General features: G+C 36.6%; 3 protein-coding genes and 2 long non-coding RNA genes across 16 annotated transcripts; 3 read left to right on the forward strand and 2 right to left on the reverse strand.

Annotated features, from left to right (window-relative positions):
- Window positions 1-45,246: 45,246 nt before the first annotated feature.
- LOC113303540 lies at window positions 45,247-52,551 on the forward strand. 9 transcript variants are annotated; one of them, XR_003337582.1, is made up of 13 exons: window positions 45,247-46,572; window positions 48,129-48,326; window positions 48,890-48,952; window positions 49,337-49,395; window positions 49,511-49,686; window positions 49,797-50,072; window positions 50,154-50,267; window positions 50,658-50,750; window positions 50,974-51,032; window positions 51,242-51,397; window positions 51,638-51,718; window positions 51,843-51,962; window positions 52,148-52,551. It is a non-coding gene; the product is annotated as an uncharacterized LOC113303540 (long non-coding RNA). The 9 variants fall into 9 exon arrangements; XR_003337577.1 differs by having other exon boundaries at window positions 45,247-46,590; window positions 50,658-51,032; XR_003337578.1 differs by having other exon boundaries at window positions 45,247-46,590; window positions 48,160-48,326; window positions 50,658-51,032.
- A 25,745-nt stretch (window positions 52,552-78,296) lies between these two features.
- On the forward strand, window positions 78,297-80,880 carry LOC113301284. 3 transcript variants are annotated; one of them, XR_003336193.1, is made up of 7 exons: window positions 78,297-78,340; window positions 78,440-78,639; window positions 78,772-78,958; window positions 79,052-79,313; window positions 79,947-80,014; window positions 80,332-80,402; window positions 80,712-80,880. It is a non-coding gene; the product is annotated as an uncharacterized LOC113301284 (long non-coding RNA). The 3 variants fall into 3 exon arrangements; XR_003336191.1 differs by having other exon boundaries at window positions 78,440-78,958; XR_003336192.1 differs by having other exon boundaries at window positions 78,440-78,958; window positions 79,052-79,308.
- Window positions 80,881-86,726: 5,846 nt separating this feature from the next.
- On the forward strand, window positions 86,727-91,694 carry LOC113303541 (methionine aminopeptidase 2B-like). Of its 2 annotated transcripts, none has more exons than XM_026552572.1 (13): window positions 86,727-86,828; window positions 87,324-87,474; window positions 88,100-88,193; window positions 88,796-88,832; window positions 88,930-89,037; window positions 89,299-89,398; window positions 89,594-89,739; window positions 89,819-89,910; window positions 90,071-90,165; window positions 90,530-90,626; window positions 90,753-90,896; window positions 90,992-91,209; window positions 91,342-91,694. In XM_026552572.1, the coding sequence occupies exons 2-13, from the start codon at window positions 87,355-87,357 to the stop codon at window positions 91,450-91,452; spliced, it is 1,362 nt and encodes a 453-aa protein (XP_026408357.1). In that variant the 5' UTR covers window positions 86,727-86,828; window positions 87,324-87,354; the 3' UTR covers window positions 91,453-91,694. The 2 variants fall into 2 exon arrangements, with proteins under 2 accessions (XP_026408357.1, XP_026408356.1); XM_026552571.1 differs by lacking the exon at window positions 86,727-86,828 and adding an exon at window positions 86,851-87,007.
- A 754-nt stretch (window positions 91,695-92,448) lies between these two features.
- LOC113306219 (factor of DNA methylation 1-like) lies at window positions 92,449-93,393 on the reverse strand. The gene is made up of 3 exons (XM_026555179.1): window positions 93,115-93,393; window positions 92,804-93,025; window positions 92,449-92,682 (listed from the first exon to the last, which is right to left on the reverse strand). Exons 1-3 carry the CDS (start codon window positions 93,391-93,393, stop codon window positions 92,449-92,451), a joined length of 735 nt encoding a protein of 244 aa, XP_026410964.1.
- A 1,854-nt stretch (window positions 93,394-95,247) lies between these two features.
- Window positions 95,248-100,290, reverse strand: LOC113303543 (phytochrome-associated serine/threonine-protein phosphatase-like). The gene is made up of 10 exons (XM_026552573.1): window positions 99,984-100,290; window positions 99,139-99,285; window positions 98,051-98,118; window positions 97,514-97,571; window positions 97,063-97,173; window positions 96,911-96,961; window positions 96,372-96,515; window positions 96,172-96,267; window positions 95,998-96,069; window positions 95,248-95,765 (listed from the first exon to the last, which is right to left on the reverse strand). The coding sequence occupies exons 1-10, from the start codon at window positions 100,062-100,064 to the stop codon at window positions 95,682-95,684; spliced, it is 912 nt and encodes a 303-aa protein (XP_026408358.1). The 5' UTR covers window positions 100,065-100,290; the 3' UTR covers window positions 95,248-95,681.
- Window positions 100,291-131,755: the final 31,465 nt, after the last annotated feature.

Here is a 131,755-nt window from a genome sequence, read left to right on the forward strand (position 1 = left end):
TATCCAATTGTGGCGTGCACCCTAGTTCGCATACACCAAGAGGCAATAATAAGACCTAACGTGCGTCATAATTTGGAAAACCTAGTTAGGATGGCTCAAGCGAAAGAGGCATCGACCCTGGAGCTTGAGTCATGGATATTTGGGGTGAAATAAAAGCCCATCCAGGAGAGGCGCCTAAATTAAAAGATTAAGGTGATAAGGTCTCTCCTAATGAGTGCAGAAACTCGATCAAGGCTCCGAGGTACACAGTTGAGTCAAGAGTTCCTGGGGCGTCTGGAGCGTACCTAACCGCTCTTGACAAGTCTTGACTATGATGTACTCGGTCTGAAGAAACCCCACTTAGGGTGCAATATTATAACCCATAAGCCATATCGACAGAGGGATAAGAGTCCGCCAAAACAACTGGTTGTTGCATCATTGGATGGGAGGACCCCACCCTAACCTGGTAGGGGTAAGCCTCCTTGAAGAGGCTATTAGGGGGAATATAAGGACGGCACCCTCCATTAGGGAGCTGAATTGTGTCAAAATACGTAAATATCATGAGGCTTTTTATTCACGGGAGTATTAAGGCTTGTCGTATTTGCGCGGAAATAAAACTTGTAGAGGTAATAATACAAGAAGATGATAAGGCGAGATCAATGGGTCATTGCACGAAAGTGTAAATACCTCCTGCGATCTCGTCGCACAGAAACAATATACTAGGAAAAATAAGACCTTTAATTAGGAAGGAAAAATAAGACCTCATGAGAAAATTAAATTTCGCACTAACATTGTTTTACAGGACAAATTGAAAAAGAAAAAAGATGCACAGAATTACTTACACATTTCTTATAAGGAATATAATAAGAGGCAAGTGTGGGAATTTGCATAAATAATATATTATCTCCCTTATCAATAAATGAAAGATAAGAACGGGAATATGTTTCGAGTACGCCAAAATACATTTGTAAAGATATAAAAGAAAAGTTAAGCATCATGGGAAGGAGAATCCTGATCATACAGAAGATTCAGCGTTGATCTCGCTGTTAGGATCTTTGGTTAAACCTTCATCAAATCCACCCTTTTCAAGTTGATTTTCCTGAAGGGGAATTTCAATATATTCTTCCTCATCGCTCAGGAAGCTGCTCATCATCGCTTATATCAAGAGGTGGAACAACTATTGGAAGAAGTGATCTCTCAAGGAGGATTTTGTTCACAAGAGTTTGAGCCTTAATATGAGCATCACGAGCGACGGCCTTCTCAGCATTTCTTGTGTCAACCTCCATGAAGTTTTGAAGGAACGAACATCTCCTTTCTGATCGATCACGAGAAGAAGTAAGTGCAGTGGAGAATTTCGCACGTTCTTTACAAGCCCTAGCCAGATCGGATCTCAACTGAGAAATGGTTGATTGATGCAATTTTTCAGATTCTGCAAGACAAATACAAAATTATAACTAGAGAGAAGTTTTCGAAAGCAAAGATTAAATAATAATCAAAAAATGCAAGTAAATTGAGGCAGTCAGCTCCATGTGACTACCTTCCCTCTGCGAAATGAGATATTGAGCTAACGCAAAACCACTATTCTTCATATTTTCCATAGCCTTATCAAAATCATCACCAACCAATTATTTAAGGCGAGACCGAATTTTCTTCTCATCCAAAGAGAGAGAAGCCTTCTCTTTCATAAGGGAATCATGAGATTCTTTTAATTGGGCATGTTATTCTTGAAGTTGGTTCATCTTCACAGTCAAGTTTATCTTACTTTGAATAATCTTTTCTTTAGGGCGGTTAATGTCTTTGTTGATTCATCAAGCTGATTCCTTAACGTGCGAAGAGATTTCTCTTGGTTATCACAAATTTTCTGGAGAAAAAGATACTGATGCGAAAACATCGCTTCCTTGTTTAAGAAAGACCGCTTCTACATGAATAGACCATGATTCTCATCTGACAAAGTTTGGTGTCTTAAATCAGCACTATTTAACAATTTAGATAGATGGGAAATTTGGAAACCCAATGTCTCACACTGTTGCGTTAAACGCACATTCTAATTTGTTAGATTTTCAATCTGGTCAAGCGAATACGAATGCTCGTTATTTAACTGATTTATTTGGTCCAACAACTTCTCATTATCAGCACGAGCATCTTCAGCGGCAAATTGAAAATCATATCTCTCCATAACGCGCTTCTGATTTAAATCTTAATATGCGAACGAGGAAATTCAAAAAACATGGAAAAAAAAGACAAATTACTTCTAAAGGGGATGTAAGAGCGAAGAGAATTGCACCTCTGAGTTCTTGGTTCTTGCTGCGAAGACTTTCGCATTCCAGGGTTACAGTTTGGAGTTCCCCTTTTAGCTTATTAACTTCTTTCTCTAAAGCGAGTTGTAGCGCATAATTGTTAGATTCAAAATATCCCTCGGCCAAGATCATCTGGCGGTGAGATTCCTGAAAGGGAAACAAGATAAATGTGAATATGTAGTAAAATGATTTAAGTAAAAAAGATAAATGAGCAAGAACATTTACCAAGAGATCAAGAGCGATATGGACGCTTGGGTCAATACGAGAGAAGATCCCGCTCATTGTTTCCTTGTTTAGTGGATAACCGCACAATAACTTACTCAGTGCATCACAGATGTGAAGTTTAAAGGGGTCAGTAATGGACGACTGAGCGGTATTGATGATATCAGATCAATCTTGAGAAGCAGGATCTACTCCCTCCAAGACTCCCTTATCAACAAAGATGGACCCTAACAAAAGGGGGGGAAATTTAGAAGAATAAGGAACAGAAGTAGAGGAAGCGATATTCATAGATGCAGGGGCAATAATATTCTTTACAGGAGAAAAAATTTCCACAGGTACTATGTTCTCTACAGAAGCGGGAATGTTCGCAAACAATGGAACATTCACAAAGGTAGAGACAGTCTGATTCACTGATGGTGTGGTTACAGTTGGAGGAGCAGAAATTTCCTTCACCGCATGATCAATTGACACATCTTACTTAGCAGCAGAAACTTCGTTTGGAGAAGCAGTTATATCCAAAGAAGCAGAGGCAATCAAGATTTGTGTAGGGGTATCAACATTAAAGCGAGAAGGGACCTCGAATTCCTTACGATCAAACTCAGGAATGATGAGACTGTTGTAGAGTGTGGGGCCTTTGCGAACTCTTTTAGTCTTTAACTTCTTACCGCCAACCGTCTCGCATTCGGAATCGTGCGAATAACAACGCAGATAAGAAACATAGGCAACAATATTGTTTTATAAAAGAAAAAGTATTTCTTACTCCTTTGTTATGCGATGGTTCCCCTTGAGAGATTCTTTGTCTTTCAAACTTGAAGAAGAATTAGGATTGGGAATTGTAAATTTGGTATGGCCAGAGGAAGAACTTTTGCTGAAACAGAACCAGTATGGAATTAATATAACAACAGATTAGTACTATGATTTTAACAAGAATAAAGAAAAGATCAGTTTCAGCACAATCAGAAAAAAAAGATAAGATCAGTAAAATCGAAATCATAACTTTGATGAGAATCCATAGAAACAACAACAAAATCAAGTATGAGATCTCAAAAGATGAAGATGAAGAAATTTGAAGAAGATGAAGATTTGCAGAGGATTCACAGAAACGAGAAGGAAAAATGAAATAAAAAAGAAAAAATTATCTTTCTTCAAGCTTGGTTAATAAATAGATGAAAAAGGTGACCGGTTAAATTCGAACGTGCCGGTAAAAAGGAAAGAAAATTAGCACGTTTAAATGGTTACACTGAAATCACGGAGATATGTCGGTGGATAAGAATATGAAAAGGTGAACGGGTGCGGCAGAGTAGATTGGAGTTTCTCACATCGCTCCCTTTTTGAAAAGAACGATGTGAGAAGAGGAAAAATGTAGGAGTAAAATACCGCACACCTATTAGATATGCGAAATAACGACCGTCAGGACTGAGCGAAGACAACCGCATGAAGTGTATCCAGAATGACGCAGCAGATGATGTCATTTTAGTCACGAGAAAAATGTGAAGATCCATGCGATGTTATAGAGCACGTGCGAAAAGAGTCACTGTAAGCGTGCGTTAATGACGCACGCCAGATCCGAAAATAAGGGCTTTATTAGTTGTCATCCACTATGTAAATCCCTATATAAGGGATCGAGCGACCTTGTACTGAAAGATATCTTTTGGGGAGAGTTTAGACAAGGAATTTAAGAGCGAGAAAGATTGTTTATTCTCCAAGTTAGAGTTTTCTTGTTATTTTGTATTCAAACTAAAGATCCAATGAATGTTCTTATGAATTTTATGATGATTACTTGAGTTGTTCTATAGATTTCATTAAGGGTGTGGTTGTAGGATTTCCTGCAACTACACATGGGAAACATTTAGAAAACTAAATTAGTATAATGCGTATAGTAAATACTTTAATGAAGATAACTGAAGGCATTATCGATTACTTTCTTCATTTCTGTTTTAACTGTTTTTTGTGTAATTAATATTAATATTTACATAGTAATAATTTTTCAGCAACAACTACTATTTTATATCGTCTATGGAAATTCTGAAGGGTAAGAATATTAAAGTTGTTATCTATCACTTTCGAATCTTCAATTGCTTGTACTCAACGAACACATGAAGAACCGTAGAAGAATAAAATTGAACTTTCAAGAAATCAAGAAAGCATCATGGCGTTTGTATTTAAAGTAAAACTTGTCAAAGTCCATATTATTTCAAAAGTTTTATCACCAAAATTGATAAAATGGAGATATTGTTAGATAGAATGCTCGGTTGAACCTCCACGCATTGATATGGAAAGTATGTTGTCAAATTTTGATGCGAAAATTATTTCTCAATTCATGACCTACTAAAGTTAGCTTCTGTCTAGATATATTAGGTAGTAAACTCTTAGGTTCATCCAAGCTACTCGCGAAGATTAAAGATTGAAGATTACATGAAGAACTTCATCAAAGGTTAGTAAAAAATATTGTTTTTTCTTTCAGATTGCTTTTCCTTCTATCTATCTATCATAACAAAATTGAAGACTTTAACAAATATGGTTCTTGTCATAAACTAGATGTTCGACTAAAGTTTAGTGAAGTTTCAGTGTCAAATTTATGTTGTCGTTTTTTTCGAAACTAACATCAAGTAATTATTCTCTCATGAGTTTCGAAAGTATATTTCCACAAATCTATTCAAGAAATTTATTTTAAATTTGAAATTTATACATATTAGATTGCGAACCTATGTTTTAAGTTCACAAAACTTGAAGAGAAAGAATTTTTCTTGAACTCGGCTTGGTTTGAGTTCGTGAACCTATATTTTGAGTTGGTGAACCTAGTGGAGAAAGAAATGACCATGAACAGTGAAGCAAGCATGTCAACTACTCCCCAACTTTTTAGCTATAAGAATGTCAATAAGACATATGTAGAGAGGGGTATTTGGTTGAAGGTGCATATATCGTATATGCACTGGTTCGATTAAAAACTTAGCCGATAAAGCGTATGTGATGCGAAAGCATCATTATGGCGCGCTACTTACTTGAAAGAGCTTCGTTATGCTTAAGCATCATTATGCAGCATTGAGAAACCAAGGATGCAACATCACGACAAAATGAAGAAAAGGCCAATGATGCACATTCTTGCTTATCATTTGCAAAATTTCGAAAGAGTTGAACGAGGAGTCGTATGAGGTGAAAATCTCATGTACGATTCTGTAGAGTGACAGTAAGGGTGACTTATCTGTCAACTTTTCCACTATCATCCCCAAAAAACCAAAATCTGCCTTGCGTAAAGTCTTGGCATAAAGGGACTAGGATATGCTTGGACTTTATCCTTGCAATACGATTTGGCTTAATTTAGTTGCTTGTCCCGAATCCTTTCTTTGTAGGTTACGTAGGCAGCCGTAATTAGTTGCAGCACCAGTAGTCCAACATTTTGTCGTTCATATCATCTACTGAGGGATATGATTGGGGTAACTCGTATCACCTGGATTGGTATTACGATGCAAGAGATGATTGTTTCCATGCTTGATGCGGTAGTTACATTCCCTAGATGCTCATGAGCCTGAATGATACACACTTGGCTCGAGAAAGACTAGTGCATGTTTTCTGTTCAATGCCAAAGCGAAGTAAGGAAGCCGAAATAAGATTGCAACGGTGTATGCGCAAGTCCAAGGCATGCATTATGCCTGGACGGTACTCGGAAGCCAGTGGTGCATACCAAGATACATCAGCACCATCCTTTAAGACATTTACACCCTTCGCTGAACAATGGTAAGTCACAACGATGAAAATCTAAGTATGGAAATACACTTAAGGAAACATGCTTGGGAAGCATGCTTGCAAAGTCAAATGAACATGCATTTTTCTGGTGCAATCCTCGAGTTCTTCCTACGATGGTCTCCCCGTCAAAAACAATCCCTAAATTGCAATTAAAAAATAACCTATTCATCCAATTCTTGATGGATTGATCTCATATTTGCTAAAAACTCTCTAATAGCATAAAGTGTATCTCTAAACATGAAAATAAATCAGATAAACAAAAAAACTGCATTTTTCTGGTTCCTCTTAATTGCTTTGATACACATCACAAAGTACTTTGGATCTAAATGGATGACCAAGTTCAGTAATCTTTGTTCAGTTGCGAGAAAGAGATCTTGATTTCAAATAATTTATACTTGACGTTTTGGTCTTTTCTAATTTTGATAACTTTTGTTCTATGTAATTTTTTCTTTTGGCGTAATATCAAACTAATAGTGAGAATTTTTTGCAAGAATTTATCAACTACCACGATCGCAGCAATGTCACAACCTCTGGGAACTTTTTTAGTTGTATACATGGAGCATGCTTATGGTGGTTCGAACAACAACATACAATAGACAAAAAATCTGACTCACAAAACCTAGTCAATTTCATCACCAGAAGGATCAAGACACAATTGTGTTTGTGGCATATGATCAATATGAGAGACATACTGCAATCCATTCAGCATCATACAACACACTACATGTATAGATCGAACTAGGCGGGTGTTGCACTAGAAAATAGGCAGTAGACAGAAGTCATCAGGGATTATTTGAAACCTCTTTTAGGAATATATATATAAATACGCACTTTTTAAGACAATATATAATTGATGACTCCATGGGTGCGAGGGTAACGTACTCACGGAATATTTCTTTTTAGTTTAGATTAACATAATATGCTTTCGATTATAGTCGGACTTTGTTAAAATATGATCTTTTGCTAATGGTATCATCATATTTTAAATAGCCTTACTGAGAAGGAGGATATTTAAATTAGTTTCAAGAGAATTGCTTCTTTTTTTTGGCTTATGGAAAACTTCTTTTTTTGTCAATCAATAATTTCAATTTATTCAAATCAAAATGTTACAAGAATAATAAAAACATCAAAATACAAGATAATAGTAACCCTAATACAAATGAAGATATCAATTACAGGTAAATCGCGAAGAGAAAGAGCCATATACCTTAAAGATACCTAATTTTTGTAAATGTTGAATGGAAGGATGATGGTAAATGCAGCAAATTCTGATGTTCTTATATAAAAGTGTACAAAAATAAAATAATGACTAAATGAAATTGGAAAGCAATACAAACCAGTTACAAAAGAAACGACTTTCAATAACAGCTGAAAAGATCAAGAATAATGGTAGACACTATGTCACAACACTACTTATATGATACTGTTTGAGGGTGAAAACAGTTTCTGCTGATTTTTGGTAATTTCGAGTATGTAGGTGAGAAACGAGTCTAAACCCTAAACAATGTACTGCAAGGGAGTAATTGGATTCGAGAGATCAATATTTAAAAATCCGGCCTAAACCAAGAAATGGCCATTCCAGACTTGCTTCGGTCACAAAGTGAAGGAGAAGGGTTGGTCTATGGAGGGAAGCGAAGAGAGTGTTGAGACCAAAATAGTTAATTCGGGAAGAGTAATTGTTTGACGACTTGTATCAGAAAGTGGAAAGCTAACAGATGGGAAAGCTAACAAGTGATTTTTGAGTGTTGTATTCTCCTGACCAAAACTTGTCTTTGGTGGAAATAGGTGAGACCTATTTGTACAAGTCGCAACGAAACGTACCCTGATCTCGTAATAAGTGGAAAAAATTGAGTAAATGGAAGAAAATGGTAACGGGTAACGCCTGAAATTGATGTTTCCATAATGAAGGAAACGTTTCACCATTAATTCTTGTATTTACTAACCGCCTCACCCTTATGACAGTTTCCTGTAACGGGCGTAGTGTACGCCGCAAGCTGTAAACCGCCAGACCAATACCCTGATGAGCATCCCCAAGTTTGTGACATGTTTTGATGTCTCGAGTGTTTTCGTAGAAAACGTGTAGCATGTTGATACGTGTGGCATGGCCAAAGGATTTGGCGTTTGTAGCCAAGTTGGTGTCGTGACCAAAGAATAGGCATCGCATCCAAGTTGGTGCCGTGACCAAGAGTTAGCATCGCAGCGAAGACATTGCCACGAGTCGTTTGGTAGAAAGTTTGTACGCATGAGATCTGCATCTCAGGAGGAAGGATAGTCATAGATTGTTACAACCCTTCGTTTGGCAACCAGCGGCATGGTTGCAGCGCTTGCATGCTCTTGGCACGGCCAAATTAGAGTTTTGGTGTCGTGGCCAAGAGATTTCCACAAATCGTTTGGTGGCAAGTTTGTATGGCTGAGATTCGTATCTCAGGAAGAAGGTTGGCCGTTGATTGTTGCAACCCTTCGTTTGCAGCTAGTGGCATGGTTTAGGCACGACCGAGCTAGGATTTTGGCGTAGTTTAGGCGCGGCCAAAACTAGGGTCTTTGCATAGTTTAGGTGCGGCCAAAATTAGGGCTTGGCATTGGGAAAAAATTTGCCATGCGTTCGGGGGAAAGCTTGTACGGCTGAGATTTTCATCTCAGGAGGAAGGGTGGTCGTTGATTGTTGCAACCCTTCTTTTGGAAGCCAGCGACATGTGGTAGGGCCGGCATGGCTTTGGCATCTTCTATGCGAGGCCAAAATTAGGGTTTTGAAAAAACCGTGATGTTTGGCCTTGGGCCGGAAGTTTCCATGCGTTAGGTGGCGAACTTAGACGGCTGAGATCTGCATATCAGATGGAAGGGTAGCCGTTGATTGTTGCAACCCTTCGTTTAGAATCCAGCGGCATGTGGTAGGGCCGTCATGGCTTTGGCATATTTTAGGCGCGGCCAAAATTAGGGTTTTGGCAAAACCGTGATGTTTGGCCTTGGGCCGGAAGTTGCCATGCGTTAGGTGGCGAACTTGGACAGCTGAGATCTGCATCTCATATGGAATAGTAGTCGTTGATTGTTGCAACCCTTCGTTTGGCAGCCAGCGATATATGGTAGGGCCGGCATGGCTTTGGCATATTTTAGGCGCGGCCAAAATTAGGTTTGGGAAAAACCGTGATATTTGGCCTTGGGCCGGAAGTTGCCATGCGTTAGGTGGCGAACTTAGACGGCTGAGATTTACATCTCAGATGGAAGGGTAGTCGTTGATTTTTCCAACCCTTCGTTTGGTAGCCAGCGGCATGTGGTAGGGCCGGCATGGCTTTGGCATATTTTAGGCGCGACCAAAATTAGGGTTTTGGCAAAACCGTGATGTTTTTCCTTGGGACGGAAGTTTCCATGCGTTAGGTGGCGAACCTGGACGGCTGAGATCTGCATCTCAGATGGAAGGGTAGCCGTTGATTGTTGCAACCCTTCGTTTGGAAGCCAGCGGCATGTGGTAGGGTCGGCATGGCTTTGGCGCAGAGATATGGCTGGCTTGGTATGCCATTGGCACTGTGGTGCGGCTGGCATGGTTGGCATTCCTTGGCGCGGAGATGTGGCTGGCATGGTATGCCATTGGCACTGTGATGCGGATGACATGGCTGGCATGGTTGGCATACCTTGGCGCGGAGATGTGGCTGGCATGGTTGGCATACCTTGGCGCGGAGATGTGGCTGGCATGGTTGTCATACCTTGGCGCGGAGATGTGGCTGGCATGGTATGACATTGGCACCGTGGTACGGCTGGCATGGTTGGCATGCCTTGGAACGGAGATGTGGCTGGCATGGTATGCCATTGGCACCGTGGTGTGGCTGGCATGGTTGGCATGCCTTGGCGCGGAGATGTGGCTGGCATGGCATGCGATTGGCACTGTGGTGCGACTGGCATGGTTGGCATGCCTTGGCGCGGAGATGTGGCTGGCATGGTATGCCATTGGCACCATGGTGCATCTGGCATGGTTGGTATGCCTTGGCACGGAGATGTGGCTGGCATGGTTTGTCATTGGCACCATGGTGCGGATGGCATGGTTGGCATTCCTTGGCACGGAGATGTGGCTGGCATGGGATGCCATTGGCACCGTGGTGTGGCTGGCATGGTTGGCATGCCTTGGCACGGAGATGTGGCTGGCAGGGCATGCCATTGGCACTGTGGTGCGGCTGACATGGTTGGCATGCCTTGGCGCAGAGATGTGGCTGGCACGGCATGCCATTGGCACTGTGGTGCTGCTGCTATGGTTGGCATGCGTTGGCGCGGAGATGTGGTTGGCATGGTATGCCATTGGAACTGTGGTGCGGCTGGCATAGTTGGCATGCCTTGGCACGCAGATGTTGCCAGTCAATATTGAGGGTTCTGCCGTGGAGTATAGCGTATAAAAAAAGGTACCCCAGTAATTTTTACGTAGGCATGTTGAATGATTCAATAAATGTGCTAGTGGTCGTAGTGACGTCATGTCAGATGTAAGGTTTTATGATTTAGACCCTAAGCTAAAAACCACCATCAACATTAAGTCCCCTGCTTAGCTCGGAACAGGAGCATTGTTGCGAGGTAAGCATAAGATGGTGACAGGCAAGGACAAAATCGAAATGGCAAGTCATGAAAAGATGATCAGGAAGATACGTCTAACCTTTTTCGGGAGTGTTCTGAGAATCCGTGATTCTTGCGTTGACGACCTTGCGTAAATCCTGCCCATGGTGTTGCTGGCTAGACTGTGAGAATGATAGGGGCGGTTATTGGATGAGATGCAGAATATTGGCTTGGTATGGCGCTCGCTTGGCATGGCGCTGACTCTTGGCACGGTGCTGGCATGGCATGGCGCGGACTGTTGGGAACCGTGAGGCAAGGCATGGAACGGATTGTTTGGGCACCATGACGCAAGGCATGACGCGGATTGTCGATTACCGTGAGACTTGTTTCTTGCGGGCCCAATTGCCTTTTCCCGTTCGTGTCTCAAATAGGGAATCCTTTCCTTATTCAAATTCCAAAAGTGTCACGCCTATAAAAGGAGTTGCTCTCCCTTTTATTTTGTACCCTTGTTCTCACATCCTTGTGCTAGCGGCAGAGTGGTAGCAATAAAGCGAGCAAGCATTCCAGGTATGTACTCCAGGGTTTCTCCTTCAATCTCTTTCCTTTTTTTTTATTGGCGCAAACCCTAGCTATAGGTATATCTTCTATGAACTTGTAGAAATATTTTAGCATGAACACCGCAATATCGTTAAACACCTCAATTATTATGCAATAGTAGGCTTGCACGGGCAGGTGAGTGCCACCAATTCCTTCCCATGAAAACCTAGCTTTTAGGGTTTCCCTTTTTCTTGGTGTATCCGTGTGTATAATTTCGTGGTGGAGCGTGCTTTCTTGGCCGGGCGCGTACTTTCCGCTGCGAGGTACGGTTATGGCAAGGAGTGTGCTTTCTGTGGCTAAGTAGGGTTCGCTAGTTTTCATTTCTTCGGTTATGTGTGTTGTGACTTGTGGTTGAAAATAGAGTGGCTTGCAACCGAAATGAATTCTTCATTGTTTATAAAGTAATCTTCGTGCACCCTTCTTCCAGTAGTAATTTTTTTTATACGTCTTTCTTTTGTTGTAGTTGAAAGTGTTTTCGTGGAAAACGTGTAGCATGTTGCTACGTGTGGCGTGGACAAAGGATTTGGCGTTTGTATCCAAGTTGGTGCCGTGGCGAAAGAATAGGCATCGTAGCCAGGTTGGTGTCGTGACCAAGAGTTAGCATCGCAGCCAAGACATTGCTAAGAGTCGTTTGGTGGCAGGTTTGTACGGATGAGATATGCATCTCAGGAGGAAGGGTAGCCGTAGATTGTTGCAACCCTTCTTTTGGCAACCAATGACATGGTTGCAGCACTTGCATGCTCTTGGGACATCCAAATTAGGTTTTGGCATCGTGGCCAAGAGATTGTCACAAATCATTTGGTGGCAAGTTTGTATGGCTGAGATTCGTATCTCAAGAGGAAGAGTGGTCGTTGATTGTTGCAAACCTTCGTTTGCATCTAATGGCTTGGTTTAGGCGCGGCCGAGCTAGGATTTTGGCGTAGTTTAGGCGCGGCCAAAACTAGGGTCTTGGCATAGTTTAGGTGCGGCCAAAATTAGGGCTTGGCATTGGGCCAAAAGTTGTCATGCGTTCGGTGGCAAGCTTGTACGGCTGAGAATTGCATCTCAAGAGGAAGGGTGGTCGTCGATTGTTGCAACTCTTCTTTTGGCAGCCAGCGGCATATGGTAGGGTCCGCATGGCTTTGGCATATTTTAGGCACGGCCAAAATTAGGGTTTTGGCAAAAACGTGATGTTTGGACTTGGGATGGAAGTTTCCATGCGTTAGTGGCGAACATGGATGGCTGAGATCTGCATCTCAGATGGAAGGGTAGCTGTTGATTGTTGCAACCCTTCGTTTGGCAGCCAGCGGCATGTGGTAGGTCCGGCATGGCTTTGGCATATTTTAGGCGCGGCCAAAATTAGGGTTTTGGCAAAACCGTGATGTTTGTCCTTGGGACGGGGCTGAGATCTGCATCTCAGATGGAATGGTAGTCGTTGATTGTTGCAACCCTTCGTTTGGCAGCCAACGGCATGTGGTAGGGCCGGCATGGTTGTGGCATATTTTAGGCGCGGCCAAAATTAGGGTTTTGGAAAAACCGTGATGTTTTGGCCTTGGGCCGGAAGTTGCCATGCGTTAGATGGTGAACTTGGACGGCTGAGATCTGCATCTAAGATGGAAGGGTGGTCGTTGATTGTTGCAACCCTTCATTTGGCAGCCAACGACATGAGGTAGGTTCGGCATGGCTTTGGCGCGGAGATGTGGCTTGCATGGTATGCCATTGGCACTGTGGTGCGGATGGCATGGTTGGCATGCCTTGGCGCGTAGATGTGGCTGGCACGGCATGCCATTGGCACTGTGGTGCGGCTGGCATGGTTGGCATGCCTTGGCGCGGAGATGTAGATGGCATGTTATGCCATCGGCACTGTGGTGCGACTGGCATGGTTGGCATGCCTTGGCGCGGAGATGTGGCTGGCATGGTATGTCATTAACACCGTGGTGCGGCTGGCATGGTTTGCATGCCTTGGCGCGGAGATGTGGCTGGCATGGTATGCCATTGGCACTGTGGTGCGGATGGCATGGTTGGCAAGCATTGGCGCGGAGATGTGGCTGTCATGGTATGCCATTGGAACCGTGGTGTTGTTGGCATGCCTTGGCGCGGAGATGTGGCTGGCATGGCATGCCATTGGCACTGTGGTGCGGTTGGCATGGTTGGCATGCCTTGGCGCGGAGATGTGGCTGGCATGGTATGCAATTGGCACCGTGGTACGGCTGGCATGGTTGGCATGCCTTGGCGCGGAGATGTGGCTGGCATGGCATGCCATTGGCACCGTGGTGCGGCTGGCATGGTTGGCATGCCTTGGCGCGGAGATGTCACTGTGGTGCGGCTGGCATGGTTGGCATGCCTTGGCGCGGAGATATGGCTGGCACGGTATGCCATTGGCACCGTGGTGCGACCGGCATGGTTGTCATGCAATTGCGTGGAGATGTGGCTGTCATGGTATGCCATTGGAACCGTGGTGCTACTGGCATGGTTGGCATGCCTTGGCGCGGAGATGCGGCTGGCATGGCATGCCATTGGCATTGTGGTGCGGCTGGCATGGTATGCCATTGGCACTGTGGTGCGGCTGGCATGGTTGGCATGCCTTGGCGCGTAGATGTGGCTGGCACGGCATGCCATTGGCACTGTGGTGCGTCTGGCATGGTTGGCATGCCTTGGCGCGGAGATGTGGCTGGCATGTCTTGGCGCGGAGATGTTTCCAGTCAGTATTGAGGGTTCTGTCGTGGAATATAGCGTATAAAAAAAAGTACCCCAGTAATTTTTACGTAGGCATGTTGAATGATTCAATAAATATGCTAGTGGTCGTAGTGACGTCATGTCAGATGTAAGGTTTTACGATTTTAACCCTAAAAACCACCATCAACAGATACAATAAGAAAAAAAAATATTTTGGGCCTCAACAAATCGAGTAATGTTAGTTCTCGACCAACTGTAGTCTTTTCTCCTCCACCTTCTTTACTCAAAACTCTACAGGTTCCTAGTAGTGAAGACGTTTTTAAATTTGGGAAGACTATTATCTATTGGATCGTTGGGGCAACGGTTTCTTCGATACTATCTGCTATGGTGGTGGGGTGTTAAGTAATAGGTATAAAAGGGGAAGAAGAAGGAATGTTGTTAATGGTGATATTGAGATGGCGCATTTAGAAAGCTTGAGGAGATACTCTGTCCATATTTTTTTGGAAGCTCCCCGTTGTTCCTATGAATTTCCAAGGCATTCTATCGAATCTCCACGTTATTCTTATTCCAATGAATTTCCACGGTATGCTATCGAAGCCCCTCCACTAAGGTTTTAAAGTATTAGTGAAGATTTGCAATTTTTGTCTTCATATAGTCTTTTCTGTGCTAATTTAGTTTTATAGAAAACCTAATTGTGACATTGATTAAATGATAACCAGTTAGTTGTTTCTACTATTTTGGTTGTGCTTGTGAGGGTTGTTTGGGACTATGTTATGTCACCATCTCTTAGGCAAGGTACTGTGGTTGATTAAGAAGATTAGGATGAGAAGTTGTGTTAGTTTATGCGTCAGTTGTTAGGAAAACTGCTATGGAGAGCAAAAACATCCGTATGTTTGTGATAATCCACAAAATATGGATAAAAAATTGTTACTATGGAAGTTTTTATTATCCACAAAACTATAAGTCCACGAGGGACCCCTCAAATATATGGAGGTTATAATGGAGAGTCCATCCTGTCATCCAATGACCGTATACAAATCTTTTTTTGTTTTTTTATCTCATCGACCGGATGTGTTTTGTTTCTTTTTTTTCTATTATTCGGCAATATAAATATAGAATTTGGTTTTGTTTTAATATAATATTATTAAAATAAATATATACGGTCCCACCTATCATTTTGTGGAAGAGTTCCATCGTAGAAAAAAAGTCGATAAGTATCGATAATATTATGTTTTCTTTACCGATAATAAAAAAGAAAGAAAATGGTTAATCTTTAAGTGATTGACGGGCAGTGGTCTGAATCTAATAGTCGTTGAGGAGCCGGCAGTGGATTTAGGTATCTTGTTGGTGCGGTCGTATGGTTTTGGTCAAATGAATTCATTGTAATATCCTTCGGATAAACCCTTAGTCTTTTGGTTTCCTTTTGTCTCTCCAAAACACCACTTTATTTCATCTCTGTCTCAAAATACAGAACTCAACTTTTTACAGGAGGGCGCTCAAGTGAGATTCTCACACTAAAATCCCTAAAAACAAAACCCCAAATTTCTCTGCTATCTCTCTCTTTAGGATCATATTACAAAAAAATCTAATCACATGGGGGATATCCACTAGGGTTTGGTCTGGTGACCTACATCATGTGTGCACATCCACGATGATAAATGTGAGTAAGTCGTGCAAGAAGTTGAAGGAGTTAGCAAAGTAGTGGATTGACAATCAACCAACTCTCCCAAGCACGAGGAACTGGTTTAACCACGATTTTCCACTTCCCCACTCTTTCACTCCTCTGCAACCATCACACTCACTGGAGATCAATGTATTTACTATTTCTGCAATATAATTAGGTTCATCAGTCTATGATTTAAGAGGCTAACAAAAATCGATCAGAACTATTCTTATTTGAACTCAACAGTTCACTAAACTTGAAAAAGTCTCCAACACATCCATAATCCTTTAATTATCATTGATCTCACACACTTATTAGCTTCCCTCCTACAGATTGACCCTCATCCCTTTTTGCGACCGAATTGACTCTGGAACGGCCATTGTATTCATTTAGTCCGGAGTCCTACAGATTCATCTCTCAAACTCAAAGAAATCCTATGCAGTGCATCTGTTAAAGGTTTAAGCAATTTGCTCGATCGAGGAATCGCACAACCCTCCATTTTTCCTTAAAAAAAACTAGAAAATCGTTTTCACCCATCAACACTCTTCTACCAAAATCTCTCCCACCAACTGTGAGATTGACAAAAATGCAAAGATACAAATGGAGAATGATGTTAAGCTTGTTTCCAGCGGGATATGTAGCCAAAGAAAGAAGAAATGAATTTTTATTTCCGCATCCAGACTATGAAATTGATAGATATGTTTCTTTTTTGGGTTATATTCAGAACAAAAATTACTTTTTGTGGATTTATGGTTGTATGGTTTGAATGTGTTTTGATAGAGACCTTTCGTATATAAGCCTAATTCATTCTTATCATGTGTTTTGATACCGGGTTTGGGTATATTTTGATTATTATCTGGTAGATGTTTTTGTAATGAAGATTTAGGTATTATTTGTTGCAATTTATTTTTTCCTTCTACTATATTTTGATTACTATCTGGTGGATGTTTTTGTAATGAAGATCTAGGTATTATTTGTTGCAATTGTTTTTTTCCTTCTACTATAGAACATGAACCGTGTGAGAGAGTGAGAAATGTTGTGTGACTGTCTAAGAACTATTTTCTTATGGGATTGGTGGTTATCTTGAAATTCCTAGAACTGAATGTGTAATTGGAGTTGTTTTCTGCTTTGAATTGTGGTTTAAATTGTGATTGAGAATTTTTCTTGGATTGCATTTGATCTTTTCCGATGATTGTGAGTTGTGGTGCTCTCATATTTTTACGGAAACTTATAAACTATTGATTTTAGTTTGAGAAAATATTTATCCCGATGTTACGTCCATTTAGATATAAAGGAACCAATTATCAACCGACTCATTGTAGTATAGCAGTAAGTATTCTCTCACATCACGCTGGGAAGGACGAAGCTACTCCAGTGCAAGGGTGTGCACTTGCACTCCTGACCCAGCCGGTTCCAAAGGCTAACTTTCGCGCAAGTTACAAGTTTGATTATTTTTATAAGCTTATATTTGGCCTTTTGCACCTCCTAAAAAAAATTACACTTCCAACCGGGAAATGTTGGCTACGCCAGTGACCTGTCAGGATTCAAACTTATCGATTTGAATCATGACAGTAAATCCCGAGTGAGACAAGCAGTGGGACCCAGTTGCACGCACAGATCTAGATGCTAGGAGCAGTACCCTGTGCACGTTGGATGTCCAGTCGGGATTCATTGAGGAGCCGGCGCTACTCTCATGTTTATGTACTGGGTGGGACGTAGAGGAACGTTTAGTCAACCAATTCGTTGTAGTATAGTGGTGAGTATTGCTGCCTGTCACCCGGGTGACCCGGGTTCGATCCCCGGCAACGGCGTCTCCTTTTTTCTTCTTTTTTTATCTTTCTTTCTCCACGTTGACTTCTGTTTTTTCCATTCGGACTCTGCAACTCCCCCGAAAAACACCACCACCGGTAAACGCTTTGCTAGAACCAGGTAAAAACTTCTCTCAGTTTCGATGTCTACTTTCCCTCTCCTTTAAACCATTGATTGGAACTCTCTGTTATATGAGGATCGCTTGATTTTTTGTATGTTCTTATTCCCGGGTATACATGTTTAACATCATCTGGAATTTTGTGAGATTGTTCGTATAATTTGTTACTATCTGGTTGATCTTTTGTGCTGCTCTTTTTAGTTTACGGTGCATTAGCAGGTCTGTAGACTGTGATTAAAATGAATAAATAGGTCTGTGGACTGGACTGTAATTAAAATTTGAAAATGAAATTGATAACATGAGTTGACGGGAATACCGTGATTCTTATCAAATGATGTTTTATAGTTAATTTCAATTTAAGTGCAACTTCTTGCCATATATGTTATAGTTCTGACGGAAATAATTTTTCATTTACTTGCTGTACCTGTGCTTCAGTAAGCAGAAAGATAGAAATTTTAACTATGGTAGGGAATGGGACTGACCCTCAAGCTGTTGAGATAGAGGGAAACCCTGCTGGAGTTTCTGATCAATTGAAAAACCTCCAAATCAACAATAAGCAGCAACACGATGATCATGTCTCGGTCTGTATCAATGTTTTTAATTTTTCTATATAAACCGTGGTTCTACTTCTCCATGACCATTCCTCGTTGTATCATAAAAATTTGATTTATACTTGCAACCAATACCTTGTAGCAATTCTTTTAAGGTATACGGTGCAGTAATGAAGAGTGTCAAAGTTATTAAACCACTTAGTTGAGAAAGAATCTCAGACACTTGCCGACTTGCATGACTTTAGATTGTGTAACTAAACAGAAGCTAGGGAGAAAGGAATTCTTTTCGTGTTTACATGTCTTCTTTTGTTTTGGTTGTTTTCTAGTGGCAGGCGCCGTAATGTAGTAAAATAGTTTTTCTATGAGTAAACGATGCTCTCTTTCATTACAGGTTGTGTTCTGCACATCTGTTGCATTTTGTGTTGGACATAGAACTAATAATGTAACCGAGAAGAAGATACTTAGCTCAAACCGATGTTGCTGGAGATGCACAGAAAATGTAGAGGCACGTATACGATACGCTGTCCTAAAGGCAATATCGCCTGCTACTCCGCTGAGATGCTATAGCAGTTGGCGAGTCACCTCCAGGATACAACTACTGATAGTACCCCTCAATGTAGCATACAAAGAGAGTAGCCTTAGAACTTGGCAGTGTTAGCAAAAGCTAAAAACAGAGAAATTAGAAATAAAAACTTATTTTCTGAAAGCAGAGGGAGAGGATGTGTCTCTGTTGTATGTTCAATGAGCTCAAGACTCCTCCCTTATATAGTGTTTAAGACGTTACAAACGAGAGGAAAAATGCATGCAACAAAACCATGTGTATGACAGAAATACTGGTAATGTTTGGTTGAAAACAGTGTTGCCTTTGTCAGGCTTAGAGCAGTGTGTTGGCTTCATGCGTATGACAGAAATACTGGTAATGTTTGGTTGAAAACAGTGTTGCCTTTGTCAGGCTTAGAGCAGTGTGTTGTTAAGAAGCCAAGCCAAACACGTACGGACAAGAAATCCAAAACAAATATGTACAGACAAGAAAGCCAGGACAAAACATGTGCAGACAAAGAAGAAGATTCTTCTACATGTGTGTAAAACACGTACCAAAAGTTTTAGCAAAAAGATAGGATCTAATGAACCCACACCCAAACCCGAGCCGACCCGACCGACCGAACGGACGGCGGCGGCGTGCGTGCTTCTGTGCGAAGCACCGCGCGTACGGGAAAGGCAACCTTTCCCTAGTCTAGGCCTTCCCCCCTTCACACAAAAGTCTAATGACCCAAGGGCCATGCCCTTTTAGCCAATTCTATGGTATTTAAGTCTAAAACTCTTTAGATTTTAGTCTATGTGGGACTATTGTTTTATCTATTCAAATGAAAAAACAAGTAGTGGGCAATAGGTCTAGAGATCAAAACATAGTCCATGCAAACTTGGTATAACAAAACCGTTTTTTCTAACAATCCCCCGCATGAATGATAAAACATATCGACGAAATCCGAGAAAACATAATACATCAATATTAGGCTAAGGTGTCCCAGAGATTGAACCTTAACTTAGTGAGAGGTTACCGGAACTGCTTGTTGTTACGGTGAACACAATGTCTTGAACCGCCAACAGTGAGTGCAATTCAGAAATAACAACCACACTTTGATGTCTCAAAGAAAAAGAAAGCTGCCAAGCTCTTGCCGTTGTGCCCGTTTTGGCCGTGGGCTAAATCCCGGACTTAATGAATGTCTCTAGAGAAAAAGCTCAAATTCTCATAGGAAGCGGCCCCACTTCCAACATCCACATAGGTGAGTCCATTAAGAGTGTCCTGCCACACTCCGCTTTAAGCAAAGTCATGGAACTCATTAAGATCTTGACAGATCATCCTAAAACATGCAGGCAGCACTATCATACGGTTACATCATAGGGAGGGACAAAGATAGTGCTCTCTTGACATCACCAAAAATTAGTTATCTCATTGAACCTTATTCTTGGAGCTCCATTCACAAGGTTGAGTGTCCTTCATGGAGATTTATTCTATGAGCTTGAGTCCCATCCCCTTCGATGTGGATCTAACTACCTCTCTAGATAACCCTTTCGTCAAAGAATCTGCAATATTCTCTTTAGACCTCACAAAGTATATAGAGATGATACCAGTAGAGAGTAGTTGTTTCACTGTCTTGTGTCTTCTTTGAAGATATATAGATTTTCCGTTGTATACACTATTCTTTGCGCATCCAATAGCAGCTTGACTGTCACAGTGGATTGTGATCGAAGACACAGGCTTGGGCCAGAGTGGAATTCCTCCCAGGAAACCTCTTATCCATTCAGCTTCCTCCCCAGCTTTCTCCAAGGCTATAAACTCAGACTCCATGGTGGATCGAGCAATACATGTATGTTTGGAAGACTTCCATGACACAGACGCACCACCAAGTGTGAAGATGTACCCACTAGTGGATTTGCACTCATCTGAGTCTGATATCCAGTTAGCATCACAGTACCCTTCTAGCACAGTAGGATACTTCCCAAAACTTAAGCAATAGTTTGAAGTTCCTCTCAGGTACCTTAGAACTATGTAGAGAGCATTCCAGTGATCCTGCCCAGGGTTGCAAGTGTACCTGCTTAATCTACTCACAGTGTAGGCAATATCAGGTCTTGTACAGTTCATTAAATACATAAGACTGCGAATAACACGAGAATACTCAAGTTGATAAATACCCTCACCCTTGTTCTTTTTCAATTTACAATTGGGATAATAAGGAGTAGTTGCAGGTTTAGCATCTCATGATTAAATCTCTTAAGAACAGTTTCAACATAATGAGATTGACTAAGACTATATCCATCAGACATCTTTCTGATTTTCATCCCTAAGATTACATCAGCAGGGCCTAAGTCTTTCATGTCAAAGTTTTCGTTAAGCATGCTTTTAGTGGTATTAATGCTATCAAGGTTACTACCTAATATGAGCATATCATCAACATATAGGCACACAATAACATGAGAATCATCCACAGATTTAATGTAAACACATTTATCAGATTCATTAACCTTGAAGCCATTAGATATCATTACATGATTAAATTTTTCATCTCACAGTTTAGGTGCTTGTTTTAAACCATACAAAGATTTTTTCAGTTTGCATACTTTGTCTTCATAACCTTTCACAACAAAACCTTCAGGTTGGTCCATATAAATTTCTTCATTCAATTCACCATATAAAAAAGCAGTTTTAACATCCATCTGATGTATATACAAGATCATAAATAGAAGCAATAGCAATCATCATCCGGATAGAAGTGATTCTTGTGACCGGTGAATAGGTATCAAAGAAATCTAATCCTTCCTGTTGTCTGTACCCCTTAGCTACCAACCTAGCTTTGTGTTTTTCTATAGTTCCATCTGTTCTAAGTTTCCTTTTGAAGACCCACTTGCAACCTATGGTTTTACTACCAGGAGGTAAGTCTACAAGGTCCCAAGTTTCATTTTGTTGAATGGAATCCCACTCATTAATTGAAGCTTCTTCCCAGAAGGGAGATTCCGGAGAGGTCAAAGCTTCCTTATAAGTTTGGGGTTCAGTCTCTACCGTAAGAGTCACAAAATCTGGACCATAACTTTTCTCGGTTCTGACCCTCTTACTTCTTCTAGGTTCGGTTTCAGCATCTAGAGACGGGGGTTGACTAGTCTAAGGAACATCTGAGAGATCATCGCCGACCCTTTTATGAGGTCCAGACCCTAAAGGGAAAATGTGTTCGAAAAACACTGCATCTCTGGATTCCATTATGGTGTTCTCACCAATTACCATGAACCTATAAGCACTAGAGTGCTCAGGATATCCTAGGAAAACACAATTTATAGTTTTAGGTCCTATTTTAGTTTTCTTGGAACGAGGAGTGTCCACCTTGGCCAAACACCCCCACACTTTCAAGTATGCATAGGACGGTTGTCTTCCTTTCCATAACTCATATGGAGTTTTGTCGGATTTCTTAAATGGAACTCGGTTCAAGATATAGCATGCAGAGAGAATTGCTTCCCCCCATAGGTTCGAAGGTAGCCCTGAACTAGCTAACATAGCGTTCACCATATCTATGAGTGTTCGGTTTTTCCTTTCAGCTACTCCATTCGACTCAGGTGAATAAGGTGCAGTAGTTTCATGAATGATGCCATTAAGTTTGCAGAATTCTCCTATAGGTATCACATACTCACCGCCTCGGTCCGACCTAAGAGTTTTAATAGTAACACCTCTTTGGTTTTCTACTTCAAGTTTATATAATTTGAAAGCGTCTAAGGCTTCATCTTTACTTCTAAGAAGATAAACCTGACAGTATCTTGAGTGATCATCTATAAAAGTGATGTACCATTTTTTACCTCCTCTAGTTGGCGTTGATTTCAAATCTCCCAAATCCGAGTGGATTAATTCTAGGGGAGTTGTACTACGTTCAACCCTTTTGTTGAAGGGTTTTCTTGCATATTTAGATTCAACACAAATTTCACATTTATAACCTCTATCAATTAGGAATGCATCCTAATTTAGCAAGTCTTTCAATGGATTTGAAATTAACATGTCCTAGTCTATCATGCCAAACATGTGAGGAGTCACAAACATAAGCAGAAGAAGATGCATTGTCATTCAAGTTCAAAGAAAGTACACTAAGCTTAATCATGTTTTCAGTGACATATCATTTTCCTACGATGTCACCACCCTTAGAGATTACAACTTTGTTAGACTCAGCTACAAATTTAAAACCTTTCCCAAGTAAGATGGTTTCTGAGATAAGATTCTTGCATATGTCCGGGACGTGATACACGTCATTCAATGCGAGAGTTTTTCCTGAAGTGAGCTTCAATTCAACCTTGCCTTTTCCTACCACTTTAGAGGTAGAAGAGTTTACCATAAACAATTTCTCATCTTCTCCTACTTTGTTATAGGAGTAGAAAGCATTTCTGAACTTACAGACATGCCTGGTGGCTCCAGAATCAAGCCACCAGTCTCACATTGGTCACATTAGAGACAAGGTTGACTTCAGACACCATGCCAGTAAAATATCCAGAATCATCTACTACGTTTGCTTTATTTTTCTGTTTAGGATCATTTTTGGTCTTTTTAGGTGCCCTACAGTCTTTGGCCATATGACCAGTTTTCCCACAGTTATAGCAGTCGCCTTTGATGGTGTTTTTGGAGACACCACCCTTTGGCTTAAGATGGTTACCTTTGGAGTTACGTTGTTTGTTACGTTTACCATTTTTGCTGGATTCTCCGTGCCTTTTCTTTGACGCAGCATTGTCGTCCAGGACATGAGCTTTGTTGGACATGTCTTTGCTCAGCATCAGGCTTTTGTCCTTGCAGCACAGAAGTTCCTCCACCTGGATCTTTTTTCCCAGCTCCACCATGGTGATTTCGCGATTTTTGTGTCGCAGCCTCCTCTTGTACTCGTTCCATGAGGGTGGTAGCTTTTCAATTACTGCAGATACTTGTAGAGATTCATCAATATGCATTCCTTCAGCAAGAATTTCGTTGATGAGTAGCTGGAGTTCGACGAATTGTTCTACAACAGGCTTTTCATCAGTCATCTTATATTCCAGGAACCTAGCCACCAGGAACTTCTTGCTTCCAGCAGCCTCTGCAAGATATTTTTCTTCTAGGGCTTCCCATAAATCAAAAGCAGTAAAATTCTCTTTTGCATTATAAAAGTCGTACAAGGAGTCATCCAGACAGTTAAGAATGTGGTTTTTGCACATGTAATTCTTCCTAGTCCACCTATCCAGTCTATCTTCATAGCCACGGTCATGAAGCCTTCTTGAGGGTCTTTCTAAGGCAACTTCATCTAGCCTTTGGTCTTTTAAGAAGAATAACATTTTGGACTGCCATCGTTTAAAGTCTTTGCCACTAAACTTTGGGGGTTTGTCTACAGTACTCTTTCCCATGTTGTTACAAAAAATATAGTAAAGAGGATATTGCCTTTAGATTGTTGGACATAGAACTAATAATGTAACTGAGAAGAAGATACTTAGCTCAAACCGATGTTGCTGGAGATGCACAGAAAATGTAGAGGCACGTATACGATACGCTGTCCTAAAGGCAATATCGCCTGCTACTCCGCTGAGATGCTATAGCAGTTGGCGAGTCACCTCCAGGATACAACTACTGATAGTACCCCTCAATGTAGCATACAAAGAGAGTACCCTTAGAACTTGGCAGTGTTAGCAAAAGCTAAAAACAGAGAACTAGAAATAAAAACTTATTTTCTGAAAAGAGGGAGAGCAGAAGAAGAGATGTCTCTGTTGTATGTTCAATGAGCTCAAGACTCCTCCCTTATATAGTGTTTAAGACGTTACAAACGAGAGGAAAAATGCATGCAACAAAACCATGCGTATGACAGAAATACTGGTAATGTTTGGTTGAAAACAGTGTTGCCTTTGTCAGGCTTAGAGCAGTGTGTTGGCTTCATGCGTATGACAGAAATACTGGTAATGTTTGGTTGAAAACAGTGTTGCCTTTGTCAGGCTTAGAGCAGTGTGTTGTTAAGAAGCCAAGCCAAACACGTACGGACAAGAAATCCAAAACAAATATGTACAGACAAGAAAGCCAGGACAAAACATGTGCAGACAAAGAAGAAGATTCTTCTACATGTGTGTAAAACACGTACCAAAAGTTTTAGCAAAAAGATAGGATCTAATGAACCCACACCCGAACCCGAACCCGAGCGACCGAACGGCGGCGTGCGTGCTTCTGTGCGAAGCACCGCGCGTACGGGAAAGGCAACCTTGCCCTAGTCTAGGCCTTCCCCCCTCACACAAAAATCTAATGACCCAAGGGCCATGCCCTTTTAGCCAATTCTATGGTATTTAAGTCTAAAACTCTTTAGATTTTAGTCTATGTGGGACTATTGTTTTATCTATTCAAATGAAAAAACAAGTAGTGGGCAATAGGTCTAGAGATCAAAACATATAGTCCATGCAAACTTGGTATAACAAAACCGTTTTTTCTAACATTTTGTTGCCTCAATTATGACTTCAACAGTTCAACTTGCCTTTTAGTTTGCGGATATATATGATTCTTGTTAAATACTGTCTTATAAAGTGGACCTAAATTCTGTGAATCAAGTTTTCTGGGTATATTCTTCTGAAGAAAGTACATTTTGCAGTATCTCGATAGCAATGGTACGGCATTCTCGCTTTCACCTCCTGAAAACAAAGATGATGACAGTGAGCAAGGGGATGAGTCTGCAGTAAATGAATCACAAGGTTAGTTTCATAAATTGCTTCATTTTGTTAAGTCAGATCTTTATTTATTGTTTCATTTTTGCTTTTTCCACGTTCTCAACGTAATTACTCTTTTTTACATACTTCTGTATTTTCTTTCTTTCAAAATATACCTCGAAGTTGCATAGAATGAGGCACATACTATTGGATCACCTGCTTGTTTGTAGATCTATTTACGTCACTAACGACTCAGCATAAATCATCTGGATAGCACATGAGAAGGATGTAGTTACTTATGGTGTCAATGAAAAGAAATATGTGGCCAAGTTATGTTTGCTAATTGGAGATATGTGTGGCTGTTCGATGGACTTACTCTATGATGCTGCTTTACTTCGCCCAATTTTTATTTGAAAATAGTTCTAAATCTGTAACATGTAATTCTTGGGATCCAGCTTTTACTTTTCAAGTAGCTAATACGTAATCGTTCTTTCTTACCCTTTTTGTTTGGAGAAATAATTCATGTTGACGTTGCCTTGGACTTCAAGCAATATTTAGTTTCTGGACACACATAGATGCTCTCAAGAATATAGAGCTCTCTTGGAGATCCTCTGAGACTACATATCCAGTAGTTGTATACTGTTACTAATTTTCTCCGAATGTATTTTCTTGGTTTACTTACCCTTCAACTTTTTTGCAGAAACTGCCAAGAAGAAGAAAAAAGAAAAAGAAAAGCAAGTAAGCACTTGTTAATTATGATTATAGCTACCCATTGAAGTTACGCTTCTCTAAATGCAAACCTGGCTCCTAAACCAACTATCATTTACAGAAAAAAAAAAAAAAAAAGAAAAAAAAAGAACCCCTCCAGCAGATTGAGTTCTTGCAGATTTCTATTTGCTTGAGTATATATCAAATCGAGAGTTCGAGATATTAACTCCTTGATATACTTTCCTCTAAATTGAGTCTGACTGTCTAGTTAATTCTCTAGAAAGTATCCTGGAATTAGTCCATACAAATTGTTAATCGAAATATTGGGTGAGGTTGTTAGACCCCCGCTTTTTCAAATACGATAAGATAGATCGTTTTGTTTAAGTCTCCCTAAAAATTCATGTTACGACAAAAGACGTTTCTTCTCATATATAATTAGTTAATAGCAGTGGTTGTTCAAAATTCATAGGAAAATACGCCAGGAACATAAATGTTAATTGGAAGATGAGTCTCGCAGTAGAAGTTCACTCTTGCAATCTATGATTTACAGTACAACGACAATCAACCTAAGCTCAATGCAAAAAGATGGAGTTGAGAAAGTAGTCGCCACAACATGCAGTAGAAGTTCACTCTTGAAAGATACAACAGTACTTCACATACCTACTTCACAACATCCTTTACTCTACTTTATGTATTATTAACACACAAAAACATGGAGTCATATACCATTTCTTACAAAAACTGGAGGTTCAGTTACAAAAGTTCTCTACGGTCGCACCAGGACTTCAACGTTGGATATTGGGTGATGTCAGCATTAACGAAGAAGGGTAATTCTTCCATTCACATTACAAACCTAAGGTAATGCAGTTATTTTGAAGAAATCACTGCAATAGAATACTGCACTTTATGTTAACTGACGATGAACAAAGCCTACTTACGGAGGTGGTTCGCGTCAAACAAACCCCATCTGCGAAGCCGATTAGAACAACTTTTGATTTTTATAAATCAGACAGAGTAGACGCATTTCATAACAAAGGATGGTGGTGCCGACAATTTATCAAAAAACGATACACGGTTTACTATGTGTATTTTGAAAGTACATGAGATCATTGGCAACACAGATTGTGGCTACCCAATTATTATATGGAGAATAAATTAGGCAATTTAATAACATATATGCGGCTACGGGGTCATGGAAATATATTACAAATTTCGATTGTGGAACTCGACGCTTTGCAGCCTGAATTGAGATGCTAGAGTGTGAGCAACTGATCAATTAGATTATATCGAGACAATAGGAACGTAATCCTTTTAACGTTGGAGATTTACTACAGATATTAATCCCTTCCAATTCAACCAATCTCGAAACAAACCGGTGCATACGCACCGGGTAAGGTGCTTGTAATAATGGTAACATCCCCTTATTTTGTGTGAAGTATAGTATTTTCACATATTTTTATTGGAGTGAGCAAATTTTCATATGAGTAGTTTTTTTTAGGTTAAATTGGAGTAAGAAAAAATAGGTTCAAATTTATACATATAACTTAGGTTTTTCGTTAAGGAAGTTGAAGAAATAGATTATTTGTGTAGATATGGTAGGATTGACGAAAATACATGAGGAAATAATGCAAGTGTAAAGAAGAAATTTTGTACTCCCTCCGTTACTTTTTAATAGGTCAGTTTCTTTTTTTGAGAAAATTAAGGAAATTAAAAGAACTAATTATTGAAAGTGGTCCTCTAGACACTTGTCAAAGTGGAGTGAAATGGTCCCCATGACACTTGTCAGCCAAAGAAATAAGTGAAATGGTCCAATGACACTTGTCATCAAAAAAAGTTAAAAAAAAGTGGTCCCGGAAAATTAAAATAACATTTGGCTTTCCCAATTAGGAAACTGGTCTATTTTTTTGAAATATTTATTTATAAAAACTGGCCTATTAAAAAATAACGGAACGGGTAATTAATTAAATACAAAGACCCAAATAATATTAAATATTTGATTTTATTTTCTTAACTTCGTGATTGATAGATATACGCACATGTGATTTGATGTCTGTTCTTAGCGGATGCGTACTAATATAAAGTTATTAAAAAATTTGGTTAGTAGCACTACAGGGTCACAAAATGGGATTTTAAACGGACGCAACTAAAATGACACATGGGATTTTAAGAACAAAAGGAATGTAATGTTTATGAATTTCAGGAAGTTTTTGAATTTTGTTGATGCTTCACTGTGCCATTGTCCCAACTACTTATAAAGACAAAATGGAAGGATCAAACTTCATATCCGACTTCGTTCGGTAAATAATCAGAAAAATAATCGAAATCATAATGGGTACATGTTTTACACATTTTTATAAACCCCGGAGAATCGCAAATTTCATTATTTTTTTTTTCCAACTTACTTTTGGTGCCAAATTATAATTTCAAATCCAAGCATCAACACTAGGGTCGTGAGAAAGTTTCCAGTGCGTAACTAATGAAACAGGGATTTATATATGAAAATATAAAATTTTCATTGTGATTCTTACGAGAGGGAAGATAAACAAATAATATCTCACATATTTAAATATTGATAGGTTGAAAAACGTCAACACATTAATGATTTAGATTGTTAGCTCCGTTGAACCTACTAACCGTTGACTGTGCCAAGTTTGGGTATCAAGTTTAGTGTAAGATTCGCCATAAACAGGCGAGCAGAGGATGCTCACGATCCCTTTTATACTATGCAAAATAAAGGATTTGAAACGGGTGGAATTAGTTTTATGGGGGAACTTACTGCATGTAGTCACGGGGGTACTTACTCCAAGTAGTCATGCAGGATTAGTTGGCGATGAGTTGGAGCTGTATGAAACAATGAAAAAGGTTCACAGATCTTCACCTAGAATTGAATATTTTGGTTGCATAATAAACCTTCTTAGCCGTGCTGGAAGATTGGAAGAGACATTGCGCGTAACAGATACCATTTTGATGAAGTTAAATGAAGTTGTCTTCGGATCATTATTAGCCGCATGTAGGAATCATGGAGATATTAGTTTGGTGGAGAGATAGATGACTTTCCTTTATCATTAGCATCCGGATACTGATACGAACTATGTGTTTTCTTTATAATATTTAAAGGTGCGATGGTGTTGGGAAATCCCTTGGCATAAAGAAGGGAGAAACCAGAATTTAGTGCAATTGAGATTGATTGCTGCTATCACGAGTTTGTGGCTGGAGATAAATCTCACTCGCAAATAATAAGCATTTACTCAACTCTTGAGGAATATTCTTTAGGTTACCGTTTATTTGTAAATGCTCCAACAAATTCTCTAAAAGAGTTTTCATATATTGAATTTGGAAAGTAATTAAATTAGAGCATTACGGTTAAAAAAAAATTTGAATGTTGTTTGGTTTCTTGTATTGTAATGCAATTCCGGGGAAAACGGAGTAAACCTAATACAAATGAATATAAAGTGAAAATTGGACGATTAGACGTTACACATTCTTCAAATTAGTGTTTATCCATAAAAATAAAAGAAAAATAGTTGTTTTCACATTTTTCTCTGTGTTACAATATTTAGTACTAAATTAAAGAATATTTAATACTAAATAGTAGTGTGTTCAAATTCATGTAGTAGTGCGTTGTTGGAGCTTAGCTTGTTAGGCTTCCAACTAGTTAATGTAATATAAGAATATTTTGAATATTTATTTTATTTAGTCTTCCAATTTTGACATTGTCATGGATCTACCGATTTTCTCACGTTTTTTTTTTCTTCTTGCATAACTAAAATAGAAATTTCATATTCTTCGTGTAAGGACTCTATTAGATCAGTCAAGAGACGTTTTAACCACTAATGACTCGATTAGTTAATATATATTGTTAATTAATAGAAATTAATATAACGATAGTGTAGGTACGAAACTAGTACCGTTGGATAAATCTCGAAAAGTTATGCGAAATGGACTACTCAAACGCATCAGTTGGATACCAGACGATGAAATCATTTGAGATGTGTGAAGGGTAAAATAGTAAAAGATGTTATCAAGGCAACCGAGATTCTTATATGGGCACCCGACTGCTCATATCCAAAGTATGGGTGTTTATATCAAATTCTTATCATCTTTAACCCATCGAGGATAACCTCAAAACTCATTTCTTCGTCTCGTTTTCTTTTCTCTTCTTCTTCTCTTCTCTTCTGGAACTCTTCTCTTCTCCTGCTTTTAATCGAGAGAGTAAAATAGTGGCGCTGTGATTAAGTAAATAGGAGATGTTCAAGGATTAAGAGATGGTGGTGGTGTCGATTAGGGTTGATGATTCAGAATCGATGCAAAGGTGAATTAGAGAATTCAAGTTAGGGTTTCTGGATTTGAAATTGGTTCCGTGAAGAACTGATGATGATGATATTGAGTTGACGATAGAAGAAGATCAATAGGGTTTCTGTTGAATTGATGATCGTAGCTGTTTTGATAATGAATCAAAAAGAAAAGGTAATTTAGGGTTTCTTTAATTGAATCTGTTTTTCGTAAAATTGAGTTTGAATTGTTTGTTTAAGTTAGGGTTGAATCGTTTGTATGAGATTAAATTAAGTTTTTTGACCTAGGGTTTGAGAAATCCCTAATCCCCTGTTCTTCCCCAATTTAGTTAATTAGGGTTTCTGTTAATAATTGGAATTTAGGATCCCTGAGTTTGGAATTGTTGTACTGGAATCAACAAAGAGAAGATGAAGTTCAGTGTTGATGTTTTGAAGGAGATGTGACTGTGATTGCGGTATTGATTCTGTTTTGGGAAATTTGATTGAGAAATTGATGAGAGAATTTGGGAATTGTACGTCATGCTGTTGTGGTTGAATTCTTAAGGATGGTGTTGTATTAATGTGGAGAGCCGATGGGTTGATGCTGAGACAATGAAGTTGAGATGTTACCGAGATTGTTGTGGCTTGAAGTTGAATGGGTCTTGGCTATGCTTAGATGAATGGGTAACTAGAGGTGGTGTTTATATATTGTGACTGCAGGTTGAAATGTTTGTGAATCGTGTTGGTGCTTGGCTTTGTAAGTTACAGAGATAATAGAATTGGAGAGATTTTGTTTGTTTTTCTTATCAGAGAGAAAGATGAATTTATAGTAGTTGTTTGTGTATTCGGTTGGTTAGTCTTTTTGTTTTCCACCTATACAATAATTAGATTGAGCAGATGTGTTCTGATGTAAGTGTAGGCTCCACTGTTGATTGGGTGTCATTTTCGACCAATGAACAATGTGACAACCGAGGACAAGAAACCACGGCATTTTAAGATAAATAAAAATTAGGGTTGGAAGAATTATATAGAAACTAAAACGGAATTCATTTAAACTAGGACCAGGACTTCCATAGTAAAGATTCCTGTCCATCACTGACAATTATACACTCAAGGACCGGGACTTCCATGCTAAAAAACCTATCCAAAAAATCAAAACCAAAACTCCTTTCCAGTAGTAAGTACCAGGTCGAGCAGGGATATTGTCTCGTAAAGACCGTATCCCCAAGAGTACGACAAAGTTTTTACACCGGTTAAAAAACCTATCCATCACTGACAAGTACCGGAAACGCCAGGACCTCCATTTCACTCTCTGGAGGTAAACTAGAAACCTCCCAAGTCAGGTTCCGACGGACTGAGTCCATTTCACTAAATGAAGCTTCTTACCAGAATGGGGTTTCAGTAGATATCAAGGCTTCTTTACAAGTCCAGGGCTTAGACTAAGCTAGGCATGTTATGAAGTCGGCTTCATAAGAAGTCTCAAGTCTAATTGTTTTACTTCTCTTAGGGTCAACCTTAACTTCATCTTTCTTTAAGATAAGTTCTGACTATTTGAAAATATATCTAGGGGATCAACAACACATCTCTAATGAGGTACGGGTTTAAGAATAAACATGTTCAAAGAACTTAGCATCCCTAGATTATGTAATAGTATTCACAACAAAGTCAGAAAAATCACACCAAAGTATGAAAAATCAGAACACAAAACAAAAAATCTATATGTAGAAGTATACTCAGCATACCTTATATGAAGACACAATCAACATTTTTGGTTTCTATCTAGTTCTTTTAGGAAGAGGAATGACAATCTTAGTCAAACACCCCCACACTTTGACATATTCATAAGAAGGTCATCTACCTTTCCATAAATCATATGGAGTTTCATCTGATCCTTAAGGGTATTATATTCAGGATATACTAGTTAAGAGGACTGCCTCCTCCCACAAGACCGCAGGTAATCCTGAACTAATCAACATGGCAGTTATTATCTCCTTAAGGATACAATTATTATGTTCAAGGCTTCTAATTGGTTTTCAACTTCAAGTTTATACATCTTAAGGCTTCTAAGGCATCATCCTTATCCCTAAGCAAGTATACAAGATAGTATCTCGTACAATCATCTACGGAAGTTATAAACCATCTTTTATCATAGTGGTTTTGGGTTGAACCCATGTCAACTAGGCCTAACTGAATTAATTCTAAGGGATTAGAATTACTATGAACATTTGTGCTAAAAGATTTTATAGCATATTCATTTCACTTTTGTGTTCAAGATCCAAACTAAATTTGGGTACGAAGCCTATGCTAGGCAGTTTATGCATTGACTTATAATTTTACGGTTCCAAGTCTACCATGCAAAACATTCAAAGACACACAAAAGAAAGCACAAGAATCAACTATGTTCACTTCATCGGATTTTCCTTTAAACTTATATAGACCCTAAGTCCTATAACTGTTGCCTAAAAAATCAATACCCTTAGTTATAACAAATTTTCCACATTTAATTAAGATCTTCAATCTTTTACCATCTTCAAGAGAACAAGATACAAGATTCTTTCATATGCTCGGAACATGAAAACTTCATTCAGTGTGAGAATATTACAGATATGAGCTTATGCTCGACCTTTTCCTTTTATGCAACCTCTGTCGCAGATGAGTTACTCATATAGAGTTTCTCGACATCCCTTATCCTCTGATAAGAGGTGAACGGGTCTCTATTTCAACAAACATAATTAGTAGCTCCAGAGTCCACCCACCAGTCTCTCACATTGGTTATTAAAATAACTTCCGACATCATGTCAATGAACTTGTTCTAACTTGTTTCAACTAAATTAGCATTAACTTTCTACTTATTAAGGTTTTATGTTGTCTACACTTTACTTCCGTATGGCCAGGAATTTTACAAGCATAACAATCACCCTTAATTAAAGTAATGCCGGATTCAGTTTTACGAAACATACCTTTCTTATGAAGACTATGCTTAGAGTTGTGTTTGATATTCTCGCCTTTGTCAGCTTTGGAAGACTTGTGTTCATCCACATGCGCCTGGTAGCCATGTTCCTTTTCAATTTCATGTCACAAACTTCGTTTATACTCTGACCACGGACACGGTAATTTCCCAATCACCTAATACACCACATCTCACAAACCTTAGTTCAGATAAAATATGAGTTTTGAAGATAATATCTAGATTTATAAACTTCGTTTGAACCACCATATCAAAAAACTCATGGTTACCCCATAAAAACTACTTTAGTTAACAACAAAATTCTGCCCGTCAGAATTTTTCAGGAACGTTTCTCAGTTTTGTAAAATATCAAAAAACTACTTTTACAACTCCAAAAATTTTGAAATTTTACGTGGGTAACTATCAGGATGTCTACTACGTTGTGTCAAAAGGGTTCATCGAAATTCCTTCTAGGTTAAGAGATAAACTTGAAACTGTACAGCTGACCAAAAATTTGTTTTTGTTTTTCACTCCACAATTAACATCCATGATTCACAAACCAACCAACCATTTTTGATTATTACAAATACTAATTGTCTTAAGATTGTTGGTGCAGTAATCAAAAACAAGGAAAAATCAAATAAACAAAAGTTATTGATACTTAGCTCCTTTATAATGGAAGTGATCGATTTGATGAAACGAATGAGCTCTGCAACAGCAACAAGGCAAAACTTTGGAAAAACAGAGTGAGTCACGTGTTCAACACGTTGCCCTTAAGACATTAGCGCCCGGCTACACTCAAGAGTGATGTTATAGCCCTCACAGGACGGATATCTCCAGGATAAAACACCCTAATACACCTAGTACTAGCATATGTAGTAGATGCTCAACTTGAGCTTGGAAACTCCGAAAAAACCATAAAGGAAAATCTCGAACGCTTGAGAAAACAATATAAAATATTTTTTTCCCTTAGGGGTGCCTCTAAATATAGAGCAACCCCTTTCCCATAGATTTTACAAAAGTAGTGAATTTGTTTATATAATTGATAAATACAACTTAAGAAGAAAAACTCCCCGATGTGGGACTAAAATGTTTATATAGCTTCTTAAAACTACTAAAAATTGAAAACTCCACAATGTGGGACTAAAAAGTTTCATTCATAAAAGAAAACAATAAATTATAATTTTTTATTAAAACTTTAAAAAAATTATTTGTTTATTAATCGTTTTTCAACAACTAGTGGCTTCCAAATGTTAATGTCCGCATGTGCTCCTTGAAAATTGTCACCTTCCGGATACATTTTAGCGTACTACAACGTATGAATATATATATATACAACACAAAAAAAGGAAATAAATCAGTTTTGGCACATGCGGATAAATATGGTTCAGAGGAAAAAATAATGGTGTATACCTTGTAGGTATTAGTAACATCGTCTGAAGATTGTGGCTGAAGAAGTTTACTCGAAAGTGTAGGGTTTGGAGGAGGATATTTCTTATATTTCTTTCCAAACTTTCCAGACGACCTTAGTATGGGGACAGTTCCTTCCGGGCATGATCCAAAATTATGCCAATTTGGTTTTAGTTTGCCCAAGTCCTTTGGCTGTCCGAACGGATCTGAACTTGGTTTATCTTTTGTGCAACAACAAAAGAATCGAATTAATTTCACATAAATATTCTTTTTTGAAAAGTAAAACATTAATGTACAAATATATGTTCGTCAAAAGTATAAAAATTATATGTATATTATGAGACCGACCTGTATCACATGATCGCGAAGCAAAGGATTCTTGAGAACAGGTTGTCGGCGTATATCATAGCAGTCGATGATTTCGCCGTTGTCACTCTGCAAGATAAAAATTACTTAGAAGCTTAGCAGAAGTTCTTGTGAAAAAATAATTTATTTTTATTTTTTGTGAAACCACATACTCTTGGCCGATGCAAAAAGATAAAAGAAGAAGAACAGACTAAAGATATAATGCTAAACACTAACCTTAATGGTTTTGATAATTGATGCATCTGCAGTCGAAATTGTTCTGCCTTCAACTAATTGATGAATTGAAATTCCAAAAAAGAGGATGGTGAATATTAGACTGCGAGTAAATTTTGACATTGTATAGAATTTGATCTCAAACTAAGCTATAGGAGACGCTGAAGAGCGGGGAGACTTAGAATAGGACTTTTGGTTAGGTTTTTCTCAACTTGAGAGAACCAAAGATTAGAACTGAATTTATATATGAATCACCAGCTTACAGCGACTTGTACAACAAACAATAACTAAAATAAATCAAGCTAATACATGAAACTATTTACAGAAGTAATCACTTTCCTTAAAAGATTCTATTTGCCGAAAATATGTGCACATTCTATTCATAGTAAACTTTATGTACAAGATATCTCAATACGGGCAATTTCACATATTAAGTAAATATTCTCACAGCTAAAGAGTCGTGTTATAAGGATGGAAGAAAATGATTCAAGGAGGGAAAAATTATGGGGTGAAATAAAATTTCCATGTTATAAGATCAGATGTATTGATCGAGTCACTTATCCATATATTATAACAATATAACACCATTAACTTCAACGATTAATCATGTTTATAACACCGTTAACTTCGCTGGTTAATCATGTTTATTAACCGGTGATTTTATTAATGTGATGAATGATGATCTGCGGCAATATACAAGTACTTGTGACCTTGTCGCCATCCAATTGGCTTTTATGCTTGATTCAATATCTAATAACTAAAATTAAAGTCCAATTATGTTGAAGGGTGTAATTCACATGGGACGAAAATTTAACCTCATTCTTTTGTTTCGAATTTATAAATTTGATAATCCATTTTTTATTTCTTGTTTATAGATTAGGTTTGGTCGATGATATACATAAACAACGCTAATAGACAAGTGAAGCAATAGGGTATTTTTAAGGGTTCGATGGTTCACTGTTTAACCATGGTTGACAATAGGAAACTAGGGATATTTTGAGAAAATTTATTTCCCTCCACAATCTTTCCCTCCTCAAATCATTTTCTTCCCTCCAAACATGTAAACTATCGTTTAAAATAAAAGAGTAAATATCTCCTTCATCCATGTATTAATGGGCCTACACTACAGGCAGTGCAACACTAGTACAGGCAGTCCAGTTATCAATAGAACCCTCATTTGGGGCATACATAGAAATTTTGGGGCATACATATGGATGACCCTAACTATTGTGGGGTGATAAGGGATACCTAATGAGTGGTTAAGTTACTTAAATACCCTTGATTAATTAATTAATTTTTAATATTATTTTTTTTAGTTTATTTTTTTTATAATTTTTACTTTTTAATTTCTTTTTGAAATTTTTGAAATTTTTGAAATCTTTTTCTTATTGCATGGAAATTTTTTAACGACAATTACAAAGCAAAGTTTGGCTAACAATAAAATCAAAATTATCAGCCGAACTTTTCTTTTTCATCCTGAAAGTGTCGATGAACAATTCGGCTGATAATTAAACACGAAAATGTTAGCCGAACTTCACTTTATAAAGAATAATATTAAGTTCGGATGTCCTATTTCTTTTATAGAATCTTCCAGATATGTTTCTAAAAATACAAGTTCGGGTGACATATATTATCAGCCGAACTTACGTTTGTTTAGGTTCGACATATCACTTGTCCACCGAACTTAGATTCGTAAATAAAAAAATTTAACAACTTTTTTTTTAAAAAAAATTGAAAATTAAATTAAAAAATTAAATGTATTTTTTTAAGAAAATATTTTTTTTCATTTTAATTTAAAAATAATTAAAAAAATATAAATAATAAGGGCATTTTTGCCATTATGAAAAATGGCTAGATAAGTGGCATCCTAGAAACACTATTTCCACTTGTTTTTTTGTCTTATTCAAGAGGCCCCAAAATCTTTGGGTATGCCCCAAATGATGGTTCTATCAATAAGACCAATAAACACGATTTATATCACATATTGTACATTTTGGACAAGTGAGATAAATAGTTTTAGAGTAGGCTCAGCCATTCGTTGGCATGATCATTTTCTAGTACCCAATCAGAATCAAGAACAAACGCAATTATGAAACAAAAATTCTTTACAGACCGAGCTGCAAAAACCAGTTCAAAACCGCCAGACACAAAACCCACCCCTGTACGTCTCTCGAGGGCGCAGGCCCACTGGGACCCATAAAAAAGAAAAAAAATTTGTATCTGACGGTTTTTACATGGCTTGGTTTTCTCGGTCTGCTAAGAATGATTGATTATGAAAACAGATTGTGTGTTTTATGTGCACTTTAAGTTCTTCCTCAGTTTTTGTCATCAAGAGAATAATTTTTTTTTTTGATAAAATCAAGAGAATAATATTAATATTAAAGAAATAATGTTGACCCATAAATTGGGAAATGGAGAAGTTACAATTGGCAGCCAATGATTTTTTTTTCCACAAAAAGAAAAAAAAAAGAGAAAGTCAACACATACAACAATCAAGATTCACTGCTTTGTAACAATGAGAGGTTCCTCGTGTTGCAGACTTTGTTATAATGATTTAGATCCAGTGAATCTTGTTGATGTGCCAATACTGCATCTGGCGCATCAACAACCTAAAAGAAAAACTATTTCATTTCTCACCCCACGTTTAGAGTTGCGCTAACCTTCCTTCCCATTGACCGGTCGACGGAATCCTCGTTCCCAATTGACTGAAAAATAAGTTATATCCCTTATATTTTGTGGCCGTTAATTTTTAATATGATTGATACGATCTAATGTTCCATATTGGTCGGTAGAATTGGGATTTTCTTACACCACGTTTACATGATTTTAATAAAATCAAGCTTCGGATTAGCTGCAAATAAAATATCACGCACAGCAGATGCTAAAAAAATCTACAAAAATCCTTAGGAAAGAAAACGAAAAATAAAAAACATTTGAAAAATCCGAGAATTTGAGTTGACACAAAATTAGGTTGAAATTTTGAAATTTTGCAAACCGACACAAAATTAATCAATTTACACGAACTTTGTATATTAACACAAAATTATTACTCTTATGAGTAGCGCATCTCACAGTTTGCGTTTTGATCGGGTACCTCCATGCATATCTCAATTCAGACATACCTCGGGAAATTAATATCACTCAACTAAAAATTAACATTAATCGTCATATCATGTCAAAACTGAGAGTTCATCTAAGAACGCGGCATATAATAGATACTCAGCAGGCTCTGCAATAATGTAACTTGGAGCTCAATAAAATTTACAGAATACTTGGGACTTTTGTAACATGCACCAATATCATTCCAATAAATTTAAATATGTAAGGATACCGAATTACTCAGTACATATGTAAGCAGAGAGGCGTAAGCACTCGTCATCTTTAAATGGCTCTACTTTTATACAGAACGAAGGCACATAAATATAGGGTTTTTTCGGTTTTTTCCCTGATTTTCGATTTTTTCCCTGAACTAAAAACCACCATCAACACTCACATAACTAGGGTTTGGGAGATGGTTTTCCAACCTATCATGAGCCTAGATTACAGAAGTTCTGGATTTATCTCTTTGATGTTTGAAACCTTCCCAAATGATAAAACCAGTGCTTGGGCAATTTTCAAATGATTCAAATCATCCATTGTTTGAATCATATTTTGATATATTTAACAAGACTAGCTTGACTCTAAATTTATTCTTTGAAATAAATGTAATATAAGTCATACGACATAGTCTCAAATAGACTAGGATATACCTTGTTGATGAAGTTCTTCAAATTTCTTCATCTATCTTCAGTCTTCGAGGGTCATGATGTCTGGTACTCTACCACAAACTTCTATGCCTGGTCCGAGAGTTTGCTTAGTAGACTAGAAATCAAAATATAGTTTTGTTCGTCTAACGTTGACAACAATCTTGAGATAGTAAAACTTGTGGTTCAACAGAGCAGTGCTCTGACAAGAAGATTATCCCCTAAGAATATTTACATAAAATGTACTCTTTGGGTTTTTTTCGGGGCTACATAATCCGACAAAATATGGCAATATTTAAGCAAGTTCACAAAATTTTAGTGATCGTTATTTTTGTATATTTGTTATTGCTAAAATATTTTTTAGAATTTCTATGTCTAAGATGTCCAGCCTAGCCGATTGCAATGTATTCTTCAAATATAAAAAATAAGATGCACAATTGCTATGTCCAATACTCACGGACTTTTAATCGATTATAAGGTGTTCTTCAAACAATAAAAAACAATATTTACAATCGGCTAGGTCCAAGACTCAATGCCTAGTCGATTGTAATGTGTTCTTGAAAAATGAAAAACAAAATTCAGAATCGTTTAGGTGTAGCCTAATAAATCGACCGAGACGATTTTGATAATTACTTGTTCTTTGATAGATAAGTATATTGTTTTGTCCTGGTGCGCTTCCTCATACCCCATTAAGGATGATTCCCCTAGACCCATTAACCTGATATGTTTGGTCGATCATATTCTAAAAGAGGTTTCCCCCAGCACTACTTGTATAATGAAATAAAATGTGTGGAGCAAAAAATAATTTGGTCACTTCAAACTTAGTTGTTTCTGAAATATAAGTCAGATTTTAATTGTTTATGGGAGAAAAGGATTTGCTGATTTTTTAGGAAAAGTTTTGGGACGAGGGTCGGTTCCTCGAACGTTCAAAATGCTTTCACCAAACAGATGCACTGTACGGGAGTGCTTTGAGTTCGAGAGATCAATCTGTATGACTCCGGACTAAACCAAGACAATGGCCGTTCCAGAGTCAATTCGGTCACAAAGAGGGAAGAGGGTTGATCTGTAGGAGGGAAGATGAGAAGTGTGTGAGATTAATGATGATCAAGGATTGTGAATGTATTGTATATTTCTACAAATGAACTGTCGAGTTCGAATAAGTTCTGATTGATTGATCGAATTCTACTATGTTGAGAGTTTGATGAGAATTCTTGTTCAGAAGAACATGCTTGGTTGTTCAATCATTGATTAAGAAACTTATTTATATTTGCAAGTATAATAGACACATTGATCCCAGTAAGTGTGACGGTTGTACGAGTGAAAGAGTGGGAAAGTGGGAAATCGTGGTTGAACCAGTTCCTCGTACGTGAGAGGGTTGGTTGATTGTCCATCCACTACTTTTCTAACTCCCTCAACTACTTTCACGAATTAACTCACATTTCTCATCGTGGATGTACACACGTGCCGTAGGCCGTCATACCAAAACCCTAGTCAATATACCCCCATGTGAAATGATTGATGTCTCATGAATGTGGAGTCTGCAAGGAAGACATATATTTAATTAGTCATTTGTTGACTTGACTAGACGATGAGTCTTAGTATTGCTGAATCGAGCATGGTTAACGAATGCTCTATGATTCATGAATTGAACATTTCTAGTGAGTTATGAAATGTATGCAGTTGAGGCATTCATCGTCTAATGAGATTTCTCATTGATTGAAAATGCTCGTCAGTGTCATGAGCTATTGAATGACGAAGAGAGATTATAATGGTTAACGAACCAAATATTGGTTGATGAGCCGATGAAATATGATAGCTGGATTCTGTAGGATTATCGAATGTTGATAGTTGAATCAACATGAGAAATATTGTAACTCAATTATTGATAGTTGAATAAATATAAGAAATATTGCTCGTTCGATTAAATATTTATAGTTGAATCAACATTTCCAGAGCAAATATTGATAATTTGAACAAATATTGCTCGTTCGAGCAAATGTTGCTCGTTTGATGAATTGTTGATATAAAATATTCATTAAAATACTGGCTACTGTGCCGAATATTGTATAATTAATTAGGATGTTGGTTGCTAGATCAACATAAAATTATTAGTGTTTGAACTTGCTCAGAATAATGGTTTGCAGAGCATTTGGTTTGAAACCCTAATTTTGATCGATTGAATTGATCAATTGATGATTTACTGAAAATCAACCAATTAGTGAGAGAGGGAAAAAATACATGGGATGATGGCCGACCATGTAGCGCCCAGGTCTTCGAATGAGCATGCGCCAAAGTCCTTTGTAGACCAGTTGGTGAGAGAATGATTATATGCTCGTTTAATCATTATTAAAATAGTGCTCGTCTGAGCATTAGGTATAACCTAATGATAGAGAGATGAGGGACCGACCAACAGGTATGAAACCGGCCCTTGGTGGTCGTGGGACCAACTGATGGTCGTTTGATCAAATTCCAAGTTGGTTGGAAAGAGTTTGAACCGAATATGAACTGTAGGAGATTAATTAGGTCAAAATCATTAATATATGTGGGACCGGCTCCTTGCAAGCCTAATGGCCGACCTTGGTCGGTCAAGGTGGCATGCCCTTGTCACCATATTGTGCGTGACTCAATTCTTAGAATTTTGATATTTTGTGATGCACATTTGAGCAATATTTTGGATTTTCAGAAGAGTTTGATCTTGACTGAAATTCTCGATTTTGCTCGAATGAGCAAGTAGAACTTTGCTCGTGCGACCAATATCTTGAGCAATATTAAAATAATAATATTTTAATATTTTCCGTGAAAAGTCCGGACAATCATGGAACCATTTGACTTTTTTGGCTTTTTGATATTTTGAGCAAAATTGGAGAAATATAAAAAAATCAGGTTTTTTGCTCAAATGAAGGAGTTTCATGAGATGCGAGAGGAAACAATAATAAAATAAGGATTAAAGAGGTGCGGGATCGTCCACGACTAGGGCATGGCCGTCCGGCTAGTAGGCCCGGTCCCGTGCTCTTCCCTATTTTGTATAATTATTTTTCATTGTGTGAGGGAATATGGAGAAACTTAGATTTTTGCTCAAACGAGGAAGTTTGCTCAAACAAGTGAGTTTTCATGAGATTAGGAAAACAATAAAATAAGATAAAAATAAAATAAAAGGGAAAGGTGTGGGACCGGCCACGTCGGCATGGCCAGCTGGAGGGCCCCATCCCGTGTGTGCCTCTTTATTATTTTCCTTTCCTATTTTGCACAGGTTTCCTCGTTTGTCCATATTTTTGAATGCTCGTTCAATTGAAATACCCCTTATCCAACTTTTTAGTTAATTAATATTTTCCCCTGATTCATTAGTATTAATTTGATTGATTAATAAATATTTAATCTTGTTAATTCAGAAATCAACTAATGTTAATGATTATCGAACATGAAATTTTTTTTGATTTTTTTTTTTTTTTTGTAAATTCATCAACCAAGAATCAGTCGATGTTTATGCTCTCGTAGGACGATTCTGGTTGATGCTCATCATTCATGAAGAAAACTCATAATCGGTCAATACTAATTACTACATAGACCGATTGCAGCTTCAAAAATAAACAAAAATATTATTATTTTTTCCCAAAATCGGTCAGTATGAACCTTCAAATTACCCGATTATTTACTTGTTGAAAAACACCAAAATATTAATACTCATTTTTAAATCGAGTACGAAATCATACTCGTCTTCAAATTGGATGTAAAAGCATACTCATTTTCAGTCATGGTACAAAATTAGTTGTCTCATTTTAAGTACAAATTTTAAAATCATATCACTCGACTTTACAATGAGTATGATTTCATATTCAATTTACGATCGAGTAGTAACTGAAAAAAAATGGGTTAACCTGTAGAATCGAACTTTATAAGAAATCAAAGGATATACAATTGGTGTATGTGAACATTCACATAATTTGATTCTAGCAACAACAAAAAAACATACAAAAAACTTGGTATTTCTTCCACACCAGAATAGGTCTATATGAGCATGAACATCAACCAATTCTGGTTAAATGTTCTTCAACCAGAAATCACATTCAGAATAATCGGTTGACGTGAGACCGATTATCATAGGAATCGGTCAATATGGACATGGATGTCAATTTTGAATGATTTAATCAATCACAAGTATAACTAAGAGTAATTGATTGCAATTAGAGTCGGAAAACAAGCTCAAAACCCGCGGGTTGGCCCGGATTGATCCGTAAAAAATCCTTCCCAGCTTGGATGGTTGTCTAAACAAACCGGGCTTGGATGGTTGTCTAAACAAACCGGTTAAGGCTAGAAAAAGGTTGGCTTGTTGGAAAACGAGTTAGCCCGGACCGGCTTGTAAAACTCGCAGGTTCAACCCGTTAACCTGTCTATAGATAATAGAATCACATATATATACATTTCATAAGTCATAACCCTAAAAATGTTCTTTCTTCTTCTTCTTCTTTTTTCTTTATCCTCTCTTCAGCGGCAGCAACAACTCTTACTCACTTTCATCACCGCCCTCATAATCACAGCGATCATCTTCAGTACCACCTATTTTTTGTTTTTCTTCTTCTTAGTGAGTTCTAGATGGAGAAATTAGTGAATTCCAGATGAAGAAATTAGTGAGAAGAACTTATAGGTTTAAACTGTGGAGATGGATTTATGGGTCTTGGTCTGAATCAGTGAAGAAGTAAAAAGGGGATCTGTTGTAGATAGGGTTGTTCATGGTCAGTTTTGGCTCGGTTTCCAGCCAAACCAAAACCGAAACCAATACTATTGGTTTCTAAAAGTTTAAACCAAACCAATCCATTAACCATTGGTTCGGTTTCTAAATGGTTTTAGCCGGTTTCGGTTTGTTCCATTGGGTTAATGTAAAACCGATTGTATGTCAGTTTTCTGAAATTGACAGTCAAATCTTTTAAAAAAATAACAGTTGAATTTTTTTAATCTACCTGCAAAATATAATTAACACACAAGCGTGGTTCATAACTCAAGTTTATAAGCATAGTTCAAAACATAAACATTACAAATTCAAAATACATAAACTCCAAGTTCTGCATGCTCAAAATTCATAACTCAGTTGAAGATTCTGGCGAATGCCGACTGGAGATGAAGAAAATAAGAAGAGAAAAAAATGAACTAGTCTGGGGTAAGGGTAGAACTTAGGTTTACAAAGAGTGAGATGGACGGGGTAAATTACATCTATCTGATTTAAATCAATGGCATGTAATTATCGGTTTTCCATTGGTTTTTGGTTCGGTTTTCAGGTCAAACCAAAACCGAACCAGTAATGTCGGTTTTCAATTTTTTGACCATAACCAATCCATTAGTAAATGGTTTTGTTTGATTTCTTCCTAATCGTTCTGGTTCGGTCCGGTTCCGACGAAAAACCGAAACCATGTTCATCCCTCCTAGTTGCAGATGAGAGAATGGAAATGAAACTAGGTTTGTTTCTGCAAGAGAGGAAATGAAGTAGAGAAGAATGGCTTTATGGTTGAACTGCTATTGTAAAGAGATTGAAGATGTGAGATGGATCGATTGAAGTTGTTGTGTTGTTGCTATTGAAGCAGAGATTGTAGCAATGCGTAATGACTTGAATGCGTGATTGCACTAAATGAATTAGATGAATGTTAGGTTGGAGGGAAGGATCTTTAGATCGCCTGAATGAGGCCGAAAATAGACCAGAAAACAAAGGAAACTCTGTTAAAATCGTTTTCTGGCGAGCTGACTCACCGGTACAAGCTAACCCGCAAGCCAGCAAGTTTTACCCGCTACAAGCTCGGGTTGAAGAAATGACGACCCGTAAAGAATAACGGACCGCAAACTTGGGCCTGTGTTAACCCGTAACCCGTGTAACAAGCCAGCCCGGCTCGCCCGTTTGCCTGGTCTAGTTGCAATCGACGATGTGTAGTTTGATTTTTTTTCAAAAAAAAAAAATGATGAAATTTCTTTTAAAACGATCGATGTAGTTAGAATCAGTTGATGAAATTATGTGTTAGTTTTAATTTGTGAGGGAAATAAATTGAATATATTTTAATTTTGATAGAATTGAAATAAGTTTAAAATCCAGAAAGATAAAATTTAGGATTAAATTTTAATAGTGAGGGTAACTTAATATTTTTACCCAGTTTACCCTTATCCTTTTTTGTGTAGGTGGGCGAAGAAAACGATAGGCCTCGTATAATTCCTATAGGCCTCAAAATACGAAGGCTTTTTTGGCCTTCACCCACTAAACCATTCTCACATCTCTCCCCAAAAACATAAGGCATAAGCATAACGCATAACTCTCTTCCGGAAGTTCTCTTTCTTGTACCCATTCCACAGACAAATTTCTTTCTTTCTGCGTCGCTATTTCTTAAACCCTAACAAATTTCTTAATCTTATCAAATTGCTGTTTCTCCGTATGAAGATCAAAATGGATTATTTCAACAAACTGTCGCGCAAAATTACAATAGAGATATTAACTAGTGCACCATGGTGCTTGATTGCAAATTAGTCTCCAAAAATTGGAGAAATATCGTTTCTAATGATCGATCATTCAATCTTACGTCATCCTGCTGCTGCTGAAGATTCTTGTAAGTTGGGTTTTCTTGCTTTAATTGATAATAATAGATTTACTTTTTTGAATATAATGATGATCAGAATCATGAGTTAAGAAAACCCATTAAGAGAATTAGAAGGATGATTGCAACACCAACTTTAGGTACTTGCTTTATTGGATCTTGTAACGGTTTAATCTGTATTGCTGGAGAGGAACATGATATACCTGTTTGTTTATGTAACCCTCTCATCAAAGAGTATCTCAACCTTCCAGAAATCAAAATAGATGCCGATGATTTTGGTTTTTGCACATTCGGATTTGGTTACCTTCCTTCAACAAATGAGTACAAATTGGTAGCGATATATGTGTTCGACCGAGTTTATAGAAGTCCAATGGCAATGGATGGAGAGACCTTGGAAAGTTCAATTCTGATATCTGCCCTATGTATAATCAACGCCATGAACATGGTAGCTTTGCCAATGGATCTCTTTATTGGGATAACACTAATATACATACGATCTTGACCTTCGATTTGATTGAGGAAAAGTTCTGCGGACATCTTGCACCTCCTCCTTCCCCACCAGACACTAAATTGCTACATCATACAATAGGGGTTTTGGGTGAATTCTTGTATATTACTGTAGTTGACGAAGGAGAAGAAGGTTTTGACATATGGCTATTGAAAAAGAAGAATGATAATCATGGCAAGAAAGAGGGAGAGGAACATCGCCCATTGGAATGGAGTAAAGAGTTTAGGGTTGATGAGAGACATTCATTAGCCCTTACGAAGAGGGGGCATGTTTTAACTTACATTAGTGTTGATAACTATCTCAACATTTACAGCACAAAAGCTTCAACCTCGAAACCGCTTGTGGATTTTAAGGAATGGGCTCGTCAAGTATTCCCTCACAAGAGCACCTTCATATAGTTGAAAGAATTAAGGGAAAAGATACAGAAATAATGAAGTCAGTTAAAGGAGGCAGAAAGCAGTAATTCACCTTTCAAGCATCTACAGGAGGATGCGAACCCTGAGTATGTACTTATAAACTGGTAATCTTCATGGAGTTTTGGCAGTAGTATACATATCATTTTGTAGACTTATGAGTTTCATTAACAAGTAACCTTTTGTGAGCCTTGATACTTGTGAGTTTCATTAACAAGTAACCTTTTGTGAGCCTTGATGTTTGACATTGTGTTAGTGAGTAATATACATCAGTTCCCTTTATTCTATCTTTATATCATTGATCCAACTTTTTGGAATTGTTTCTATTTTGAGTTAATCTGTATGGCTTTGTAAATTTTGCATTTTGGTAGTGACAACTGACCCGACCTTAATGTACACCGTAGTCACTTATTTTGTTTACACTTGGGAGTAGAATAGGCATATTCAGGAAAATTCATAATTTTGAATAGGAAACTGCACTGAAGTTTGTCTTCATCCGTCAGTAAATTTCTCCAGAACATTTAGTCAATCAGGTACAGTTATCTAGGATATCTAACATGAATTATGTATCCATTCTTGCGTTCTGTCATTAATTACAACCAGCCAAAATTGTTTATCATCAACAAGCTACTTTTCCACCTCCATGGGAAGGAATAATGAGCCAGTTACCTTATAGGCCACAACGACAATTTTGACATCTTCCCCCAAATGGATGAGATTGCACTTAAATTGTGGTTTTTCACAACTTCATGTCTACTTCCACAGTTGTGTCAACTTTCCATTTGTTTAACTCTGATTCAGTTAGATCTCAAGTAGCATTATTTCTCTCTGATGATAAAAATGGTATCAATATGTATCTGATAGCATTGATTGTCCAGAAAAATGTGAATCGACCGTGTAATTTGATTTAAATTAGGTTTCATCTTTCTCAGTTATGGCTGAAACCAGCCGGAAATTGACTGGTAGTTATAGAAAAATGGGTGGTGATCCAAATGGGACAATCTTTTGTAGAGAAAACTGTTGAAAGTGTTTGTCCCCATGTTTTCCAATGGAAACAAATGGTAGTGAACCATGAAAGGCAAGTTTCAGAAAAAAGATGATACATCAATAAGACCTAGAGCTCATTTATGCGAGCACATGTCTCAGTGGAGAGATTCATTCTGCAGGTCGAGTTATTGTTTACAAATACAATTTGTTCGTACAGTATGAACATAACTTACGGTAGCAAGGTTGTACCCATAATTGCTAGTGTAAGTGAACACCAGCCTGCAACATGGCCATCTTACTTTATGGACATTCATTTTGGCTTTCCTAGTTCCAGCTGGCCTAATTGGAAGTCCCAATCTCTTTTTTTCCTTTCTGTTTTGGTGCAACCATCTTGGCCCACGTCGTCTTTTATTTGCTTAATTTTCTCTTTGTTCGGAGAATTTGACTTCCTGGACAGGCATGCTTTCTTCCACTATCAGATGCCAGTTCCTTGGATGTCCTCTTTATAGTAACATCAGCATATTTTTCAGGGGTCATGATAAGCAAATCACCATTCACCTGATTTCGCCTTTTATTTTTCGTGTTTGCTTAATGTTCTTTACATTCTTTTTGTCTCTCTCTCTCTCTTTATTTCTGGATTGTTCTGCGTCCTCTCCAGGTTGGGCTGATGCTTGTGTTTGCACCAGCAGGACGCGTTATGGCTGGAATTGCTCTTTCTGGAGCTTTTGACGTCTTCACAAGCTCAGTAAATTTTAACTGCCTGGAACTAGGGCATTCTGATGTAAGCCTGTTTCTGGTTTTCTTGCTTCTGCACATTCTTCGCGTGATGACCTTAGAACACTTCGCGTTATTTTTGGTGAGTTAATCGGACGTGGTGGCTAATTGGGCACCTTCCTACTGATAGATCCTACTCTAATCAAAATTGTGGTTGCTTTCTTCTCCCATCTCTACTTTGAACATATTTTAAAATTGTTATCTGTTTTACTTGTGGCACATCATATCCTTTTTTATGGTGTTGTTCTTTTCCATTTTTCCCGGTTTTCATTATTATCCATGTGGGTGGCTCTTGTGTATTACCTCAAGGGAGTTCTATCTCCGAAAATGTTTAGAGTGGCTTTGACACGTGTAGCATGTAAGCTCCCACAACTTATAATAGTTTAGTGAATATTGAAGGACGTTGAAAGTTTAAAATAGACAGATAAAAGAAACCATTTAACTAAATTGTGGTGTGTTGGAGTTTGATGAATGCACAGCATACGCTTCATTTTATTGACAAGTTAGGCTTGCTAGGATAGTTTCCGTGATTGCTAAGACAGATTGTAGGATGGTGAAACCGTAAAGTAGTTCCCTTGCTTGCAGTATCTTTACTGTCTAACATATCAAATGGAGCATAAACATTGTTCTTTGCTAATTCCTTAGGGCCGTGGTGCAGTGGTGGCCTCCAGCCCAACAAAGGGATGGAGCAGTTTGAGTCCTTGATCTGTAAGATTCAACTCCCGCAACTTGTTTTTTTAATTATAAAATTTTCTAATTTTTATTACATCAAGGGAATGATGAATGGCAGATTATTTTAAAATAGAATCTACCCTATACAACTGAGTCACATGTTCGATTGACTCCTGTCTGTATAACTTGAACATAACTTATGCTAGCAAATATATTCCCATAATTGTTAAGTGAACACCAGCCGCCAACATGGCATTCTTACTTTATGAGCATCAGTGTTTTGGCTTTCTGGGTTCCAGCTGGCATAATTGTAAATCCCAATCTCTTCTCCTTTCTGTTTTAGTGCAACCATCTTGGTCCATGTATTTTATTTGCTTGATTTTCACTTTTCTCTGATGAATTTTATTTTCTCTGTTTTAGATGCCAGTTCCTTTGCTGTCCTTTATATCGTAACATCAGTATATTTCTCAGGAGTGATGGTAAAGAAAATCCTCATTCACCTGATTTTAGCTTTTATCTCTCGTATTTTTTTTATAATCTCTAAGTTCTGTCTTTCTATCTTTTTTCCCTGATATTGTTCTGCGTCCCTTTTAGGTTCGGCCGATGCTTGTATTCGCTCCAGCTGCATGCATTATGGCTGGAATGCTCTTTCTGGAGCTTTTGATGTTTTCACATGCTCAGTCAAAGTTTCAACTGCCTGGATTACTAGGATATTCTGATGTAAGCGTGATTCTGGCTTTCTTGCTTGTGCACGTTCTTGGAGTCTTGTGGTGAGTTGAGATTGATATAGATCTAACATAAAACCATGCGGATTTGTTCTGAACTGCTGATTTATCAATCATTTAGCTTTTGACTGTCAAAATTTATTTCTGTTTTGCAGTATAGTGTCAGGTCTTCACCACACACCTGCAGATGGTGTGGTTATAAACACTAAAACCTCCAAGGAGGATCGAAGGAAAGACAGAGATATCAAAAGCGGTAAAACCCCAATTCATGGGTTTGTAGAGACTAGTGAGTGTATATCTAAGATGAAATGAGAAGCGATAATTCTGTAGCTATAAACTGTTTTTGGATCACAGTATCTAATTGTTGACATACGTTGAACACCGGATCCTTCTTCTATGCCACTTTAATGCTTCAGCATACTATCTACATGGTAAGTATGACGGACTGATGTTACTGTGGCTATTCTCCTTTTGTTCCTATGTACATGTGTTGGTCACATTTTATTTTTCAGGTGTGCTCTTCGGGAGGTTACACCTTTATTATTAACGTTATCCCAGTACATGTGCTTCTGTGCATTGCAACTGATCGTTACTCTCTTTGGCTGTATGTTGCGTATGCTCCTCTTGTAAGTATCTTGTCTCTGTTTAGGATCTCCATTCCATTGAATAAATAGATGCACATCCGTATTTTAGTATGACACCCATTAGTTTTAGTCGATTTTAGCGGAAAAATGAAATCGAGGAATCATAAGTGGTAAAAAGGAAAATATTAGAGCTATGTAGGGAAAACAAAAGTATTGGACATCAAGTGCATCTTTCCGCTGCCGCATTTCAAGTAGTACTCGAGACTTTTTCAGTAGTGTTTGTGATATGCTGCTATGCTTTGAACCTAGTTAACTTAACTTGTACACTTTGCTTCAGCATATGATTTGTCAGGCCTTAGTATGATAAAGAAAGAATTTGTTGTTGTAGCATTCTTTCTATGCATCGTTAAATGCGAAACCTTGTTCATGCAGGTGGTCCTGGCCCCTGGGTCATTATTGGCTTCATTGGTGCTTGTTGTTGGCTTCAAAGCTGTGATGACCTTGGAACACTTCGCGTTGTTTTTGGTGAGTTAATCGGATGTGGTGGCTAATTGGGCACCTTCCTGTAGATCCTACTACTCAAAATTGTGGTTGCTTTCTTCTCCCATTCTGCTTTTAACCAATTTAAATATTTAATATCTGTTTTGCTTGTGGCACATTATTTCTTATTTTCTGATGATGTTGTTCTTTTCCTTTTTTCCTGGTTTTCATTATTACCCATGTGGTGGCTCTTGTGTATTACATCAAGGGATTTCTATGTCGGCAAATATTTGAAGTGGCTGTGGCACATGTAGTAACTGTTGGCATGTAAGCTCCCACAACTTATAATAGTTTACTAGTTTAGTAAATATCGAAGGACGTTGAAAGTTTACAACAGATAAAAAAAACTACCTAACCAAATTGCGGTGTGTTGGCGCCTGATAAATGCATACTCTTCATTTTATTGAGAAGTTTTCCGAGATTGCTAAGACAGATTGTATGATGGTAAAATCTTAAAATAGTTCCCTTGCTTGCAGTATTTTTACTGTCTAACATATCAAATGGAGCCGAAACTTTGTTCTTCACTAATTTCTTAGGGTGGTCTTTACTGCCGTTGTGAGAATACTTGTGGCAGAGGTGGCCTCCAGCCCAACAAACGGATGGAGTGGTTGCATTTTGAGTCTTCTTGATCCGTAAGATTCAACTCCCACAACTTGTTTTATTATTTGTAAATTTCTCTAATTTGGTTACTTCGAGGAAATGATGAATGGCTGAATATTAAGGGCAACAACATTTCTGGCCTTCTTGGTTCCAGCTGGCATAACTTTAAGTCCCAATCTGTTCTCTTCCTTTCTGTTTGAGTGCAACCATCTTGGTCCATGTATTTTATTTGCTTGGTTTCCACTCTCTGATGAATTTCATTCCCTGGACAGGCATGCTTTCTTCCGCTATCAGATGCCAGTTCCTTTGCTGGCCTTTATATCGTAACATCAGTATTTTTGTCAGGAGTCATGGTAAGAAAATACCCATTCACCTGATTTCAGCTTTTATTTCTGGTTTTTTTTTTTTTTCAATAAGCTCTACATTCCCTTTGTCTTTCTATTGTTTTTTTCCCTGATTGTTCTGCATCCCATTTAGGTTAGGCTGATGCTTGTGTTTGCTCCAGCTGCAAGCATTATGGCTGCTCTTTCTGGAGCTTTCGCTGTTTTCACATGATCAGTCAAATTTCAAATGCCTGGATTACTAGGGGATTCTGATGTAAGCGTGATTCTGGCCTTGCTTGTGAGTTGAGCTTGATATAGAACTAACATAGAGTCAGTTAACCTTTGGGATTGATATGGAAGTAACATAGTCATGCGGATTTGTTTCTGAACTGCTGACTTATCAATCATTTAGTTTTTGACTGTTACAATTTATTTCCGTTTTTTGCGGTATTGTGTCAGGTCTATCACCACACACCATCTGATGGTGTGAAAATACAAATTGAAACTTCCAAGGAACATGATGAAAGGAAGACAGGGATGAGCACATGTGGAGAGATAGGGTTGAGCTGAGCACTTCTCAGAGGAGAGAGATTCATTCTTACAATCAGCATAACAATGTCTGCAAATTCAAAATTATCTAAACGGATTTTTGACTATCCTTCGCCAGATTTTTTATTCTGATACATGTGTAATTCATCTAAAGCTATGTAGTTTTATAAACATAGCCAATTCTTCAAGTTGTTAATGAGCCCATTGTGGTCTTCAGGTTTGTATGAATCGATTAAAATGAAAAATCTAGCAGGGAAAACACAAACACAGACGAAAGTATTTTAAATGTGCAATGTGCATAACAGCCAAAACCAGCAATTGAAGAAATACTTAGTTGCATATAGAAACAGACTTGAACAACAAAGTTACAACTGAATTCTAGATCTGTACCCTTGCTCTGGTTCTATTCCGGTATGGTTGAGATCTCCGGTAGTCCAAATAGCCATTAATTCAGATTGGTCAAGAGTTGATAGAATCCTTGTGAGTAATCAATTTCCAGATCTCTCGCTATGTCTTGATAGAGTTTACAAATGCCCAAAGGCCCAAAGAAACCACGGAAAAAACAAAGTTTCGGAAAATTCTCCTACCTAGTTTAGCTTCAATTACCTTCTTATGTAAGAGTAACATTGATCGATTTTTGAAGCCTTAGTGATATCAATTTTAATTTTCTCTACTTCAGTGAATCTCCTTGAGGTATATGAAACTGAGATGCAAGGGACGTAACCGCCTTTTCAGTCAAAACTGTCAAAGGTAATCCATGGATTTGAACCAATCTAGCAACCACACCAGTCCTGTTTATCTCTAGTAACAAGTCTAGCCCATCAAGATCAGCGATCTAATCTCTCTAAAACTCGTCCAGATCTTCAACTCTGCCAGTTTAAACCCAGTTTTCCCGGTAATTTTGAAATTCAAATTTGAAAAGAAGATGACTTCCCCCTATCCGATGCTGGTGTCTCTTTGGAACATGTTTTGGGTGGTGCCCTTATCCAAAGTGAGGGTGCCTTTAACACTTTTGGAGCCAAATTCTCCGAAGTTAACATGCACACAATTAACACCATAAAAAGTACAAAACTGAACACCATCAACATATAGAATTGAGATATATTAGGCACAAAAATATGTATATCACTTGATGATGGTTCACAATTTTTTTTTAAACATGGTGCTTGTTGCTCATCTTGCTGGATATGATACGGAGATTAGTAATTTTGCTACTCTTTTGGTTATTCCATGTTGTGTTTTCTTTTGTATGAAGGATTTTTAGACTGGTTGAGGTGAGTAAAAGTTTTATTTTGATTTGTTTTGGATTTTTCTTTGTGATGAATGTTTATTTTGATTTCAGACTTACGATCTCTTTGTTGTACTAAGAGTCTTAATATGGATAATGTAATTGTTTGTACCCAAAATTACTTTTAGGCACAAAACACAATTGATTTGATGTTGATGATGCGAAACTAAGGTTAGAAAAAGAATTGAAGAAAAGTAAAAGGAGACAAGAATTAACGTGGTCGGCAAGTGTTGCCTACATCCACGGATGGAATCCCGTAGCGAGAGATTTTATTGATATGAGTTACAATAGTTGTGTGTAGTTAGCTAACCTGAGATTTCATATCCTCTTAGGGTTTAGGATACATGTATTTATATAGTTTATGTAACCCTAATTAGGCAAACTTCATGTGCAAGCAACCTGGGCAACAATACTTTTGGAAACTGGAATCTTCACGGGTAAACGGGTTTGATTCGCGGGTCTTCCGTGTATTTTATACACGGTACAAACAGTAATATGTGTAAGTACTGAACAGGGTTGTAATGGGGTTTAATCTTTCATGTAAGTCTGTTGGTAGTCTATTTTTTCTTTTCTTTTTTAATGAAATATCAACAATCCAAACTAGTAATAGGTTAATTTTGATTAAAAACTGTTGATGAATCTGATGAACAATGTAGTATATATTTGAATAAAAGTTCCTGGAACACCCTGATGTCGTAGTGACGGAACAGAGCTGTCTTCACAAAGGTTGCCCTCTTTCCCTCTTTGATACCTCACGAGGGTTTTTTCAGCTGCGTCTCTTCCCTCATTGATACCTATTACTTCATGAGGGTCGCTTTAGTAAGTTGAGCCTTATACGGAGCTTTCACGTTAACATGATATTACAAGAAAAATATGTGACGATTGAATTTTCACAAAAATTGATTAATGTGTATTCTAAGGGAAACTCTTATAGTATCATCGATGTCTTTGTGATAATCCCTGTATACATGGTTGGTTAGATATTTGTGGAGTCATTTTTCACTATGGAATAACATCCACAAATTTGATTGTGAACTGGGTCTTATTTTATTTGGATCAGATGCTGGCAGTTCACTTAACTAGGAATTCATTTCATTTTACGGATCAAGATTGTGATTATGCTTATGATCAAGAATATGGGTGTGGGTAAAAGTGGATACTGATATTTTTACAGTGGATAGATAATTCCAATACTGTGTTAATCCAACTGTAAAAAGGGACACCTCTTGATAAAATAAAAGATTAAAAACTGAACATATATCATTTTCGTCATGGAGAAAGTCTGATCAAGCGTCATTACTCAAGCGCGCTGCAGCATTAGAAAGAAAGTGACTCGACTAGCTAACATATACTAAATGCAATTCTCTTGGAAAAAAAGATTTTGAACCCATATAAAAAAACAACTAAATATTCACTTCCACTGTTTGTTGCTCACCAAGGTCCCAAGGCTATCCATTGATGGAACTTCTCTTGATGTATTTATTTTCAGTTTCACCAACAATAAATCATGCAAACTAGTCCATCCATCTTTAACGTCTGCTATAACATTTGATAAAAGAAAAAAAAAGTCTTTAACCGCTACGTATTGTAAGTTGTAAACTCAATTTTCGGGAATTGCATTTTTTTTCCTAGATGTTCCACAGATATTGCACGCCCCACTTTACTGTAGATGCATCATGCAACTTTAGCGCCATGTCATTTATAATGCTTGGTTTTATTTTTAAGAATGAAAATGTCAATGATCTGTGAATCCAAAGCGTGGCGAGATTGGGATATAATCATTTTATTCCTATCCAAACTAGTGTGTTTGAGGGGTGTCTAAAAGGTGTTAAAAGACCAAATTGTCCATACTAAAAAACCATGCCGACCAAAACATATTAAAAAAAAATCAAAATCTTTCATCTAAACTCTAATTATACATGTGAAATCAAAAAAAAAAAAAACGAAGAATCAAAACGAACCGAAAGTCGGCAAGGTTTTTTTTGTCGACCTTGCCGACTAAAATATAGTCGGCAGGGTATGAGGTTGAATATCTTGCCGACATTTCATCTTTCAAATCAGCAGTTACAGGGTCGGCACGTTATGAAATTAATACCTTGTCGACTAATCATGCATTTGTAACACTCTGTATGTCAAAAATCTTATAGTCGACAGGGTATTTTTTTATCGACCTTGCCCGGCCATAAGTGTCGGCATGTTCTTCATCCGCAGACCTTGCCGGCCATAAGTTGTCGGCATGTTCTTCATCCTTACCTTGCCGACTTTTCATATTTTCAGAACTGAAAATATTGATTACTTTTATAATTTTGAGTATAAAATCACCCAGCAGCTCTACAATCCCATATTTATAAGTGTTTGGGTAGTACGATTTCATTTTTGTTACAAGTAGAATTCTAAAAAAAAAAAAAACATCTACCCACATCCATGAGTTCAATCTAAAATAAAACCTAATTTCAAAATTTTAATCAACTAATTAACTAATTAAATTAAATATCCTAATCACATTTATTAGTGTTAATTAATCAAGGATAAATTAGCCATTTTTGTAAATATGTGGATAAGGAGCTTTGTATTTTACTTCAAAATGACCTTATTTTGTCTCATTTGATATACCCAATTAATTTGGTATGCCCCGATCAAGCCAGGATCCAAAAGTCCTTGTTTATTTTATTTTAGCTTAAGTTTGTAATCCAATCAAAACTCATTTTGGAAGAGTATTCATGGTTTAATTTAATGAGATTGTTTTGTCTAATATATATACTCTAAACTTGTTTCAGGGAGTCGTTTGGAGGAATGAAAAAGATGATTAGAGAAATAGATAAAGAGGGAATATTAATGCAGTCTGCATGGGATAATGGGAGGTTTGAGTGAAAATACGGAACATTCCTTTTCAAAAATGTGTAAAGACAATCATTAATTTGTAAGATGTGGTCCATTTTGAACATACTAACAATTTGAGAAATTTTTTGCTCGGGGCGTTTTTTGAAGGGCACATGAGGACCAATGCTATATTGACACATATCTTTGATTCCCTTTAATTATGTTTTCAAAAATACAAACACAAATGAAGATAACAGATTTTCTCTCTAAAAATACATTTTTTTTGTATTTTTGGAAACATAATTCATGGAAATCAAAGATATGTGTCAACATATTATTAATCTCCCATGCTCCCTTCAAAAAACGTCTCCATCAAAAAAAATCTCCTAAGAATTCATTTATGTTGTTTTCATGTTCAAGATTGTGAAAGAGAAAAGAGATGATAATGACGATGAGATGAGATGGACAGAAGAAAGAAAGAAAGAGTATGGGTGTGGGTGTGGGTAAAAAATATACTGGCTTGATTGGGGTATACCCAGAGTAATTGGGGTATACCCAATTTTAAAGGGATTCTTTTTAAGGGTTTTAGGGGGAGTCCTAATGGGTAAGTTACAAAACTACCCTTACCCTTTAAAAACCTATTACCCTAAATCAGTTTTAATCTTTTCATTCCATCTTCTTCTTCTCTTTTTTTTCTCCTCCACAACCATATCGTCCCATCACCCCTACCACCACCAAAACTCGTCGATCAATTCGTTAAAATCGTCGATTCAAAAACTCCGATTAATCTTCATCAATGGATCTGCCACCACCTAGGACTAGTAAGATGAAACAAACAAATAGAAAGTGCAATGAATACAATCCCGAATTTGCAAAACTAGTTCAACAAAAAGAGAAGAAAAAAACGATTGAAAAAGAAGAATTCACAGGCGCTGAAACACGAGAAATGGTGCGATTAAAAAAGTAAGGGCATACTTAAACTCACTCTAGTACTTCGATTTCATGTTTGCATTTCAAATTAGGTCATTGTGAATTGGCAGTTGCGACTCCGGCAAGGTACTATGTTATCGACCTTGCCGGCTTTTCATAGTTAGGGTTTGGCCGGTAAGCTCTTTGGTTGAATAATTGCCGATTATTTAGAGTTTGCAACTGCTACTATCAGGGCCGGCAGGTTATTCAAACGTAGGCCTTGCCGGCGTCAGTTTTTTAATGAAGCTGGCATGTTATTATTATTTACCCTGTCGGCTACTTGTTTTGAATATATTGGTTCCTGATGCCTTGAATTTTTAAAACCAGAATGGTATTTATATAAAACCATGCCGGCAGTTTGTCAGCCGGCGATGTATGGGTTATGGACCTTGCCGACTTGTAATGTGAAAAATCCTTGTTTCTACTGGGTTCATATGTGTTATAAGCCGACAGGCTATTTTAATGATACCCCGCCGGCTGTAGTTTGCCCGGCATGTAATTTAGATATCGACCCTTCCGGCCATGTTTCCGCCGGATATGTTATATTTGTAGACCCTGCCGACCTGTATTTTTTTTCTTAATTGTTCTTGTTCAAGTTGGAAAAGGCAAAGAAGAAAGCTCTGAAAGCTCTTAGTCCTCCTTCAAGACCTCCTCGTGTTGGTGATAAATTCTTGACTTGAACACATCGAGGGACATACGTTGTGCCGGGAACGACAAAGATCCGTATAATAAATGATTCTGAACCACCATCTGAACTCAGTGATTCAGACGAGACTCCAGATGAAGACCAATCAATTACATCCGGTAGAAGAGGTGATGATGATGTTGATGAAAGCACTCCGGCTGCTGGAGGAGGTAACAATGATGATGATGATGATGATGGTGATCAAGACATGCCTGATGTTGGAGGAGGTAATGATGATGATGATGATGATGATGGTAATGGAGATAAAGGTAAGAATATCCAAGATGAAGTTGTTGAAGAAGAAGAAGAAGAAGAAAGAGATGGAGATGGAGAAAAAACTCTAGCTATTGTTCAACCCACCGAAGCTTTAGCTTTAACTTCAACCGAAACCGGAACGAGTAAGAGGGTGATCACTAAACCAACTGATTCTCACATGCCTCCCCGTCACTTGATGGTTGCACTGAGAAAGGGTGAGCTTCCAAGGGGGACCCCAAGAGATGGTGGACAATTTCTTTTTGGATACAAAGACTCACGGGAATGTACTATCCATAATACTATCGTTAGTAATCTCAATCCGTCTTTGTTCTTTATTCAAGTGTGTAACTATCTTAAATTTGTGTCAAGTGTTTGTATTTCTTTTCATTTTGTTTTTTTGGTATTTAGGATCACAAGCATGTCGTCCGTCTCATGAGGCGCCAAGCTTCATGTTCAGTGACTAATACTTGGGATCTTGACAAGGAACGTGAGGAGGAGAAAGTGATTTTCAAGAACTCCGGGTTGTGACCTGCGGTGGAGAGTTCGAATATTGAGCATGATAAAGTTACCGTATCTGCATTCTGTGAGAGGTTCTAAGGAGAGACTGATACAATGTTATTCCCATTCGGTGAGATAGCGATAACTCCCGATGATGCTCAACAAATTCTAGGCTGATGGAAAAGCAGTCACTGAGGGATTCGATGATAAGTTTCCTTTCAAGGATATTTATGCATTGAGCCAGAAATTGTTCGGTTGGAATCAGGTTGAGACGGAGTCTGTTCTTGAGATGAAGGATGGTCGTCTAAGCAAGAATTTTAATCTGAAGAAGTTGAGGGACACATTATGGGAGACAAAGAAAATCTTTGATAAGGAAGGAAGGGTGAACCCGATGCGAATTAATGCTACCGCGTCAACTTATTTGCTATACATCCTGGGCAAATGTATCTTCCCCGACAGTTCCGGAAGCTTGGTCGAGGCCAGTTACTTGCAACTGTTGGATCCCTTAGATAAGATGCGTGAGTATTCTTGGGGTACTGCGGTGGTCGCCTTCTTGAACAATGAGTTGACAAAATTTTCTAGAACACTCACTAAGCAAGTTAACGGAAACACATGTCTCTTCCAGGTAATTCTATTATCTAAATCATTTATATTTGCAAAATGCTTATAAGATAAGATTCTTACTAAACTTTGTGTTTGCATAGGTTTGGATATATGAGCACTTCCCTTCTTTGTTCAAAACCAACTCCTACGTCAAAGTGGATGAAAATGTTGCGGTTGATAATCCAAGAGCGCAAAGGTACAGTTTTAAGGGTACTCGGGATAAGGAAATGCCGCAAAATCTTATGAAACTCCGAAATGCCATCGAAAAATTGACTGCGGAGGAGGTGATATTTGATCCGTATCTAGATGCTAGAACTAAAGGTTTAATCCAAATGAGAGATGAAGTTGCATTATACTATGGACCCTTGATGACTATGTATGATGGATATTCAATGTACGATCCACATCGGGCAATCCGACAATTGGGTTACGTTTAAGAAGAACCTCATTTCGATGAAGAAAAGCCGTTCTTTACTGTGGACATAGTTGAATGCACCACGTCCCAAAAAAGTATTAACGTCGCTTACGATCCAGCACCAACTCAAGAACATTGGGACGATAGACGTGGCCGTAAAATCGATGTGAGTCTTTTGGACGAGGTGGCCACCGGTCATGAAGCCACTGAGAAATACATGGCGTGGTACTTGGGTTGGGATCGTCCTACCGTGGTTAGGTAAATGACTGCTGAAGAACTGGCTCGTAAGAGGAAGATGGAATCGAAAGACCCAACAACAATGCTTAAGTTCTTTGTAAGTATTTTATAGTTGTTCTTACTATTTTTAGATTGCATTATCGAATCATTCTATTAATTGTTGGTTGTTTAATTGAAAATAGAAGGATCAATTGAAGACCTTTGTGAAGGTGTTGTGTTGCGCGAAAGACAGAGGAGAGCCTTTGTCGATTGAAGAGCAAAGCAAGCATATTGACTATGCTTACAATGTTGACAATGAGGATGCCCATGTATTGTTCAAGCAACTTGAGGCTGAAGTAAAGGTGGAAGAAAAATCTAGGAGGTAAGCACAAGACAAGCTGAATGCTGACAAAAAGAGGGCTCGTAGTGGTCGTGGTGGTGAAGGTAGCATCAGTTGTAGTGTTCCTAAACGGGGCCGTGGTCGTGGTGAATGAATGCTTTCCTAGTTTATTTCTTTATGTTGTGGTGGACAAATGTTTAAGTTAATGGTGTGGAAAAATGTTTTTTTAAGGTTTATGGGACATGTTTTCGTATTTTGGACAAAAAGTATTGGATTTCGACTTGTTGAATGAATGATTTCTTTAGCTATGTAAAGTTTCAATACTTATGCCGGCATGCTTCTTTTAAGTTACATTGCCGACTGTCCTAGGGCCCGCAAGGTTGTGAATTCTCAGACTGTCGTCCCTGACAACAGAAATTGTGTAGCTACCAGGGTCGGCAAGGTAATATGATTCCTACCTAGCCAGCTGTTTACTTGCCGGCAAGGTAATATGTTATCGACCCTGCCGGCTATGTGTGGCAAAAAAACCTTTCTCCTGATGCTTAAAATCTTATAAGGTCGGCATGGTAACAAAATTCAAACCTTGCCGGACGAATCCTGGCCGACATGCTAATGACCCAATACAGTTCCGGCGGATACACAGAAGAAAAACCTTCTCCTGATGCCTAAAATCGTATAAGGTCGGCATGGTAACAAAATTCATACCCTGCCGGCCGAATCCTATTCGTCATGCTAATAACCCAATACAGTTCTGGCGGATACACAGAAGAAACTGGTCTCCTGATGCCTAAAATCATCATCAGGTCGGCATGGTAACAAAATTCCGACCTTGCCGGCCTGACTTAGTCGGCATACTAATGAAATAAACCAGTGCCAGCGGATTTAAATTTCAAATTTTTTGCAAGTACAATTTCATTGATTGACTTGTACTTGGGCACTATAGCGGCCAAATTTGGCCACCATCCTATAAATACACTACTTCTCTTTACAAAACAACATACAAATAGTTCCATATACTCTCCAAAGCTCATATAATCATACAATCCATCTAACTCACCCAATAGCTAAACAACAATGACTTCATTTGATTCAAATGAAGATTTGGCAATCACCAAAGCTTGGTACACGGAAACTCGAGTTAGAAGGCAATCCTCCGTAAGTGTGGATGTCGTAACCTTTTGGGATAGGGTACACAACAAATTTAGGCAAGATTTTGGGAATCCTAATGGAAGAAGTGTTCAAGAAGTCCATTATCGTCACCAAGTGATCGAAAAGGCCATACTTGCTTTTTTAGCTCTCTAACCCCAGGTTTTTAACACACGCCCCTTCAACTTGTGCATTGCACAATTTGTGAGTATTTTTGTGGTTTGTTTTACGTAACCCATGTTGTTTTATCTTCCAATGAAGCACCACTAACAAATGTAAGTTTGTTTTTGTAGCACGAAGTCGTGAAAGCGCGCTACTTGGAGGTAAAGGAGGAAGCATTCGCGTTCGACGCAAGCTATCACTTCTTGGCCGAAAGAATCCCGGAGGATAACCCGGACTATTTGGATGTTGTATCGTCTTCGTCGGAGGAAGATTGATGGCTTTAGAAGTTTTTGTATAGGTTTTGCGGGTATACCTCTATGTAAGCCCTCACGAGACTATAACTCGTCCACTAGGATCGCCTATGGGTTCAAAGGCTTGATGCACATGCTAAGTGCATTCGTTTTTCCGTCGACAAGGATTAGGTTTTATGTTTCAATCAATGTAGTAACCAAAATTGAATGAATAAAGTGGATTACATCTTCCCATATTCTGTTTTCTGTTTGGTATAAGTACATGTCGGCATGGTTATAAATCCTTATCATGCCGACTACAGGTCAGCCGGCAGTGTTAAAAATTATGTTCATGCCAACCATATTATCGCCGGTATTGTAGGAAAATTTTCCATGCCGACCGTAAACTTCTGGCCCAAGATAGTCGGCGTATTCTTCATTCAAAGACCCTTCCGGCAGAAAATCGGTCGGGGTATTCTGCATCCGAAAACAATGTCGGCCTCTCTTCGTCGGCAGCTTATTCAAAGTAGACCTTGCCGACAAACTTTAGTCGGCACCTTATTCAAACGTTTACCTTGTCGACCTTATGCATTTTCAAAACCAATTTTTTTTGATCGAAATCGAACTCATAAGACAAATGAAAGGTTTAATTTATTGAATTCATAATTATAAAATTTTAATCTAAACTCAATTAATTAACCTAATCAGAATTTTAGTGTTAACTATCACTCCTTAAAAAAAAAAAAACTCTAATTATCACAAAAATTGGTAAAAAAAAGTAACCCAAATTTGTAAAATTCCAATGGGAAACTCTACTTATCACGTGCGACTCGTGAAGATAATCATAATTATATCAATTTACATTCCGTGTATCCCTAAAAAAAAGAAAAGAAGTTTGTTGTGCAAAAATATCAAACGAAAATAAAATAAGATAAAGAAAACATGTGAAATTTTTGTATAACGGCGATTGGTGAAATCAAATAGTCACCACTAATTACTTGAACAGTTGAACATGATATAACCCCGATTCCCGAAAGATGATAAATTGAAGTTTTTCTTTTCCCGTCCAAACAAGCGAGTAAATAAGATAACAAATCAAAATGGAAATTAGCGCAGATTAGTGTTTGTTTCTTATCCTTCAGTAATTCCTCCCGTTCTATCTTCTTCTTCTTCTTCTTCTCTTTCTTTCTTTTTTTTTTTTCTTCTTTTTTTTTTTTGGCTGTCCATGGCAAATCATGGAAATTAAGGTTAACCGAAAATGATTGAGCTTGGGCGTGTTTGTTAAGACTTCAGTGTTTGGACGTACATTAACTGCAAAACTTCAGCCGGACATTCAGGTATCTAAAAGATAAGAAAGGATTTCTACTTAAATATTTCCCGCAAAAAATGCTCGTAACTAATCGACCGGCAGTGAATGGAATTGAAAAAACAGTTATGAACAGAATTTAATAAAAAAATATTTTTGTTAGTTAAGATTAATTTAGTCATATTGAAAATATGAAAATATAAGTTAATCTAAAACTACTAATCTGTAGATTTTGTATTTTGGGCTAATTATATATTCGATCTTTAATAACGGGTTCATGAAAGAGATAGGATTCTTCGAAAATTTCCATTTATTTTAATCATCATCATAAAGATCAAATCAAACAAGATCCTCATTTAGGATTATGGAAAAGTTAATTTGGGACTAATTTTTTATCACCTGCTTCCACAATCGGATTTTATTTGCTATTAATTTACTGATTGTGAAATTGTCTCTTCAGATTTCATTGCACAATCGGTTTTTATACATGTATCACATAAAACGATTATTTACTTTTGAATTCTTGTGTATGTTTTGGTTAAGAATCGGGTTACATAAGTTTTCTTATGTACCGACTGTGAACTAGATTTTTTCTTTTTTGTAGATACGGACTTCGGCACCTAGCATTTTACTCTCGAGAGCTCATCCAAAAGGATATTCACAAGGAACCACAACCCGTGCCACCTAGAAGGATCTACAAGTTCGCCCATGGACGTGAAACCCGTATTGAGCAAGCCCTCGAACTGGAAGACAAGCTTGCAGTGGAAGAGGTCATTCAGCTCATCAGGTTTGCAAGGAGAATGAGAGATTTTATTTCAGCTGGGAGTGAGTGCGACAGACATTTGGAAGGTCTGTTTGGAGAAATGCCTGAAGTTCAAGCCATAGCTGAAGCAGAAGATGATGTTGCTGCAAATCCTCATGGTGTTGCTGCTCATAATGCTGATGCTCCATGATTTATAAATTTAAGTTTTAGATATTAAAAGTTTAAGTTTTTAAGACTTGGTTGTTTGAGTTTTAAGTTTTTAACACTCTTTTGGGATAGTAATGGTTTATATTTTGGATGATCATGGTTTGAACTTAATGCACTTAAAGTTTTAATTATAACTACGTGTATCGTAAAACAAGTTTATGCATGCTCAATAATTATATTTTCCCAACACAGACAAACAATCTGGCTATTCGATATGTCAACATAAACCGATTGTTTAGGCTACATCATTGAGTCGGTTTATGTTGGTTTCTCTATAATTTAATTCTTCATGCTTAGAAATGTTGTTTTTCTGTATCTTTTTCCAGTGAAAATCGGATTACATGTGCAATAATATAATCCGATTACTGTCGGTGAAAATTGAAATTTTCTACATGCGCACAATTGGGTTATGCTTCCAACCGTAAAGACCAATTCTGTTGGGCATAAAAGAATAGTCGCTTTTTATGGCAATGGAGAAAGCCGATTGTGATAAATTAGTTTACATTTTTCGGGAAAACTAGTCTTTGGGGTCTTTCTCTATATATAAGACCTCATCCTTGGACCCATTTCCCCCCAAAATTGATCTTTATAATCTCTCTCACTCCATGTACTCAACAAGTACTCATTTCATACCTCCACATACAAGAAATGGCATCGCTTGATTCCGTGAAAGATCCAGCAATCACCAAAGCATGGTACGTCGAAGGTAGAGTTCTAGATCACTCATTTTCCGAGATATTTTGGGAGAAGATATATAACAAATTTAGGCAAGATCATGGGAACCCGAACAGAAGAAGTCATCAACAAATCCATGATAGGCACCAAGTCATACTAGATGCAATACTTGCCTTTATAGCTATCCAATAACGGATTTCGAATGCTAGCCACTTTAGCATGTCCCTTCAACAATTTGTAAGTATTTTTATGGTTTATTCTACATAATCTACTTTTATAAATTTGTAACTAACCAACTAAGTTTGTGTTTGTATTTGTGTTTTTGTAGCACGAAGCCGTGAAAACACGCTACTTGGAGGAAAAAGGGGAAGCATTCATATTTGATAAAAGTTATCACTTCATGGTATCCAAAATTCATGAGTATCACCCGAACTTTATGGTGGGTGAATCAGATTAGGATTCCTCTAACGAAGATTAATAGTTTTAGAAGTTTTTGTGTAGGTTTTATGGTTATATCTCTATGTAAACCTTCACGAGACTATACCTCATCCACTAGGCTCACCTAGGAGTTTAAAGGCTTGATGCACGTGATAAGTGCATCCGTGATTCCTACGAAAAGGAGTAGATATGAGATGAATGAAAAAAAATGTTCTTGTGAAAAGGTAACAATCGGTTAATATGGGACGTCATAAAATCCGATTGTAGGAATCGGATTTTATTTATATGCATACTTCAACCGATCCTGGAAGTCCTCTGTTAATTTCGGAAGAAAACCAACCCATAATCGGTTTAGTACCCCATGAACGTAAACCGATTCTGGCTAGTATTTCCGCAGAAAAAAAAATCAAAAATTTTCAGTTGTTTGATGTTTTTGAAGATCGATTTTCATTAGTTGATCTCACATCTAAAACATAATTAACACCTAATACAATTAATTAACGATAATTAATCAGGTGTAAGATATGTAGTACGAGAATAATTGGTTAAGGGGTTTTGAGAAATTGCTTCCTAATGACCCTTTTTGTTTTTTTACTAAGATGCCCCAAATAATTGGCCTAGGCCTCAAACCAGGAAAGATTATTTCTTACTGATGTATGACAATTGATTATACATTTATGGCGCCAGAAAAATTAATAAATCCAAGAGTTATTAATATATGCATTTCTTCTAGAAAAGGGTTACTATCATTTTTTTCAATTTGACCTATTTTTAGACTAAAATGGAAAAGTGAAAGTACCTCTTTTTCAGAAATGGAAGTAGTTGAAAAAGCGAGGGTCTAACAACACCTCCCAATATTTCACTTAGCAATCTGTATGGACAAACTCCAATATACTTTTATGAGAATCAACTAGACAGTTAGACTCAATCAATAGAAAAGTATATCAAAGAGTTTATATCTCTATCTCTCGATTTAAATCTTACTCAAGCAAACTGCGAGTCTCAATTTAAATACAAGAGAGATAAACTTGGATGGTACCAAAGACCAATATCCAAGTGTCAATCAATTTAAATCAACAACCTAAAAGGTCGGATATTCTAATTGATTGGACAATGCACAACCTGTATTATTTCAATTATATAAACAAATATAATGCGGAAAAGAAATAACACAAACACCAGAATTTTGTTAACGAGGAAACCGAAAATGCAGAAAAACCCCGGGACCTAGTCCAGATTGAACACACACTGTATTAAGCCGCTACAAATACTAGCCTACTCCAAACTAACTTCAGTCTGGACTGTAGTTGAACCCCAACCAATCTCACACTGATCCAAGGTACAGTTATGCTCCTACGTCTCTGATCCCAGCAGGATACTACGTACTTGATTCCCTTAGATGATCTCACCCACAACTAAGAGTTTCTACAACCCAAAGTCAAAGACTTTAATAAACAAATCTATATCACACAAAAAATTCTACGGTAATAGATAAATCCGTCTCCCACGAATATACCTACGAGTTTTGTTCCGTCTTTTGATAAATCAAGGTGAATAGGAACCAATTGATAAACCAGACTTATATTCCCGAAGAACAGCCTAGTATTATCAATCACCTCACAATAATCTTAATCGACGCATCGAAAAAAGATATTGTGGAATGACAAATGATGAGACGAAGATGTTTGTGATTACTTTTTATCTTGCCTATCGGAGATGGAAATCTCAAGCCAATTATTACAATTGTACTCGTACGATAGAAACAACAAGATCATATCACACAACTACAAAAAAGTAGTATCGGTCTAGCTTCACAATCCCAATGAAGTCTTTAAGTCGTTAACCTGGTTTTAGAATAAGAAAACCAAAGGTTAAAGGAGAATCGACTCTATCTTAGCATAACTAGTATCACACAGAATGTGTGGGGATTAGGTTTCGCAGTTGCTACGTTCTCCCTTATATAGTCTTTCAAATCAGGGTTTGCAATCAATGTTATCTTGGTAACAAAGCATTCAATATTCACCTTTAGATGAAAACATGATTAAATTCAAGCTAATATTTATCAACCATTAGATCGAAAACATAGCTTGTTATACACAAATGAAATACACGTTTCTAGGCTTGTGTAACCGCACCCAAACTTGTACATTAGTTGGTTCAACAATAGTTAACCAAATGGTTAGCCATATGACAACTTTCATATCAACCATATTCTTCTTTACCATAACTAGTTAAAATGACTCAAATGAACTAGTTAGAGAGTTGTTAAATTGATTAGATCTTTATGTAACTACACAAGACACAATTGAAGCAAAAAAGATTTGATTCACATGAATTGGTTCATGAACTATAAAGCCACAGTTTGCAATTTCATTCCTTAGTTTATTTAAACATGAGTTCAAGAACAACCGTTTTTAGATATAACCACTCAAGTTCGCGGACTGGGTTCGTGGACTTAATTTTCTGGAAGGAGTTCACAAACTCCAGCAGAAATTCTCGGGTCGAGAACTTCCGCCAGTTTGCGGACTTAGTTCGCGGACTAGGCTGACGCCACTTCCAGTTCTCTTGATCAACAAAGTTCGCAAACTTTGGTTCAAGGAATAAGGACTTATACATATATGTGTTTCCACAACAATTCTTATATCCTACCAATGGTTATGTAATTTAAACTCTCATTTCAATCATTGAAACATTCTCAAAGGACGTTATATAATCGTTATTCACAAACCATTTTTCGTCAGAGCAATTTTCAAAGTGATTGAAACTTAACATGACTTTCGTCACTTGGTAAAGATGAACTTAGATAAAGCGAAAGCTTTACCAACACATATTTTGATAAATAGATAGGCAAGGTAAACTCGGCTCGAAATACCAAATGTGTATAATCTAAGTCTATATATAGCAAAACGACTTTTGTCTCAAGATAGGAGATAAATAGACTTTTGAGTGATAGATAAGTTCAAGTCTCCACATACCTTTTAGTCGATGAAGATCCACCAGTTCCTTGAGTAGTCCTTAGTCTTGTATGATGATTTCCATGGAGTTCTTGAGCTCAACTACACTTTCTATCCTAGTCCGAGACCTTAGCTAAAGTAGACTAGAAATCAAGACTTATAGTTTTGATCACTAACATTGACAAACATGCTTGAGGTAGCAACGCATGCGAGTTCGACCGAGCAATGCTCTAACAGTAGTATCTTTTATTTTTTAAATCATCAGGGTTAGCCCAATTAATCAGGAGTCTGCCTCTCAAGTAGGAGTAGGAGGTCAGCGGATCGAGTCTCCACTCAAGAGCTTGGAGATCTCATAAAACTCCTCTTGTGTAACTTCTTATGTAAATCTATTTTAAGTTCTTGTAATGCATCTTCTTTCCTATTAACAAAATATATCTTTTATTTTTTGAGAACGATACAAAAATCAAATTCGTGAAATATACATATACGAAAATTACATTGATAAATGGGATGACTATTTATAGCCTCCAAACATTAAATCAAGAAATTTAGAACGTTCCTAAATTAGCCTAGAGAATATGTTATTCTCATAAAAATAAGATAAATATAAGGAAAAATTGGAAAAATTCCCCAATATGGGGTGCAATGTTGGAAATATGCCCCAACATTTCAAAATTTGGAAAAATGCCTCATTCCGTCAAAAACCCAGTTAAGTCACATGTGTGTGCCCACACACGCGAAAAATCCCCCTTCATAATTCAAGTTTCGGGGTTTAAAATTCAGAATTTAGGTTCAGGGTTTAAGGTTCAGGTGGTGGCGACGGTGGTTTTTGTAGTGGTTCTGGTGGTGATCGTGGCCTTACACATGTGACTTAACTGGATTTGATGGCAAAGTTAACAGAATGGGGCATTTTTCAACTATTTTTAACGTTGGGGCAGATTTCCAACATTGCACCCCATATTGGGGCATTTTTCCACTTTTTCCAATATAACAAAGAAACTAATTACCCTAATAACTAAAATAGTAAAATTAAGAGGTACCCAAGATATAGGTAAATTTTGGAATATGCTTGACCAACCAAAGATACGTCCAGTATCACCTTATGTTAAGTAGCACTACAATACTACTAGGCTAACGAATTGTTGAATTACCGTGCTCTTAGACGAACTCAAAATCTAGAAAAGAAACTTGTAGACACTTTTTCAAGTTGTATCAAAACAAAAGTAAGAGATGGGTTCATATAGAATCAATGGTGACTCTACAAGATGGCTTTTCATCCATAGATGACTTACCATGGCCGATGGTCACTCTCCATAACACATATTCATTAGGTATCTTACAGGTGAAAAGGCCTGACCCAAAACAAATCTCTTGGAGTTTAAATAATTTGAAAATGATTTTCACTCATATAATAATTGTTGACTAAAAATTCCAAAAGTTTCTATCATTTTTCAAAATTATTGACTATATATTTTTCGAAACAACCTAGTCGGTTATGATGTTTACTCCATCTGTGAAACACATTTATCAAAGTTGGCTAGGCTATTCGCGTCGACTTATCTGATTCTGGGGTTTATTCTATTTTTTAAAATGTTATGTAATCGGTTGAGTTCACCAAAGAATTTAGTCGATTCAAGAGGTTTCTGAAACACGATGTCGGAATTGGCTAGGTTGTTTTGTTCGTAACCTAGCTGATTTTGAAGGATTAGTTTTTTGTTTATTTTTTGAAATGCGACTAAAATAGCTAGCGGTTGTTTTTACAAATTTCAGTTTCTCCATGTTACTCTAATAAAACAGCCTCACATCAGTAAGGCTAACCTGCTATTTTCGCAAATACACGAAAAGGGTAACCACATTTTACTTCGTATAGGGAAACAAACCGAAGTCATTTTTGTATGTATCTTTTTTTTTACATGGCGCATCTTCGAGGGATTCAAAAGAATTTGGAGTTACACAATAAAACAAAATAGAGATATTTCGAAGTAATTTCAAAAATCCCTCTATCCACCTAATCTAATTAGTGTTAATTAATTGTACTCCCTCCGTTCCACTTTAAATGATGTTTTTGGAGTTTTCACGCAGATTAAGAAATGGAGAGAGATATGAAGATTTTCCATCTATTCCCTTAAGAAAAATCTTCAAACATTAATTGCTATTAGTGCATTAAATTTTTTTTTATAGTTCCAAGAAAAAAAGTTAGGGCGTTATTGGTAGTTTTGTGGAAAAATACGAAAACTTTCAAGTATTTTGGAACAAAAAATAACCCTAAAACATCATCTAAAATGAAACGGAGGGAGTATTTGTTTTATTATATTTAAAGTGCTATAGTGACTGTGAGGAGGTGTAGCTACATCTTGTGTCCTCTAAATGTGCATTTGATATAAAAAGTTGGTGCATTAGTGTAGATCATTTTGTAAGGAAATCGGTTCACAAATGCATTAACGTAGACCGATTTTGGAGAACCCATATTACTTTGATTTCATAAAATTCAAATTTCGAATGATTACACTTATATACTTCTTGTTAAACGTATTTTACGATATCTAAAGGACACAATTGGAGAAGGGATTATTATGTGGGCTGGTGATGTTTCTTCTATTCATGGATACTCATATTCAGATTGGGCAGGGTTTTCAGATACATGTAGATCAACATCAGGCTACTGCATCTTCTTAGGCTCCTCCCTTATCAGTTGATCTTCCAAGAAGCAACCCACTGTTGCTAAGTCATCTACTGAAGCTGAATACAAGGTTGTCAGTCTGCTTTCCGGTGAAGTAATGTGGCTTTCCCAACTGCTTATTGAACTAGGAATTTCTCTTACAAAGACGTTTTATCTCTACCGTGACAATCTTGGTGCTCGATACTTAGTCAACAATACAATCTTTCATGCATACACTAAGCATATTGAAGTTGATTACCACTCAGTGCGTGAACTTCTTGCAGCAGGAGATGTTAATGTTGAGTTCATTCTCGCAGCTGCCCAGCTCGCTGATATTCTTACTAAAGGCCTCACGTTTACTCGTTTCTCACTTTTGAAGGAAAACCTGATGCATTGTTTCCCTCCTGCTCAGGTTTGAGGGGGAGTGTTAGAATGAATGTGAGTTTTACTGCTTTTAGTTTTACCTTCTCTCTTTTTACTTTTGTTAAGTCACAGTCCGATCTGCTTATCTCACTGTACTGTGATAAGTTATATGTTCTTATGATAAGTTATCTCTCCCTTTTGTGAGACTTTTTGTAAACCACAACTTCTCTATATAAAGAAGTACAACCTTGTAATGTGACAACAACTCATCAATAGTGAAATGTATTTTATCTTTCTGTTGCGCTCGTGTGACTGACTCATGTGAGTCTCTCTTTGGTTGCGTCTTTATAATACTTCTCGAACTCCTTTGAGAAGGGTGTGCTTTTACTTTTAGTTTATCTCCTGAGTTTTGGTTTCTCTCTCATAAAAACTATCTTCTGTAAAATTGAGAAAATGTAAAATCAAATCTTCAGTATACAAGTTCAAGTAATTCAAGATTGTTATAACTTCATCAATCAATGAATTATGTTTCACAAATTCTGTCACAGAAACCTTATCTCTGTTCTTCTTCAAATACAATGGCTAAAATCCTTCTTTGTTTAACTCTTTTACTTTTAGTTTTTGGTATGGAGATGCTCAATCTCCCACCAATGTTACTTATCCTCCACCTCCTTTAGACAACAGGCCTTTATTTCCTTCACACATTCCTAAAGAAAACGTGTTTAAAGTTGGAAAAAAAATCCTTTACTGGATTCTTGGTACAGTGGGATCTTCAATCATTTCTGCTATTGTGGAGGGAGTCATTTGTACTGTTGTAGAAAGCATAGAAAGAGAAGAAAAGGAAGGAATAGTGATATGGAATCGGGTCATGTGGAAAGTATGAGGTAACACATCATCCCTATTCTTCAAGAAGGTCCCATATTTTCACTTGAATGTCCCAGAATTTCACTCAGGGCCGTCTTTCACTTTCTGGAGGCTCTAGGCGTGCCTCTAAATTTGGGTCTTTTAGGCGTACTCATATACTATAATTTTTTCTAAAAGAAATTTGATGGTCATACCTATATGAAATTAACAATTAGTATTTGCACACGGAACGACTTTTGAAACATATTTTACCCATATTCTTATATGTTATTGTAATACATATCACCAAATGCAAGGATATGTAATATTTTTTACGAAACAACATTCTACTTTTACACTCCTATGAATATTTATCCATATATAATATAAAAAAGAATTGTTATCTTCGTTTCTTAGGATTAGAGAAAATAAACAATATTTTAAATTGATATTTGTTTTTATATAGATTATTTGAAATTAAAGAAAGTTATTTTTTTAAGATGTATACCAAAAAATCCATAATAATATTAAATATGAAAATAATATTTAAACGAAAATACAAAGAATCATATTGTACTAGAAAAATTATACTCCCTCCGTCCCAAATAAGATGAGCTAGTTGGTTTTAAATTTTGTCCCAAATTAGATGAGCTATCTCACTAATCAAGGGGATATTTCTAAAACTACATTTTTAATTGATTATTGTTACTGTATAAGATATATATAATTTGATAGACATGTTTATATTCGTTATGTAGGTGTTTTAAAATGCTTTTCAACGGTATAAAGTTTACGAAAAACCGTGGTATAGTTTAAGAGATAAATCATTTCTAAGTTTTACTAGTTATTATTCATAAGGATACAATTGTAAAAATACTTAAACATACTCTCTTTTCCTCCTTGTCTTAAGAATTGTCCAAACTACAACTAGCTCATCTAATTTGGGACGGAGGGAGTATGTAATAAGATTTTATCAGAAATTGTGTTTTTAATACATGGGAAACATTTAGACAATTAAATTAATAGTAATGCGTATAGTAAGTACTTTAATGAAGATCATTGAAGGCATTATCAATTACTTTCTTCATTTATGTTTTAACTGTTTTTTTGTAATTAATATTAATATTTACATAGTAATAAATTTTCAGTAGCAGCTACTTCTTTATATTATCGTTTATGGAATTTATTTAGTTAAATTGTTCGCTGAAAATAATTGCAATAATTGATCTTCATGGATAGATCTTCTATGTATTGTTTTCCATGATATTTATATTCTGCCATTTTTTCATTGTGGCCGATCTCATGATAATCTTCAATAGTTATGCTTATAAGTCTTATGTTCTTCCATGAATATTTAACTAAAGATGAATATTTTTGACGATTGATCCATGTCTTGTATCTTCTTGTGAGATTTGTTAAAATTAGATAAAATTATTCTTCTAGTAAAAAGATCGCCTTAGATGTTCTATTTTGAGAATGATATAAATGGAGGTGAGTTCTTATAATTGAACTGACGTTCAATTAACATATCTTTGGAGGGGAGTGTGTCTGTGAAATTTAGGAGAGAAAAGTCTCTTTAATCTCTTTAAGGTGAAAGAAACTAAGTTGTAAAACTTAGTGGAATCAACATTGACGATACGATAGAACTCTTAGTGCCAATTGTTCTCCTAATGACTTAATTCAAGAGAAACCCAATTCTCATCACCTTTGTCGACTTTGTGACAAAGAGGGAGAGAAAAAATAATAATTTACTACTAATAAGATATGGCTTTTTGAAACATTATCTTAAGGGGCGAGTTAATTAATATGTGTGCTCATTGTCCTATCTAGCAAAAATTGACATGTAAAGGCTAAGGGGGAGTACATATCAAAATAAGAAGTAGTATCTCTATATGTTTGAAAAATTATATTATGCTTAGAAGTGACAAATGATACTACTCATTGGGATAACAATAATACGCGAAAATGAAAGTCATCCATATGCAAATTCTGAAGGGTAGGAATAATAAAGTTGTTATCTATCAATATCGAATCTTTCAATTGCTTGTACTCAACGAACCATAGAAGAATAAAATTGAACTTTCAAGAAATCAAGAAAGCATCATGGCGTTTGTACTAAAAGTAAAACTTGTCAAAGTCCATATTATTTCAAAAGTTTTATCACCAAAATTGATAAAAAGGAGATATTGTTAGATAGAATGCTCGGTTGAACCTCCACGCATTGATATGGAAAGTATGTTGTCAAATTTTGATGTCAAAATAATTTCTCAATTCATAACCTACTAAAGTTAGCTTCGGTCTAGATATATTAGGTAGTAATCTCTTAGGTTCATCCAAGATACTCGCGAAGATTAAAGATTGAAGATTATCATGAAGAACTTCATCAACGGTTAGTAAAAAAGATTGATTTTCCTTTCAGATTGCTTTTCCTTCTATCTATCTCTCATAAAAAAACCGGAGACTCTAACAAAGATGGTTCTTGTCATAAACTAGATGTTCGGCTAAAGTTTAGTGAAGTTTCGATGTCAAATTCATGTTGTCGCTTTTTTTGAAACTAACATCAAGTAATTATTCTCACACGAGTTTCGAAAGTATAGGTTCAAAAATCTATTCAAGAATTTATTTCAAATTTGAAATTTGAAATTTATACATATTAGATTGCGAACCTATGTTGTAAGTTCGTAAAACTTGAAGAGAAAGAAATTTTCCCGAACTCGGCTTGGTTTGAGTTCGTGAACCTATATTTTGAGTTGGCGAACCTAGTGGAGAAAGAAAGATTCTTGAACCTAAACTTATTTAAGTTCTCAAACCTACTTTTTGAGTTTTCAAACCTTGATTAGAAAATATTCTCCTTCCTTCAGCGCGCCTGATGCGACCGACTCGCACTGGGGCATCGGGCGGTCTTCGCTGGAGATGCCCAAACCAGCGCAGCCGATGCTGTGCAAGCATCTCCTTGATTGGCACTACCATAAGTTTCTTACGTACGTACTCATTCCTGATACGATCATTCCTCGTATGTCCGCATGCCCACCTCAGCATCCGCATCTCGGTGCTCTTCAGTCTCAAAGTGTCCCAACTGTTCAGCGCCCAACATTCCGCCCCATATAGCATGGCAGGCCTGATCGCTGATTTGTAAAACTTACCTTTAAGCTTTAACGGGACTTTGCGGTCACAAAGGACGCCAAAAGCCAGACGCCATTTATCCCAGCCAGATTGAGTTCGACGGCGAATATCCTCCTCGATTCCCCCATTACTTTGGAGTATGGATCTCAGATAGCGAAACGATTCTTTCCTTGGTACAGGTTGTCCATCCAGCAGAATGTCCACTTAAAATCTCCCGGAATCGCTGAGATCGCACTTCAGGTACTCGGTTCTTGTTTTACTAAGTTTGAAGCCCTTCGATTCTAGAGTCTAGCGCCATAGTTCCAGTTTTTCCTCTACATCTTCATTTGATTTTCCGATAAGCGCCACATCATCTGCAAAGAGCATGCACCAGGGGATCTCACCCTGAATTTCTATCGTAACTTGATCTGGCACTAAATCGAAAATATATGGGCTCAAGACTGATCCCTGGTGAAGCCCTATCTTAATCGAGAAATCGGCTGAGACTCCGCCGCTCGTCCGGACACCGGTAACTGCGCCCTCGTACATATTCTTGATTAATTTTATGTACTTCGGTGATACCTTTTTCTGTTCAAGAGCCCACCACATTACTTCATGCAGTATTTTATCGTAGGCCTTCTCCAGATCAATAAAAACCATGTGCAGGTCCCGCTTTTACTCCCTGTATCTTTCCATAAGTTGTCTAACCAGGAAAATCGCCTCCGTGGTCGATCTTCCAGGTATAAATCCAAATTGGTTTGGTGAGACGTTGGTTTCTCTACGTAACCGGCGGTCAATGACGCGTTCCCAAAATGAAGAAAATGCCAATAATGCACATTCTTTCTTATCATTTGCAAAAGATCATTTGGCATAAGCGGACTAGGCTATGCTTGGAATTTGGTTTTGCAATAAGATTTGGCTTAATCTAGTTGCTTGTCCCGAATCCCTTCTTTGTAGGTTACGTAGGCAGCCGCAATAGTTTCAGCACCAGTGGTCCAACATTTTGTCGCTCATATCATCTAATGGGGGATATGATTGTGATATTTTGGTAACTCGTATCACCTGGATCGGTATTGTGATGCAAGATATGATTGTTTCCATGCTTGATGGGGTAGTTACATTCCCTAGATGCTCATGATCCTGAATGATACACCCTTGGATCGAGCAATACCAGTGCAACGGTCTATACGAAGTCCAAGGCATGCATTACGCCTGGACGGTACTCGGAAGTCAATGATGCATACCAAGATACATCAGCACCATCCTTTAATACATTACACCCTTCGCAGAACAATATTTAGTTACAAAGATGAAAAACTAATTATGAAAATACACTTAAGGAAACATGCTTGGGAAGCATGCTTGCAAAGGCAAATGAACATGCATTTTTCTGGTGCAATCCTCGAGTTCTTCCTACGATGGTCTCCGGGTCAAAAACAAGTCCTAAATCGCAGTTAAAATAACCTATTCATCAATTTCTTGATGGATTGATCTCAAGTTTACTAGAACGCTCTAATAGCATAAAATGTATCTCTAAACATGAAAACAAATCAGATAAACAAAAAAACTGCATTTTTCTAGTTCCTCTTAATTGCTTTGATACGCATCACAAAGTACTTTTGATCTAAATGGATGACCAAGTTCAATAATCTTTGTTCAGTTGCGAGAAACAGATCTTGATTTCAAATAATTGATACTTGACGTTTTGGTCTTTTCTAATTTTGATAACTTTTGTTGTATATATTTTTTCCTTTTAGTTGTAACATCAAACTATTAGTGAGAAATTTCTTCAGGAATTTCTCAACTACCAGGATCATAGCAATGTCACAACCTCTGGGAATAATCACTATTTTAGTTGCGATACATGAAGCATGCTTATGGTGGTTAGAACAACAACATAAAATAGACAAAAATCTAACTCACAAAACCTAGTCAATTTCACCAACAGAAGGATCAAGACACAATGGTGTTTGTGGCATATGATCAAAATGAGAGAATACCACAATCCATTTAGCATCATACAACGCACTACATGTATAGAGAGGCGAACTAGGCGGGCGTTGCACTAGCAAATAGAGCAGTAGACAGAAGTCATCGGGGAATATTTGAAACCACCTTTAGGAATTCTTTATATAAAAACAGAGTTTTTTCGAGCGACGTGGTTAATCGGAGCTTCTGGTTGATTCTGGTCCCACCGAATTTTTAAAAAGGAAGTTTATTTGACGTGTACCATAAGGAAAAGTGCAAAAAGATTCCATGGATTTTTTTGGAAACAAATACTTTGTTGCCAATAAAAGTTTATCTCAAAAAATAAAATATTAACAAAAATAATTAAGTCATGCATTCACGATTTCACTCAAAAACTAAATTAATCATGCATCAATCACGCAATCAATCGCATCATCGATTATAACATTAATAAATTAAAAAAAATTATGAAAAATATATCCAATGTCCAATGTCCTGTTACAATTCTTCTCTTTTCTCTTTTCCTAATTACAATTTCGTTCTATCAATTAAAATCAATTATTCTCGATGACACTTCCGATAATGAGAAACTTAAAATAATGATTAAATTGATTGTGGATACTAACCTTTCGATCAAGAGAATGTGTCTCTCTTGCAAATAACTTTATTGTTAATCCTGTTTGACAACAAAAAAATTGCGCAATCATTAGAATTTGAAACAAAATAATAGGAACAAATATTGATTAGCATATAAATAATCGAACAAACAAACGAAAAAATGACGGGCTAAGCTCATACAAAACAATCATAAAAAAACGAGCAATATTGTTGAATTAGTTAACTTCATTTACACGTTACTTTTTTTTAATTTTGTTTATACCATAATTAAAACAAAATAGATGTAAAATAAATTAAAAAAATAAAGATTAAATAAGGTGCATTGTTAATTTTGTTATGTCTTGATATGCCCCGGATTTTGTATACTAATATGTTTCCAATCACTGATTATGATGATATGGATATAATATATATGTCCAAAATTTAAAGAGATTTTGATACCTATCACGATTTTATTCCTTAAATTAAATATTGTTTTACCTATTTTGAGGTTTTGTTTTCCTGAAAATTTCATGCTCATGCTATCTATATAAAGTGCTCTGCAAGGTTGGGATCACGTGGCGAGTTTTTTTCCGCTAAGGTTTTTTCTTCTTGCTTTTTTATTATTCATTTTTTTATTATTTTAATAATAATAATGAATTTCGGATCTTTTTGATGATGTTTGGTTTTTGATTTGCAGATGTTGGTTGTGAATCTCTTTGCTTTAGTGGCGATAAATCAGCATTCAATGATGTCATGTAAAGATGAGGTGATGAGTTTGATATTTTATTTCTTAGAATCTGTGTTTTGAGCATTTTTAATTTTTCATGGGAAAAAGAATTTGGGGCGAATAATATGTGTACCTGAAACCAGATCAACTTTCTGTTTATTCTTACACTGGTAATCAAAATTCTTGCCTTTTCTAAATTTTGGGTTCATCATTTACTGCCTTCAATAGTAGCATGACTTACTCTATTTTTCTTTTCCCAATTCATAATTTTTTTTTTGTTTCCTCATTAATGCATGATGCAGTTTCTTTTCAACCAGATTATGGTAAGAAATTTACGAATGTCAATCGATATTATTTCCAAGATTTAGTTTTTGCCTTCTTCAGAAGATAAATATGGCTACCATAAATTGATATTATTTCCAATAAATCATCTTCTATTTATGGAATTTCCGGGCTTAGTCGAATTCTATATAAAGCACCCGCACAAAGGTAAACTCTTATCATTTACCCTATTGTTTTTTTCTTCTCCTATAATTTTATTGTTTTTTGGTTTTTTATTTTGGAAATTGTTTTTTTTTGCAGATGATGGTGATATATCCTCGTAGCGAAGGATGAAGCGATGAACTTTTATCTTTCATAGTTTACAGTTTTTCCTTAAACATCTTCTATTACGCAATCGTAGTTTTTTTTTTATTCCTTTATTCCTTTTATTGTTTAGTATTTTTGTTCCTTTTAATTTATATTTGGTTTTGTTTTGCAGTTGATCGTAATCGTTCCTCATAGTCAATATTGAAACAATAAAATTAAATCTGGACGTTTACTTTCGTACAAGTGTATAGGTGAGGTAATGAGCATATTTTTCTATAGTTATCTTTGTTTCATATCTTTATTGCTACCGTTCCTATGATTTTTTCCCTTTTATGATTTTGCGCCTATGATTTTTTCCATGCTGCTTCACTTTTGTGATATGTGATCGAAGCAATTTAAGGATGAATGAGATACAAAATGATGAATGAGTTTCAATATCATTTTTCATTCCATAAAAAAAAGATTCTCATTCTTAAATGTGTAGAAAATGCTCAATATATATCAATTGTGTACAAAAGCAAACACAAAACATAAAATAAAAAATATTAATTATATTCCTGGACGTGAAAATAGATATTTAACATTTTTTGTACAAAATATATTTTTTGGATCGTTAAATAAGGGATTAATTAGACAAAATATTGCAACAAATAACATAGTTATCGAAAAATATTCTGCTATCCAAAAATATACTAAAAACTATAAGAAATATATTATATTATTTCCAAAACTAAGTTAATGAATTTTGCAGGCTTTGCTCTATATAAAGCACTCAAGAATAGGACAAGACATTATTTGCACGTCGCTTTTTCTTCTACAATATTGTTCGAGTTTTTTATTATTATTATTTGTTGATCAGTGATTTGCGTTTTGTTTTTTGTTTTCCAAGTACGTTCAAAAGTGTTTCATGGGAAACTGGAAAGTGTTTATGGGAATCCTGATCAATTTCTGCAAGAGGTAAAGCATTTGGTATATCTCTTTGGAATTTTTAATCTTCTTATATGCAAGTTGATTAAATATTGTGATACCCAATATAAGTTGATTCTGAAATTTGGCACCGTGGGTGATAACGCGAGCTCTTTTCTGTTTGCAATTTTTACGTTGCACCTTAAAATTGGACAAATTATTGTACATTGCCTTTTTGTTCTTCGGTATTGATCGTAGTTTTTGCTTTTGTTTTGCAAGTACGCTCAAAAGCTTTTCACCTACGGTATTGGTCGTGTTTTTTCTTTTTCTTATTGTTGGTTGATTACTAATATGCATTTGTTTTGCAGGTATGCTCAAGCTTTTCATGGGAAGATCGAAAGTTCTTATGGGAATCCTGATAAATTTCCGCAAGGATTTGGTATATCTCTTTTGAATCTACTTAATTATATGCAATCGATGTTGCACCTTAAAATTGCAAATACATTCTTGCAAGAAATGCTGACTGTACTTCATAAATGGAATAATCGCTTAGGCTAGCTTAGATTAAGTTGTCACATATACTATCACACTATTTTTTTAGGTTTTATGATCATATGAGAAACATAATCAATTTGAATATTTTTAAATCAACAATATATGTCAAGAAGATTGTCATATTATAGACCATTGCAGATTTGCGGTAACTTGAATGAATGTTGTTAACTAAAAATTTCTTTGTTATTTGTAGGATTATCTGTGTTTTCTTAGGTTTAGGAGCAGGAGATTGTCAAGAAGGTTTTTAAGATCAAGAAACAAAAGGAGAATGTTGGAAATAGATAGATTTGTAAAAACTTTTTTGTGTTATATTGGATGAAAGAAATTTTGACTTTCAAGTAGATAACAAATGCGTGTTTTCATGTTGTTGGTTTGGTTCGACTAAATTGTTTCTTTTGCGTAAAGGTTAATTTAGGTTCTTTGTGTTTATGAAGACCCTAAATTTGTATGGGGTGGGATCCAAGGGTTCTACAAAGGGGTCTAATAAGTGATATGGCATAGGAGTTCATCACGGTTACATTATAGGTTGAGTTTCTTTGGTTTGTCTTAGGCTTTAGTCAGTTCACTGATATAAACTCTTTCATGTTTGTCGACTGCATTATAAGTTCTTGGCTTATCTGCATTCGTATCAAATACCAATAGTTGTAAGGGTTTCACTCGAATCCCAATCGATTTGAAGACAAAATATTATAGGTGATATGGCATATATAACAATGGTGCAGACTTAATATTATCGAAAATGATTGGTGTACAGTGGAGGAAATTTCGCGGCTGCACCGTGTGAGAGAGCAAAAAAAAGGGCCCCACCTTTGGCCCCACCCCATGCAAACCCCCCTAAGGCTGCCCTACAGCCCTTGTATTTGTTTGCGCTGCAGTTCATGGTACACACCTTCGGGATGTATCATCACTCTAATATTATATTGTATGATACTCTTGAGGACTTAATTGGGGAGAAGAAGGTAACATCTAAGCGTCTTATCCCTAAAAAAGAGCTATAATGTCCCCGGACATACCTGATACTTCTCTTCCTCGAAGCTTGGAAAACAAAACTTACTTCTCCTGCTTACTCCAACAAATCATAGTCCTCCTACGCCTGCCCAACGGGACATCCGTATTAACCGTAAGTCGTGCAAGGAAAGTGACAAACGGGTTGATGGATATGCAGCTGATTAGATTTTTTACACTTCAGCATCCAATGGAGTTTTGGGTTTGTAAAAAACTGATTCCATGTACTTCAATAATAAAAAGTCTCTCTAACGGGATGTTTCTTTGACATGCAAAAGGGCCTTATGCATCGGTGCGGTTAGCGGCGACAATAATTGTTCAAACTAGAGTGATTCCAAACTACAAGAACCTACTTTACGAATAACATTTTTGCATACTGGTAGCACATCCAACAGATAATATAAAATTGAGTTACAAGTTAAGAATAACTCAGAGTTACGAATTAGTGGGTGGTTCCCTATTGATATTGTGGGTTCTTACAATAATCTGTCTGTTGATATCCTACCCAGAGTCGCGTCTTTTCATTAAATTTTTTTAGGATGTTAAAGAGAATCCAAAGATAGTGTTGGTGCTAGGACTGATTACTAGATACGGTTCCTAACACATATTTCCAACTGTATTAAGAGATATGTTACCTGAAATATATTAGATGGTGGGAAAGTTTCCAATCAAGACTACTGTTGGGGTATACACAAGCTTCAACAAGATATCAACCTGAAGTTACAACTCACAGTACCTTGGAACAACCCTAAAAAGTTTATAAATAATTTCAAAAATTGTGGCGGAAAACAAACTAAAATTTTCATTTAGTTAGCGACATCAACCGAATGTACGTTTGGCATACACATATTTACGATTCCGATGCATGCTTTGGTATTCTTGAGTTTCATGGGAACAAAAATTTATTTTTTGTTAATGCAATAATTGATGCAGGAAATCAATTAAACAAGTTAGGCTGTTGGATCCGGTAACTTCGTTACAAGCAAGACTAAATCGTTTGCGATGTATGGTGTGATATTAGAGAGGAAAAATAAGAGAACACGTGGAATACGTCTAGGTGAGATGTATGTACATATATGTGTGTATTATTTTTCAACTTGCATGAGATATTAAATTACCGTTTTAAATGCATTTTTAGTGTCCGAAGGAGGAATACAGTTATAGGAGTAGTTCCGAGATCGCCAAGGATGGATCCAGAAGAAGCAAGGGTAAATAGTAGCATGAGTAGAGATGCAATCATGTGAAGATATACCAAAGATTTGATTTGGGTACAAGTTTGAGTTTGTCTGTAATTCCTAAATTAAATACACAAAACTTATATCTCAACGACGCCACGATGAAGCGTCAGGCACGCGTGAGTATCATGCTTTTAGATTGCAAGGATAGTCAAGGGGCGAACACTTATCAGGATAGTCATTTGTCCTTGAAATATGTAGTTGATGCAGAAGGGAATTTTCATTTGGGAGCTTATTAGAGAACTGACTTATGCAGGCTTTCCAACAAAGTTCATTTGGGGCAATAACCTGACACAATGGAGTAGAAGAAAACAACAAAATGGATGATAAGAAGAAAAGAAAAAAACACGAAATGAATTTGGTAGACTCGGTTGTTCAGGAACTTGAATCCTCAGTGTGCTAGCTGCATCTAGCTTATCAAAAAACAAAAAGAAAAAAAAGACTGTACAATGCTCATCATACTGCATGCTGCTGAACATTTTCGAAGGACCGCGTAGTCCTCTGCAAGACTTATAGAGAAGCATGTATTGTACTTGGACTATTCCACTGTGACAGTGACATCAAATACTAAAAATGCGTCGGTTTGGATTACAAATGATTAACCATATAATGAACTGCATTTAACATATAAGATGCGTGAATAATGTTGTTTTTCTATGGTGTATATAACTTGGGTGACTAAGATACTCGGATAATGTTGTTTTTAAAGGAAATGTGAGCACCCAACTTTATGATGGAACCTGAACCAAAAATCCAAACTAAAAATTGAAAAAGATCAGATATTGTTTTATAAATTGCATGTATAAGTTTCAACCTATGAGACCGTTGTATGGAAGACATGAACTAGATACAGTCATAAAACAAGCTCAAAAAACTGGCCTTGGTTTGGTTAATCAACTCCCTCTCCCCCATTAAGGAACAATAATTCCTCGCTCCACTATTGCTTGGCGTATACTATATGTCTGAGATTTGTGAACGCAGATACATTTTTATTCGAAAAGACGGTGATGATTTGGAGAGACTCTGTAATCCGTTTCAATGGAAATCGCCAGGGCAGGGCCGTCTTAGGGGCAAGGCGGACTAGGTGATCGCCTAGGGCCCCAAATTTTAAGGGGTCAAAATAAAAAAAGATTCTTCTAATAGTGGTTAATGTGTAACATATAATGAGTAAAGTGTTCTGTCTCACTTATTTGCATTACAGATAATTTGTAACACTTATAGTTGTTAGCAAATGATTTGTAACAGCTACAAAAGTTATTTAAAATCTTAGCTTTTAAAAACAGCAACCGGTTTGGGCGGTAGTTTATGCCAAAATTTCGGCTTAGAACCCAAAATCTAACCAAAAGAGCTGAAATTTTTGTTACGGCCATAGCCTAATTCAAGTTATCGCGTTAAACATATAAAATCTATTTTCCTATAATCTAAAATTTGAACTCTTACAATGATTTGGTAACCCATAAACAAATTTCAAGTTAGCATAGGACACCCTAGACGAGTAAGACGGCCTTGCGCCAGGGAAGTAATTATAGTTTCTACATAAGTCAAAGTACATGAACAAATGAAAGTGTTTCCGGTTCAACATGATTTGCTCCATCAAAAATACAAGTGGGTTATAACATTGTGTAAGTATGTTTTCTGAATTAATTAATAACTTATGTGGATCCTTGAATGTTTGTAATTTCTATTTTTTATTTCTTATGTTTTTAATTAACTGTCTTATTTGACTAAGTCAAGTTATTAAAGAGACCAGTGAGAATCTCGTGACCAACCATATTAAATGTTATATTATTACTGATAAAAAGAAATGTATCAGGTAATTTTATTATTTTGGGGAATGTTTAAAAGAGTCTTATACCCATAAATACTTTTATTTAGAAAATATAGCCGCAAACATTTTTATTTAGAAAGGGAATGGAGATAGATAAAAAGCTTTATAAAGAATCTGATAGTTAATATTTTTATTTATTTAAAAGGGAATGAAAGTTGATAAGAAACATCTTAAATAGATTTGTTTATTTATATATTGAGATACAATTTAAAATTTAGGATTAAGTTTATATTAAAAATGATTAGTTTAATGAGAAAATATGTCTACAAAAAGAGCGTATAGATAAAAAGGATAGACCAAAAGAGAATAGAAGACAAATAAATTAAAAAAGACAAAGAGAGTATTTGATTCTGATTTTTCTATGTTATTTTAGTTCTAATTATTCTTTATTTAGTGATTAATTTTCATTTAAAGTATTTTTAGTTTTATGCAAAGAAAGAAAACCAGAAAAAGTTATTAAGTTATCGAAAAAATTACTACATCTATTTAACCTCAATGATATACCAAAAATATCGAAGGACATCATCGAAACTGAGGAGCTTATAAAAATCAAATGGCCAAATGAGAATCTTTTGAGCAGATTATCATGTATCGCGATCTCTATGACGCTTTTGCTGATGAAGTACATGCACATAATGATTGAATGGACCAGAAAATGCAAAAATAAAATACATTAAAAAGCAAAAAAAGGAAAGCATAAACTCCAGAAATTTAGAAAATATCAAAACTAGAAAAAGCAAAGCACAACTTTTTAATTTGTTTTCTTTTATTACATTGCGTTTTTATTCGTTTATTGGATGTTTTATTAATTTTCAGGATCATAAGCTTATTGAATTTTAAAACATCATAAACCAGAAACTGGCCTGTGCATAGCACGGGTGACCAACTAGTACATATAAATACGCGCTTTTTAAGATAATATATAATGATGACTCCATGGGTGTGAGGGTATCGTACTCACAGAAAATATGATTAATATTATTATGTCTCTCAGGGTTATGATTGTCTCTTAGGGTTAAGAGAATTGCTTCTTTTTCTTTTGGCTAATGGAGAGTTGTTTTTTTTTTTTTTTTGGTGCTAACTTGTCATATATTTTATATATGTGAAAATTTTATACACAAATCACATTTTCCCATATTATTTAATCTTCTCTCTATTAGTATATGCCGATTTTTGCAAACCGAACTCATATCTTTAAAACGAATTATACACGTATGTATACCGTTCCGTATTACTGCTGTATCAAGAATGACCGGATTCTTGACCAAACTTGACTTTTACAAATCAGTATGATTTCCGTACTATCGCGTTCCGAACGTCTCCTATCCCGAATTGCTAACTAGGGTCGCACCACAACTAGGGGTGTAAATTCGGGCAGGCCGGGCCGCCCGACCCAAAAACTAAGACAGGTCGGGCAGGCCGGGCTTAATATTTGTGAGCCCGTAACAAATTCAGGCCGGACAGGCCGGGTACAAGTAGATAATTTGCTACCCAAAGACCGCCCAAAGCCCGCTTTTTATACGGGCAGCCCAGATCGGGCCGGACAGGCCACTATTTTGATTTTTTTCTTAAGTTTAAATTTTCAAATGAACGGTATTAAATACAATATCCTTTCCTATCCAACATCACATATCGTAAGTAAAGTAATAGTATTATTTTATATTTAAATTACACTGACAAATTTTTAATTTTAGGCTATAATAAATAATTAATTAGAGTACAATAAACTTTCTAATAAGAAAATATATTACCATTAATGTTTTGAAAAGGTTAATTATAAGTAAAAACAATTATATATTTTATTTTTCTTGACACAAAATTGACAATTATAAAATTGTAACTTTTAAGTCTTTTTAAGAGGATATTAAATGATTAATAGCACATAGAAGCCTTTCAGGCTGGGCACCAGGCCGGGTATCAGGCCGGGCATCATAATTAATCGCAAAGCCCGAGACCGCCCAATAAATTAATCCAGGCCAGGCCGGGTAGCCCGCAACGGGCCATAACAGGCTTTGGGCAATTTCAGGTACAGGCGGGCTTGGGCGGGTACGGGCAGGCTGAATTTTTTCGGGTAATATTTACACCCCTAACCACAACTCACACGATATAAAAAAGTAAGAAAAATAGTTTTTTTTGGGCCTCGACAAATTGAGGCTCTAGGCAACGGCCTAGCTGGCGTAGTCCATAAGACGGCTCTGATCAACTAAAACCCACAACAACCACCGCTCAGCTAGCAGAAAAGGTAATACCTCCTCTTTCTCTGTGTATCTTCCGTCTCCATTAAACCCTAGATTAAAGTCAGCTGTTTGCTTGCCCTTTTATATGTACAATCTCTCCTAGGGTTTTAAATATTTTCATCGCTTGGATTTTCAACTCTGTTTTACTCGATGAACTTACACAATCTTTAGATTCAATCTTTATGTAAGATTAGACATTAATCTGATATACGCTCTTGATTGTTTGCGATCAATAATCTGTTGGTTTTTTCCACTAATGGCAAAAAAATAAATATATGAAAATATTGATTATAGGTTTTATTGTTTAGTTAGGGTTTAATATTATCCGGACCTTTTGTGAGACTGTCCTGTTAATTTTTTCGTATCTGGTTGATTTCTGGATTACAGTAGATAAACAGGTTCTGTGATGCGATACTTGGTCATAGTAGATTCGTTTCTTCAATTTAAATGTAACTTCTTGCCATATTGTAGTTCTGACCAAAATAATTTTCAATAAGCAGAAAGTAAAGAGGAAAGGAAGAATTTTTAAGTATGTTAGGGACTGGGACTGACTCTCAAGCTGTTGAGGTAGAGGGAAATGCTGGGGTTTCTGATCAATTGAAAAGCCTCCAAATTAACAACAATCAGCAAGGCGATGATAATCATGTCTTGGTATGTATGATAGTTATTTTTATTTTCTTTGTAAAGAAGAACCTATGGTAGATACTGGGGTTGAGAACTAGCAAGTGATTCGTACATGACCTTTCCCTCTTTGTATCTCTAGATTTCAATGTAATTGCAACCAAGACCGTGCAGCAGTCATATAAGTTATATAGTTATCACGGTATCCAACAGAGCGATGAAGATTGTCAAAGTTATTTACTTACTTAGTTGAGAAAGAAACTCGTAGACTTACCAACTTATGTGACTTTAAATTTAACTGACGAGAAACTAGAGAGAAACAATTCTATAGGAATTCCTTTCATGCATATTATGTTCTTTTGTTTTTTGTCATTTTCTTGTGGCTGAAGCTGTTATTGACTTATTGTCACAAAATAGTTTCTGTAAATAAACATTGCTCCTGTTTCTTTAGACTAGGATGTGAGCAGGTCCACTAGTTTGTGCTCTATGCTAATTGCACAATTATTGCATTCTTTGGTCTCAAGTAAAACTCCAAGTTGCCTTCAAGTTTATGCATAAACATGATTCATTCTAAAACGTTGTCTTATAAAGCGAACCTTATTTCTGTAAGTGAAAATTTCTGGAACTGTTTTTCTGAAGAAAGTAAAATTTGCAGTCTCAAGATAGCAATGGTAAAGGAATCTCACCTCCTGAAAAGAAAGATGACGACGGTGAGCAAGGGGATGAGCAAGCAGGAATTGAATCACAAGGTTAGTTTCAAAGGATAAGTCATTTGCTTTCCCATGTTCTTCTGTATTTTCTCTGCATTTGAAATATCAGGAAGTTACATGGAATGAAGGACGTACTGTTAGACTGTCTGCTTGTTTGTCAAGCTATTTATGTCACTAATGCCTTCAGCAAAAATCATTTGGACTGAACCTGGGAAGGGTTAATGACTTTTTTATGCTAATCAAACCAAAATATATGGCTATATGATGTTGTCTAATTGAAGGAATATGTGGCTATCTGATGGGCTTAGATTATGCTGCTGCTTTATCTCACTCAGTTGTTTCTTAAAAAATATTATTTGAATAGTCCTAAATTTGTTACTTTGACAATCCGACTTTAAATCATGTAGTAGTTAGTAAGTAATTGCTCTTTCTTGTCCTTTTTTTTTTCTTTTCTTTTAAGAAACAGTTTTGCGGACATTGCCCTGGACATCTAAAAATATTTTGGTTCTGTACACGCAAAAATGCTCTCTGCAGTATGGAGCTCTCTTCTAGATCCTCTGAGATTACATATCCAATAATTGTATTCTGTTACCAGTTTCTGTAATTATTTGGTGTACTCATACCCTTCAATATTTTTGCAGAAATAACCAAGAAGAAAAAAAAGAAAAACAAAAGCAAGTAAGCACTTATTGATTATGATCAATAATTATAACAATGCATTGAAGTTTCTCTATCTTAATGTGAAACTGTCTTCTTAACACTTTTTCATTTACAGAAAAAAGAAAGAGCCCCTTCAGCAGACTGATCCACCATCCATCCCTGTGGTTGAACTTTTCCCATCTGGGGATTTTCCTGAAGGCGAAATTCAAGATTACAAAGACGAGTAAGTGGTTATTGTTTCTTAAGATTATGCACATTTATTCGCGCATTTTGTATCTACACTTGAACTGTCTTTCTAAACAAATTAATTATGGTACTGTAAATTTGGTGTCCCACCAAAAATTGGATGCCCTGTCAAAAATAATTATTGAATTGGATATTTAAGAAGCACTTTCTCTTCTAAACTAGTTTCATGCATCTTATTACTGAATATGTATTTCTCTTTTGTGACATTAATGTTTCTTGATTTCTTTTTTGCTATTAGTAACCTGTGGAGAACCACTTCTGAAGAAAAGAGGGAAATGGAACGCCTTGAAAAACCTATCTATAATGCTGTTCGACAGGCAGCTGAAGTTCACCGACAGGTTGCACTTTTGTCCATTTAGGGATTTGTAGAATAGTTAAACATCATATTTTCTTCTGTTTTTGATGATATGTAGAACATTCATCTACTGCTATGTAGATGTTCTCGAACAATGTTATCACGTTTATCTATTCTTGAATCTAAAACGGAAGACGATGTTTTTCTACAATTCTGATCTTCCATTTAATTTTATCAGGTTCGCAAATACATGAGGAGTATTATAAAGCCTGGAATGCCAATGATTGATATGTGTGAAACTTTGGAGAATACAGTTCGTAAGTTAATTTCTGAGAATGGTCTGCAAGCAGGCATTGCCTTCCCTACAGGTTGCTCACTAAATTGGTAAAGTCTTTTCCTTCCACCTTTTGATATACATTTCAATGCATGCTTTTTGTTTGAAGCTGCATCGATTATATTACAGGGTTGCAGCTCATTGGACTCCCAATTCTGGTGATAAGACTGTACTTCAGTATGATGATGTTATGAAGTTGGATTTTGGTACTCATGTGGATGGTATGACACAAATTTCTATACTGGTCATGTTCCGCCTAATATTTGTCCAAGTTTTTATTGTGCGTCTTTCAAGTAGTAGTCTTAGCAGCGTGAGTGTTGTTTTCCTGTCGATTTTAGTAAGTAATAACTTATTTGAACTTTATTGTTTTCCTTTGTCCAGGACATATAATCGACTGCGCATTCACAGTGGCATTTAATCCCATGTTTGATCCACTTCTGAAGGCCACACAAGATGCAACAAATACTGGAGTGAAGGTAGTTTGTATTCCCTGCGTATAGACTTGCTGTCATAATGTTGGCCTTAATCGATAGGGTTTTCATCAATTTCATCAAAAATTTGTCTAGTTAGAAGTTTAACATATAATGCTTCTTATTTTATCATTATCACGCTGCAAAAAATGTTGGTAAATTTCTAGAGATACCAATGTGGAACAGTGGAATGCTTGTTGCAATTGAAGTTTGTGTTTGGGTGTGGCCCGTTTGGGTATGTTAGCCTTTGCAGGAACGGGAGTGCCTTTTACATAGTGCATAGCTACCACTTGTAAAAGAGTTATTATTTCGAGATTCATAAATTAGCAAGCGTTTCTCTATTCTCACTCTTTAATTATCGCTTGCTTAGGAAGCTGGAATAGATGTACGCCTTTGTGATGTTGGTGCTGCAATCCAAGAGGTCATGGAGTCGTATGAAGTGGAGATAAATGGAAAGATATTCCCAGGTAAGATTTTTGATACCTGTTTTCTGCTTAACAATGTTAAGCTTTTTCATTTTGTGTTGCTTTGTTTCTGTGGGAGCATTATGTCATGCCTTCTTGTTTACCTTCTGTATATTTTTATTTGCATAGTGAAAAGTATCCGAAACTTGAATGGACATAGTATTGGAAGTTATCAGATTCATGCTGGTAAATCAGTTCCAATTGTGAAAGGAGGAGAACAAACGAAAATGGAGGAGGGCGAATTCTTTGCAATAGAAACTTTTGGATCCACGGGTAACCTCTATTCTCTTGAGCCGTGGTATTAAAAAGTTCAGGTTTTTATCGCTGTTATTGACTAAAGCAAGCAAATCTATCTCTTAAAATCGCAGGGAAAGGGTATGTTAGAGAAGATCTGGAATGCAGTCACTACATGAAAAATTTCGATGCTGGGCACATACCACTAAGGCTACCTAGAGCGAAGCAACTGCTAGCAACTATCAACAAGAATTTCTCGACATTGGCATTCTGCAGACGTTACTTGGACCGAATTGGGGAATCTAAATACTTAATGGCATTAAAGAACCTTTGTGACAATGGCGTTGTTCAGGTACTCCTTGCTAACTTTGACAACTTCTTCATGTTTTTGGAAGGTTCTATTTGTGTATCCTTTCACTATCTTGTTTTTAGTAAGAAATGAATTGAACATGACATGGTTTTTTCCTCTCTTTTTCCCCCTTAGCCCTACCCCCCTCTGTGCGACATTAAGGGAAGCTACGTTTCTCAGTTTGAGCATACCATCCTGCTACGGCCAACCTGCAAAGAGGTGATATCTAGAGGCGATGACTATTAGTTACGCAAGGAGCGGTTGTTTGAATAAAAACTTTATAGCAGTGTTGTTGAGAGGACTATGTACCCAAGGTTTTCTTGATTAATTTGTCTTTTTGTATGGGAACCGTCATTGTTGAGTAAGAATTGGAAAAACCTGAAATTAGTATGTCAAGTGTTATTATAAAAGCTTCTCCAGTAACTCCAAAGGTGTAAAAGATTTAAAGATGTCATATAATTTGAATTACAAATATCTGTAATTGGCTAGTTGACCTCCAAAAAGGCCTCTTTAATTCTGAACAAGAAAGGTGGCGCTTAAATCTGCACTGCTGTTCTTGGGTTGCCTACGGGTCACTGAATCACATCTCGGATGCTAGGCTAAGTAATAGTTCTGCATTTTGGTTAGAGAACTTACCAGTGTTATCTTCTCTCATTCCTGAGAAGCTTGATGTAGTTCAGTAATTTTCAAAGAAATTTTCCTTATTAAATAAACAAAAAAAGAAAAAAGAAAATAATACTTTGGATTCTACTTTGTTGAGTATTCAACTATGCAAACTGAAATTTTGGATGAGAGCAGTATTTGCATAATCTGCACATCTTTGAAGAAATTAAAAAACTCTGTACTGGTACAAGCAAAATACGGCTGCTGGCGTTTAACTTTGAGGACTTCTAGCAAAAGAAAAGAGCCTTTCAATGGTAGGGTGCCATTTCAGTATGAGTATTCCAAGTAAGTTTCTCTCTCCTGTCCTCCGGTTCCCTACAGTTCTTGCACCTTTCCTCTGCTGATTGATTACCTGAGTCTTGCAACTTTTGTTGACTTCCGATATTCTACCTAGGCATGCTGCGAATGGATAAAACTATCATTCGCATTTCATAAAATCTGTAGCATTCATGTACAAAATAAAGAAAGTAATCTAGAGCAATTAATAGGATCAAATTTTACTTGGGAATTTGAATCTAGTTTCTTCTATAAGAAAAACTGAATAAAATTGGTGCACAAATGAATACTCGCCTTGAGCTTTTATCTCCGGCGCTTATTTTTAAGTGCATTCCATTTTTGAACCACATACTGCATTACTTCCTTTAAGCTGGCTTGCCTTTCTTCCCTAAAATTCCAAAGCTCGGGGACTGGATATCTTCCACTGCCATTATACTTATTTATCTCCAGTAAAGCAGAAGTCACGGCGTCATACACTTCCTGGCCCCATTCATCTTTCAGCTCTTTCAATTTTTCATCATTTTCATTTATAACTTCCTGCACCATACAGGGTTGTGAATGCTCATATGCATTCACATGGATAGATAAAAGTAAATATGACACAAACTGACATGAGAACAAGTAATATCTGGAGAGTTTTACAGATTGAGAGACTCACATGAAGGTTGTTGTTGATAGCAACATTCTCAAAAGGATACCACTCTGAATTTTGTATATGCTTCTGCCACAGTGAACATAACTCAGCAAATTTTGTTTCTTGTTCTGAAGGTGAGAACTTCTGGCTGCAAGCATCTCGAAATGGTTTCGCATTCAGCTCCCCCATCCGTTTAATCCCAATATTAGCACGGTTATGGCGCTTATTTCCAGAGTCATCCAAAGCCTTTAACACAAGAATAATTACTTAGCTTTCCAGCAAATAGCAAAAGTACTTATGGGGCATGAGGAATAAGTCATCCATAAACTTCTTACCTCGATCAAAACTTTGCGTGCCTCCTGTAGATCACGGTTACTCTGGTGCTCTTTGTCAATAAGGGTTTGATTCAAGGTACGCACACTGTCCAATTCATAATCTTTATCTTCCAATTCTTTGCGCAATTGATCCGCCTCGACTTGGAGTTGGGCATTGTCCCCAGTTCTCACACCTCGAGTCAAGGTACGAACACTATCCAATTCATAATCTTTCTCTTCCAATTCTTTGCGCAATTGATCCGCCTCGATTTGGAGTTGGACATTGTCTCCAATACTCATATTATTGACTCCTTCAGACTGCTCTTGCACTATGTTTAGGCTTGTAACCTGCATTGCAATAGCAATCCAAATAAATATATAGTTTCTAACTACTATCTGGTAAATTGTAAATGCAATTTCTTTCACTGCCACGAGCTTGCCTTTCATAGTTCACAAGATTGCACAAAAAAATCTTAACTGATACACTGATTGAGGGTTTTTCTTATCAAATACAGTTGGAGTTGACAAAAGCATTAGTACCTCTTCGCTTAAAACCATAAGTTGCTTGCTATTGAGATCCGATTGGGCCTCAGGCTTCTCGATTTCTTTCCTTAGAGTATCTAGCTCCCTCTTCAATATCTGATTCTCGTACATAATTCTCTGCATTCTTCTCATTTCTGAAATAACATTAAGATTCACTATAGGTGTTAGAGTTAAGTGATTCCTAAATAAGAAGGCTAACTGAAAAAACGTATTCGAAAAAAAAATGCGTTAAAAACATGAAATAGTATCTGACATTATATTCTGCAACTTTGTTACCTTCAAGAAAACCTTCATTTATGTCATTTCTTTCTTCCATAACTCGTCTAAGGGACGTAGAGAGCTCAATGTTGGCTTGATTTAGGTGATCTCTTTCCCCCCTCATTCTAGCCAGGGACATATAGAGCTCATCATAGGCTTGATTTAGGTGATCTCTTTCTTCCTTCACTCTACAAAGGGACATATAGAGCTCATCATAGGCTTGATTTAGGTGATCTCTTTCCTCCGTCATGCAACGAAGGGACGTAGAGACCTCAAGATAGGCCTCATTCAGGTTAATTCTCTCTTCTGCCATTATACTAAGGGAAGTCGAAAGTTCGGTCGCCTTTTCTTCCATGTTTTCCATTGTTTCGTTCTTTATATCTATATCTGTGGCTAGCGTACAAACCAGGTTCTGCAGTCTCCTTAACTCTTCATATAAGTGAGTCGCCATTAAGCTTGAACCTTCAAAATAATCTATATGGCAAACAAGAACAAATCAAGAACTTAACAAGATCACATGAAAACTAAATAACAGTAACATCAACAAATACGAACTCCTCCACATTTCAGAACTTTAAGAACTTCATAGCTCATTATTGATCAACTTAATGTGTAATGTGTCAATCCAAACTTGAAATCACAAGTTTGCAAACCTAATTAATTTGCCAGGTTCTTTTTGTTTCACCCCAAATGAAATTATGAGACATGGGTTTGTCAAAATGGGAATAAATTCCTTCTATAATTCCTTGATTTTAAGAAAACGGAAGAAAAAAAACACAGAATAGTGGAGAAGTAGAATAACAGTAGTACAAGTAATATACTTTTCCATCTTTTCAGAAGATCATGACTAACCTCACGGAGTATATTCAGCCAGGCTCTTTCATGCTTTGTCAGTCGGAAGTAACTGAACTCCATATGCAAACAACACGGACACGCCATGTGTTGGTAACTAACTGCTGGATGTGACCCTAGAGATTCCCCATGCAAGGGCAATTGCCAGCATTTTAGTGGTTTGTTGATGGGTTGTGCAGCTTTCCAAATCCCCGTGCAGGGGCAACTGCCCCCATGGTCGTAGAAAAGCCTGCCATAACGCATTAAGCTCAGCAGCAACCATGGTTGGTACTTCATTGTTATTATTATTAACATGGCTCAGGCTGGTACATTAAGTTTTGCTCTACAACTGATAATGGGTGCACTACAACATCTTCCATGGTTCTGTTCATGCAACAGCTGATTAGTGATGGAAACTCCACCGTTACATACTCTGGTTGTCCAGCTTGACCTGAAGTGTAATTATACAGTACCAAAATAATTTTACAGAGAAAGCGTACCCGAAAAGAGTGGCTTCAGTGATGTATTAATAAAGAACTAAAATTGAATTTTTCATTAACATCATCCAATGTGCTTTTACAATTTGTTATCTAAACAGAAAATGCATGTATTCAGATTTCAGATGCTATTGCAAATCAACAATCCAAAAACCCGAACACAGACCCACAACTTTGTTTTAGATTACATTATATTAATGAAACTAACATCAACCCAAAATATCAAAAACTTAAAAAGGTCAACTCACTAATATACAACACTATAAATAGTGACATCGCATGATCAGTGAAGCTCAGCATCTTGAAATAAGAATGATGTTCAATGTGCTTTAGGCCTCTTCCTCGTAACAAGTGTTAACTTTGCTTTCCTTTCTTCATCAGGCGAAGATGGAGACATGGGATTGCCAAGCTTCTGAAAATCATATAAATAATAATTCTGTGATGACACAGGATCCCAGATCATAAGAAATAAGGGACTCCTGATCTGGGTCCTCTCATCTGATTGTTCTCCTCAGTTTCTGTAAAGAATTTCACCTCCCTCTCCTATCATAAGCATTTGAAATCAAGATCAGTGGTGGGACATTTGGCCTATCCATATTTTCAAAAGTTGGCTCAAAAATAAAACTTTTTCAATTTGCCCCCTAAGAAAGGACTGGTAACAAGTACGATCCAACGCGCAAAGGCATCCAAAAGTGACCCAAGTTTAAAGGGGTGTGGGGGTGGGGGGGGGGTGGGGGGGGTGGGGGGGTGGGGGTGTGAAGGCTCTAGAATTTACCATATTCTCATTGAAGCTCAGTATCGAAGCTACGTTTCCACACCTATAGCAATAATTCGGTGCCGACCACACCTAAAGTGTCAAAGAAAGAAACACCGTTCAGAAGCAGCTTAGGACCACAATACGCTTATTACCATTTTAAAAGTTACTGCATAGATAAGATTTATTACTCACAGTTACTAGGCCTTTATCCGGAAACATGTACTTGAGACCTTCTTGCACAAGCTGATGAGCCCGACAAACAAGATCCAGGTTGTTTATGTGATTAAACTGCAGAGAAGTACAAAAGAAACATTCATGAAAATAGTGCATTAGGGATATCTGGAATTGGGCTAGCTGAGAATTTGAATGGATATTAATACACTGTTGCATACCTCTGTTGTTACCCTAGATCCGAAAAGCCAACCTGCTCCCCTTGGACTGACTGCCCATGTTTCAATTTCCTCGGGATCACTCCACATGAGATCACAAAAAGGACCTTCATGAGGAATTTCACAACTTCGCTCAATGACCCTCATCTGACAATGTAACAAGAACAAGCTAGATATAAGTGCAAGGGAAGATGAACAAAAATGACAGCAGCAAATATGAGACCATCATAAAGAGTTGATCTTGAAGGTCTTTTTTTACATCTTTACAACAACAGACACCCTGTCAGTCCTGATGCCCGCCTTTTTCTTATATAACATGTCATAAACAGATGGTCCACAAGCCTAATAACCTAAACTAACATGTCAGATGCTTCCTTTAGACATCCACTCAACACACCGACCATGGCAAAGATGTTCCAACCAATCAATGTTTCGTCTAAATCAGATGGGCTTTTTGGCAATAGCTCAATGAAACTCAAAAGTCTTATATCAGAAACTCAAAGTCTGGAACTGCTATAGTATAAGTTGGGCAAAGTACAAACCTGGTCAATTGTTCGAACATCAGGAGAAAGACCACCATGGACACAGAGAACCTAACACACCAAAAATATTTGAGTAGTGTCATAATGGCCATCTTTGAAAAATAGGAAGATAGTGAAATAGATACAAAATACATAAACTAAGTGCTACTTACAGTTCCATCTATAATGGCTGAGAGTGTGAGATAGTCAAATACATCAGTGCAATATCTCCAGGCATTAGCATTACCATATTTCCTTTGGCACTCGTCATAAAAACCGTAAACCTGGTGCAACAATTGATAGCGCATCAGGAAGTGACCTACTAAGCAATTACACAAAATATTTTGGTGGCCGGATCCAGCAAGTAACAACCTCAGATACTAATTGACATATTATTTCTATCCAGGAACCACAATATAACATCATAAACTAAAGAACTATGTCAATTTCACATTCAAGAGGAGCTTGCCGTTCTTAGTTTCCAATAAATGAATAACCAGTGACCACTCCCAATTCCTGAAACAAGGCTAGATCCTCGACTTCCTCTCAACAGATTTCACCTCAAATATGGTCAACGTGTCTATCCAAACAAAAATATTACCAACACTAACAAAATTAGAATACCTGAGTTAATTGCCTGCTTTCATGATTTCCACGCAAAAGAGTAATATGTGCAGGATATCTATCAACCACCAATATAACATAAAAGTTAATTTTCTCGAATATAACCGAATGTAAGTGTAAATATAATGTAGCTAGCCAATCAAATACTCGGAAAGCGCAAAGGAAAGCAGCCTGAATATAAATAGAGCAACTCACATTCTGAGTAAAATTTATAAGAACAATAAAAGATAGCAACCAACACAAAATATTTGTAGGTTAGCATGTTTAGGAGCTGGCAAGCCACCAATCATCAACTTGTACAACAGGTATGATTGGGATGGAGCAAAATGGTCAATTGTGATTTCACTTTCAAAAGAGGTTTAGTAGTAGTCAACTTATGCCCTTGACATGGTTTCAATATTCATTTCTAATATTTACCACTAGTAAAACGAAAGACCTAACTATCAAACCAACCACCATATATACAACGATCTGGATGAACTAAGCTAGAATCTCATACTTCTAAGCATAATTTCTGTATAGACACATATCCAATACCTTGCCTTTAGAAGCAAAAGAATAGTGAAGACTTCAAGACTGTTATATCCACGGTCCACAAAATCGCCCTGCATCAAAAGAAGATAAAAAAATGTCACCGACAAAATACTGAAAAAAGAAAGAACCAGAAAACAAAATAGGAATCAGTCAACAGTCAATCCTGAAATGTTGTACCAAAAACACACACTGGTATATCCGCAGGTTCTTATTTCATAACACTACATCTGTCCAAAAATGCACAACCTAGAAAACCAACTACTATGTAAATCTGCTGCGGAGGAATACGATGGTTTAATATAAGCTCTCAACCAAGGTTTTAAAAAAGCGAAAGCGTGGGGCGAAGCGCTCTCATACCAAAGCGTAAAGCGCCGCGAAAGCGTAAAGCGAAAGCGAGCTTTTTGAAATATATAATACTATACAAAAATAAGAAGTTATCAACCTAGTAAAAGAAAACTACGAAGTTCAGACATAATGAAAGGGACAATTATACTAACTAAGCATATGGCATACTGATATTGCATATTCTACCCAAGAGCTATTTAAATATACTAGCCACGAAGGTCTGCATCATTCATATCATCATGTAGATAATCATCGTCATCATGATCACCATGCCCTATAAATTAGGTTTATTAGTATTTAGTTAGAAAACGTGAAACAAGCCCTACTTGGCTTCAAAGGCCGACTTTTCACTTTCTAATATAAACCAATTCGTAAAGCGGCACTCTAGAAGCGCCTAGGACCTGAAGCGCAAAAAAGCGCCTTAAAGCGCGCCCCACAAACGCCTTTTTAAACCATGCTCACAACCTTATATGTTTAGATGTTAGTATATGTCCATATTATGTCGATTACACTTCCAAAGATCCTAAAATAGCTAAAACCATGATTCCTCTAAGTAATCATGAAAAAGAGTAGATTCCCTGATTTAAGTTGCATGGGGTTCAAACTAAGACGTTAACGGTTTTAACAAATTCAAAGAGACTCACTGGGTTAGATGCCTGGTTATATATGTTGTATCATGAGGCAGCAATGTAAAAGACATGGAAAATTGAAATTACAAACAGAAAAGGGAAACCTAATGTGCTTACCATAAATATATAATTAGTTTCTGGTACATGACCACCAGTCTGGAAGAGTTTCATAAGATCATGAAACTGGCCATGGATGTCACCGCAAACAGTGACTGGGCTATTTACAGGTTGGACATTAGATTCCTCGATGAGAATATCCTTCACCTGTAACGTTAAAAAAAAATGTTAACAAAAGCAATGCCAACATTGGCCCCCGACCTAAGAGAAGCTGCTATCCAAAGCAATAAGAAGCTTGTTTTTCTACCAGTAACAATAGGAACTTATGCTTAGTAGTAACAATAGAAATTCAAGATCATTCAAAGTACGGCTCATGTAACACAAAAACTCGAACAATACTTATCATTTCTATGTTATATTCGCCCAGAGTAGAAATATGCAGCTAAAACAAGTCTAACAATAGATTCCCCAACTTCCAACAACCCCAATAACTAGTTATCTACTAGAGCTTTTAAAATGCGCAAAATATAAACGGTGCATCAATGCCTCTGCTAGGGTTTCTTGAAATGAGCCATTCAGAATAAATATTCCCAATCCCCATGAATCAAATGAGTAAAGAAAGCAAATTTCAGTTCTGGGTCTGGGATTTAGCCATTCTACATCAACAATTTATCATTTTTATAATTATCCACGTCAAGAATTAAAAATTACACCAATCAGAAACTAAATTAAGAGCAAATAACAGATAAAACAAGAATCAAAGTAAGAAAAGAACCAAGACCTAACCCTAATTTAATCTCTCAGTTCATATAAACTAAATTGAAAACTAAACAAAACCTAAAACCAAACATAGAACAATAAATACTGTATTCAGAAATTGCCATAAAGAAAGAGAGGAAGCTTACATATTCACAAAGAAGTTGAAGTTCGTTTTCCATTAAATGTTGACCTTCTTTAACCTTTGTAATCCATAGATCTAGATCCATGGCGGCTAAGGAAAAAGGAGATGAGTTCAACAATCAAGAAAGAGAGAGAGAGTGTGTGTAAGTGAATAAGTGAGAAATTTGAGATTTGAAAAGAATCAAACGAGGAGGAGAGAACACAAAAAACAGAAGAAGCAGCGAAATAAATAGAAGTTTTCTCTTTTTTCTCTCTCTCCCTCTGTTTCTCGGGCGAGTGTATGAAGTAGGACGACTGGCTCTGCAACCGGATAAATACGCCCTCAACTTGGTTCTTGAACAAAACGTTAATGCAAACAAATTCCATTTGCTATGGTGGGTGGCCTGGCAAACTAGCAGTGCTACTATTGGAAAATGGTTCAACGATGGAGATGTTATCGAGCTAGCGGTAGAGGGTTCTTTGTTGTCGTCTATAAATAGGTGATCTTCAAATTTGACTTTCTATACCAAAATCTTTACGCAACACTTTTTCTCTCTTCCCCAATCTAAAAAAAATAGCAGATTTGGCGACCTAATTTGATTTTTTTTTTGTAGTACTTGAAATTGTCATCGATAAAATATGTGATAGTTATAAAGAAATAGGTGAAAAGCAAAGAAGTCTTCAAATTTTGAATATTAACCAAGTCAAACGTCAAGCTAAAAGAAAAGAAGAGTTCAACGCAAGGAAAGGCAAAAAAATTCTGAAAGTTAAGTATACTAGTCATAAACAAAGGAAAATCTTTTTTGAGCGCGACGAATGGAAGTTTTCCAAGTGAAGAAGACCAGAAGGTTAACAATTGTCATAGATTTTTATTGAAGTCTTTATTTAAATTTTTATCTCCAAGTATATATCTTGTAAAATGGCGCAGTATTATTAATTAATTTGAAGTTTAAATCTTGTAAGAGAGTGCAGTTGTTAATGAATTTGAAAATTTGACTTAAAATAAGAAGTATTGTTGCAAACTAGCTTTATATTTTTGATACGTCGAAACTTATTTAAAACCTGAATTTAATTAGGTTCACATTTAATTGAAACATACGTTTAATCAAGAAATTACGAAAAATTAAAACTTACATTTTAACTAGAGTTAAGAATTAAAAAAAATTAAAACTTTACTTAAAATTACAAGACTGGACTATATCTGGACAACACTTTGAACATATCATAACAACTTACATATTCAAAATCTTTTGCGTTTATCTGGAGTCACTCCGCCCCGACACTTTTCATCAATGTTCGACAGGCTTTCACCATTTCTTGGGTTCGAACGGCTGCATTACCAGAGCAACATACATAGTTATTTGCTTGCTGGTTACAACGAACCGAGCACTCAACACGTTCGCATCACGATTATAGAGGTTTATTATTTCTTCTTAAAGTTTCCGAAATATGTTTTTCCGCAATGGCCTTGCTTGTTCATGTTCACCAACGTTACGATCTTGGCCAAAATAAACATGATTCCTACATTCATCTTCGACGAAAGTAAATTTGGCACCTTTATTTCTTCTTGGATGAATTCCCACATTGGCTCAGTTAACATATCTTTAGATTTAGGCGGCATGTTGGTCTTCTATGAACTCAGCCATGTTAGGATTCACATTACGAAAAATTAAAAGAATTTTGAGAAGTGTGAAATTACGTGAAGTATGGAAGAGGTGTGAAATTGTCTCACACAAATTATATAAGATGTTATCAGGAGATTTTCACATGATCATATTTTGACTTTCGTCAAGAATATAAGATGAACTTTGTTAAAGCAAAAGCTTACCAACATATATTTCGAGAAATATGTGAGCGAGTTAAACTCAGCTCGGAATATCAAATGTGTATAATCGAAGTTTATATAGCTATACGACTTTTGTCTCAAATAGGAGCTAGAGTATATAAACTTTTGAGTGATAGATGAGTTCAAGTCTCCACATACCTTTTGTTGGTGAAGTTTCACAAGCTCAGTAGTTCTTCGTCTTCAATCGATGATCGTCGTGAGATTTAAAGCTCAACTACACTTTCTATCCTAATCCGAGACTTAGCTATAAGTAGATTAGAAATCAAGACTTATAGTTTTGGCAACTAAATTTGACAAACAAGCTTGAGATAGCAACCCTTGGGAGTTCGACCGAGCAGTGCTCTAACATATTTTATATATCTATGTTCACTTTTTCTAAAACTATCATAGACACTTCTAAGACAACTTCATTCATAAAATCTCTTTGGGCTTGTGGATTATTGTTTAATCTTGAGTGTTATTGAACATCGTTACTACTTGCAAGTTTGAAGGCATACTTACCGATATGGACTATCATTGTGCACGGTTCCAAAACCAGACCATAATGCATACTCTTCTGCATAATTTGAAGGAGGACTTTTCACATGCTTACATGAATTTCTAATAAGAATTTCATCTAAACCTAGAAAGTCTTTGCTCGAATATCAAACAACCTTATCTTGAAGTCAAAGCTATTTGTAACCTTAAAAATCTATAAATAAAGAGACTCTTGCAACATAATTTCTTAATCTCTGACACTCTGGTATTCTAGTTGCAAAGCTAGAATCGTTCTTTATAACATAAGTTCTTCACTAAACTGATTTTAGGTTAAGAATTTGAAAATTTCATTTATAGATTCATGAAGCCCGGTCAGACTATCTTTTTACTTGATACTTCTTGTATCCGGATCTTGTTCTACTAGTTATTGAAGTTCTCGGATTTTAGATCATGAACAAGATAGATATAAACTATAAAGTTCTCCTAGTCTCAGACTTTGTGATTCCTCAAGATAGATATCTAAACTCTTCTTTAATTTGCTTGAATTTTTATTGAGAGGTGGTTAATGATCTAGGCTTCTCTGCTAACAGAATGTAAGTGTTATGGATTCATGATGTTCGTTGGACTTTGTTTACTGCAAACAGATTTCCTAATATGGATTGATACATATCAAAAGGAAAATCAAATAGGCTTATCTGATATAAGAAAATAGGTATTAAAATTCTTCGCTGACATTGAAGTAACTCTTATGTTGTGAAGGACTTCAGCTAAGGGAATCAAGTGTGTAGAATCTTGTGAGGTGCAATAGACGTAAGGAACACGACTACAACTAAATTTCTTGGAGGGTTAATTCGTTTTCAACTGCATTCCAGTATGAAGTTTGATAATAGGCTAGTGTCTGTAGCGGATTAATACACTATGGTGTTCGAAGGTGTACGAGGCCCCATGATTTTTCCACCAGTGCATTATTCGTTAACAAAATTCTAGTGTCTTGTGTTTTTATTTTTCCGTCTTGTATTAATTATTTATCGTTATAATACGAATTGCACAAGTCGTACTTAATTAATTTATTTAGTGTAAGTCCTTATTATCTGAGATAAAAAAAAACATGTATTTTGTTTTCTCGTCTTGAAAATAAATTACAAGTTTCATACTTATTAGAGTTCAGATGCAACTAGATTGATCTTGGATATTCATTTTTGAGATCGTCCAAGAACTCTTTAACACAATCGGGTACATGGACCTTTGGTCTACACATATTGATTGTGGAAGAAAAAGAGAAAAACTTTATCTATAATTTTAATCAAGGGTCTTTACTTTCACCTACTTTTGATTGTATTACGGTGGTGCACTAGGTACTCTCTCCTTTTCAAGAGCTATTATTGGAGTTAATAATGGACTTGTTACTCCAAAAAAGATTAATAAATTTATATCCATTTTGGATCTACTTGACCAGATTGTCTACACGTGTTAGACCCAACATTGCTACACACGAGGGGGCTTGTAGAGATCAGACCCACATAGTATGGAAAGTTTAAGATCCCGCAATTTATAATCCTTCAACAACCCTAACCCTTCCAAGACGGTTCTCGAGGTTAGTTAGGCCCCGAGATTCAATAGTTTATCATTGTTTAAGATAAGGATCATATATTCAAGTCTGATATTTGGCGCTTACAGTAGTAGTAGCTAAACCAGTGATTATAACTGCCGCTTTTTGTAATGCTCTCTTCAAATACTTTTTTTTTGGTTTTCATTGCAAATGTCTTATATACATTTTCTACTTTATTAGCAATCATGAATGTTTTGAACTCATCAATTGGAAGGTCTTATTACTCTTTATGAGATTTTTTTCTTTTCTTTTTTTATTAAAGAGCCTTTGGTTTGAAATTGTAAGAAGTAGTAAAAAATTAATGGCACCAAGTTTTGACTTCACATGTCTTCTTTGTGTTAAATCAAAAAAGATACCCATAATAATAAAAGATGATACCTACTATCCAAGTGATTTTTAGACAGCTGAAATAATAACCCGCCCAGCAAGCTGCCCAAGTGACATGATAAGGAACTACTTTTTAGAATTTTAACCTTTTTAAACTAGTTAGATGGTGCTTTGCCCAAATTTTTCGTCTCATCTTTCTATTCTAGCATTCTTTTGCTCTCCCTGTTATTTTTGTTCCTATCTTTTGTTCTAACCAACAAAAATCTATGGTATTAAACCCGATGGTATATATTTTTCGAAGGTGTACCTTTTTTTTGTGTAGCTTTTTTCTCAAAAAAATAAAATCTTGTATCATCATAATGTAAGTTTCATTATCTTCGTAAAGATAGCGTCCGAGATCAATAGCTTGATTCATTAATTTTTTGATCCATGGGTTATGGTTTTAAAAATCAGTTTTGTTTAGAGTATCAAAAATCAGTTTTCTGTTGCGGCACAAAATCTAAAACCTTATTGATTTAGATCTAAAATTCACATTAACATCTAAGATCTTCAATGGAGGATTAATTTTGGATTTAAGTACACGGATTACCTAGAAACAAATAGAGAAGAAAAAGAGAAGCAAATTGAAATGAGAATCTAAAGATTGCATTGAGTTGTTGTTTATAATCCTTCAGATTTCTCTACTGCTATGTGTGTTAATGAAAAGAGAATAAAATAAAGGAAAAACTTTTGAAGTTAATATGGCGACTTGATTCATTGTTATAAAAAAAGGTGGCATTTGACTTTGAGATCAAAAAGTCATTGAATGGTCAGGATTGATCCGAAAGGTCTATCTGGCAGTCTATGTCACCCGGATGGAGTTTTTGGTTTGGACGGCTAAGAAATTTCAGTAAATGTTAAGATGTGGGTTTTGGGTGAAAGAAATTACTGGAGAGTGATGTTCGGGGTCGACTAGGGACGTTCAGATATTCCTCTTCTAAATCTAAACTCAGATCGCACTTTGGTTCATTCTTCGCTCTTCTAAATTCGGTGAAAGCCACTACCACCCATTCTCATCACTGCACCTTTCCTTTTACTTTAATCTGTAATCTCAACTGCAACATCAACCATTTTTTTTTTTGCTAAGTCCAAAGATTTATTAAAGCAAAAAAACGTAATTACAAGAATTATAAGAGGGGTTCAACCCCCCCCCCCCCCCCCCAATAAACCAAAGAGGCAACATAAATAATGCATCTACAAGCATCCACACCATTTACATGGTATTTATTTTAAGCATTTGATTCTGGAAGACATTATAGGAAGAAGTAGTGTCGATCAAGATTGGCCGAATTGTTTTTTCAAGGAGGACGGTCAGGATTATGCCTCAGCCGATAACTCAACCCAACTATATTTACTTATGCCCAGACGAAGGACGATTAGACCGTTGTACTATTGTCTCGGACTCTCGATCCGCATTATTCCATTCTCCATTCTGACCTCATGTATCCAAATGTTGAAAACTAATTCTCTTCCTAAATTGACTACATTATAAGAAGAAGTGGTGTCTATGTGTCCAATGAACAAGGATGGTCGAGATTGGCCGAATTCGTTTTTCAAAGAGGATGGTCAGGATTATACCTCATCCTAGATAACTCAACTCAACCATATCTACTTATGCTCAGGCAAAAGGACCGCTAGACCGTTATACTATTGTCTCGGACTTTCAGTTCGCATTATTCAACTATCCATTCTGACCTCATGTATGAAAACTAATTCTCTTCCTAAATTGATATTTAGTAAAATATTTACTTTTGAAGCATGATCATCTGTAATCGTTATTGAATACAAACATGACATTGATATTGTATAATTATTAAATCTTTCTCTTAAACCTCCGCTTTCTCTCTCACTCATCTTCTATTCTTTTTCCTTTGACCATTATTTTTTCTCCGCCAAAAGAAACCCTAACTTGTGAGACTTGTAGAAGCGTCAAAGAACTTTAACCAACTAAAATTGAAGAGATCGAAGTTGAGGTTAAGGTACAACCTCATTGTTAATTGAATTTTAGGGGCTTTAGTTGAAGTTAGTTGCGGGTATCACTGATTTTATAACAGTAGGGAAGCGAATAAGGTGATTGATTAGATTAAGAAGTTCTATTATAAAGGTGAATTTTTTAGTTCTATTTACAAACTTATAATTTAAAAACATAACCAAACATTAGGATCATGATGGACACTTTTTATGGAGATAAATGTTAAAAATTGTGCTTGATTTATGATGGAGATATTTTCTGAGATAAATATCGTGTAAGCAACATCTTTCATACCATAATTTCACATAATAGAACTTGACTTTCAGTACTTTTTCAAGATAACTTTCTGACATGTAAAAGCCATACAATGATGGTCCTTGCATCACCGTAATGATTATGTTTGTTTGACTTTTTAAATATAATCCTTAGATTGAATTTGTTAGAATTTTTACATTTGGCTAATTAATGTATCATGGAAACATGATGCCTATAAATTGTTCCAATGATTTTCTTGAACCAGTATTGGTTTGGACCATTGATGATAACCGAACTATGGTGTTGGAGATATGGACAACTTAATCACTCAGGGTGGTTGGGCATTCTTTAGAAAAAAATTTCATGCAACCCAGTATTGTCTCAATGTGGGGTGGTAAACCAGGGTACCCTTTATTCCTTGATTTGTGTAGTTTGCTTCTTAGATTTAAATATTAATGTATAACTAAGACTATCTTGGTTTCACGCAAGTTTTTGTACTTTCAGTGAACAGTTTTAAGTTCTGTCAACTTGATTTAACCTTTTGGGTAGTGAGGTAGTGAACTACGAATCACAAATCAACTTGATTTCAATCAAACATAGCTATGTCCAGACGAAATAGAAGTTGTACTCTTTTGATAAGTCAATTATGTTTGATGTAAAATATTTGTATCACTAACAATAATTACATTTATATTTTAAGTTTACGAAGAAATTGATCTATAAGTATGTTTTACTGATGTCAGAAGACAGCCCCCAATTACTATCTTTTGTTCTCATAGTGTTTTGTAGTTGCTTTATGACTTAGTTTGGTGTTATTTTCTAATGATATGGCTTAACTTTTTTCGGTTACCTTTAGACTGTTCATGGCGTATAATGGTACAAGTTTGTTTAATAAAGTTGATACAAATTTTTCGAACATTTATCAACTGAGAACCAAAATGTTGAAGTTTGTTTATTAGTCAACATTTATCACGAACACGATTTATAATAACCGTGACAAACAAAACCTAAGGCTATGTTTGATATGGATTTTAAAAACCATTTTATGTTTTTAAAATGGAAAACAGAATGAAACACGTTTGCTAAACATGTTTTCTGAAAACTTTCTCCATTGTTTTCAGGTTTTAAAAACGAAAAAAATGAAAACAACGCATTATCGTTTTCTCTGTTTATTTTTTCCTTTCTTCTTTCAAATGAAAGGTATAAGCCACGGTAAAAGATTTGGAGGTATGATCTCTTCAAAACTCTATTGCATGGTTAATTTCTCTTTTCAAACATTCAATTTTATATTCACTTAAATTTCGAAAATAAGATGTTGTTCCTGAAAAGACGAGGGTACCCAAGTATACCTTAATCTAAAACTTTTACACTTATAAGTCCTTTCTCCGAAAGTGATTGTCTATGGACTGAGTCGAGACAATACAACTAATCGGTTTACACTTCGTCTGATCGTCTATGGATACGAGATCGAGACAATACAACAACGAAGTATGTTTACTTGATAATAAGTTCGGACTTAACCAAACTCTATAGGATTGTCTATCAAGTAAAATAGAATTAAAGTTTGTGTATTTTACTTCTAATTATAATAAAACAATTATAATTGCGGAAATAGAAAAGTAAAAGACACAACAAGATTTTGTTAACGAGGAAACCGCAAATGCAGAAAAACCTCGGGACCTAGTCCAGAATTGAATACTCTCAGAATTAAGCCGCTATACAAAATTAGACAAACTTCGTATAGTTGAGGCCAAGCAACTAAACCTATAGTTCACCTAGTTTCCTCAGTATTCACGCATTTAGAAGAATTCCTTTGGTTCGTATTCCAAACAGTAAAGGAACAACAAATCTGTTCGGTATCAACTCTTTTCAAACTAAATGATATGAGTCTGACAAAGGCTCTTCCGTTTAACCAATAAACTCCTTTGTCGGTGTTGGTGCAAAATTAATTACCCCAACAATCTTCGAGATGTGTGAATGTTGATTGAATCTCCGTCGTTGCTTTATTTCTCCAGAATTTTAGATGAAAAAATAGCAGGTACCTGCAAAAAAACTCCGATGCTTAAGTCAGAGAGAGTTCTAGACATGTATTTTCAGAGGAGAAAAAGAATTGTGATTGTGTCACTTTTTGAGTTGGATTTCAGCCTCCATTTATAGGCAGAAAACAAATCTTATTGTTATGATTTGTACTTATCTCAAATAACCACCAAGATTTACCTTTATCCTATGAGATTTGTAGTTATCTTAAATAACTACTTATATTTGTACTTATCTCCCCAATATTTGAATATATCCTAGAAGATTCATGTTTATCTTAATCATATTTGTGCACATCTTGAAAGATCCATGTCTATCTTATCAAGATTTGCATTTATCCAAGAAGATCTATGTTTATCTTTATAGATCTGGATATATCTTGAGAGATTCTAAGCTATCTTCTCCAGATTCATAATTATCTCAATATAACCATATTTTATCTCTTGAGATCTGTATTTATCTTTAATGGTTTCCATAATAAACAATTGGACCTCCATAATAAGCCATTTTTGGTTTCCTTAATAAGCCACTGGGTTTCCTTGATAAACCCAGCCGGGCTTCTTTAATAAGCCATTTTTGGTTTCCTTAATAAACCCAGTCGGGTTTCTTTAATAAGCCATTTTTGGTTTCCTTAATAAACCCAGTCGGGCTTCTTTAATAAGCCATTTTTGGGTTCCTTAATAAACCCAGTCGGATTTCTTTAATAAGTCATTTTTGATTTCCTTGATAAACCTAATCGGGCTTCTTTAATAAGCCATTTTAGATTTTGAAGCGCATACGCATCCTGTACGTACACCATTTTTATGATAGTACAAACATCGCCCCTTCTTAATCCTGAACTTGTTGTTGGGTTAAGAAGGATGACACCTCCCTTGTATCTTAAAATGAGAAATGTCATTAATCCAAAATAGCCCGTGAATACGTACCGTTGATTACTGCAAAGTAGCTTTTGTTTTAGCATGACGATTTTGCATGGTTGGGACCCAGATATGCAAGCCTTTTGGCTTGACCAAATTGCAGTGGATCCTTGAATCATCCCTTTTTCCGTAATGTGACAACTGGCATAAGTACATTTTTCATGTTAACTGGAGCCGTACTCGAAAAACACTTGTTGAAGAAAATCCTTTCATTTGGCAGTTGGAGAAAATCTTTTCAAATTTGGAAAAATCTAGCCTTATCTTGAATCCGATAGGCTTATACTTGATAAACTTGGATCAAGAGAAAATTTTCTATCCAGCCTTACAATATAGCCGATCGTCTATTTTGATAAGATGAAATCAAGCTCGGATTTTCTTGGCTGCACTTTTCTTCTAGTACGCCATTTGTCTTAGTGCTATAACAGCAACGTGCTGTCTCATACCTAAAGCCGTATTCCTCAAAAATTAATTGTTGTTGGAGAAATATCTTCATTAGATATATCAGCCAGCTTTATCATGCATCCGATAAACTTTAAATTTAGTAATCTTGAATCCTCATAAGATCTTTTGGCAGCAATTTATTTGTTGCGCGCCACTTGCCTTTACCCTATATAAGCCGTGTTGAGGAAACCTTCTCATCCCAACATCAGGAGTTGTTGATAAAGCTTCTTCATTTGAGTAAGCTTTTAAATCCTTTCTAGCAGTATATCATTACTTAATGAAATAGTGATCATGATTTACCAACTCTAACTTTTGTCTTGGTTTGCCCAGGTACGTTTGTAGCTGTGTTCTCAGATGAGTTTGCGGACGTGTACGACCTCCATTCTCACCAAAGCTCCTGCCTCAATTGCAGCTAGCAAGAGTAGGCGCCCAGGTGCAGCAGGAAATGGACCTACAATGTCCAATCCCATCCCCACTTGCTGGAATGGCCACTGACTCATAGCCAGACGTCGCTCTCCTGCTGGATTGTTCATAAGAGACCATGTAGCTAACAACGATTCTTGTATACTTTTTTGCGTTACTGCATAAGCACAAAAGTATCCTTGAGATAAAAATCTATGCGTCAGATTTCTTCCTGCGGAATGATTGTCTCAGCACTTTTAATGTGCCTTAGCAAGCAGTTGCTTCCTACATCCCAAGTCGTACAAAGAAGGTACGACTCCATTGCAATGCAATTGTTGTTTTTGTAAAGATGATGATCCATATATCCCATAATCTCTATATGTACACTTTCCAGAATACTACATCGCAATTATTTCCCCCCGGCGTTGGTCGTTTCTTCAATTCTAGCCGCCTCCATCTAATTCCAGTGACATTCGACCTTCCTGAAATACATCGATTTTGATAGAATTCTATGCGACACCTTAGCCGCCCCAATTATATGTAGAGATATTGCCAAAGACGCCCTGGGGGCGACGGGAAATGAACCTACAATATCCAATCCCTTCTTGCCAAAGACATCCAATCCATTCTTGCCAAAGACGCCCGTAAGTGCATCGAATAATGGACCTACTATATCCATAACGGTATGTAACTCGATTGTTGGTCTCTCAGTCCACGCATACTTCCTCCGTTTCTAAAAAATAGGCAGGTTTATTTTTTTTTGGGTATGTCAAAAAAAAAAAAGTTTGTTTCCGTTGTGGAAAGTCAAATGTTATGATTTTAATACTATACTAATAGAGGGACCACTTCTCTCTCTCCTAATACAAAAAAGGACCACTTCTCTCTCCTCTTTCTCTAATAACAAATGAGTGGGACCAAATGATAGATTAAGAAAAAACATGGAAAATTGGCTCAAATGATTAGTTTTCTTAATTTTTGTGAAAATCAAACAAGCCTATTCTTTTAGAAATGGAGTATTTTTTTATTTTTTTTTTGTAAGTTCTTTTGTGTCATGTTGTTCTGCAATATGTGTTCCCTTAATAGCAAAGTTTGAGCTGCTGCAGAATGATGCGTGCATCGAGCTGCGTCTGTAGAGTGTGCAGGTGTATACATATCCAATGATGTATGCAAAAGCAGCCTTGGCATTGTGACCTTGTCGCCTGGGTTTTTGTCTTGTATAAGCAACATCTCAAATTTCTTTGGACCTTTAGTTTCCTTTCCAACAAGTTGTAAAGAATTGCACGGCAACGAAGGCTTGGAATGAGAGCTTTGTTTGCATTCTTGTTCTCTCCTTGCTATGAGCTGATTTGGCAGATCTCTAACTTTCGACGATCCCAGCATGTTGTTTACGACAGGTCTACTTGTAGAGTTGTAGTAATAGTGGCAAGTTCGAGGAACAACTTCCACCAAGATACTAGTCCAGTAAGGACGCTTTGAGTCCTTCATAGATACTAGTCCAGTAAGCACGCTTTGAGTCCTTCATGTCTCTATGCTGGTGCTCGTGCTCGTGCTTTGGATGTTAACTTGCATTAACCCCATCACACGGGTTAGAGTACTATATAGATGTGGATTTGGTTATACAAGATTGTAATTCGCCATTTTCGAATGTAAAACAACAGCCTTCCCTCGTTGTGTGTGTCTGCGTCCATAGCTACACTGTTTGTGCATCCGTGATGGAAGAATTTTGGGCTGTTGTGGAGTGAACTTCACATGCCGCAACCACTATGGATTGAATATGTGATTGGAGTTGCGTACTTCGTTTTTAGCAACTGCCTCTTTAATGCTTTCGCGTAGACTGGTATCCCCTTGCTGTTTTGCCCTTCAGTGGCAGTCTTAAGACAATTGTACGCACCTGTAACTCATGATCAGAGTGAGTAAAAGTTGCAAAGATCTCATGGAATCAACTTTTTTCAATTGAATTGTTGTACATGCCTTGGTCAGATACGATTTCAATACCATAGTAGTTTCGCTACTAGACACATTAATTAATGTCTTTAATCGAACTGCCAGTAATTCCAGATGTATAATCGGCACCCCTAATGATGATGTTTTATGTTTAAAAAAAAAACTAATATAAGGGAGACATTCTGGTTTCTACTACATAAACATGGTTCCCAAGGACTTTGCATTCTCCGTAACCATTGCAGCGGGATATCATTTTAGGGGTGTGACTATGTTCACAGTATGCCACGGTACCTATAACAGCTCATATCCTATGATATTTCTCAGTTTTTATGTACCAAATCATGCTCAGCCATTTATAATTCATGGATACGGACATACATGAGTTAGAGGCATCGAGAATCGCTCCGAGTTCTCGGACTGTATCATTTTTTTAGGACGCCTGAGTTTGAAAACTAAAAGGTACCATGCATTAAGTAAGGTCTGCAAAAGCTTATATGCTCTCTATAAATTTATAAACTTTTCGAATGATATTTTTTTAGAGTGACTGATACTTATCTTGCTTCACCATATGAAGATAGACTACTGCGGTTTGAGTCAGAATTCGGCAATTCAAAGCTCTAATCCTCATCTTGGTACATTTCTTATGTCCAGTCATGACTCGATCTGGAGCCTCCTGAGTAGCACTGTATTTTGAGCTTTTCTTGTTGTTGGCAACGCTGTTTTGGAACAATTCTTTACTGCAACTTTGGTGTAATTCATGTCCTCCACTTGAATTTTGCATAAACTCATTGTCCCACTCCGTCTCTCCGAGAACAAATAAAAGTGAGCATAGATTTTCCGAGAAGGAACCGTGAATGTGCAAACCAAAGTTGGCATTCCACGTCACATTCTTTATGAGTCTTGAAACCACATTAGATGGGACCTTTAAATCTTTTTAAATTGCTTTCCACTCACAAGCATTTATCCTGTAAACAGAGTGCTGGACTTAAGACCCTCACGCTTTTCATCAAACATTTTATGTTCTTCTCAGGGAAACTAATTTGAAGCGGGATTCTCCATGAGGCTCTTCTTTAATTAATTAAAGAATTCGCTCGCGTATCTTCCATCACTTGCGTTGGTTCAAACTATTTGACTCGTAACGAGTAGAATGATCCGAGTTGATTAATTTATGCAAGTAAATGGATCCGTCCGACGTGGCGTCTCAGAGATAATTAGAACTGGATCTCTACAAGGTTATTTCTCCAAAGTGATTCATGTATACTAACTCGAGATGGTTTGTTCCCAAGATACCTCATCCGAGATTGGTTTATAAGTTTTTCGAAGCTCTTCGTACACAATAGCTGCATCTTGATTTTCTTTATTCTTGTTATTAGTCGAACGAGTGTTGGCGAGCTGAACTTGATTTCCATGTCAAATTTATTACTCTCGAATTATCATTTCACGAGTTAAGTTCATCTTCGTAATACTGAGACTTTCTCAACTGGAGTTGGGTTTATCTGTGAACTCCAGCTTAGACGTGAAGGGGGGACGTACGAATTTCTTGCGATCTGTAGACTATATTTAATCTCCAACAGACTACTCAAAGCATGACTTTCTTCAGTGGTAAAGCGAGAGATTTTTAACGACGTGTCCCCTTAGTCGGCGTCAAAAGATGTTGGTGCAAAATTAATTACCCCAACAATCTTCGAGATGTGTGAATGTTGATTGAATCTCCATCGTTGCTTTATTTCTCCAGAATTGTAGATGAAAAAATAGGGAGTACCTGCAAAGACACTCCGATGCTTAAGTCAGAGAGAATTCTAAACAGGTATTTTCAGAGGAGAAAAGGAATTGTGATTGTGTCACTTTTTGAGTTGGATTTCAGCCTCTATTTATAGGCAGAAAACAAATCTTATTGTTATGATTTGTAGTTATCTCAAATAACCACCAAGATTTACCTTTATCTTATGATATTTGTAGTTATCTCAAATAACCACCAAGATTTACCTTTATCTTATGATATTTGTACTTATCTCCCCAATATTTGAATATATCCTGGAAGATTCATGTTTATCTTAATCATATTTGTGCACATCTTGAAAGATCCATGTCTATCTTGTCAAGATTTGCATTTATCCAAGAAGATTTATGTTTATCTTTATAGATCTGAATATATCTTGAGAGATTCTAAGTTATCTTCTCCAGATTCATAGTTACCTCAATATAACCATATTTTATCTCTTGAGATCTGTATTTATCTTTAATGGTTTCCATAATAAATAATTGGACCTCCATAATAAGCCATTTTTGGTTTCCTTAATAAACCACTGGGTTTCCTTGATAAACCCAGCCGGGCTTCTTTAATAAGCCATTTTTGGTTTCCTTAATAAACCCAGTCGAGCTTCTTTAATAAGCCATTTTTGGTTTCCTTAATAAACCACTGGGTTTCCTTAATAAACCCAGTCGAGTTTCTTTAATAAGCCTTTTTTGGTTTCCTTAATAAACCATTGGGTTTCCTTGATAAACCCAGTCGGGCTTCTTTAATAAGCCATTTTTGGTTTCCTTAATAAACCCAGTCGGGTTTCTTCAATAAGCCATTTTTGGTTTCCTTAATAAACCATTGGGTTTCCTTGATAAACCCAATCGGGCTTCTTTAATAAACCATTTTTGATTTTGAAGCGCATACGCATCCTGTAAGTACACCATTTTTATGATGGTACAAACAGTCGGGGTCCTTAGATCAATCTCTAAACAATTACCAAAGTAATTGTTTAGACTATGCAATCAATACTACTAATCACGAAGAAGTGTATTGATGCCGATCTACTCAACTAATCAATCCAATCTATCACAAGGATAAACTGATTATAGTTGGATCCCTTTCCATCCGAATGAAGTATTATGCACACCAAAGATTATGAACCCAAAAGTCTTCTTTGTTTTCACATGTTATTAGATCTTCAATCAACACCTGCACACAAACAACTTGAATCTCTTGTGATCAATCACACATAGAACAGAGTCTGTTAACGTTGGATATCACAAGACGTCTTTAGATCTATAAACAGTCTAAAGATCCCCGTGGAAACTTCGATCTTGTTTGAGTGAATCTTATATCAGAAGAGAAGATTCTCAAGCATAAACAAACTGGGTGCAATCAAAGTTCAACAACCGTTAGTCAATCAAATCAATCGAAAACTAAATAAACTGCAATTATCTAGTTTCCCACCAACGGTACTAATAGAGCTTCTCAATCCCAAAGAAGCCTTTAAACCGAGTGGCCGTAAGAGATTTCACCTAATTAGGTTATTTTCCTCTCCGAATAGGAGGTTCCACCAGTAACAACACCTGGCTCTGAGGATTGATTTGCTAAAAATGCAAACTTCAATATTTATAGACAAGGAAGTTTGGACAACATGGAATTTCCAATACCAAATATTCTCAAAGATATGCAATAAACACAAATTCGGTTTTCATAATTCTTGGAAATAGGCTGTCCAAATATTGACCGAAATCTTAGTAGAAAATCTACAATTAGTAAATGCACATTACTAATTATTATTTTCTAAAGATATGCATTTAATTGCTGGAAATTAAATAGCATGTAAAAACTAAGCGACCTTAATTAAAAGATTCTCAATTTATTTCGATCCGGGATTCTCCTTTAGCTATTAAGGAATATCTTTGAACAATTAAAGATAAGAGTTACTGCAAATGTTCAATGTATGTCGACATCTTTACTTTGTAAGTTCTTTTTCATACTTAAAATCTTGGAACCAACTTGCTACACTTCCAAACAAGTTTTGAATTGGTTCATCTGACTTCCAAGAACTATATCTTCGCATGTTAGGGTTTAGCATTACTTCAGAGTATACCCGCAAACTAATATGTTAAGGACAGCTTGTTGAACCTGTGATTCTGCCCTCATCAAGTTGTTCATGGTAGAGTTGTTTGATACAGTTTTTTATATATATTATTTGATACATCTGATGGTTCTTCTATTGTTGCAAGATTCCAACAAAGACATGTGGCATTTTCAGAGAGGGAGGGAACCCTATGTGAAATTTTACTATGAATAGGCATGTCACATCAGCAGACTCAGCACAGAATAATGTAAGTTGATGTCGTTGGGAAAAGGTTAAAAACCTATAAAAGCGTTGCTGATCTCTCAAGGCCACCGTCTTAAAAGATATTTGGTCCAACCCATGTGTTATGCGCGTATATCACGCACCAAGCCTTGTGTCTACTCGAATTTCTTTTTGTAAGTTTTTTTAAGAGTTTTATTTATGAGAGGATTCCTTTTACGCGTTTAATTGTTTTACAAGAAAAAAATTCGTTTTATAAGAAAACCTAAATCTATCTTGATTTGCAAGTTAATTTTCCTATAAATATAACTTGAAAAAATCTCTTTTAAACACACATAAGAAGCGGTTGATATTCTGTCTTCTTATTTTGTTTGCGCGTTAGTTTTATATTCAATCCTTGTTGCTAAGTTTAAGAGTGGGTAACTCGTATTGTGCTAATACAAGTTATATCGGGAAGTCTTATCCTGAACACATCTTCGCACGTTGGGGTTTAGCATTACTTCAGAGTATACCCGCGAACTAATGTGTTAAGGACAACTTGTTGAACCTGTGATTCTGCCCTCATCAAGTTGTTCGTGGTAGACTTGTTTGATACAATTTTTTATATATATTATTTGATACATCTGACGTTTCTTCTATTGTTGCAAGATTCCAACAATTATATAATGCTTGGGAGTTAATTGGGAAGGCATGTGGCATTTTCAAATTGGGAGGAAAACCTATGTGAAATTTTACTATGAATGGGAATGTCATAGGCACGTATGTACTATATTTTATACCCATATTTATATTAGTTATGACTCGATATTTTGACTAATATTTTAGTGCTTTTGTAGAAAGTACAAGAAATGCCGATCACTATTATAAAAAACGGCTAAAATGGAAAATAAATGGCGGTTGCGACTACAATTGCCAGTGTGCAGTTCACGGTGCCATGGGAGTGTGGAGCTTAATTTGGACAATAATGTTAGTGATAAGCTAGCAGCACTTATTCACGACTTGAATACAAAAAGGAAACAAAGAATTGATTTTCTTTGTTCAAACACATGGAGTTCCTCGAGTCTTAAAGCTTTAAGGAAATAGCGGACAATGTGTCCATCACCTTAACCACAACCCGTGCTGCCGTCGATGCCCTTGTCTCGTCTGTGGGTTATTGAGAGTTCAATCTGAGGAGAGATCGCGTCATCTCCACTTCATTCTCAGCATGGCTGACAACAGTAGGACGTGAAGATTAGATATGTTTCGGAGGGAGGAGATGACATGATCTGCAGTTGGAATCATAGTTCTCATTGAAGAATGCACAGTAGCAGCATCAGTCGTCATAAATGCATCTGCCAATTACAAAGGAAATGATGGTGTTTAAGGGGTCAGAGAATGAAGTTTGGCATGTCGGATTCAGGAAGGAATTGCCTAGACTGAGATGGTTGCATATGTTGTGTATGAGAAGGATAAGCTGGGTTTTCGAAGGCAAGAGTGTTGAGAGTACTGCGACAACAATGAGTTTATGCATGGACCGAGTTTGGAGACTACAGAGAAGTCGAGATGGATGATTGGTTCAGCTGATCGCAGGGGTGAATGATAGGTGTTTCTCGAAATGGTGCTGCTGATATTTGTAATGGCGAGGAACACGATGCAGATGGAGTCAATTTTTGTGCGTGGAGTTCCGTCGAGAGAACTCAGGGAAGAATGATGTTGAATCGATGGGATGATTTGATTCGAGTGGAGATGGAGCTACATGCTATTCGCTCAGTTGGCTGAACTTCCATCGAAAGAGAATAGATGGCAGGGAGAAAGGAAGTGATGCTGTAGCCGGAGGAAGAAAAGCATCGGCTAGGATCAAAAGACATAAACTGGAGCTGTGGTCGAACTGCAAGGTTTGGAAGGGCTGGACTTGGTCCGGATTCAGAAATTGGCAGTAATTGGGCTAGGCCTTAGAATTGGCTAGGTTTCAGTTATATCGCAGTAGTAGCTTGATATAGGAAAGGAGGAGGAACCGAAGAAAAGAGAGGCGGTTTTTGGGAGTTCTACTTTTGGGGGGGTTGCGGCTACAGAGCCAAAACCAGAGGAGAAAGGAGGCGGCTACACTGCCGTTTGGTGAGAGCGGAGCAAGAGGAAGACGACGACGATTCTTTGGGTTTAATCTCTTTATCTTGTCTTATTTGTTTTGATGGATTTTGAGAAATCCATTGTCATGTTTTGCTAGATGTTTTGTAGCTAGGGTTTATGGTTAAAACTACTTGGGTATTAGGCCATTTTTGATTGAATTGAATTACGAAGCATTGGACCATTATGATTTAAATAAATTAATTCTTGATATTGTTTATCTATTTATTGAAAACGAGTTGCTGTATTGCCGATTCTAGAAACCTATGTACTTAATTGATAATCTTACAAATATTGTTGGTCTCATTATTTGATAATTCATATTTGGGTTAAATTCTTTGATGGGTTATGCTTAGAATAGTCAAACAATATTTGTGAATTAATATTTAGTTTCGTATAACTTTCTCGCTGATGCGTTTTGATGGTGCATGCTTGGATTTATTCTTTTGATGCGCTATACTTAGGGTATACCAGTGACGTTTACGACTATATGCTTATAATTGGTGATGCCAATAGAACAAAAGATAAATACATATTCAGAATTATGTTTCTTATCAGTAATTGAATATAAATAGTAGTTGATTCCATAAAACCCTGGTTACCGACTCTCACATCCTTGGTTACATTTTTATTATTTTGCTTTCATTGTTTCAAAAACTTCTGAAATATTGACTTTGTTTGGTTAATTTTTGGTATTAGTTAGTAGCAGTATTTTCACATTCCTCGTGGGAACGACCTGTACTTCCCATTGTCAGCTAGTTAGACACTGTGCACTTGCAGTATTATTATTGTAGGTTTCCGAGCCTACCAAGTTTTTGGCGCCGCTGCCGGGGAGTGGTTGTAAAATACTCTCTAGTTGATATCATTTTACATAATTTATTTTTAGTTTTTGTACATAATTTATTTTTATTTTTCTTTTAGATTTTCCTTAGTTTCTTTTTACGCAGTTTGTTTGATTTTTTTTAGGTACCTTACTCTGAAGAGGAGCGGGCGAAAAGAAAGTATGCACTCGCAAATCTTTTGCAAAAGAGACTTGGAAGATCCATTAGAAGTTTTCTTAGCTCATTTTGGGCATGGTTTTGATGATGATAGTGTTATTTGTGAAGTCAATGCTTTGTTAGACTCCAGACAGCTGCTCGACACTAGTAAATGGAAGCCCAAACTAGAACCTCTAGTTCTTACCAAGTCTCGACTAGTTCCATTTGTTGAGAAAGCTCCGACCTTGACCCTTAATAATGAAACCGTTGTAGATGATAATGGGTCAATTAGTCATGATATCATTATTCCGTTGAGCCATTGCTCCTCGGATCCATCTAATGATTTTCTAAAAGCTTTTGTGAATTTCAAACATATTGATACCGGTGAATTCAGACCAATATCATCTGTACAAGTTATTTCTTCGGACTTAGAGCCGGATTTAGGGAGTGCAACAACTGTTCAATTCCTTAAACGATACGTTAACTGCGAATCTGATTTACTTCACATTACCACAAATGGTTGGGCAGGTTCAAATAATGTATTGAATAAGATTGAATTCGGTTTTTGCTCTCTGGGTATTAATCATTCTTACTGCAGGTTCATATTTTCAACTGAACGGATTAGCTGGGTTGATCCCCAATTTTCAGACTCTATATATATGATTGGCAGCGTACTTTGGGGTACCAACCTCACCATGTTTGAGATTACGTGCTACTGAAAGCAGGGAAACAAATACCTTTCGCTTCATGGGAGTCAACCCATCAGATTTGTTCCCTTCTCTCTATCTTTTATTTTTATTTGTGTAGTTTTTGAATATCGTATCTTAGAATTCCCACCTTAATTTCTACGTTGGATGACTCAATTACATTGAGGACAATGTAATGTTTAAGTGTGGGGGAGCGGCGTTTTCTTTAGGAATTATGATTTAAAAAAAATGTTATGACCAGCTGTGTAGCGGGTCTAAAAAAAAGCGTTTTCTTTAGGAATTATGATCTAAAAAAAATGTTATGACCAGCTGTGTAGCGGGTCTAAAAAAAAAGAGAGGAGATGATCAGTTGTATAGCGGGTCTTTTGTATGGTATTTGAAATTTTCATTTTATGACCAGCTGTGTAGCGGGTCTAACTCTCTCTTATGATATGACCAGCTGTGTAGCGGGTCAATTCTTTATTTTGTTCGAGGACTAGCAATATATAAGTGTGGGGGTGTTGATAAGCACGTATGTGCTATATTTTATACCCATATTTATATTAGTTATGACTCGATATTTTGGCTAACGTCACTATTTTAGTGCTTTTGTATAAAGTACAAGCAAAGCCGATCACTATTATCAAAATGGCTAAAATGGAAGATAAATGGCCGCTGCGACTACAATTGCCAGTGTGCAGTTCACGGTACCATGGGAGTGTGGAGCTTAATTTGGACAATCATGTTAGTGATAAGCTAGCAGCACTTATTCACGGCTTGAATACAAAAAGGAAACAAAGAATTGATTTTCTTTGTTCAAACACATGGAGCTCCTCGAGTCTTAAAGCTATAAGGAAATAGCGGACAATGTGTCCATCACCTTAACCACAACCCGTGCTGCCGTCGATGCCCTTGTCTCGTCTGTGGGTTATCGAGAGTTCGATCTGAGGAGAGATCGCGTCATCTCCACTTCATTCTCAGCATGGCCGGCAACAGTAGGACGTGAAGATTAGATATGTTTCGGAGGGAGGAGATGACATGATCTGCAGTTAGAATCAGAGTTCTCATTGAAGAATGCACAGCAGGAGCATCAGTGGTCATAAATGCATCTGCCAATTACAAAGGAAATGATGGTGTTTAAGGGGTCAGAGAATGGAGTTTGGCGTGTCGGATTCAGGAAGGAATTGCCTAGACTGAGATGGTTGCATATGTTGTGTAGGAGAAGGATAAGCTGGGTTTTCGAAGGCAAGAGTGTTAAGAGTACTGCGACAACAATGAGTTTATGCATGGCTCGAGTTTGGAGACTACAGAGAAGTCGAGATGGATGATTGGTTAAGCTGATCGCAGGGGTGAATGATAGGTGTTTCTCGAAATGGTGCTGCTGATATTTGTAATGGCGAGGAACACGATGCAGATGGAGTCAATTTTTGCGCCTGGAGTTCCGTCGAGAGAACTCAGGGAAGAATGATGTTGAATCGATGGGATGATTTGATTCGAGTGGAGATGGATCTACATGCTATTCTCTCAGTTGGCTGAACTTCCATCGAGAGAGAATAAATGGCATGGAGAAAGGAAGTGATGTTGTAGCCGGAGGAAGGAAAGCATCGGCTAGGATCAAAAGACAGAAACTGGAGCTGTGGTCGAACTGCAAGTTTTGGAAGGGTTGGACTTGGTCCGGATTCAGAAATTGGCAGTAATTGGGCTGGGCCTTAGAATTGGCTAGGTTTCAGTTATATCGCAGTAGTAGCTTGGTATAGGAAAGGAGGAGGAACCGAAGAAAAGAGAGGCGGTTTTTGGGAGTTCTACTTTTCGGGGGGGGGGGGGGGGGGGGGGGGGGGGGGCGGCTACAGAGCCAAAACCATAGGAGAAAGGAGGCGGCTACACTGCCGTTTGGTGAGATCCGAGCAAGAGGAAGACGACGATGATCCTTTGGATTTAATCTCTCTATCTTGTTTCATTTGTTTTGATGGATTTTGAGAAATCCATTGTCATGTTTTGGTAGATGTTTTGTAGTTAGGGTTTATGGTTAAAACTACTTGGGTATCAGGCCATTTTTGATTGAATTGAATTATAAAGCATTAGACCATTATGATTTGAATACATTAATTCTTGATATTGTTTATCGATTTATTGAAAACGAGTTGCTGCATTGTCGGTTCTAGAAACCTATGTACTTATTGATAATCTTACAAATATTGTTGGTCTCATTATTTGATAATTCATACTTGGGTTAAATTCTTTGATGAGTTATGCTTAGAATAGTCAAACAATATTTGTGAATTAATATTTAGTTTCGTATAACTTTCTCACTGATGCGTTTTGATGGTGCATGCTTGGATTTATTCTTTTGATGCGCTATACTTAGGGTATATCAGTGACGTTTACGACTCTATGCTTATAATAGGTGATGCCAATAGAACAAAAGATAAATACATATTCAGAATTATGTTTCTTATCAGTAATTGAATAGAAATAGTAGTTGATTCCATAAAACCCTAGTTACCGACTCTCACATCCTTGGTTACATTTTTATTATTTTGCTTTCATTGTTTCAAAAACTTCTGAAATATTGACTTTGTTTGGTTACTTTTTGGTATTAGTTAGTAGCAGTATTTTCACACTCCTCGTGGGAACGACCTGTACTTGCCATTGTCTACTAGTTAGAAACTGTGCACTTGCAGTATTATTATTGTAGGGTTTCCGATCCTACCAGGCATGTCGCGTCAGCAGACTCAACACAGAATAATGTAAGTTGATGCCGTTGGGCAAAGGTTAAAAACCTATAAAAGCGTTGTTGAGGATTAGTTTGCTAGAAATGCAAACTTCAATACTTATAGAAAAGGAAGTTTGGACATCAAGGAATTTCCAAAACCGAATATTCTCAAAGATATGCAATAAACACAAATTCGGTTTTCATAATTTCTGGAAATGTATTTTCCAAATATTGACCGAAATCTCAGTAGAAATCTACAATTAGTAAATGCAAATTATTAATTATTATTTTCTAAATATATGCATTTAATTGCTGGAAATTAAATAGCATATAAAAACTAAGCGACCTTAATTAAAAGATACTCAATTTATTTCGATTCGGGATTCTCCTTTAGCTATTAAGGAATACCTTTGAACAATTAAAGATAAGAGTTACTGCACATGTTCAAAGTATGTCGACATCTTTACTTTGTAAGTTCTTTTTCATACTTACAATCTTGGAACCGACTTGCCACACTTCCAAACAAGTTTAGAATTGGTTCATCTGACTTCCAAGAACTATGTGATTGATTATCCTATCAAATCACCGATCATGGGTTTAACGGTTCTACCAAAACAAGTTTCGGTTCTACCTCCATGTGAGTACTGTGCATATTCATGCTAGTTACCAAAACTTGGTTGACTAGGTACTACGATCGGTTCCCCATATACTTATGGTAACTACCTGTATTCAGTTGCACATGTTCATAGGATCGGTTCCCCCAATTCTAAAAAACGTGTTACACATGTTCATAAGATATGTTCCCCCATTATATAAAAACGGGTTTCACCTCTTACAAGGATCGATTCCCCACTTGTGATTGGTTGCACCTCTTACTAGGATCGGTTCCCCAATTGCTAGATTAAAATTGCATCAATTATAACGTATCGGTCATACCATCTTGAGTGATTACTTAAGATCGGTTTCACTAATAAAAATCATACCAATACATAAGTCGGGCCTTGTGAATAGTTTTACCAAGATACATAAACAAGTTTATGAGCGGTTATACTAAAAACACATATTGTTAATTCAAAATAGATTTGCAATGAATAACAATACCAATAAGCCTAGCGGTTTCCCTTTCGATCCACAAAACGAGTTTATGAACTTACTTCCTTTAAACGAATGTAAAAACATTGTTTGCTAGGATGAAATCTTTACTCATACCCATACATAATCATAATAGCATTCATACGATTATGTCGATGTCTTATATACAAAGTTTAATGGTTAAGTAATAAACCTCGTATTGCATTCCTTAATACTATGTCTAGCTACAGTATCATACACAGCTTCGCAGTTACGTTTTCAATATGCACGACTTGAAAGATATGTTAGGGAATGAAACAGTCAAGTTAAATATTACTAACCTCAAGAGGAAGGATGATGTCGTCGCCGTAGCTCCTTATTTCTTCACATTTTTCAAGTCTTCACGTAATACTTGTAAGTCTCATATCCTAACACTTTCAAGCTAACCTATACGAAGTTGACTCTAGCATATAATCAAGCGACTATTTAAATGAGTTTTGGTTCACTAAAATATGACAACCAAACTTGACATACCAATGATTGGTGGGTTCAACCGATCTATGCTCTAACAATCTCCCCCTTTGGCAATTTTAGTGACAAAACTCTTACATCATATGGATAAACAAATTATATGAATTCATTACACACATACGCTTGATTCCAAGTTCAACAACATAAAACCTGCATTAAATTCAATCCTTAAATGCCGTTGTTGACATTATAATAACAAAGATAATACCCCCCATAAAAGTGAGATAGGTATATTTTCAATCCGCACGTCTTTGTTATTTTCATGTAGTTCCTCATAACTACGTATCATATGATATGTGACTCCCCCTTAGTCTATATTTTCACTCTTTTCGTTAGATAAAAACGTTTTAGCACAATTTTTCTTTCCTTTAGTGATAGCAAATCAATATCACTTGTTTACTCCATATATTTCTCCCCCTTTTTGTCACAAAATGACAAAGAAACGAAAAAATAAAGGACAAACCGAAAGGATCTTACAAATATCACAAAGAGAATTTGCAAACCTATAAGAGTTAAGCACGAGGGTTTTGCATACCATTTTAGATAACCAATATCAAAACCGAAACTACAAGTAATTTGGTTTAAACATGTTATCTAGGAAACAATTGCCCGAAGCAATTTTCCCTAATAGTTTAGCAAATTAAAAATCGACTAAGCACCTTAGTTCTCTTGCTAAACCGATTGTACAAATATAATCGCTTGTTGATAAGACCAAAATAAACATCAGAATTAACTTTATTTTTCTCATCAGGTTCTAATTATTCTCATTAATAACTTAGACCTTTCACTTTTAAATAAGACAAATAATAGGTTAGTTAACTAGTAATTCTTGTTAAGGCATTCGATTAGACTTGAATAACTGAAACCTCCACTTTTGATAAGTCTAACTAAGATCCGAAAAAACTTAGTTTCTCTTATCCGGAATACACTTGGACTAAACAAAAGATCCCGAAAACTTTTGTTAAGCCATAAACAATCCATACAAATCAAATAAACCAACTTGCATAATTATTTATCTTAACCGGAAGCAATTGAAACAAACATAGACATAATAACACTGAAATTGCACCGAAATTTTGTAAGCATAAGCAATTGATATCAAACAATAATGAAGGATAACAATAGTTTTTCTTAACCGGAAACAATTGAATCACATTCAAACATACATACACAAATAATGGAATAAACATCAAAATTGTACTGAAATTTTGTTAAGCAAAAGCAATAAAAATATGCAATAAAATCATGCTTTTCTTAATAAGGAAAACAATTAACTAACAAGATTATTACTTCAAATTCCGCATCCTCTTCTCCCCTTAATATATGTCATTAAGCGCAATTGCACTTAGAACTCTCCCCCATTGATGTTGTCATCCTCCCGCCAAAACAAAAGAACAAAAACAAAGAGCAACCTTTACCAGAGAAAGGTTGAAAACCGGTTTTAACTAATGTGATGCAAAAGTTGAAACCACGAAACACAAGGTACTAATGTACCTTGACAATGCCAATAGACTTCCTTAGATTTTCGAAAGTTGCCCTATCTAAGGGTTTAGTGAGAATATCAATAAGCTGACACCCAGATGGCACATATTCTAGTTTGATAACTCCATTCTCATATATTTCTCTAATAAAATGATATCTATTAAGTACGAGAATGTTCAACTGGGTTTTCATTTAAGCGGATAGCACTTGAGTTATCACACATGATGCTCATGGATGAAATATTTATTCCATAGTCAATGAGCATTTGTTTCATCCACAAAAGTTGAGTACAACATGTACCAGCAACAATATATTCTGCTTCACTGGTTGACAAGGACTGTGAATTTTTTTTCTTGCTGTGCCAGGCTACAAGATTTTGGCCAACATAGAAACATCCACCAGAGGTGCTTTTTCGATCTTCTACACAACATGCCCAATCAGCATATGAATAGGCAACAAGACTGTTTTTTGTATCCATGGAATATGATAAACCATAATCTAGGGTACCATTAACATATCGTACGATTCGTTTTACAGTTTTTATATATGATTCTCTAGGATCTGCTTAAAATCTTGCACAACATCCCACACTAAAGGCAATGTCTGGTCTTGTTGCAGTTAAGTACAGCAAGCTTCCTATCATAGATCTGTATAGTTTTTGATCCACTGATTTTTCTCCTGGATTTGATTGAAGTTTTCCGGTAGTTGGCATTGGTGTCTCCATAGGTGTTGCGCCTTTTAATTCGAATTTTTCAACCAAATTCCTTGCATATTTTTCTTGAGAGAGAAGAATATTGTCTTTTTGTTGCTGTATTTGCAAACCCAGAAAATACGATAATTATCCAACATTACTCATTTCGAATTCTCCACTCATAAGATTCAGAAATTCATTTGTTAGAGATTTTGAGGTGGATCCATGGATGATGTCATCTACATATATTTGTGCTACAAGAACATTTTTTCTATTCCATTTGGTGAAAAGTGTATTATCTGCACCACCTCTAGAGAATCCCTTTTGAAGTAAGAAGGATGTCAGTTTATCATACCAGGCTCTTGGAGCTTGTTTTAGACCATACAAGTCCCTTTTGAGCTTAAAAACATGATCACGAAATAATAGATCTTCGAACCCTTTGGGTTGAGAAACAAATACCTCTTCTTGTAGATCTCCATTGATAAGTGCATATTTTAATATCCATTTGAAAGAGTTTAATATTAAGATGGCAAGCATAAGCAAGAAGTAATCTTATAGATTCTAAACGAGCAACAGGAGAAAAAGTTTCATCAAAATCAATACCTTCAATTTGAGAATATCCTTGAGAAACGAGTCTTCCTTTGTTTCTGATAATTGTTCCGAATTCGTCTGACTTGTTCTTGTAGATCCACTTTGTTCCGACAATGTTTGCTCCTGTTGGCTTAGGCACAAGCTCCCACACTTCTTGTCTTTTAAACTGATTAAGTTATTCATGCATTGAGTTTACCCAGGCAGGTTCACTGAGAGCTTCTTCAATATTTTTCGGTTCTATTGAAGAGAGAAAGCATGTATTGTGACAGACATTTTGAAGTTCTCTTCGAGTCATAACTCTAGCATTGGCATCTCCAATGATATCTTCAGACGAATGTCTTTGACGTACCCACTTAGCAGATTTTGGACAATATTTTCGGTATCATTGGGTTGTTCAACAATATTTTCATTATCATCTTTATCATCAGTGTCACTAATTAGAGGAGCAATTGATGGTTCCTCGTCAGCCTGTTTTTCTTTGATAACAGTTTCAGAGGGAGGTAGCTCTAAAGTGTGATTGTCTTGGCTAAAATCGCTAATGTCATCAATAACCACGTTAATTGATTCCATTATGACCTATTTCCTTAGGTTATATACCCGGAAAGCACGGCTATCAGAAGCATAACCTAGAAAGATTCCGTCATCACTTTTGGAATCAAACTTTCCTCTATGTTCTTTGTCTTTGAGCTGTAAATACAGCTTCTCCTCAGAAGGTTAATGGTATGTTTTTATTGTGAAGCATTACTCTTTCCATTTCTTGAATATTTATATTCTTTCTCTCAGCTACACCATTTGCTTGAGGTATAACAGGGGCATATAATTGATGACTTATTCCAAGTTCATTGCAGTATTCATATACTTTTGCATCCTTGAATTCTGTACCACGATCGCTTCTTATTGTCTTAAGTTTGTGACCTTGCTCATTTTTAATTCTATTCACAATGATTTTGAACTCCTCAAGAGTGTCATTCTTGTGTTTCAAGAAGGCAACCCACGTGAAGCATGTGTAGTCATCTACCATTACTAAAGCATATTTCTTTCCTCCAACAGTAGAATTGGACCAAACAGATCCATATGAATTAGATCGATAGGAGCACGAGTGGCTATCTCGAAAAAGTTTGTGGGGAATTTTTCCTTGCTTACCCTTTTGACAAGCACCACATACACCTTCTACTTTAGTATTTATCTTTGGAACACCTCTGACAAGTTCAAGATTAATGAGCTTACCAAGCATTCTGTAGTTGATATGACCAAAACGTTCATGCCATAAGTGGGTTGAATCTACCTTAGTCAGGTTACAGTATACATTTGACTATATATCAAGTAGATAACAGTTGTTCATACTTCTTCGTCCCCGAAAAATAATTTTTCCGGACTTGTCTTCAATATCACAACCTTTTATATTAAAGATAACTTTATGACCTTTGTCACAAATTTGACTAACCGAAAGAAGATTTGCTTTCATTACTTTAACATAAACAACATCATGAATTTCGGGAATACCTGGAAGCTTGATAGTACCTTTCTTGCTAATTAGACATATGCTCCCATCTCCAAATGTTAGTGATCCTTCCTTGTAGTCTTCTGTTTTTGTGAACCAGGAAAGCTCACCTGTCATGTGTATGCTACATCCACTATCTAGAAACCATTGGAATGGTGAAGTTGTTTTGAGTGCAAATGCTCCTAGACATAGTTCACCAGATTTAGGATGTCTTGTTAGGTTTTTATATAATCCCCTAACACGTTTAATCAGATGTTTTGCAAAGCAAATTTTCTGAGTTAAACATTTACATCCTTCTTTATGAAAATGCGAGGGTACCAAAATATACCTCAAGCTAAAACTTTTCCTACCTATAAGTCCTTTCTCCGAAAGTGATTGTCTAAGGACTGAGTCGAGAAAATGCAAGTAATCGGTTCACACTTCATGTGATCGTCTATGGATACGAGATTGAGACAATACAACAACGAAGTATGTTTACTTGATAAGAGATTCAGACTTAACCAAACACAATAGGATTGTTATCAAGTAAATATGAATTAACGTTTGTGTAATTTACTTTAAATTATAATAAAGACAATTATAATTGAGGAAAATAAAATTAAATGACACAACAATATTTTGTTAACGAGGAAACCGCAAATGCAGAAAAACCCTGGAACCTTGTCCAGGATTGAATACTCTCATGATTAAGCCTCTATACAAAATAAACCTGTTAGGGCATTGCTCGGTCGAACTCGCATTCGTTACTATCTCAAGCATGTTTGTCAAGTTTAGTTGTCAAAACTATGTCTTGATTTCTAGACTACTTATAGCTAAGTCTCGATTAGGACAAATTAGTGTAGTTGAGCTCCAGAATCCATGGCTATTATCTTACGAAGACGAAGAACTACTCAAGGAACCAGTGGAACTTCATCCGACCAAAAAAGGCATGTGGAGACTTGAACTTATCTATCACTCAAAAGTCTATCTACTTTATCTCCTACTCTTGAAACAAAGTCGTAAGTATGATAGTTTTCATACATACACATTTGCTATTTCGAGCCGTGTTTACTCGCCTATCTTTTTCTCGAAATATGTGTTGGTAAGCTTTCTCTTTAACCATTGTTCATCTTATCCGTGACGCAAGTCATGATGACATTTCAATGTGAAAGTAGCTTTAATGTCGATAGTCATGAATAACGATTATAACATTAGAAGAATATTTCATTGATTAAAATGTAGAGTTGAGATTACTTAACCTACTATGGATATAAACATATATAGTGTGTTCGCGCATTAGTGTATAAATCCATGTGTCGGAAACCAAGTGTGTGCATTCGGTTATTGGCGAAGGAGACAGGTTGGGTACGCGTACCCATACGTGTACTTGCGGAAGTTTTCGACAGAAAATTTCTGCTGAGGTTTGTTAGTTTACAAACTGGAAAACCAGTCACGAAAGTTTTCGAACCGAAAATTTCTGCTTGGTTTTCAAACCCAATTCCGGTAAATGTAAGGTTATATCTCAAATCGGTAGCTCGTGAACTTAAAACAATAAATCATTAAGGAATGCAATCTTTGCAAATCGTGGCTATATTGTTCATAAATTGATTCAAGAGAATCAAACCGATTTTGTTTCAATTGTGTCTATTATAAAGATCTAAGCAATTGAAAGACTCTTGAACTAGTTCTTATGAAAGTTACTTATATGGCTAACCATTGGTCAACCATTTTTGAAACAACCAAATGCACACGTTTAGGTATTGTTACTCAAACCTAAATGAAAGCATTTCATTTGTGTGTGAAATCTAAGTTTCGATCTAAAGGTTGAAAGATATTAGCTTGGAGAAATCATGGTTTTCATCTGACAGTGAATATTGAATGCTTTGTTACTAAGCATCATAGATTGCAAACCTGATTTGAAAACTATATAAGGAGAACTCTAGCATCTGTGCAAAACTAATCCCCACACCTCCTATGTGATACTAGTTGGTTTTCCTAGAGTCGTTTCTCCTTTAACCGTAGGTTTCTTCTCGAGACCCTGTCGGCGATTAAAGACTTCATTGGGATTGTGAAGCCAGACGAAACTACTTCTCTTGTAGTTGAGCGATATGATCTTGCCATTTTCTATCCTACGAGTTCAATTTTAAGATTGGATTGAGATTTATCTCCGATAGGGAAAGATATAAAAAGTAATCACAAACATCTTAGTCTCATCGTTTGTGATTCCGCAACATCTTGTTTCGCTACCATACGATTAAGATTATTGTGAGGTGATTGATAAATCTAGGTTGTTCTTCGGGAATATAAGTCCGGATTATCAATTGGTTCCTGTTCACCTTGATTTATCAAAAGACGAAACAAAACCTTTGAGTCTATCTGTGGGAGACAGATTTATCCATCTTATAGACTTGTTTGTGTGATACAGATTTGTCTATTCAAGTCTTCGACTTTGGGTCGTAGCAACTCTTGGTTGTGGGTGAGATCAGCTAAGGGAATCAAGTGCACATTATCCTGCTGGGATCAAAGACATAAGGAGCACAGCTGTACCTTGAATCAGTGTGATATTTATTAGGGTTCAACTACAGTCCAGATCGAAGTTCATTTGTAGTAGGTTATTGTCTGTAACGGCTTAATACAGTGTGGTGTTCAATCTGGACTAGGTCCCGGGGTTTTTCTGCATTTGCGGTTTCCTCGTTAACAAAATTATGGTGTCTGTGTTGTTTCAATTCCGTATTACATTTTGTTATATAATTGAAATAATGCAGGTTGTGCGTTGTATCGATTGATTGTGAAATCCAACCTTTAGTTGTTGATTGAAAATTGATTGATCCTTGGATATTGGTCTTTGGTACTGTTATAACATTTCTCGGTTGAACCCACCAAGCGTTGGTATGTCAAGTTTGGTTTTCATATTTTAGTGAATCAAATCTCATGTTTAGAGTCGCTTGATTATGTACTAGAGTCAACTTCCTATAGGTTAGCTTGAAAGTATTATGATATGAGACATTACAAGTATTGCGAAGTCTTGAAGATATGAAGAAGCAAGGAGCTACAACAACAACAATCATCCTTCCACTTGAGGTTAGTGATATTTTACTTGAACTGTTTCATTCCCTAATGTATCTTTCAAGTCGTGCATATTG

The sequence above is a fragment of the Papaver somniferum genome, chromosome 8 (assembly GCF_003573695.1).
Source record: "Papaver somniferum cultivar HN1 chromosome 8, ASM357369v1, whole genome shotgun sequence".
Classification (NCBI taxonomy): domain Eukaryota; kingdom Viridiplantae; phylum Streptophyta; class Magnoliopsida; order Ranunculales; family Papaveraceae; genus Papaver; species Papaver somniferum.

Bases quoted from the DNA above. Each gene is read 5' to 3' on its own strand.
- LOC113303541 (XM_026552572.1), top strand. From the start codon at position 87,355: ATGTTAGGGACTGGGACTGACTCTCAAGCTGTTGAGGTAGAGGGAAAT. The intron at 89,038-89,298 runs GTAAGTGGTTAT...TTTTGCTATTAG, and splicing joins ATTCAAGATTACAAAGACGA to TAACCTGTGGAGAACCACTT. The intron at 89,740-89,818 runs GTAAAGTCTTTT...ATTATATTACAG, and splicing joins ACAGGTTGCTCACTAAATTG to GGTTGCAGCTCATTGGACTC.
- LOC113306219 (XM_026555179.1), bottom strand. From the start codon at position 93,393: ATGAGTATTGGAGACAATGTCCAACTCCAAATCGAGGCGGATCAATTG. The intron at 93,026-93,114 runs GTAAGAAGTTTA...CTTGTGTTAAAG, and splicing joins CACGCAAAGTTTTGATCGAG to GCTTTGGATGACTCTGGAAA. The intron at 92,683-92,803 runs GTGAGTCTCTCA...TGTATGGTGCAG, and splicing joins CTATCAACAACAACCTTCAT to GAAGTTATAAATGAAAATGA.
- LOC113303543 (XM_026552573.1), bottom strand. From the start codon at position 100,064: ATGGATCTAGATCTATGGATTACAAAGGTTAAAGAAGGTCAACATTTA. The intron at 99,286-99,983 runs GTAAGCTTCCTC...TTAACGTTACAG, and splicing joins TTCAACTTCTTTGTGAATAT to GTGAAGGATATTCTCATCGA. The intron at 96,516-96,910 runs GTTTGTACTTTG...TTACATTGTCAG, and splicing joins ATGTTCGAACAATTGACCAG to ATGAGGGTCATTGAGCGAAG.